Source organism: Chelmon rostratus, chromosome 4 (genome assembly GCF_017976325.1).
Source record: "Chelmon rostratus isolate fCheRos1 chromosome 4, fCheRos1.pri, whole genome shotgun sequence".
NCBI classification, from domain to species: domain Eukaryota; kingdom Metazoa; phylum Chordata; class Actinopteri; order Chaetodontiformes; family Chaetodontidae; genus Chelmon; species Chelmon rostratus.
The window spans coordinates 9,460,176-9,571,961 of NC_055661.1; the positions used below are offsets into that span (position 1 = coordinate 9,460,176).

A 111,786-nucleotide genomic window follows, 5' to 3' on the forward strand; every position below is an offset into this window, starting at 1 on the left:
AATCTCCAATTAAATCCCTTCCATATGCTACAGACAGTCTAAGTGTCTCTTTCAATACTAGAATTACCAACTTAGTCATATACTGTAAGAGACAGCAGGAGACGCACAGTGACCAACATCTTTCTCCCCTTTTTTTGAAAAGGTAAAATGGCATTCATGGAACTGAAATACACAGATTTGGTGTAAAATGAAGAGTATTTTGGGGTGCTTTTTGTAGAGTCAGCCTTATACCAAATCACGGTGCACAAACCAGCAGCACAATTATCAACGTTTCCCACTGCTGAACTGGACAATCAAACAGGTCATTACTGTTAGACCAGGATGTGACCAGAAAAGCTAATGCAACACCAACACTGAATGAGTCCCTCCCTTAATATTTTCCTACTGTCTGAGCCTGTCTGTGGTACCTAGGTGCAAACTCATTTGTTCCTACATAGATCTTTAAAAATGGGTCACAAATATATACAACGCACCATCATTTTTTCGAGGGACTACGTTTGCCCTCACTATGATGTGCAGCAGAGAAAACACACTCCCAAAGAAGGCTAACGGCAAGTGTTAGCCCTTGAAGTTTTCACTGAAAGCAAATGTGAAACTGAGACAACAGTATCAACCAGGAAAGTTAAAGTTAAGTTAAAGCTAATATACTGACAAGACAATATGTAAAATTGATTACACTGTCCCTCTAGCTTGGTAAGTAGGGAACAACTAAATTAAAATATTGCAAATGAAGAGATCCTACAGAAAATACTGGGGAGTAGACTTGATAAAAGCCCTGGTCTGAATAGAAAACTGTCAGGTGAGGTGCTGTAGAACTGAGTCAGGAGTGTTTGCTGCTAGAAACACAATGTTCAACTGAAACCAACTGCTGCTGGTAGAACAAATAATTTCCTATAACAGCTGGTCACTGTGGTTTTTTAGCAAACAGAAGAAAACTGCATTTGGGACTATTTTCAACTGCAGATTTGGTGCACTTGTGAGTATTTATAGCAGCAGGATGGTGTGTGTGGAACTGACTTAAAAAAAAAAACTACAGCGCCCATTTTGGCTGCACAGATCATGCTTGTTAGACGGATCAGAGCATTGTAGGTTTTGGTCTTTTCGTGGGACTGCTTGTTAAGAATAAGAAACATACATAAAATCACCAGACTTATCGTTTAACATGTACTAAACTGGCTGACAGTGGGAAAGCAAATCAAAATGCATTTTAAAATGTCACTTTTTTCCTGTTAAAAAGTAGAAGGAAGCCCACAGCAAAGCAAACCAAAGCAGCCTCTTGTTATATTGTTGACTCAGAACCATGTTGTCTCTCCATCTGTGGTTGTTTCCCAGCTCCCCTGGCAGGAAACACTGTATGTACAGAAAGGCTTCATAAATAACTGATAGGGTCTTCCAGGCAGTATGTACCACTATTCTTCCCCCAACCACAAATGGCATGACCTACTGCCAACAGCTTGAAAACGCACAGCAAAAACAGACTCCTCTTGTGGAGCTACGAAATTGCAGAATGACCACTTACTCTGGCATGGCCTATTTCTTGAAGTGGGGGTCGAGAGTTGAAACGAACTTGGGGCGATTTCTTGAGGCTAAGCAAGACAGACGGGGAGCAAAACATGTTCTGATTTATAAAGAATGTATTGTTCCTTACTACAAATGCCATAAACGCTTATGAACATAAAGAATCACAAATTATTCTACACAATCTGTAGAACTGTAATTCTTTCTTGCCATCTGCAGTTATTTGCAGAACATATGAACTGATTTTAAAGCATCATGTACTCTTCTGGCAGGGCGGATTCTGGTATACACGGGTCTTTGCATTGAAAAATTTGCTTTCCAGCTACTGGGTCAGACATGTACTGGTTGCCAGTTTGACACAGGAGCAGACAGTTCCAGACGTCATTAAAAACACTCCCCTCAAAACAAGGCCAGAAAGCCTCTGAAGAGCAGCTTTGTAGGTGTCCTAAATGTCCCTGTGTGAACCAGAGAGAATAACACGGGGTGGAGAGGCATAAGACAATATTATATGGGCCAGGTATTGAATCAGCACACACAAAATCCCCTGCAGATAATCTCCCGGCTTACTGAGTGAGAGGCGGTTTGTGGGTGGCCTGCTCCATGACCTCCCACAGTAGGAGCAAATGGCCTTACTGACAATAGAAGACAATTGAAAACTTCTGGGGCTTAATGTTAACAATGCCAACCTTTACCTTAATGTTCGTATGGAGTGAGATGAGGTGCCAGCAGTCCTGAATCACAACTTTTTATAAGACTTTAGCCTGCGAGTGAGTCTGTGTGTCTGCCCAATTCACCAGTGTTTACATCTTTGTTGGCACAGGCCTGTGCATGTTAGACAAACGCTTTTCAGTTTCACTGTATAGGTCAGCTGCCTCTGTTCTGCTTTATGCAGGGGGTCAAACTGGGATTTGTGAGGAGCCTTTGTCCTCTGAGGTTGAATGTTGGTGGGATGGTTTCCACAGTTCACGCCTAACTAGCTAGCATGACTAATGTTAGCTAACATAGCTGGCGAAGGCTAACGCTATTTGAGATGCGAGAAATTAAATAAGTTTTATAAGGAGTTGCTTGACACCAAGATACTGATAAAAGGACAGCGAATGTTGGACTTACATTTGTCAAGTTGCCAAAAACACGACTCCATTGATGTAACTGTGTCCCTGTCGGATAGATGTGCAAATAGGCAACTGTTGGCTAACACGTTAGCCATGTCAACTTCATAATACTGGCTGCGTGTTTCCTCCTCGGGTTGTCATGGATATCTTCTGCCCAGGCTGTAAAAAATAGCTAAACATAATTAAATGATTGTAGATTTACAGGTTAACACTGGATGCCTGTATACCTTTTTTACTACTGTGTGACCATTTCACAGCAGGATACACGCAGGTGTGACACTGGTGATGGCTCCACCGTGCCATCATTTATGTTATGTTACACATGTGCTGCTTTTTCTGCGATGATGAATAAATGCCTGCACACAAAAGGATTCAAACTTGAGGCCTAGCTGCACCTGAAGCCACACCGCCGTCACTGATGTCTTTAAAAGAGCCTTTAGCTTCTGACCCCTAATGAAAAAAAACCTGTTGACATCATTCAGGTGCAGCATTCTTCCATGTCTGACCCCCCCACGAGCCGTGCAGCTGCAGTTTACTGTAGTTCCATTTTGCTGCAGTGTGGAAACCGCTGCAAGAAATGGAGCAGGAATTTAAAAAAAAAAAAAGACAGGCAGTTTAAGTGTAAAATGGACTTTATCACATTCACATTGCAATAAATCTCAATTTCATAACTTTATATGATACATGAGGGGGGGTGATGTACACATGATCCTTCAGTACATTAATTAATGCGATTCAGAGTGTTCCTTATAGACACACACACTCACACACATGCTTGTTTACAACAGCTGGTAAATACTGTTTAAAAAAAATCTCCAAAAAAATGCTTTTAACAAGAAACTTAACTTGGAGAAAAAGAAATTTTTCACTCTCTCTCTGACACACACACACACACATACACATACACACACATACACACACACACAGCATAATATACTCGCAAGACTGCATTTGATCTAAAGATTGCTCTGAAATACTACAAGACTGCTTTGATGTTGAACTGAACTGCAGCTATGAACCCTGTTAAGTGTTGACAATGGGACAATTCTGAACTGGGATTTGTGTTTGTGTTTCAAACCCAGGCTGCAGGTAACGACGATCTTCCAGCAGTAAATGGTCTAATAAGCCTTTCTCTAACTGAGGGAATATTTAAGCCACCACACCTGCAGCGAGTTCAAGAACAGTCGTGCTTTGAAGATGTTCTTACGTGAATGGGAACTAAGATAATATCAGTATGTTTTAACCTCTCTGCTCTATCAGAGGTGTCGAATTATTTAGCATTTTTTGCAATTTGAAGTTGAATGAGCTCACATTGGGTGTACAAATCTAAATATTCTAGTGAATTGTCAGACTAAAATAACTGTAAATGAATATGGCTGACAGTCTTGAGCAGCAACAGAAGCATAGCACGGTTTACAGCAGCGTCCTGTAAAGCCTGACTCCACGACAGCGGTGTTGTTTTGGTCAATACTCATTGAAAAGATGTAGTACCGTTTTTGTGTGTGTGTGTGTGTTTTGTTTTTTTTTTGCAAATCTAAATTAGTTCACGGAGAGATAAGCTTTCTTTAACATTTTGAAGACACATGATAAAACTTTAAAAACTAGAAGTCTCTCAAACATAAAAAGTGTGTATTAATTTTTCCAAGTACTGACTTCCATCCAATATGGACCTAAAGAAAAATAAAACTAAAAAAAAAAAACAAAAACATCCAAGGCATCAGAAATATAGTGAGACACCATGAACAGACAATTCAAAATATCAACCCGAACATCTGAGCGTCATTTGAAGCATACATCACATCTTACCAACATAAAAAAATATGGAGTGTACAGGACATTAATAGCTATTTGCGATTCTGTATTTACACTTCATAATGAATCTCAGAAAAACAATAGACATTTCTGCATCCAGACATAATGGATGCCACACTGATGTGATTTGACCAGCTGAACTATCAAACCCACGGAGCACAGATGGGGCCGAGCGACTCTTCATCAGAATAAAAATAAGTGGATTTCTCAATCATAATAATTTCACCTATAATTCTCTAATACTATCTTGAAAAAAATACAATAATGCATTCAATGAAAATGTTCCAGGTGAATAATCATTCTTTCTTCAGACTCTCTCGCATGTGCACACACACACACGCACACGCACACGCACACGCACGCACGCACACACACACAGTTAAACCAGAGACATTTTGTAGAAAAAGACATTTTGAGTGGTTAACCACAGAGGAGCCGTCAGGTGGGTGTAACCTCTGTACAACAACAGCAGCAGCAGCATCTCTCCCCCTTTCACCCCCCGTGATGAGATGGAGACTCCATCCTGGGCGTCACTGCGAATTTAGCTTCAAATCCAGCACACAACCTTAACACAGGTACAGTATCAGCTCGGCCAAAGAGGCAGTAAGTTGTGGTAAGATGGGGGTGTGGCAGCATTGTGTACTGGTTTTTCTACTCAGGCAGATAGAGGGGGCAGCACTCAGCCTCTGTGAATCTCTCAGGACCTTTGTGAGGGGCGCCAATTATCCCCACACACCAAATCCCCAGCAGCAACTAAAGCCAGCAACGGGTTTCTCCTCTCTACTCCTTCCCCAGGAGGCTGCCTCTATGTCCAGAGGTGTGAAGTTGCTCCGCACAGCAAGTCTTACCTTACAAGAACACAAAGACCTCAGCGATTCACAGCGAATTCAGAAAGAAAAATGCGCTGTGTGTCAAAGACCACGTCTCTTCCTAACTGCTCCAACACAGGATGTAATTAAGGCTCATCGCTTTCTTTTTTTTTTTAACTGATATTCACAGAAAAATACCTGGATTTTTTGGAAAGGAGCAGATCTGATTGTGACTCAGATGTGTAGGTCCCTGCTCGTCCAAAAATGTTTCCTGTTTGAAGACACTGTTCACCAGACTATACATTGAAAGACGTCTTATGGAGAGGATATCTGAGAATATGCTTCTGCTGATAGAAAATGAAGAGACAAATGGAGGGAAAATGAGCTCAGTCCCTCAGTGTCAATTTCACATGAGCTGTTGCATTACTGATATTCTTAAAATTCAAAATAAACACCACCAGTCACAGACTTCCAGGGAAACTGAAAATAATGAGCAGTAAATCTGATGCATTGTTACAGGAAGCGGGCCGGTACGCATCACCTGACTACTTTCTTGTTTGTGTTAGCCACAGCTGCTTCCCAAAATCTACCTCTTTTTTAATAAATAGTAGAAAAATAATCCTTTCATCTTTAAAGTGTTTCCTCCTATAGTTAAGTGAATCATTGAAGATTTTTCAGACTTTGAAGTTCACAGACAGTGATGAAAATGTCCAAATATCTTCCCAAACCATGGTGTGTAAGTTTCAGAAGAAGCCAGCAGTGGAGTGTCAATCTGGAGAAGCGTGGAGAGTAAAACTGGCACAGAATCCATGATAGACTCCCACGTTAGATCCTGGCCTGTGTGGAGACAACAGTATGTTTTACTCTTCATCTGAGACTTCTTTCACAAGTGTAAGGAGTGCTCTGCTCCCCTCCTGAACCTCACCACAAGTGGGCTCTCAGTGGGCGAACAACCTGTGTGGAGGCTGGGATGGAGCCCTGGGGCTAAAGGGAACCAATCAGCATCTACATTTTTATGTTAATTGGATTATCCTCCGGTCCTAGAAAGTGTTTGCTCCGGCTATCCACATGGAAATGAAGATGATGGTCCTCCCTCAAGGACTTTTAGGGTACATTTATGTCCTCTTCTCAATGAATGGGCTCAAACAGCTTTTTTGTTTGCTCCCAAAGTCGTTGTTGTGTGCTCTCAGAATCCCTAATGCCAAAAATTCCTTCAGAAAACAGACAAAAAATCCCCTTTGGTTATTTATACTAGTCCAGGTCTGGCACTTTTCAGTGTGTATAACTGTGTTTGAAAACAAGGGTTAAGATGGATATGTTGGCACGATGAGACCATGAGGCTAACACCCATATTAAGCTAAACATCCATTCATGGCGGAGGTCCAGCGGCCCAGTGACAGTGCGGTCTCTCTCCCTCCGTCCCTCCTGACAGTACCTACTGCGTGCTGCCTGATCAAGCACTAACGTTTTTAAAAATAGTCTTCAATAAAAAACAGTTCCATCCCCGGCAGGAAGGCGCATGCCGCGCTGAAGATCAGCACTCCGCGTCCACGCTGTGCACGGTGACCGCGGCCTGCAGGTGGTGCGTGTGCGTGTGCAGCGGGTGGTGGTGCGTATGCGTGTGCCGGTAGGGGTGAAACTTGTGGCTGAGCAACGCGGCCGTTTGAGGAGGCGTGTCCAGGTCGAGGTCGTCATCGTGGTTACCAACGTCGACACCGGCCGAGAGCGGGTCGTTGTTTCCGGGCGGATTCTCGCTGTCCTCCTGCGGACTCATGGTGCTGTAGCCTGGAGACAAAAAGCACGCAGAGGTTGGTATAACCTAACTTAACTGATATTTGCCTGATATCACTGTCACACGGAGCTCCTTGCATGCTCCACACTTGAATTTATAACTTGAAACGATAGAATAACTGTGCTATGGTGGGTGAATTTTAAAGCTTGTCACAACCCCTAAATGTTCATTGTTTTACTCAATTTTCACTCTCCCCATACTTCCTAATGGGCTGCAAACAATGATTATTTTAATTATGAAGTGAACTGTTTTTTACTTTTAGAATTTTTTGACAACCCAAGTAATAATTTAACCCTTTAGTCTATAAAATAACAAAAAAAGGACTTCAATGATTAACAGAGTTAATGTCAAAGTTGTTCTCGACCCTGTTTTCTGTCAGTTGACTTGACAGCTGGGGTCATAAGACTGGGACGCGGGGAAAAAAATGCTTAAGCAACGATGCAGCAGTTTGGTAGAGCTGCAGCACATCGAAAAGAAATGGGGAGACACCATAAAAGACGCTACTGAGCAAATGATGCCCTCCAGTGAGGGACGTTCAACACAGAAAGATTCATGTGAATACATGGCAACACACAATGCTTCTGAAAGCAGTACAGGCTCTTTGATGGCACACTGACAACTTAATATCCCAGGCTGCTGGGCTTTTTCGCTTCATGTTTTCAGCTTTCTCATACAGTTTGGAAAAAAAAAAAAAGAAAAAGGAAGCATACATATTTATGACCACTTTCCTGCACATACGTTTAGCCTGAGGAGACGGGAACATAAGCCAACATGGCAGTTAGGATCCACTGGTAAGTGGAGCAGTGGGAGGGCAGCACTGCTGCCATAGGGATTACTGGGTCAGAAAATAACTTATTAACATGGACATAAGGAAACCAATATTTTATTTTCTACTGATGAAAGACAAATTAAAATTCACACTGGGCCAAATTTACCTCCAGGCCTGTGACGACTGCGATGACTAATCATGCAAGCTTCCAGCAGCTTTTAGGCTCTGGGTTTATTCCCTTTGCTTAATTTTTTCACTTGAACTCAAATTCTGCATAACCCTTCATCTACTGAGTGCGTTTCATCACCTCCAGGCCATGAAATCCATCTGAAACACATGGTCTGACTATAAAAATATATTTGGGACTTAATCTGGAAAAACTCATTTTCCTTAATTCCTTTAGTGCCGTCTCTTTCAGATTCTGAAGCGACACCAGCAACATGCTGCACGATGGGAACATCAATCTGTTATTGCAGTTGAGCAAATAACCCTGGAAGCCTGAGTGCCTCAACGGTTATATTTATAGAAAAATCGCAGCCAGTTTGGATGATGAAACATTAAACCTCCAGAGACACTGAACCAAGTGATTTGTGAGCGTGTGTGTCGGTGGGGGTTTAATATGTCAGCGGATTTGTAGGGAGAAGGTGTTAGGTTGAAATATCTGTATATATTTGTGTGAGTCTGCGGCAAATCTATCTCCAAACATCAAACAGTTAAGCATCTAAACCTTCAAGTAAAGCCATCTGATCCCTCAACACTCTCCTCAGGGCTTTGGGAGTTCACAGTGTCAAGCAGAGACCTTGTTTTCTATTGGCCATCACCAAACACATGCTCAATAAGCCTGAGGAGTCTGCAGCCGTGCCAGCTGCTCCATGCAGCTGTATTTCTGCACAGCTTTGAGATGCGTTTTAACATCTGCATGCTAACAAGCTCACAGGGCTAACGTGCTGTTACAAAGCAGGTATGTTTTGTTTACTGTGCTCCATTCTCTTAGTTTAGCCTGTTCGCATGCCAACATTTGCTAATTAGCACTTGACACAAAGTACAGCTGAGGCTGATGGAAAGGTCTTTAGCTTTCCAGGTATTATAAATACCAAAGTATTGGACAGATTAAAGTTTTGACCTAATGGTTTGCTGGAGGAAAAGCCAAGGAATCGATCAACAATTAAATACAGTGTTTCATGGCAATCCAGCCAATAGTTGTTGGGATATATCAGACTCAATTTCTCTACACAGGCCCTTGATTGGTTCGGATCCTATCTTGCAGATAGAAAGCAGTGTGTGGTGGTCGATGGTGTCAGGTCCCCATGCCTGGATTGCCCAGTGGGGGTCCCCCAAGGATCAGTACTTGGCCCTTTACTGTTTTCCTTGTACATAAATGATTTCTTTGATGTCTGTGAAGGTGTCCATGCCCAGCTTTATGCGGATGACGCGGTTATTTTTGCCGCCGCAAAAAATACAACAGAGGCTGCTCAGAGTCTCACATTAGCAATGTGTAAAGTTCAAAACTGGCTCACTAAATCCTGTCTTTGCCTAAATGTCAAAAAAAGTGTCTGGATGTTTTTTGCAAAACAGCCACCAAAAATTGTTCATTCTGGTGTGTTTCTGGGAGGAGAGGAGCTCTCGTTGGTACACGAGTTCAAATATCTTGGAGTCATCCTGGACTCGACACTCTCATTCAGGAAACACATTAAAAAGGTATCTAATTCGGTTAAACACAACCTGGCAAACTTCAGGCAAATAAGTAACTCATTAAATAATACTGCTGCTCTGATGTTTTTACATTGCATGATCCTCTCACACATTGACTATTGTTTCACTAGCTGGGCACTGGCATGTTCATCAGCACTCCAACCAATAGAATCCCTTTATAAAAAAACTTTAAAGACACTGGACAAAAAAACATACTCTTATCACATCTGTAATATCCTTAAAAAGTATAATTTTCTAAGTTTTCATAGTTTCAAGGTCTATAAATTTGCGTGCGCTATATACAAAAGTCTTGCCCCCCCACCTCTGAATGAATTTATAAAAAACAGGACTGTCAGGGGTATGAACACCAGGGCCTGCGGCAGAGGAGACGTAGAGATCCCTTCCAGACGTACCACCTTTGGTAGAAATGTGTTGTCTGTCTTGGGGGGGGGGGGGGGCATCTGGAACAGTCTTCCCTCCACAGAAAGGGAATGTCTTACATATTCCTCTTTTAAAGCAAAGCTTAAAGACTGGTTAAAGGATGCCCAGAAGTGTGTCCATTAAGTAGACTGAGACCACTGGATCTGGTTAAGTTGGACTGTATTAAATTGTGTGCTTGTGAATGTAATTTTGAAATGTGTATTTTGTAATTGTATTTTTATGTAATGTGTACTTCCATGTTTTTAATGTGTACTTCCATGTTGTTTTATTAGGCAACTAACATTCTGCCCAAGGACTACAGTTGCAAACTGGCACATTTACAGCAATGTTCATCAATGTGCACTGTCCTAAATAAATAAATTAAAAAAAAAAAAAAAAATGTCCCGTAAAGCGTCATGATGTGATCCTGTATAGCCAGTATAGCCGTGTTTCTACTGCATGGTACGGCTAGACTCGACTCTACTCGCTGTTGGTATCAGCTACTATTCTCTTCTTCATTTTCCAGTGCAAATAATACCCTTGTGTAGGCTGGAGGACGCAGTGAGAAACGGCCTGACATGGTAGCTATTTAAAAATACTGGCTTTGTGCAGGATATCTTGTGTTGCATGAGTGTTGATGTAGTGTTTTCATGTTACTTTTTAACCTTTTTTAACCTTTCGGCTCAGCTCGCTTGGAACCTCCATTGAGCTGATACCAAAAAAAGCACCTTGTGCCAGGTATTATTCGCAGTGGAAAAAACAAAAAAGCGCGAGCAGAGTCGAGTTGAGCCGAGCTGCACCTTGCAGTGCAAATGCGACTATATGACTGAAGTGTCCAAAAATCCTGAACCACAGTCAAACGGAGAAGTTTGCTGAGACGTTTCCCTCCCTGATTCTCAGAAGATTAGCCGGCTCTGATACCAAACGAAATAAAGCTGACAAAGAAGAGGACAGACAGAAGAATAAGCAGAGGGAGAGACAAGGAGACAAAAAGAGGGGGTGGCAGAGAGGGGAGAGGAAGGGAGGGATTAAAGGAACGGGAGGGATGGAGACTTCAAAGAACTTCCAGACATGGAAGGTGCCAACTTCAGCACAGTTTATCCGTCTTTTCCCCAAAGCAAGAGCCAGATTTTCAGGCAGGTCTACAGTTAACTGTGTCCTGCTGACAGTTTGCAGCTGCACCAGGTGAGGAGAGCAAATCCCTCTTAATGTCAAGAGACGTGGAGAGACGGGGTAAACGACCGTGTTACTGCACCTTGGAGACACGCTCCAAGTTTCTTATTACGATCGGTCCTTTGAGATTTCTGAACACTCGGAGACTCTTTAAGCAGCCTAAGACGAGACAAGTGTAAATCCTGGCAAGAAATCCAGCTTACAGACAACTAAATGACAAACTGGACGATATTGATGAGTGCTCCTGTATTTGAGGGAACAGTTTGACGATTTAAAAACACTTGTTCGCCTTTAATATCACTCTCTTGTCTGTGCGTTGAGTGGGAAAGTGCCAGGAGCCAGTTAGCTTAGCTTTGCATAAAAACTAGAAACAGAGGAGAAGCATTGCTGTGTCCAAAGGTTAAAGCTCATTATTAAACACCATATATCTGGTTTGTTTAACACGCATAATGGAGGTCATGTGCCAGACTACTGCATTACTGCCAGGAGCAGACATTAGAGTGGTAAGAGTCTTCATATGTGGCTGTAATTTTTATCTTTAGGGTCGCTAACAGAGTGCCACAATCCAGTCAATATCATTTCTCCTTGCATTTTTTGAGAATTTGCTGTCGAAATTAACTTTACTGACAGGTCTGAAAGCATCCAACCCCTAAACCTGAATTTCTTTGAAAGCATGAAAGATAAAATATGAAAACAATTATAATCTTTATGTTTGCTGCACAAAAAACATTCAACTATGACGCTATCATCCTGTCTTTATGTATAAATATATATACATCAATTATACTGTACCAAGCAGTTGCAGGTATAAACACAAGCTGTATAATGTTAGGGTGAGTGCTGATTATATGTGTCCAGTATGTACAGTATTCATTATTAAATGGGTAGTTCAAGCTATTGCCTGTAAGCTAATATTGCAGCTGAAACCAGCCCTCTGTATGTGTGCGTCACTCACTGAACTGATAACTGTGTGTGTGTGTGTGTGTGTGTGTGTTTCATCATACCCTTCAGCACTATGAGTGAGTGGATTGTGGTGGGAGGGCACCTTTGACCAAGCAGAGAGGAGCAGCAACTTTGAAGCGTCAACTTGGTGATGAATTTGTTTCAATCCCTGACGTGCGCACACCCCCTCTTTCCATTATTTCAAGCTCATCTTCCTCTCTGTCCCTGTCCTCTTGCCCTTGCATTTCACTCTCATTTCCCCTCTTTCATCAGGTTTGCATCTCTCCACCTCTCCACTCGTCCTCCACTTTCTGTCCTCCTTCCCTCTCTCGTCCCCAGTTACACAACACGTGAAACGTGGGGTTATGTTCTCGCTTTAATGATGTTACATCTTAATAAGACGTCCTTCTGGATGAAAAACTTCTCCTTCAAAACAAATGTAGTTGAATAAAATAATTTCTTCATTATGTGGGATTATTTTAATCAGCATGTGAAAACATGTTTGAGTTCAAAAATTAAAGATGAACTCTAATTAAAGCTAGTTTTCCTGCAGCTCCACCTCGCATCTCTTCATCCTCTCTGGTTTAACAGCTTTACTGTACGAAACACGCAGCTGACAGGCTCTCACTTATGCCTTTGTTTCACTTTAGCCCACTCTCCTCTCTTCATCCTTGTTTCCTCTGTCATCATCAGTTATGCAACAAGTACTGGAGACACTCACTGCCAGGAAGTGGAGTGATGCCGCATGTAGGTGGTAAGAGCCGGTGGGTGAAACTGTCCGTCCACGCTCATCGAGTGTCAGACTCACAAGTTCCACAAACGGTTCTAGTGAACAAGTGAGCAACTCTTCCAGAGCCGGAGACGAGAGAAAACAGCATTCTGAGCTGTGATATAATGAAAAGAACGAGCCGGGAGCTGAACCCCTGCCAAAGATCTGAGCGCGAGTGGTGGATTTGACACTGTAACATTCGTTTAAGAAATGATTCATAGGCCTCGAATCTGATTTTTGATAGTGGAGCTAAATCTTCTTATCTTAATGAGGATTCATGTTCTGTAATGTATGCTACTAAAAGAGAAAATAAGCTGTGCTTCATGTTCTGTTGCCTCTCTGGGCCTGGATCGCTGTGAAGCTTCATGGGGGGCACCCAGGTGTTCCCAGCCCAGGTGGGATACACAGACCCTCCTGTATATTCTGGGTCTACCCCGGGGTCTCCTCCTCAGCTAGTCATGTTCAGACCAGCTTCCTAATTTCACACCTATAATCCATGACCCCTGTGAGCTCCTCGCCCTGCCGGTAACAACGCGCCCAGGTGACCTGCACCTCTGTCCCCAGGCAACTCAGGAAACGGCGAGTGGAGAGGTGAGCCCACACGGTTGTGTTCACATTATCATTTCAAATCCACAGCTCTGCTTATGCTGCCGCAGGCCGAAACTCAGCAGAAGCCGTGTGGTGGATACTGCTGTTTTATGGAGTGCAGCATGGGCCAGTTTTGTAACCGGTGAATGATTCATTTTCCAGAAACCAGATTATTTTTTGTCTGAACGACCTGTTGTGTAAGAATAACACGACACAGAGGCAAATATCAGTCAGTTGTTCTCAACCTACAGAGAAGCATGCAACCACTGCTCAGGAGTGGGAATTACATAAATAGTTTTGCTTTGGCACAGCATCACTGGCATTTCAGACACTATTCCTCCCTCCATCAGTGCCGATGTACTGCAGGACACAACGCAGCGCGCACAGCTACGTCTTACCGTGGTCGCTCTCTGTCCCGGATCGTCCCCAGTACCTCCGTCTCCGCTCAGGAGTGTGAGTGTGCCGCTCAATCACAGCAGCAATGAATCGAGTATTACTGACTGCAAGTGGAGAGAAAACACAGGTCAACACAAAGCCTGGCTTAGTTATCAAATTGAAAGTGAAAAACACTGTAACCAGGTTTAACTGATGTGTGAAAAGACAACACTCACTGATTCCTCTGTCCTCGTGGCTGTCTTCATCCCTCTCGTCTCTTTCGTTGTCCAGGTTGGACATTCTCACTGACATTTCTGGAGCAGCACGGAGGTGAAGGGAATCAGAAAAATGCCAGGATGAGATAGCTGCTACTCTTCTTTTGTGTGAAGCATAGTGAGCATGAGTGATACGTGAACAGGCTTCCTTTATGTAAAGCCAGATAAGACTTCATGAGCCTATTCCTCACCTAACGCCGCATGATAACACGGCCACACTCTCCACCATCTATTCCCAAGTTGTTTACCAAACTTTCAGAATGAAAGCGACTTGGACTCGAGGGTTTTAATGAGGTTGTAATCTTGCTTGATGGTTTTGTCAATAATGCTGAGTAATTACACAAATCATGCAGCAGCAGCTGCCGCCGCATGATGCTAATGTCAGCTGTGCAGCTCCCGCAGCACTTAACACACTGCTTGGTAATCAAGCTGCTTTAAAACTTTGTTTCTTCCTTTGGTATTTAAAGAAATGCCAGTATGTGAAATCGTGATGGTTAATAAAGGCAGCTGCTGTTCCAGACATGTTTTCATTGTTGAAGTTTACTACAGGCCAACCAGCGGCTAGTACAATACAAACGAATCTACTACACGGGCAGAAAATGATGCTCTGGCTTTATTTTGTTCATGGTGCCAAAATGTATTAATGTCAAAATGACTGTTAATTCACTGATTTCTAAGTTGTCCCAGTGTGTGTGTTTGTGAGACACCCGCCTACCCTGTGCTGCCAGCGGTGACATGTGCTGGTGCGACCGCCTGTGGATCTGGTGTCTGTATGCGTACACAGCCAGCACCAACACCATGATGCATCCCATAATGCCCCCGGCGACTGGACCCACAGGGGCGCTCTTGATCATGTTCAAGGAAGCCACCTCCTCATCTGTGGAGGACAGTGAGAGGAAGAAAAGGGGAGGAGAGGATGGGCAGAGGGGCGTTTAAAGTACAGAGGATTTCAGACGCCTCAGGAAGCGACAACAAGGCAACATGAAACAGCTCGGGCTCAGATCCCGACTCTAATGCTGCGATGTTGAGACATCTTCTACTTCACTTCTATTCTCTCATCAGTGTGAAAAGAAAAATTATTCAACTGCAGGCAGACGGCCAGCTCTCCTTTAAAAAACTGATAACAGAAGCAAAGACGGATAACCAAGCTACAGACAAGTTTCAGTCAATCTGAAATGCAGGTTATCCATAATCAACAAAACAACATGACTGCTGCACCAAAGACCCTGGAAATAATTACACTTTTGTCTCCTTCTGGCTTTACTGACAAGGTTCATTACAGTACACTTACACTTACAGAAACTGTCTCATAACTGAGGAACCTGACTGCAAAGACTGAAGGACTAGCACCATAACTGAAAATGTATAGCTCAAAAGTTTACAAAAGAAATTATCCAGTCAATCTATTTCTTTAGGGTGAGCACCTCTGTAGAGTTGGATTTGTATCCACATTAACTCACCGAGGAGTCCCAGGCCGTCCGCGTAGGGACTCTTGGCGCCGACGATGCCCCCGAAACACTCCTTCTGCAGGGCGCAGTATGGCTTGTCGAGATGAGTCTTACCATCACTGTCCACCATGCACCACTCACAGTCCAGCACGCCGAAACAGTCGCTGAAACAGAACACGGAGATCAGTACGAGACTGCTGAAGAGCAAAGACTTTAAAGAACTTTTTAGAGATGAGACAGAGGGTAAATAATCTTTAAGAGTGCATTAGAGTAGATTCTCTGTCATTTTTCTGGCATAAGCATGAACTAACAATTATGTATATATATATGGTGGAATGTTTTGAAAAGTTAATTCTATTAACTTCTTTTAACTATTATATTGTAATTATGTAGGATTTGAACACATTAGGAAGGGACACTTCCCATTTGCTACCACTGGGTGGCACTGTGCTGGTCATGTGCACCAATAACATCCTCATGCTTGGCCATATAACTTCATTGTAGATCCATCCTCCACCTCATCATGATAGATTCATGTGTGTGTGTTGTCTTTGTCTGGTGGTATATGTTTCTGTAAGAGTGTGCTGGTATATACTTCATACATGCATTTGTTTATTCATTATACGTGCGTACTGGACATGTATGTAGTTCTGTGTGTTTACCTGCTGGTGTATCTCTGGCTACAGCGAGTGTTGATACACTGAGGCAGGGTGTCATGCAGAGTGGGATCAATCACATTCAGACTGACGGGCTCCTGATGCACCTCACAGCTAGGATTCCTGCACAACACACACACACACACACACACACAATCATAACACACACAGGGTGAAATTACAGAAAGGTGCAGGCACAGTGCATATTGTTTGTCAAAAACAAACATTCAGCTGACAACATTCATCCAAATCCTAGAATGAAACACGTTTACACTTAAAAATACAGAAAATTTTACATTAAAAACAAATCAAAGCTGCCCTCGAAGGAATGTCTTCAGCATGTCAATTTATGCAAAGCAGCTGCAGACAGACAAGCATCAATGCTGCTTGACACAAAACACTGAGGAAAATCTGACAGTGAAGAATGATAATTGCATGTCTTCCTGAAAGAAAGAAGGAACTGGCATTTGAAGCACTGAGGTGCTGTCAAAGGCTGCTGACAGCTGATGAAAGGAGACGGATGAAACAAGAGAGAGACGCGAGAGACACAAGATTAGGCCTAAAAGACCAAGAGAGAGTGAGAAAGAAAAAGAAGTGAGGAGACACCCACAAACCCCTGTAATGTTTGCAGAGGCACATCCACACTTCAGATGATCACAGCGGCAATAAAGCGACCTGGATAGCTGCACATTTCAAGACACTACTATCATGTACATGAACTCAACACATTCATTTGGCAAGAGTTTAATCTGACACTAAATGACTGGTGCAAAAGACTGACAAGTAAAAACAAGTTGTTTTTTATCTGAGAGACATCAGGACTAAACTCATGTTGAGGCTGCAAATAGTTTTGTCTACACTGCCAGTAAGAAATAATAAAAAAAAGAAGGTATATTTGTAACGCGTGTGTATATTTGTGCTGTTCAATCGTCCCTTTAGCATGCTAACACTTAGCATCATAATGAAAATCCTTGTATTAAAAGGCAGATAGCAAAAATTGAAGGTGGTCTTCACCATTATCATACTGTATGATTACTTCTACAGTTCACCCTTCTTAAGAAAAGCAATCAGGCATCATATGAAAAGCAACCTCCTTTCTGAGCTACCGGCCAGAAATAGATTAGAACTACATTTTTCCATAATATTGCATCATTCAGGATAAAATGTAGAACATGTGAATAGAAATGTGATGTAGTGTTGTGGCTCAGACACTCAGATAGGTATTGCACTGACCTGTTTTCAGCGTTGGTGAGGTTGCCAGTACACTCATTGACCTCCAGGGGGCACTCACACGGACACTCACACTCGTTCTGTTCCATTCTGAAAAACCCCGGCACATGAGAGTGAGTTACAGTTTACTGTAATGGCATATCGTGAGCACCATGGAACTTGTTTTTTGATGAAGAAGAAACTTTTTTATACGTCTACATATGTAATGTTTCATTATCTGAGCTTCTTTTTTTGATGCGATTAGGAATACAGGCCACACTCTATAATGCCTCTGCAGCAGCATTACGCTGTCATATCTGGTCTTGACTGAACTTCAGAGGTTTGTCTTGTGATCTTGTTGGAGCAACATGCAAAACACCAAATCTATTCTTCAATCATGTACAACAGGAGGATCACGCTATGAGAGCAATAATCCAGAGTGCCTGAGAGGTAAAACAGTGAATCCCTCCTGAGTGTATGGGTGAGAGACCTGTGGCAGTTGAGACAGAGCCGGTCCACAGTGCTGCAGGCGCAGAACGCCAGAGAGTCACACGTCTCGTTGACGATACCAGCGAAGGCATTGGTGCCAGGGATTCGGGTCAGACGGTACTTGGAACAATGGCTACCATGGACCAGGTTTGTTAGATCCCCCTAAGAGAGAGAGAGATATCATCAACATCATCCACACTGGATATCTAGATGAAACTTTTTTTCTTCTTCTTAACTCTTTAGAACTCTTCATTATTACTCAAAATATTCTCTCTAACAACACAAAACCACTCTGCAGTTGTAATAGCATTATGGCATATGGGAATAATTCAAGGTTGCAACACCAAGGATCACCACAAGGTGGCAGTGTTGTACTATCACATATTAACACATCGCTTAGAAAAGCCTTCAAGAGTTTATCTGTCGGCCTGCTTCCCAGTACAACTGTCTGGATCTGTGCTCCTGCGCCGTCATCCACACATTCAGTTACCTCACGTCTCCCTGACTCACCATTATGCTCGTGTTGAACTTGTAGAAGCGCTGCACGGTGCGATCACTGAAGCTGTTGCACAGGTTTTTCTTGACAAAGTTGGGGTGGTTCAGGATGTCATTAGCCACCAGCGGCTCCTGCCATCAACACGACGGGGTGATGGAACGAGAAATGAAAGAAAAATTAACATGAGAAGGAGGAGGAAAGGAAGCTCACTGCGATCATTAAAGGACACATTAAGATGTGGATTTTACATTGGTGTATTAGTTTGTGGTCCTTTACCTTGTGTGTGATGTGCTGTTGCTCTGCCGGAGCGTGACCTTTGGGGTCAATGAGAGTGGGGTGAGCGACCAGGTACCCTCTGTCCTCCATTATGAAGCACCTGGAATGTACACAAATAATATATGTAAAGACTGCAGACACAGTGAGTTTCGATGACAGAATGTGTGTAAATTCACATTAGTCACAGCAGTATTCTTTCATTGGCCGCTGTTTTTTAAGATCCCTTTTCTCCCCTTGTGCTTAATCCAACGTCAACCTGCATAATATGGCTCCATTCTACTTCCCTCGATTCCTTAAACGTTCTGCCAAATACTGCTCCTCTCTGCCCCACACCCCTTTGGGCTAATCCTGTTTTATATGGCTCCTGAACACCAACAGAGAGCACATGAAGGAAGTGGAGGGAGAGAGAGAGAGAGGGGGGGGGGGTGAAAGAGGAGGGGGGTGGAAGAAAAAGGATGAAGAAAAAAAACAAAAAGGGAGACATAAAAGCTGGAGAAAGTATGTAGGGCTGAGACAGCAGCAACGTCCCATCTCCAGCAGGAATGCCGTGATAATCAGCTTATCTCTTCTTCCCTCTTTCTTTTTTATTCTCCATCTCTCTGCAAGTTTAGCTCTTGCTCAGGCTAAAACAGTTCAGCCACCCTCTGAATACATACAGGGGGAAAGGCAGAAGAATGAAAAAAGAAGGGGTGAAAAGAGCGGAAGACAAAAAAGTCAGTCCGGTCCATCTCCTTCCTACCTGATCTTGTTGCCCTTGTCCTGGTTGCAGATGGGCAGCAGGTCCAGCAGGACCTTATAGAAGTAGCGAAGGGTGAAGTCTATGCCCATCACTGCAATGGCATAACCAGGAGCCATCTGAGAGCTGAAGAGAGAAGAAGAGACAGAGCAGAAGAAGAGAGAGAGAGAGAGAAAAGGAAGAGAAAAACACCATGAAGGATTTTTTTTAATGGAGAAAAAGTTCAACTTTTCTGTTGAATTGTTTGCTGGGGTTGTGTGTTAAGCCGTGTGCTGACAGAAGTCATTGCCTTTAAGAAAACATAAATATTTAGCAACACCAACCAAAAAGAAAAAAATCCCACACAAAACACACACACACACACTCCTTAAACCTGTGTTTATGCCGACTACAGACTGCGCAATGTTATGCTCACTGAGCCAGCCATCAACACACTAATCCCGACCCATCAAACACACCGATGCTGAATGTTTATACTGTACATCTGCATGGGCCGCGGTAAACACTTCGCATTGTCCTCCTGCGGGCAGTGTTGTGTTGCTACGTTGCGTTTTAATCTCACAGAACTAGAAACATAAACAGTTAAATCACGCGTTGTTACAGGCTTCTTAAAGCCTCCGTCTCAAAGAGTCTGTGTCCAAAACATTCTGCGTCAACTTCTAAAACAATTAGCCGAAACAGGGCGTGACACCCGAGCTGCAGGAGGAGGTTTGCTCGAAGGCGCTCCTGAAGAGCAGATGCTTCAGATAACCGTGCCTGAAGCCACACCATTTGGTTGAGGGATATTCTGTCACTCTTGACACAGGCCTGAAGCAAAAAAACGCTTTCCAGCCTCCTTCGATGATCTCCTGTCTTCAAAGACACTGCACTAATGTTTTGCTTTAAATCCTATTAAACAGAGAAGCATCCAGGACAATTCTTGACTTTTAGGACTTGATTTCTTCTGGTGCAGTAAAATATGACCTAACAGAGGGGTCTCCTGTGGTAAAAATCCATCTTCGTCTTTTACCTGGAGGCGTGGATGGTGTGGCTGATGGTGACGACGTAGCCCGCACCGCCCACGTCCAGGTACGGTCCCGTGAAGGTGATGAGGCCAGGGTTAGCCACGGCGTGCTGGTACCTGCACAACACATGACGGGCACAGGGTTATCTCAGAAAGTGAAGCACTTTAAGTTTTCCTGGCTAACAGAATGAACCAGATTTCTCTTCAGAGGGGAAAAAAAAACACTTCATGGAAAGCTGAACTTGTGGGGAACACAGAGGGTTGCTGGTGCATTTGTTTTGGTCTTGACTGTATACAAAACAACTGTGGCTGACCTGCATAGCTTTAATTTGGAAAAATCTATTGTTTGGATCCACTGAATATGACAGGAATTCTTGCTTACAGTTCTACCCGAACGGAAAAGGCCCGGTGACTTGAGGAAGGGCCAGGGACGACCTGCCAGAGGACCTCAGGTTGTGTTTAGACTTGAAGCAGGTCAGAAGGTCAAACATATGCCCAAGCCTTAAAGGTGATCACTACATTTTGAAAAATCTACTCAAAGTGATTTTAAAGCCGGTGAGATGCGTTCTCTCCTGCTGTGATTGGCTGCAGCACTCGGAATCAGCTCAAGAATATTGAGGTTTTGTTGTGGGAGGCAAGAGAAGAGTGCATCGTGGTAATCTAACCGGGATGAAATGAATGCATAAATTACAGTTTGTGAGCTCTTGGCAGATAAAGATGACCTGATTTTGAGATTTCTCTTAGTTGGGGAAAAAAACATGATTGTAAAAGTAGTAAAAGTGGGACCGTGAATGTAATCTTTAAATGGATCACAAAGAAAAGCCTCATTCATACAGTGATAGAGCTCTACACAATGTGCTGATAGTCATCCGGACAGGAAAAACACAAAACCTTCCAGAAGAGTCTGATTAGAAAATCTTAACTTCACTCAGCTCAGTTATGGCTGCTGACCATTTTAAGCACAAACATGCACCTGCAGTACACACATACACACACACACACGCCTTCACTCCCCCCCCCCCCCCCCCCCCCCCCCCCTTCACACCCTCCAAAGTAAGCCCCACCATTGTCTGCGGGTCGGGTCGAAGGCTTTGTCCATCAGTGATCCTGGATAAATCCGGAGCACCCCGCTGGGCGTTGCTATGTAACGGCGCACAATGTAGCAGTTGAGGCTACTCATTTCCATTAGTGTCATCCACTCATCCGTGACGTGACTGGTCGCCATAACCTCGTTCCTGACGGAGGACTGCAGAGGAGAGGGATGGAGGGAGACGGAGAGAGAGGTGGGGCGGCGAGGGTGGAGACGAAGGTGAAAGGAGGAGGTGAACAAGGAGGGGAGAAAAAAGTTAAAGGAGTAGAAAAGTAAGTCTTCTTCTCGGGTTGCCGTGAAATATAAGTTGGCTAAAACTTTTGGCAAGCATTCCTCCAGTCTGCCCTCTAACAAAACACTGCCTCTGAATAAAGCACGCCTAAAACGGACATTTTTCTACTGTATTGCTGCTAAACATGGTGATACATACTTTTTTAAAGATCAGCATCTTAAAATCAATTATAACCAGTCACCAAGTCACAAGGCTCAGAAAACCAGTATTCAGGAATAAATTCATTAAATAAATATTCAGGAAGACTCGATTAGGCCTAAAGCCCTGAAAAATCCCGACTCACTGCCATTTTCAGAGAAGCTTCAGAGTTTGAAAGGGCTGATGAGGTCACTGGAGGGGGCCTTTAAGACTAGCCTGGGAATCAGAGCTGGGACTGGGGCTTAGAGTTCCTACTCTAACCCCCTACTCCCCTCAGGACAGGAATGCACATGGGCTGCCAAAACCACGTGTGGCTTTGACCCCTTCTTAAAGATGCAGCGCTTCATTTAAAACTTGCGAATTTTAGCTGGAAAGCAAAGCAGCCTGAACGGTCGCTGGCCAGACATTGTAGGAAATGGAATTAAAGTTGCATTTATCAAGCACTTCCATCTTGGGAGCCATTAAAATCTGAATATTTGTGTACATGTCTGTAAGCTGACCGCAGGGCTGGCTGTGTACCATGTGTTTGTCAGGTAAACAGCATTAACCCTGTATGTGCCTGCAGGCTGGTCCTAGCTGTGAGCTGCATCTGTGTTCCCATGCTTGTGTACCTTGAGGCCCGGGTTGGCTATGAGCCTGGTGTTATCACTCAGGTAGGCGGTGTAGTGCTCAACCATGCGCTTTGTTTCTGGCTGACTCAGATGCTCATAGGGAGAGGAGAAACTACCAGCTGCCAACATCACTGTGGGGGACTCTGGGAAAGAGACAGAGAGGAGAAAAGGGACAGTCAGAGATGCTAATCAAAGCTTTACAGCTGACTATGGATAAAAATAAAGTTTGGAGACTCATTTATTCCTTAAAGTTATTATATATTAATCCAGAATTGTGGACGTGGGTCTTGTCTTACCAACTGTGGCGAGCTGTTTGAAGTGCAGGCAGGAGCTGGGCTGACCCAGCAGGTCTAAACGATGGTACAGCAGCTTGGAGCTGGGAGCGGTGTTCAGGTTCTTCAGCTGCTTCACCGGGATCTCCGGCTGCACGTACACGATGCACAGGACGAACGACGTGTCCTGAACCTAGATGACGGGACAGGACTGGAGGTTGAGGCTCATGGTATTCAGAGTTGTTGTTAAATACTTTCAGCAGCAGATTAGCACACATTTGGTGCACTAGTGAGTATTTCCTGCTGCAGCATGTGACATTGACTTGAAATAAAGCAGTGCTTCCGTGGTCATTGCAGCAAAGTCAGCAACAGTGCGGTTCAATTATGTGTTTGTTAGAGTTTTTGGTCAACAATGGACAGACAACGCTGCCGAATGCAGTGAGGGCCGCGAAGAAAAGATAAAAAGCCGGCTAATTAATAAAATACTGGGAGCTGATGTAATTTAAACTCTCCACTTGTGCTAGAAGCCAGAGAGACTGTGACTTTATACACACTCCACATCCCTATCAGCTCTCTTGTTCACTGTTTAGTGTCAGCGATCACAGCCAGTGCTTCATGGGCCACGGGCGTCTTCCTGAGAAGACAAATGTGTCCGCGTCAACAGCTGCTTTCACGCCACTGATTCTAAATGAACCACGCAGCGCTAGTGGGCTCCCAAAGTCTGAGATTTCATTGTTAAATCATGCAAAGTGTCACAGAGCTTTCACAAAGACCCAGGAGCTTCGGATGACACCACAATCCCAAAAATGAACAACATGATACACTCGTAAAGGAGCGCCTGGACTTTATTTACATGTACAAAAAGACAGAATGGCGTATGAAACAGTGGCCTCTTCTCAGTTTTTCTTTCTGGGCTAATTCACCCTTTTCTCGCTCTCGTTCATTTTAAACAACAGACAGCTGCCAAGCTCATGGCAAAGGTGACGTGTTTGAAATCGGGTGCCTGCGTGAAAAAATAAAATGTCAAAAGCTTTTAAAAAACACAAAAAGAGAAATGCCTAAATTAAGTGTGATATTTTTGCTCCTGCCAAGAATCTAAATGTCAGAAAGCAAAAGACTCAACGCGGCGTGGTGTTATTGCTGTTCTGCTGCCATTTTTTCCTAAAGCATGACACTTCTGGGCCTGAGAGGAAAAGCAGAGTCGAGGGACAGACAGTCTCTGGGTGTGGGAGCACTTGGTTTTTATTACACAGACTAATTTAAGGTGGCGGAGGTTTGGTGGAGACATAAAGGCTGGAAGCATAAATCTCTATACTGCTTTTAGACAGTGGTGCAGTAATGATAAAGAGCTGAAGACAGAGATGGAAGAGATAAAGTATATGAGATGAGATTCTCCCACCACGACAATGGCTCATTGAGCTGCAGCTGAAGATCGTTTGTCTCTGCTCTGACTGCGCAAGAGCTTGTTCTGCTTCAAATATACAATCCTGTCGCTCTCGTTTACGACTGGCATTCATATGAGGAAAAAAATAGGCAGTTGCCAGTTTAGAATTTCCATCTTCACATGCGTTCAACTACAATTATTCTCTGGCAACAAAATATTCCATCCAGCTGCGTCATTTATTTGACTCCTCTCTGTAGCCCTATATCTTTTTTACTGGCCAACTTTAAACTCATCAGAAATCATTAGATGCTGCCATGTGCTGAGTATAAAAACTTCAGCATGTATGCAAGTCAGTCCTCATCAGACATGAATTTGCCTATTTGTCCACAAGTGTCCCAAAGTGCTGGACAGTGAGGATTATTGTCACCAGTGTACGGGACTCCTACCAGTTTCCAGGCGTAGCTGACGTTGTATGCCTCTTTGCTGTTGTCTCTGAGGCGGTTGGTGTGCCAGGACAGTGAGGAGTTGACCGGCACTGCAATGACCTGACTGCCCAGAGGGACGCTGCAAGAAACACAAACCATTAGACAACACAAAATATGCTGTGTGTGTCTGTGTGTCCATGGCAGGAGGAATTCTGGCTGTAAACGGTTTTTGAAGTAACACAGATGTTAATTCACCTGAGTGCTGCTCATCCTTTCTTACCTGAGGATGTTCTGTCGGACAGCGGGGAATCCTGGGATATTCTCGTAGTGGATGATGTCAGTGTGCAGGGGCGGCTCTGTCATCAGGTAGGGTCGTGTCAGTGATGGATGCATCAGGGTGAAACCTGGGAAACAAGTTGGCAACAGCAACATCAGAATTAGCGCTTATATGCATACTAAATAACAAACAGAGACCCATAAAGGAAAACTGGTTCGAACTCAAAATGACAGCAGGGAATTTGTGGTCACTGTCAAGCAAAAACACAAGGAAGAAAGTGCAGTCGCATGGCACAGCTACTCATGCCAGCTTTACTAAAACATTATTCCATTCACCGGTTAACAAAAAAAACAGTCTTTTAAATCACCATTTTATACAGGAACAGAACATACAGGTCTATTCAGCTTGTCTTGTCAGTTTTTATAAAGGCAAGAGACAAAGCCAAGTTTTGAATTTACAACAGTCATTAAACGCAACAAGGAAGGAAGTGAGGTTTGATTCCAGGGGACATCATAGGCAGGCACTGCTGTAAGCAGCTGTAGGTACATCAAAATCTGCTGATGGGCAGACTGAAAGTAATCAGTAGTCAAAGTTAGGAAAACACAAACCTCAATACTTTGCAGTATAGATTTAATCATTTTGCCAAGCTAGACACATTTGGAAGTTCATACTTTTAGCGTCTCTTAAAAACAGCTGAGGTTGGTTTTAATTTTAGTGCTGCTCTCGATCCAAAATCTTAAATTCTGCAGAGAAAAGACAACAACATCTAAAGAAGCCGGGCATGAAACAGCGCTCTGGTGGTGCTGAGGAGCGTAGTGCTGTGATAAACACAGCAGCGGTAATCATTTTGAGACAAAAAGCCCTCAAGACACAGGATGGAGAGCCCCATCTGTTCTGAAAGAAGTAAACAAACAAAATCATGTGTTGTTTTTTTTTTTTACACAGCTCTAATACACGGTGCATTTTCGAAAAACAGAGTGTGTTGGTTTGAAGAGAAGCAGCAGGTATGGTGTCTCACACTCTTTATGGAGACTCCATCTGCTGCATTAGACATCTCTGTCTTCATACAGCAAACCAGACCCGACCAGAACACCCATATAAATGATACATACATTTAGACATAATGTTTAAGTGCTGGCTTGCTTAATTGTGATCAGCACACAGACTCAAAAAGCCACAAGATGAGTGCCTACACACCTCCCATGCAAAAATATTTCCAATTTACTCATGTGCTGTTCTAAGTTGCAGGTCCAGAAGTCTTGTGTCAGCGGTGGATTTACCGAATCATTTTTACCTTCTCTCTAATTGGCAGCAGACAATTTAAATGCCGGCTAATAACTTTAATGGGACTCATTTGTTAATGTTTACCAAGCTGCTGCAGTAATAAGCATGGAGCAGTAATAAGCTATAATTTGATGGCTTCTTTATTACAATAACAAACATTTTAGAGGGAAAAAAGAGGCTCGCTGAATGGCACCGCAGAGGAGCAAAACTCACACAGCTGCAAAAATTCACTTGCAATAATTAGGTTCAACTTGTGAACACTTATTTGAGCATCCAGGTGAGGAAATGCCAGTGAGCCTTTCTGTTTACTTCGCCTCAGCTCCCTCCTGTTCGCCCTCTCCTCCACACACCGGGCAGCCTTTCATTTCCACCTCGTCTTGTTCCAGCTCGTTTTGATCATCCCTTCTCCTTACCTCATATTAGCATGGCACTGCCTTCCAGGCTCAAAATCACACACGTCATACACATGTCTGGTTATTGTGGTGCTTGTTGCCAGTCACGTTAGGTATACCTGCCCTCTACTTTTCAACATTAAGTCTAGTTTAATTTCCCTTCAGGCTTCAGTTTTAGTTAGGGTTATTTGTGGTGTTTTCACTGTTCTCCATCCATGTTGGGACTTGGGAGTGATGGATGATGTGAGGCTACAGAGGAGAAACAGATCGTAACAACAGCTGGGACATATCACCATTATCACCATTCACCTGCAAATCTAAATGTCACGTTTGTGCTTGCCTGTAAATGCAATAAAAAAAAATCTCAGTTTCCATTTCTAACACATAGTTTTCACCTTTAGCTACAAGCACTTATTAGCTTGGCAGGAGGACAATGTCACTTTGAGCAATGCCACATTATTGGAGCCAGTGTTGCTGAGTTTATGGAAGAGGAACCAATCTGTCGTTATTGTGCCATGTAGCAAAAACCTCTCCATTCATACAGCTGCTCTTCAGGTCTACAGAGCACAGCTTACCTGCTGTGCAGCACCAGTGCTTTAAGTCAGGACCCCCTCGGCTGAGGCCAAAACAAACCAAGACCGGACATGAGCGCTACGCCCTGTGCTGTGGCAGCGTGCTGAGGCATGGCTCGACAGGGACAGAGATGCCAAAGAAGTGCCAGTGCTACCAAGAAGATGTCAATTAAGTCTAATAAGTGAAAATGGCTGTGGAGGAAGTTGAGACAGACAAAATAAAGTGTAACTCCACTTGCATGTGAAACAAGAACACCAGAATACACTTTCTCCCAACCGTCCAGAGACTTTCTTGAAGGCTGTGACAAATAAAGATTGATACCCTGAATACACACAGGAATGTTTTGTAGACCACTGGAGTCTGTTGGACCTGTTGGTTGTAGCACGACCTTCCCTGATTGTTTTGTGTATTGTTACTGGCTTAGAAATGTGAGCAACAGGCAATGAGCGGCTGATTTGTTCTGCTGTGTTTGCTGTCTCGCTCAGTAGACCTGTTATTCCTGCACATGGAGAAAGCTTTATTTGGAGAACAGGCTGACATGAGTTCAAGCCTTATTTGGCTGCGCACCTGCAAACACTGTTCATGTGGCTGACCACAAGCTGGACAGGACACCGTTTCCTGCACTGCGGTAGTCCTGCTAATTCTTATGTGATGACCATGGAAGCGTGCATATGTGGGAAAGTCAGGAGCCCGATTGCTACCACCTCGCCTGTCTCTATGCGACTGACCTTTGTTGTCTATGAGGAATGTGTATGAGGCCAGTGAGTCTTGGTAGTAGGTGACATCCTCCAGGATGTAGGCCAGGTTCACATCCACCCCGACCACACCCAGCAGCAGGTTACCGAAATAACATGGCCGGCTCACGGTCATAATGAACCCTGCAGAAAGAAGAGCAAGAATCCAAAGTGAGTTCATGCAACATCTCAGCTTAATTTAAGCTTGATACACGTAACTGATCTCTGTTGATGTGTGTTTGCCATTTAGTTCTGCAGACCTTGTTTCATTCATTTCTGTGCTGAACACAAATGTTTTGCCATCAGTAAACGTGTTTAGAAAAGGAATAGTTTGACATTTTGGGAAATGCACTTATTCATTTTCTGGCAAAGAGTTAGAAGATCAATACAACTCTCAGATTGTATGAACCTAGAGCCAGAAGGCAATTAGCTTAGCATGAAGACTGGCAGCAGGGGAAACCGCTAAGCCTGGCTCTGTCCAAAGGTAAAACCTCCAAAGCTCATTAATTAACACGTTATATCTTGAGCTTTACTTGATCTCCCCCGGCAAGGGATTGGCCCCGGCGAAAAATAGTCCCAGCATGTAACACCATGTGAAACTACAACTTCTTATTTTTACATTTATTTTTTTGTCCAGATTAAACGAACAAAATGTCACTTAAGACGTGCAGGTAAACTGATTTTTTTACATTCAGACAGAGCCAGGCCAGCTGCTCCCTGCTTCCAGTTTTTATGCTAAGCTAAGCTAAGTGTCTGCTGGCTCTACCTCTGTGGTAAGATCATATAAGAGTGGTGTCAATCTTCTCATCTAATTCAAGAACATAAGCGTATTTCCTGGAAGGCAAGTTTTACTCAATTGATGTACACTTGTTCTGAATGAGAACGTCTGCTGTTCTGGCCACACATGTAAATGTCATCGAATACTAGTCCAGATTCTCTGCCCTGCTGTGTCCAAACCACCCACCATCTCCCATGGGGTCGGCGTAGGGAAGGCTGAAGCGGGCCAGGTCGATCATTCGATTGGGCAGATTGATATAGAAGCGGCCCACCGTTGTCTCCAGGTTACTCAGCTGGTTTAGTACCATCATGCTTCCCTTCACCACCGGCATCATAGAAGCTCCTGCTGCCCCAGACGAGGACGCCACAGAGGAGCGGTCTCGGTCGGACATCCGGTCGACACCATACTTCACCGAATTTTGCTCCGCAAGATCCCTCAAGAAGGCGAGCTCCTTCAGGCCGGTCACTCCCTCTGAAGGAGGAGGGAATGGGATGGTGAATGAGATTAGGATAGGAAGGGAGAGTCAGTGATGGAATTTGTCTGATGTAATCAAACAGGGACAAGTCCATAACTGACGGCATGGCTAAAGGCCTGCTGAACAGTGTAATTGTGCAACTGCAAAGAGGAGGGAGTGGTTGAAAGGAGGTAAAAAGAGTAAACAGCTCTTCAGTAAAGAGCGCATGACGCAAATTCCGATTCAAAAAGGCAACCCACTGTTCTCTTTGCCCTCTAGCTGTTAAAAACAATTCCTTCAAGGAGCAGGAAAAAATAAATCTGCCAACAAACACGGGCTGAATTCATCAGGAATCTTTGAAGTAATGTAGTTGAGCAACAAGAGGGGATCGTTAATGAAAGCACACGCTATACATCTCCACATGGATTTCCCAAACTTCATTGGCATCGGCAGCAGAGATATTTCATACATGCAGGCCCGGACTTGAGATCCTGTGTCATGATCTTCCTAAGCTTTATTCGTACGATCCCATGCGCCTGCCAAACACAACTGTCATCTGTGAAGCTCAGAGATCATAACAGGAATAAATCCTTCATCACTGTAATAGAAAATGTGCAGCTGAGACGCTAATGCACGGTTCAGACTCTATCTTTCCAACTCTCCCAAGGTCATTTAGAGGAGAGTGGATAACCATGGCTGCGCAGCTGTCACCTGGAACATTTGGCATCCCACGACCTATTTGGAGGGATAGAGCACAGAATGTTTGCCACTATCCAATCATTGACTGGATTACAGCAGAATCCCCTTTTAATGCCAAGGCTCTGCTCTGCTGATCATCACGCTGGACGACTGAGGGGAGGCAATGTCGTCATGGGTGGCAATGTCAAACAAACATGAAGGAGAAATTCTGCTGACAGCGCAGGTTTCTGTTCACCGTCTTTCAGGACCGAGTATCCACTCCTAGTCTTCTTTCTACGATAGGTGTGTTGATCCTGGAAAATCTACCTCTTAAAAGGTACTCAGCAAAGTTTCCTTGTGAGCAAACACAGTTTAGATTTCTCACTCCCTTTCAGTCTATAGCCATCGATGTATCTTCATGTGCACTTTTGTATCACAGTGAGGGAAACAGAGGGAAACAGAGGGAAACAGCCAAATTCAAAAAAAACATGGAAACACCTTTGCCTTTTTTTAAATTCTGACTTAGTGAACATTAACTCACATGACTGACAAGCTTTTCTGCTCAGAGGGAAGAGGAAGAAGCTGTTTCCTCTCTTTATTTTTTTCTTATAGATGGTCAAGTTGACTGGTGTCGTTTCTTCTTCTTTGAAGTTTATTGGCGGTTGGCAAACAACTGCGTTGCAGACGTTTTTTTTTTTTTTTTGGTGTGAAATGACCCAGAAGTGTCGAAGTGGAAGCCTTCAGAGCTGTTTGAATTCTCTAAATGCTAGGGAACGGTGCTTCCCTTCCATACCTCCTTTAGCAAAGGATACACTGGACCATACTTTAGGGAAGGAAAGGAGATAACGCCGTCCCACAAATTGTTAACGCAGCAACATTTAAAGCGACGCACCATTCGACCGTTCATGGTAACAATCAACATGTCACATTACACATCCACAGCCTGTATCAGCCAACAGCTTTTAACACTCAAGTCAACACTTCAAGGTGTTTACTGAGCTGTGCTTCTTAAGCTACTGTATGCGTAGACTCAACATCAGAGCTGTCTGACTACCAAGAAAGAGGAATATGAGCTGTTTTTATCCAGATGATGTTTTTAATTCAACATGGTTGAAACTTTAGAGTGATGGTACGCACAGCTGTAGATTTATATTCTGCTTATCCTGCATAATTTAAACAATTGTTTTCATACAATCGAACAAATTTGAGCAAACCTGAACACCAACATACTGCATGTCAAAGCAGCCACAGCGAGATGAAGAGGGAGAGACGGCGCCTGGACGCAGGCTGGAGATGTGACTGCCGAGTTTATAACATGCAGCGTGGTGAGGATACAGAGGTTTCATAGAGGAGACCAGTGACGCTTAAACCCGGATCTATTTGAGTGTTTGTCACTGTCAACAAAGACTTGGTTTCTGGTTCCCAACCTCTTATTCTGCTGTGTTTATTACAGCCATGCATCAAAACTACACTGTTGTGCAGGTTCAAAACCCCTGAAGATTAGCCAGCAGGTCACAGGGAAAATATATAGTTTTCCAAAAAAGCGGATTAATAATTACAGAACTATGTTGTGCTATTAAACTGTGGGCTATTTTTGTGGTAATTATGCTGAGCCTTTCACTTATCTTCAGCTTATCAGTGCAGCATCTTTCCACATCACTCCTTACAGCAGTATGTCATCAGTATGTAAGATAATCAGTCCGTCATCACACAACTGCTCAATCTGTGTGTGCTCTGTTCCTATTGCCTATCACAGCTACCTCGCTACGATGAATAAAAACATCAGAGTATGAGCGTTACTATGATGAAAGCCTTAATGTGTGTGGAATAACATCTTGCAGCTCTATACAGAATATTGCTCGAAAGCACCACTAGTGGTTAATATCAGACAATAATATCTTACAATATGGGTGTCTACACTTTTCGATGAATAGAATAAAAGCAGCTACTGTATATGCAGGCAATGATCAACATGTAGGAGACCACGAACACACACACTGCATTATACAGCCATGAGACTGGTGATCTCCTTGAACAATCAGCACTTCACATTTGGCAGGGGATGCAGGGACTAAGACACACACACACCCACAGTGGGCCTTTCAGCTGTGTGCAACAGCATCAGCCACAAAAACAAATGTTTTTTTGGATATGCAATGCTAATAAACTCAGAGGATGATAGATGTCTGCATCCTTTTCATCGTGGAGCTCTTTAAACAGCCAAGGTCCTCTGTCAGTCACACACAGAGTGAGCAGTGCAGCCTTTGAAGTCTCACTCTCTCCTCTCTTAGATGTACCTCATTTCCATTCTCAGATGCAAAAACCATTTGTATTAATGGTGGACTAATGCATGTGCTGCAGAGTTGAGTGTGTGTGTGTGTGTGTGTGTGTGTGTGTGTGTGTGTGTGTGTGTGTGTGTGTGTGTGTTGCAGAGTGAGGCGGGAATTAGAGCAGGCAGATGGATGGACAAGGACAATAAAAGAGGAAAAGGAAGCGACACACACACAAACACACACGAAAAAAAGCCTTTGAGGTTTCTGAGCGCCTCTCTAACCTTCAGTCTTCTCTTGAGCGCAATGCACCCAAGAACATAGAGAAATAAATGGAACACAGAGAAGCAGCTCCCAGCAAGGGGATGAAGCTCTTTTGTGTGCAAAGCAAGAAGTAAATAAATAAATCAACATTAATGTGGCGAACACGTGACGTTTGTGCTTTATTCCGAAAAGATCTGATTTTTCAGCTGGGCTTCTGTTCTAAGTACCCAAGTGAAGTGAAACCATTTATACAGCTAAGTGTTGCAATATGGGAGATAAGCTAGAAGGCTACAGCTCTTCATTCAGTTTATTTTAGATAAGATAAGATAATACTCTATTTGTCCAGGGGGAAACTACTGTGTAGCAGAGCAAAAGTGGGATCGAGTGCAAATACGAAACGTCAATAAACAGATATCCAAAATCCAAATGATATTCAATGCCAAAAAATATATACAAGGTTAAGATTTACACTGTAAACACTCGTAAACACTGTGAAAATGCAATTAAAGTGTAAGCAAAATGCTGGTTTTGCCTTAGTTCAAGAGCTCCTTGCTTTTGAATACAAATCTTGGACTTTACTAGTTTGCAGTTTTTTAGATTAAAAAAATATTTTGGAAATTTGAATCTAGGTAAAATTCTATTTGCAGCACAATTGTTATAGAGGGAAATGAGCGAGTATTTTGCATTCTGTCTTCATTTTTACTACTTTCAGATCACTTGCAGCAATAGCGTCATGCAGGAGAAAAAACATTGAGGGGAAAACCAATTAAAACCACTGAAAAAACACGAGTGACCTACCGTTCATGAGGGCGTAGGTGAGGATCATGACCGAGTTGTTGAGGTGTCTGTTCTCCTCTCTGACCACACTGAGCGTCGCTCTCTTCTCCTGCTCGGACGACTCTCGAGACGTGATGCCGGACGACAGGTAGATGATCACCATGTCTGTGGCTGATCCGAGACGGAAAACAAACTCAACACTCACATCGATTAATATGAAATAAAATGACGACAGGGCGGATTATGTTGCAAAAGGCAAAATGCGCCCATAAAACCTGCGCACAAGAGCTGGAACCGATCACTCAGACAGCACACATAGACAACTCTGCACATTCCTAACATGCAGCATCACCACAGTTTGACAATACTGTTTTCTTACTAGTGCTCTGTTTGCAGAGGCTGCTGGTGTTTCGGAGCAGCTGGAAGGCCTTCTGGAAGCCCGCTGCATGCTGTGTGGCTCCATCAGAGGCCTTGATGTTGGAGATGAAGGTGCTCATCTTCCTCTTGGTCTCACTGGTGGCTGGAGACAGCAGACTCTTGTAGCACTGGTCCAGAGAGCAGGAGCGAACCGTCTCTGCCACTGACAGAATGGAGATCTGGAGAGCAGCGATAACGAGATGAAGCTTGTTCGTTCAACGCTAATGTCGCTCAGTGTTTGTAGCTTTTTTGATTTTCCAAAACATTTAAGCATACTTGGTGGTCTGTAAAGTTATAAACATAAAATCTAAATCTGCATTCTCCTAAATAAGTAAGTTTAGAGAGATCAGGTCAATTCCCTTCCACTAACCTTGTCATGTTCATCTATAGCGTTGAGGATGACCAGTGCCGAGTCCCTGGCGATCTGAAGCTGGGTGTCTGTTACAGACGCTCCGTGGTCCACCATTACCACGATGTGTTTAGACTGAGGACGCACCGCAGACACATACACAGGCCTGCAGGACCACACACAAACATGCATGTCCAGATCAGACAGTTGACTTCTCAGTAACATACATTCAACAGCATTGTACTGTGATAGTAAATAGAATATGTGTTAAAATAAAGCGCAAAAAAATGATTTATGTGCATCAACTATGGAAACAAATGACGTAGTTTTTACTACGAGCTGCAGAAAATGTTACCCGAAAGCAGCGCCATGACTCTGAAACTGTCTCACGCATCTGCTAACTAAACATTACATCTTCTGTCTTCCACTTTCACCTTCTCCTCATCTGTTGGCTTTCGTCAGAGTTTCATTTTTTTGTCCGGTCTGCTGTCAGCCACAGTTTTCAGAAGAGATCCCCTTCCCTTAACTGTTATTTCTGGTGGCTGTTCAACATTTTCTGCATTTCACGCTGTCATTTCTGAGTTATTTATCTAAGACCATGTGTGCCCAACTCCCTACAACTACAGCATATGGGAAACCTTTGAAAGTTACGAAAGGAATTCGACTTCTCGGTTCATGCTTATGTGTTTTTGAATTCTAACATAAGATCTTAGCAGCTTTTCAGGTCATATAGAGTCAAAGTGACAAAAAAACGTAACACATTGAACTTCTTTTAAAAAAACTAAAAAAAGCATGATGTCATCATGAAGATAACTGATGGATCCACATAAATCAGACTGTGCTCACTGTCACCCTGCTGTTGGCAGAGAAGTCGGTCTAAAATATGCGGTGTATGTGCTAATGTACGTATATTATCAGCTTGGTGTGGTATGGTGGGGGTGCAGAGGGTAGGGGGGTCAGTGCCTGCATGTGTGTGGTCTGCTGGACAAGGAGACACTAACACAGGGTAGAGAAGGGGAGCGATGTACTCACAAAGCTTCATTCACACTTGAAACAAGCCAAGAAATGTCAGTTCACTCGTGGCTGTGTGCCAGCTCACTGACTTGAACAGCGAAGGAAAAAAGACATGATTTAAAAAAAAAAAAGTTTGAGAAAAATGCAAAAAGCAACAGGGAGACAAAGGAATACGGAAAGAAAAGACGAGGGAGAAAGAGACGTCTTTCAGCCGTGGCCACTAAAAAAACCACAACACTGGAGGTGTGAAATTCCAGCAGGCTTTAGTGGTACCGAGCCACATTCCTGCCAAGGGCATGTGTGGTCAGGGTGTGTGAGGGCGGCGTGCCATCAGCGTGCCCTCTGGGCCACCCCACAGCAACTGACAGAGAGGGGAGGGGTGAGGAAGAGGAGTACAGAGAGGGTGAGGAGGAGGAGGACACTTTGAAATTGTGTGTTTGTTTAAATAAAAGAAAAGGGGAGGTGGGTCTGTACCTGCTGCGGTGCTCGTAACTTCCCTTGCATTGGAACTTGTGGGCAGGGAAGACGGTGAAGATGCCCTCCTCTGAGCTGAAGTACTGCCACTTTATCCCCGGGTTGGACTTCAGGTTGTCTGCCAACACTGTCGAGGGGGAGAGACAGAGAGGGAATGTTAAAAAAGAGGGAGGAATAAAGGGGAAACAGGGAGGAGAAAGATTGAGGAGGGAAAAACAAAGTGGGAAAGGGAGAAGGAAAGGCTTGAGTAAACCAAATGAATTTGTTATTCCTACCCACAGTTAACACAGATCCACTATTTTAACCAGATGGTTATAAAAAACACACTTGAGTTAGTTCTGTATTTGATCAAAAAACTGGAGTGATGTGATGTGATGTTTCAGATCAGTCCGGCCAGCTGCAGCATCCAACCATCAACATATTTCCAATTCAGGGGAGTGCCGCTCTAGTAAAGCGCTTGCACAGAGGTTGACCTCATGTATCCTCATCCCTCAACCCTTCCTCCTCAGAGCAGTAATACGAGTGCTGGAACGTCCATCATGATGGTGGAATGCAACAAATTCCAATCATCAAATACAGGAATTGGGATGGGCCCTTGATATGTAATCGCACCACCTCTAAAATTCTCTTTGGGGTCTATCAGAACACACAGTTAGAAATAATATAAGAATTACTGTAAGGGATAGCTGAAAACATCTACTACTTCATTAACCATGTTAACAAGCTACTGCACACAGACTTCTGTAACTCATCTACGTTCCCTCTGATAAACATTGGTGCATTGTTTTCTGTTACTGGCCTTTTAACACCCACTTCAGATTTATTGAAACGTGTCTATTCAGGCCTGACAATGAAGCACATACATCTCTTTCAGCGGCGTGTCCAGGGGACGGCCTGGGGTGCCACTGGCCACACCTGAAATCTGATTGGCCACCCCATTATCCCCCAGTATGACTGGCTCTCTGCCCAGTGAGAAGCAACACCTTCGTTCAAAACGACTGTTTGATGAGTATTGTGCTGTGATTGGCCGGACTATTTATCTTTGGAATATCAGTTTTAAATCCTAAATATAGGAAACTGCAATATATTGTAACGTTAGTGATTGAAGTATATATGAGAAATGGTGAATTAATGCTATTCTGTGTGTTTGTACAAGTACTTCATGCAACCCCTGCAGAAGTCAGTGCTCCACTTGGGCCACCCCAGTACCCCACCCCTCCTAAAGTATGCACATGTAAATGCGTTCCCCCAATTACACCTCTCACTGAATAAATTAAGTCCATGAATTTAAAGCTGTTCAGCAACTGTGAAGTATACAGTACATTCCTTTCATGTGGATACCGGATGTCAATCTGTGTCTCATAACTGTGACTGCAGTGCAAAGCTGAAATAACAATCTTAACTACAACCTCTGCAGAGACACTGAGCCCAAGTATTTGCTCAACACTAACAGACAGATTTTTTTTCTTTTACTGGGTCACAGAGTCAACAGTATCTTCAGAGAGACCCCGTCACAAAGCCGGCAACTTCCTCTCCGCTCAGCGCAACACAAGACGGCCTTTCACAAAGAGATGGGGGGAGGAGGGAGGATGGAGTTAGAGAGACACAAATAGAAACTTTGGGCCCTGTACCAGGCCAAAACAGAGAGAGAGAGAGAGAGAGAGAGCGAAGGAAAAAGAGCGCAGCCTTCAAAGTAGGCTTTACTGAAATACCATGAAACAATAAAGCAACTGTTAAATTGATTTTTTTGTCCTTAAATAAATTCAGATATGCAGACCAACCGTGGCAAATCACCTTAACTCCTCAAACAGTATACCTAATTAATTAGACATATAGACTGACAATATAGCAGGATGCAAATCAATTAGTAGGCAGACACAGTTCAGACACTCTTGCTATGAGGCTATAAAACAATTTACATTTCTGCCATGCAACACTTGTTTTTGGCTTGAAATGAATCTATAATATTCAGTCCACTATAATATATTCTAAGAGGGAGTTTGGCTTGATTTTTTCACGTATTACCATAAATAATTTCTTACTACTAATAAATATTCATGGTGGTTTCTGCAGGTCTTTTGCAGCTCTATGCATTCCCCAACTATTTTGCCATTCAGGGACTTGTTATTCTTCAGATCGAGGTTTCTATAGACTGATGTAGGATTTCAAATATCTTGTTAATTGAGTTCATGCTAACAGCTATTCTTGCATGTCAGCTGGGTCTAAATAGTCTACAAACATGGCTCTTGGCTTGTGGTCACACTGAATTAATCACTTGCTACAGAGAACCTGTTTTGACCTTTTCCAACCCTCCACCAATATGACCTGCCAAAGACAATTTTTTCCATGGGAGGGGTGGAAAATCATATGTAAAACATTTAACTAACATGAAAATCCAAAAACAAAGTGAATTTACTAACAAATAGTTAACTGTGAAATCATCAAACTGCCAAACACTATAAACAGCACCAAAATGCACCTCTGGCAACGTGCACTTGGCAAAGAACTCTTCTGCGACATGGCAGGTTCTTGCACAATCATACATCATCCCTGCCTCGTCGCTCCATCCATCCCGGAGGCTCATATAAACAGGAAACACTCAGTTGTGTTGACAGTGGAAGAAGGGCTCTATATACATCTGTCAGGCTACAGTGCTCCACTCTGCCACTGATGTTTAGATCTGCCCCGAAACAGATGGACAAGCCAAGAAATAGGACCCAAACGGCACCCATTTCCTACAACCATAATACTACTATTTGTAATGACCTGCTTTGATACATCAGCATCCACATCCTTAAATAAACACACAGCTTTAAGTATCCCCTGCTTGGACAACGTGATCCAGATACTGCATAGAAATCTGAAGAATTTACTCTAAGTGCCACCCAAGTGCATCTTGGTTCTGACCTACTTTAAAAGCTCTGTTTTACGGTGCTGCGAAGGATGGCACAATGGTAGATCTCCTGCTCTCTTTCATTTTACAGAAGATAGTGATAGAGCGAGGGCGCTGCAGTGTACCAGTGCACTGTAATCCCCACGGGTACTTGCACACCATCCACGCACGTCCACTAAAACTTTGTCTTTTTGCCACTGGCAGGCTCAGACTGTTGCTCTAAGTGTGTGACAACATTATGGAAAGGATCTTTACGGACACAGACCTTTCTGTTAAAGAGTAAGCTCCTTTCTGTTTAACCAGAAACAGCTGCTATATCGCTCAGTTCAAAGCCACCAGACTCCATTTACAGAAACAGTCATTTAATTATTGAAAACACACTTTGTCCAAATTCGACAGAAACAAATAAAACCTTCTTGGTTCATCTTTCCACTGTTCCACCAACAATCACCAGCTCTGGTTTGGTTGACAAAAACCTTCAATTCACAGAGTTACAACATCAGGAGAGGAGCAAGAAGAAGGGGAAGGCATCAGAGAGGCAGAATATACTTATGTACATAAGTGCATGCACAAACAATATGGTTCCTGAACGATGCAGCTTGTGGGAACCATTCAAGACTCGTGAGGGCTAAAGATGAGCAGACGGCGAGATTACTGGAGACACAATAGCAAATTGGAGGCGACATCACATCTCCACCCCAGAGGAATAGATGAGACTGCACAGGTAGGAAGGCTGTAAATGGAAAAAATGGATGGAAGAAAGAAGATTGATCAAACCAGTCCTCAAATCACACAGCACTCCACCCCAGTCATCTCTCATCTGCCTGTCTTTGCACTTCCACCTGCTAGTATCACTACTGATGCCTTCCACATCCACCATCTCTCTACCAAAAAAAGTAAAATGGAAGATGAGAGGAGAGACGATGGAAGGAACACAATATAGTCTTGATACAATTACTCCATTTCAATCAGCTCTCACCCCTCTTTTCTTACCCTTCATTCATCATCCTCTCCCTCTCAATTATCCCTCGCTCTCTCACCCGCTCCCTCCCTCCTTCCCCTCTGTAGCTGCTTGTTTAGACTGGGCTGAGACAAATGGGGGAGAATGAATACGCTGGGAACTCTGGGGTCAAGGAGGGCTGAGTGTGAGGGACAGGGAGAGGAGAGGGGAGGCGCAGGGGTAACATGAACTCGCCGTGACTGGCTTGTAAGAAAAATAAAACCCAGCCGATGGTGACGTGTTATGAATGGCAGTCATTATGAATGGTTTGCAGAGAGAGGAGCAGGCTGGGAGCTCTGGAAAACATAGGAGGGTGGGGGCAGCAACGGGATGGCAGAAGAAGAACAAATGATGTTGGAGGCTTCCTGTAAAAAAGGGAGGAAGATGAGAGCAATTAAAATACCCAGGGTGTAATTGAGCAGTAAGGGGCTCAGTATGCATCATATAAACCGGTTTTGTGTCTAAAGGTAAAAGTCTGTATCTCTTGTTTTGAATGGTCTAGGGTTGCGACAAAAACTTGGAAGTCAAAGAGAAAGAGGACGCAATTAAACACACAGCTGGAGATAACGCCACACACACTTTCAGTTAGTCTTTCCTAAAAGAAAAGAAAGCATGAGACGTTCAATTCATTCTTACTGTCTCAACTCTCTGCAGAAAGGGCTCACACACTAATTGTTGGACTGTTACAAAGACTCTGATGCAGCTCCATCCGATTCTGACGTCCTAAAAGTGTGTGAGGGGAGGAGGCTTCAGGAGATGTTCCAATCTTTTGCTATTGTTGGATCCACAATAGTTCAATCTGCTGAAGGTCTGAACAATACATCGTTTCAGCATGGACATGTGAGCACGTGCAACAGTCACACTGCAGGATGCGTGATGCCAAGTAAAGCAAATTAACTCAAACACATTGTGCTACAACTTTTTTCCTACGTGATGCTAAAGGAAAATGAGTAAGGTTCTCATTTTCTATGCAAGAGAAGTTTGTCTGATATCACACAATTTGCTAATATTTCAAGTTTATATCAACTCTCATGTCTGTCAGGACATAATAATAATTGTGTAATTCCATATTCTGTGAAACTGAGATGGTTATTGTACCGTGAAAATCTCATACCATTGCAACTCTACTTCCGAGTGAGTGGCATGCGACACTGCATGCACAGCCAGTTAAAACTATGTCTCAGAGCCACCATGTTTTTGGGCAGGTGGAGAGATACGTCCCTCTACGTCGCATTGTAAAGTCAACTCGTGGTGAAACGAAGCCTTGTCTCTGGAATAATCCAGTGGATGTGTATATTGTTGGAGATTGACCAGAAGCTGCCCGTCTTGTGGGGATCCACGGTAAATCCCGTAGGACACTTCTGAGTCGTCTTTCTTTCTTGTGTTGTGAACTGGATTGGAGGTTTGGTTTTGGGGTTGCGGGAAAATGACACTGACTCTCTGGACTGGTGGACCAAAGAGTGGAATGAATTCTGGGACTGTGGAGCAAATCTTTCACGTGCACACACTCACAAATATTGCTTTGCTTGCTTGATTTAGTACACGTAATGAATGTGCAAGTTTGTGTAACTTTTCTCCCCTGAAATCAGTCGATAGGGTCTCCTTTGTGCTTCCTACTCAGCCATAGAGGACAGTCAACAAAATCTGTAAACCAAATTCAGTTTAGGTTTAGGTATTCAATTGGAAACATCCAAGTTTTAGTGACCTAAAGTGGAGAAGCTTGGTTAGAACAATTATTAGCAGGGGGGCAAAGACTGCCTCACAAGACAAGTTAGTGGAGTTTGATTTCTATTTGACTTTTACTGGTCAAAGCAGTTATGAATGAATGGAATTTATTTTAGGTAGAAGTGAAGTGCTTGGTAAAATAAGCGTCATTCTTACAATTTGACCATTTTCTTAGAAAAATTTTTAAAAAATCGTACTCGTAAAACTTGCAGATATTGGTAGAATCTGCTTTCATTCTTGCGATCACAAATTCCCGGAGAGAATTTACAATGGTTGACTGAAACTGGAACGCCAAGAGACACGGGGAAAGTGGTGTTATATTTTGTGAAATACAGCCTGTACGTGTCACAAACGCAGAAAGAACACACCATCAAGGAAGCAATGGCAGCAGAACAGAAAAACCAGCAGGGAAAGTTGGCCTTTGCCCGGTTTTTGGTCAATTTTCTTCCTAATCAAACACAGACCGACATATGTGGCGCAGACACATGTGGGTTTTACATGGTAATATTCTGCAATGTGCTCATGCTGGAGCCCCAATAAATGTATTGTGGGAGCAGTGCAAACTGTTTCTCTAGTGGGACTTATGAGGACGATGTTGAGGTTCCATGTATACCATGGCAACGCGAATACGCCTGATGTTGGTGACAACTGATGCGATTTCCATTCGAGGTGAAGCGAGGACAGAACTGACAGAGCCCTTAACAACAAGATGATAAAAACATAAACGACCTGAATACAATTGCAGACAGAGTTCAAAGTCAAACAGAGCGCATTTGATCTCAGGCTATAAAAATCATTTTAAAATCAAAGGGAGGAAAAAAACAAGAGAGACAGAAACAGAAAGGGAAGAAAGTGTGAGTGAGGAGGTGCAGGAGAGACGGCAAAAACATCTCTTTAGACATGCAGAGCTAATTATTTCCATCTCAGATCAATGCCCTCTCTTTTGAACATTTCAGAGGATAAGAAGAATGAAAAAAAGATCATACAGCTTCTTAATTAAAAACTGGTTGCCATGGCAATTGTTGTTAAATTAGACAACATTTGGCATGTGGTCCACAGTTAAAGAAATGGATTCCAATTTAAGTGGTGTAAGCTTTGTCTGACCATGTGTCATTTGTTAAACCAGGTCAGTCTGTATACGAGCAAATTCTTGTCTCTTCATCTGTGTGTGTGTGTTTGTGATCGTGTGTGCATGGGTGCGTCCGTGTGTGTGCGTGTGTCTAACACACCTGAGTTGAGGTCCCGTCCGGGGTTGAAAGCTCGGCTGTTGACGGTGGGGGAAAGTCTGTCACAGCAGATGGTCTTGGAGACGTTGGTATTGAAGTTTCCATCAAACCTAAATGCACACAAACAGGCAACATTTGAGAAATTTATAGAGTGTGTCCTGCTCATTTGTTGGTGGAGCAGCTCCGACTTTTCTCTCCGCACTAACAGATTTATGACTCCACAGCTTTAGCTCCACTAAAGCCCAACTCGCAGGTTTTCATATACCTCTGAGTAATGATTTAAGGAGAGAGGCTACTGACTGAGATCGACATGACTCACTCAAAAGAAGAAATCTATGTGAAACCATGAAGTTAATCCAATTATGTGAAACATCTGTTGAAGCTAATAGACCCTGCTTGTTTCATTTGAGCTGAATCGTATTGGTGGCTATATCATCTGTTGCCCAGACCTCATATTAAAGCAGGAGTTATGGCAAGTGAACAATATTTTCCATGGAAACTGCTTGAATTCTACTCTTCTCCCAACAAAACCAATACCCAAGCTCCCTGAATGCATCTGAATGTGATTGTAGAAGGGCTGCCCGCTCAATTTGATCATTCACATCTTCTGTCAGGGAGCCCCAGCGTCTATTATCAGTCTCTTTGTCATCTTTGTTCTTTTTCCGCACTCATTCCCTTTGTGTCATTTTCAACTGAACTTTACACCAACAACAAAAAACAACACAAGTTCTCCTCCCCATCCAGCAGCGATGCGATCTTTGGCTTGGACATGGTAGCGTGTGCTTGTGCTTAACGTGGTGCAAGAACTACTCCTAAACTGATCAGCAGAATCGCACAAATTTCATCAGACTTTGTTGCCTTTCTGGAGGAAATGCTGCAAGAAATGTTTCCACGCCGAACTTCGTTTAGCGTGCTTCATTTTTCAGCACATAAGCTTTTCACACTGCACCGGGCAGGCCGACATGCATGACCAAGTGAACAGTATTCACGACAGTTAATCGTTGACATCCTTAGAGTGTGTATTGATTACAATATTAAAGTTGTCACTGGTCTTTCACTGGCCAAATACAGTGCTAATGAGGAGACAATATCAAGGTAAAGACAATACTAAGGTGGTACATAATAATACAATTTATATAATATAATATCTACAAGAATAATAATAATAATAATAGATTGGGAGTATAGCCTGGGGAAAGGTACAGCTGAAGTGGTGAATGTTTTGGGCTAGATTAGTCAGTGCTGAGAAAATCTCAGTCAGATATCTCAAAACTAAGATTTAGAAAACAGATTCACTCTTTCATAATCTCTTCCTATTTACAGGAACGATTGAGCCCTGACTAGATGTGAAAGGATGGATGGAGAGAGAAGAGTTCAAAAGACCACTGCAATGCAGTTCCTCACATGTACTTTTCAATATTCTGAATAATATATAGAAAAACACACTGTGAAGAGGCCCTCCAGCGTCCAATTCAGGTTTATGGCATTTGAAATTTGTACGTTATAGGGCTGATCCAGCATCAGATTGTTTACTTGGGCTTCTTTACTCAAGCTTGTGTGACATTGTATTTTACTGTAAATTCTAATGAGCCACAGAATTTATGTCTTCACCAAACCTCTTCATCGAGCATGCTGAGAACAGCTGATTAACACATTATCTGTCTCCTTGGTGTGATTATTAACTCAATTTGGCCCTAAATGGCAATATTTTGTAACATGTACTAAATAATGTGAGGATACGTCTCTGTTTGTAACTATGCACAGTCAAAGCTTTGACAAAAAGGTGGTCAGCAATGTTCCCTTCATCTGTAATCAGAATGGGCTCACAACGACACAAGTGTATGATGCTTAAAAATGTCATGCTAGTAATAATTCCCAGCAGAGTGGCTTGCTTCAGTGTCGTGTAAATGATGTGGCCCGGTAATACAGTGTTGTCCTTGGACCATACACACACCCAAATGTGTTAAAGAGGTGTCAAAACAATGAGACATGTGGCAATCAGCACATCTTAAACACCTGTTTCTTCCATGAACATCTTTACAGATATAATTTTTCAGTATTTTAAGTTTTAAGTAACAGTATAAGTTATTTTAAAATGCCAACTGTGTGTGCGTGTGTGTGTGTGTGTGTGCATGTGTGTGTGGTTTCCAGGGGCCACATCTCTAGAGTTAAGAGCTGACAAAAGGGGAGGTATGCAGAGGAGCAGCCCGCTCTGCACTGCACCAAACCTTGGTGCTTTGATCCTTCCACCCCACCCCCCACCTCCTCTCCTACCAGCTTTGCAACATGCAGACGCACATGTGCGCACACAAACACACACACACACATCACACACATGCTACACACTCTTTGGCTCCCCACTCTGCTTGCAGACCTGGCACTGGCCGGGTTTGATTGACAGGTGCTGTGATGTACAGGCTGCGTTTGAACTTCACTCATTTAGAGTCCCATAAGGCCAAAGTCATTACCATTCTCCTTCAACCCACTTTGCATAGAAGGGGTAGGCAGGACGCTCAGCAAAATGTGTGCCAGATAAAAAATACATTTGCAGCCGCTTTGAATTCCACATCAAAAAAACATATGAGAAAGGGAGAGAGAGGGAGAGAGAGGGAGAGAGGGAGAGCGGGAGAGCAGGAGCAGGGAGGAGGCTGATCAGACATCTTAATGAGGGCAAAAAATCTGTTCTGCCAAAAGGCTGGACTCACCAGACACATGCAAAAAATAACGCAAGGGCCTGATTTGATTTACACAACATAATAAAACAGCGTAAATCCAAACTGTTACACAAGAATGCTCCAAAGCGAGTGCATGCTGCTTTAAATAATTTTACAATGTGTATGCATTTTAATTAAGTACTGTAGGACTGCTCGCTTGATTACCATACTTCCCCAAAAGGGATTGTTCTCTATGCGGTGATTAGAAACGATCCTGAAGACAATTCAGCAGCACCATTAAAAGGCCTCTGGCTGTCCTTGAGAAAGATTCTAACTACAATTTATTGATGTTTCTTTGAATTCTGACTAAACCTGACATTCTGACTTCGCTTCTAACCCAGGATGAAACTGAAATATACACTGTGCGTCAGTTCCGAAGAAGAAGAAGGGGGTCTTGCAAGAGGGGGGAGAAAAGAGTTTTTCCAATTTTGGAATTACAAATCTTCAGTAAGAGTCTGCAGAAAAGACCTGACACTCGGCGTCTTCTAACACAGAGCGAAGCGGTCGCCTCTAAATAAGGCAGCACCTGCCATGTTCAGTTACGAGCCCTCCACTGTTTAGAAAATCCATTATATTATGCTGTACCCTGCAGCAGGAACCATGTACTGTATGCACAGAGGAGGCAATCATACGCCATTCAAAAAGCCCAGTGGGTACAATTACCTTGAAGAGGCTTGCTGTTATGCGGGCTTCAACATCAAGAGTAATACTCATTCTAATGTGTTTGCAATCCCTCAGTGGAAGGCAGCGGGACAGCAGGCAACATGCGAGCTGAGAACGGGGAGTGCTTAAAGAAAGCTTTATCCAAACAGATCTGATCGCATTATCAATATGCAGAGCGGGTTCTGGAATCACTGGTTTCTGTTGCCAGGTTGTCATATCTGCCATCCCTCTTTCATTCAGACCCTCGCTCTGCAGTGCTGTCCATTAACCAGGGTAGGGGAGGATCAGCTAGGACTGGAGTGAGGTTGTCATTAAGGATTGATTACAGACTGGGCAAATGGGGCCGGAGCTCGGGGTCCTCCGACAGTGGGCCCTGGCTGACATGAGGCTGGTCCTTGTAGTCAGGGGCCTAGCGCCATCACAAATGACTTGACTCTGGTGGCAGTCATTACACCACAATGCAAAGCAAGCCAGGAGGGCGTCTGACGGCTGCTTGTTCTGAAGTCAACCTTTCACAATCAGCCAGCAGCACTTAGTCCCAGCTGAACTTTCTGTTGCTACTAGCAACCGCTACTTGCACAGTCCGACACTGTAAGATCCACCATTTTTTATCCACTGCACAAACGGCCATGTTGGAACATTTTTGAAAGGTACAATTTTATTACAGCTGTTTTGCAATTGTTGATTTATTCATTCAGTTTTTCTGTGATCGGTTTACTGTTAACCAAGCTAGCCATTGTACTAGCTAGCTGTCTGAGGCTAATGTTGCTAATACGACGTTCTAAGTAGCCTGTTCAGCTCCCGTTGGGGTAACTGTTCTGTATTCTACAATGTAACCAATCTGCTGAATCATGCTGCCTTCAAATAAAACTCGTGAGCTCATGGTTACAACACGGGAGGTCATGTACATACGCTTGTGTTGTTCAAGTGTTCAACATGGACGCCATAAGACTCCTCATTGTTCTTGTCACTCTTCACTTCTTTCTGAAAACAAGTACATATGTTTGTACAGTGGCTTCCCTGGATTATGTCGATTTGACTGATATAGGCCACGCCTATTTGTGTCAATACAATTTGTCCACCATTTTGGATGTTTAGTACATGATTTTTGCTTCTTTTGGCACGTTCCATCCAATCTTCACCAAACTGGGTACATACCATTTAATAGATGTGTTGGAATGTACAATATTAAAAACTCCCGTGTGGAGATTTGACAAATGTAAAGTATTATAGTCAATGGATTATGCATTTGGTTGAGATATTAGCTGATAAATCTGAATGGGCATGCAGGAACTGGGAAAAAGCCATACAGTGGACACCCAAGGACCTCCTCACTGCTTAAACTGCTTTTGAATATCAAAGGAGGAGGGAATGAGAAATAAAAAGAGGGAGGGACTGGAAGGCGGAAGGCAGATGAAGAGGAAGGGAGTATATCAAGCAGAGAAAACTGGAAAACAGGCTGGAAGGAGGAATAAATAAATGGAAGAAGGGAGGGAAACATTTAAGGGAGGCAAGGATGGAACAACAAAGAAGAGAAGAGTGACGAGGGAAAGAGGAAGAGGTTGACATTAACCGAGGCAAGTGGAGAGGGAGGAAAAAAGTTCTGATAGTGGCCCAACATTTACACCTGCTCAGGTCACTTGAAGAAACCCCCTCCCAACCTGCCTGGTATTTTCCATCTCTAATGTGCAAAGAGAGATATCACCATCGTGCTGAATGAGCAACCAGGACATCAGCTTGATCTGAAGCTCTGACTCTGAGTAGCTGCTCTCTGGTGCCACATGTACTCTTGATCTGGACTGTAAATCTGCCAATAGCTCAGATAGTGAGAATTCCTCCTCAGAAACGGGAGCTGCGCGTTAGCACTATGGTGGCTTTAATCCTTATGTTTAATTTATGAGTGAAGGTACTGGAAATGCTGCAGCGTCATCCCTCATATGATGTTACCACATACGTATTGTATAGCCATCCTGCGCTCACTGGCGTAGAGTTAGGCATCAGTGTTCTGTGCAGCAACCTCCGCAAAAGAAGTGTGCTACTCAACACGCGTATACATAATGACTCCATAATAAGTTTAGAAACCTGCAATTAATAAATTAAACGTTACAGTTGTTATATGAGTTTGAGCCTTTTTTTTTTTTTTTTTACACATATCTCAAAGATATCCTGTAGTTTCAGAAGCCTTCCAAACTTTCTAAAAAGGAAAAGGAAAAAACACAATATGAGACATAAATTCACACGTCATAAGGAAAGGAACACTTGGCATGGATTAAACAAGAATATGATGCCAGCTAGATTTCTGAGATCTTTGCAAAAGAAGTTGCACAAATCTGATGTTGATGATATTGGAAAGTCAAGTCCTGATTGATGAAGATGGATCAGTATCTGTCTCGGGTCTCAAAAAGTAATTCTCCTGATTGTTCTAGACACAGTAATGAAAATCTTTTCAACGCTTTGGTTTAGTTCTGAATACGAGTGCTAAGGAGGCTAAGTCAGGGAGAAAAACGTCAAACACTGTGACGCTGACGTGCCTGCAGGCAGCTCGAATAGCCCGGCCATCCTCAGGGACATCTTTCCATGTTTTGTTTCCCTCCTCCTCTACCTTTCCCTTTTTCTATTTTGGTGAGACAGTTGTTTGTTTACCTCTTAAAAAGGATCATGTGAATAGTATTTTCCTGGCACAGTCCGTTCACAGCTTATCTCTTCTAGAAGCAGTGATGAAATGAGACCGCTAAATGCCAACCGGGCTTCTCCCGAGCACACTTCTCACTTTTACAGCTGCATAGCAGTACAACTGTTGAAATGAGCATCAGGAGATTGCATGGTAAAAATCTAAACACACGGACACACATGCACACACACCGACTCAACGTGTCACACACATTTGCTATTTTCAGGTACGGCCTTGCCGTTGAGACCGTGCAGTGATTAAAGCATACCAGTGGGCGCTAAGCACTGCCCTCTGTGGCCTCCCTGTGAAATGATAGCCTGCTAGCTTGACGGCTAACAGACATGGACACCCTGTGAACCACCTGATCCCCCGCAAACCGGCTGACCTGACTGAGACCCCCAGAAGCAGCTGATGCCTGAGACTAATGAAGGACAGTCTGCACTGGACTACAGTGAGCTGAAATCCCATCCTGGCCCGGGCACAGATCCATTTCAACCTGTTTCGGTCTAGACTCTTTTCTACCTTCTTTATCTTTATATACTTTTTCTTCTTCTGAGGCTCTTTTTGAGGCTAATACAAATATTCATATTTGGGAGTTACAAAAACCAGATATTTATATAGCCAATATCAGCCAATATTCTTCTTTTTTCCCTCACGATCCCGCATAAACCCAAAAAATGAAAGTGAGAGAGCTCTGTGCTGTTTTCCTCCCCTGAGGAAGATCCTTTGAAGTTCTGGGCTCTGTCAGACTTCATTGGTATGTCCATCCCTCCTCCATCCCTCCTCCATTCCCCCTGACTCCCCCTGCACCATTCCATCCCTCTGACCCGAGTCTGATATCATCTTTTTCTATGCAATTTCTGCCTCAAACTGTCTCTCAAAGCAGTAAATCCGAGGTTGTAGGCCTGTGTTTAGAGTGCACATGTCAGGACATAAATACAGCATGTCTGCGTGTGAACAACTGTTGGGTGTGCGTACTGCGTGTCACGAGCATGTTTGGGCTACAGGTGGTCAGTGGCCCTGAGCCAGGCGGCCTCCTCTCAGCAAGGCTAAAGAAAAGACAGGTGACCTCGCAGCCTGTGAAGTCCACAGCGCGAAAACTTCAGAGAGCAATAACTGGTTACATCAGCTGATAAACGGGAAGGAGATAGACAGAAATGGAGAGAGAGCGGGGGGGGGCGAGGGGTAGAGACAGCTGCTGCTCTGTAGATTAGAACTGAAAGCAGCTCACTCCCTCTCTGAGCTCGGCTTTGAACTGTGTGTTTGGCTGCTGGAGTTGGTGATTGGCTGAAAATCTGGGCCTATATAGGGTCGGGCAACTCTGAAACACTTTTGTTATGTCTGCACCCTTTTTCCCACTTTTATTTTGGTCCACAAACTTTATTTGTAAAAAACACAATGACGATAATATACCGGAATCAAATTTTGTGTCACATCATCATTAATAACATTGGAATTTGCGTTGAAATTGATGCAGACGCTGCCACCAGACCAGGCTTCAAAAAACTTCATTACACAGAAGAGCCCGATATCACACGGCCTTCCTGGGATTCAAGTACCATAAAAATTTTTAATGTCAAGGTACACAGCAGCAAAGCAACAACTGGCACGACTACTGACTGCTTGAACAGCTTCTGAAATAAGGGTAGAGTTGTTAAAAAGCTGCCAAATGTCAGAGCGTGCCAGTACTGCTCAAGGCAGTAAATTACGTGATGTAATCCAGTGGTGATCAAAACATGTTTAAACAAAGGAGAGACAGGGATTTGCGTGCATGTCGTTGAAGCATACAGCAATGTATAGAGTGCTGAGTGCAGGTGCTGACAGTGGGGGGTGGGTTTACAGACAGAGAGTGAACCTCCTGCAGAGCATTATAGCAGAGAGAAGGCGTTACTCACTCCATCATAGATGCAGGTATGGAGCAGCAGTCCTGTATCGCAGTGAGTGGAGAGGTGAGGTGAGCGGTGTACGAGGCCTCCACCACCTGCTTGTTCCTGTTCACCACATCCAGGTAGCGGTTAAACTTTTCCCGGATCTTTTTGGCCAGCTGCGTGAGGGAGACACAAACACAGACAATGATTAGTGGTGACGCCCGAATTCATCTCTCACTGCCGTTTTTATATCTGCAAGACTGATCAGGAAACCAGGCGAGATGGGATGTCATCCAGCCGCCGGTCTGCCTAAAACCTGCCAAAAATGAAGCATAGGGGAGCCAAAAGATTACGAGTATCGCATCTAGACAAGTATGCACACACACGCACACACACACATCAATGCTACTGATACTTTAATAAGCCTGTTACTAATGCTACTACTCATTTGGTATTGAAGCCTCATGAAAGTGGTGATTAGATGCTGGGTTTTGTTGACTGTGGTTGCGAGGTGGTGCACATTAATAGCGCATCTCTCTGGGAACAGTGTGACCCTGGTGACACAAGAATACCAGAGACACACACCGCTGGCCTCCTACCTTCAGTGTGGGTTCTGGGGATAAATATTGCATGAAGAGATCAGTTTAAATAGTCCTTCAGCATGATGACAAAGAAAAACTGCAACATCACCAATCGCTTACATGAAGAGACATTAACTGTCATACACACAAACACGTACTGTTTATCACAGTGTTGAAAGACTTTAACTGTGTGTTTAACTGTGTTTCTGTGGATCAGAATGGTTTACTTTGAAGCATTTCCATTTATTTATCCTTTTTGCCCCCCCTCCCTCCCCTGTTTACTCATTATAGTGGGCTTTCTGCATATGAAAACAGCTGAATAAAGCAATGACCTAGACCTGCTCTTCTCTTATGACATAAAAGCTTTTCCTGCCTTTCGTCTTCACTGTATCTTATTTGCTGCTTATTCAATGAGGTTTTGTTTTTCTCACCCATTGCTATTCCATTTCTTTTAGAAGTCTCACTTTATTTTCTTTGCTACTTAGTGTATCTCCCTTTTCTCTTGTTGCTGCTTTGTTCTCAAACAAGCTTCCTTCCCCCATGACTTCTGCCTTTTCTCTGTCTTATGTTCTGAATATAAACAGTAGGTAGCTTCTAAATTTAGCCTTCTTTTGGCAAAAGAGACAAATTGGATCTCAAGGTGGCACTAGATTTGAACGCTGGTGCAGGTGAAGCACACATTGCCGTCTCTGTCCTCAGAAAGACAGAAATTTAACCCTACAAACCTAAACCCACAACGCCTTCATTTTATCCATTGTTATATTTTCCTCAAAACCCCAAACCCTGGTAACTCTGGTTGGAAGTGTGTCTATAGATTTTTAGTGTTCAGGTAAACTGTGAGCCTGACACACATTCAACACACACAATTCGATCACCACAAATGAAGCGGAACAATATCAGAGATGGCCAGACCTCAGGCTGCACTAAGTGTGAAATCCATCACTGCTAAAAGAAGAGCCGAATGATGGATGTCTGAGGCTGGAGAACAAAAAACACCCTCCATGTCCAAACAGCCCACCCTTCATGCTTTGATGAGAAAATCCACCCTAAAACACAACAAAGGGTGAATGCACAGTGAAAGCTGGGAGTGGAGGCGCTGCAAATATTTGAGGGAAAAAAAAACAACTGCATCAAACTGTGCATTTATGCATATTTCTATTTTGTGAGTGCCTTGCACAATTCACATTTTAAATACAGCACAAATCCAGTTTATGGCATAATTTACCTTTAAAATGCATGAAAACCAGGTAGCAGAAAGGAGAAAATGAGTGTTTCTAAACAAAGGCACAACAGCCAATTCAATTGGTTTTTAATGGGCCCCTAATGTAGGCCCCTGGACATGCATACATTACACTTTGTCTTTCTTCCTCTGAAGGACTGGGCTCTGGTTGAGCACACATCTCACAGCGCTCTTTCAAAATGGGGTTCCAGCTCTTTTGGGGACACTAATGACCAGCTCTGCAGCAGCCTCTTGGGGGACATTAATAACCAGAACACCACAAGCTATTCACAACAGGTTCCTGCTCTTGCGTTCTTTCGTCAAAATGTGTTGAAAGGGTGTTATGGAGAATTGTGGGGAACTCGCATCCACTTAATCTAAAACATCACATGCATGTAATCTGTTCCAGATTATCCTCTCAACTTCAAAGCTTTCACATGATCCACTGGTTTACTCGAGATCTGTTAAAGAACTAATCACCTGCAGTTACTTTTGGATCACCTTGTCATCTAAAATCTGTGAAATATTTAAGAACTGTGATGTAGTGAGCGCATAGTTGTGATGCTTTGATGTGCATTACTTGCTGAACCATAGAAAACAGATTAATTAAAGTTCTGCAAAATGTAGACTAGATTTTTTGGGGGCGCATAATAAATGCAAGACAAAGCCTGACAATGTGCGACACATCCTCCTATGCTTCAGCAGAAGAATCTCTGACTGGACGGCCAGAGCACCTCAATGAAGTATATATAGGGCACATCAGAAATTCCTGACGAGTATGAGTGAGTATGCTAAAACAGTGTGTGAGCTAACTTAATAGTACGTGAGGTGCATACTATTAACAGTGAATATTACAGTATGCAGACACTAGATACTATGCTGGCACAAATATCCCACAATCCAATTCTGCATTGACGACAACAACAATGGTGGACGGTGACCAAGGCTGCTCCATCCCTCGCATGATGTCAATTAGACCCACAACAAGTTCGTCTGTGGCTCGCACTATTTCTTATATATCTTCTTAATGCATGCACATCAAGGATGTATTATATGATTATTATTATAATTAGGATTACCGCTAGATAATGGATTATTGCAAGGTGTGGTTGGATGGCCTGGGTTACCATGGTGGAGGCTCTTGTAAAGCCCCGTGCATGTCACTTCTACGCTGACCAGTGCTTCGAAAATATATATACTACTATTTCTTTACACAAAAGTATATATATATACACATATGTTTGTGTGTGTGCACTCATGGCAAGAGTGACACGTATGTAAAAGGCAGTGGTCTGAATACTCTCCCAAGCCATTGTAAGTTATCTACTCAGTCCTGTTGAATACAGAAAAAAAGGCATATTTCCACAGTAACTGGACTCCCTTTGTTCACATCCCATAATTACCGCTGCCTACAAAGGGGCTGTGATTCAAGCCAGAAACAGGGAAATGTACCACGACCCACTGACCGCTTGTACACCTAATCAGCCTGCCGCTATTCCTATTAGGGGTTTAACAGGGGCCTGAGGCACAGCCCACAATTACTCGTACTCCACCACAAGGCGCACACACACACACATACACATACACACATCCACACATACACACATCCGCACATACACACACACACACACACAGCACGGCAATTAGCTGCAGTGGACTTTGTATTAAAAAGGGGAAAATGGGCCACTGTTCAGCTGGGGAGTGTTTCCATAGCTGGGTGGGGGGGGGCACAGAAGGAGCGAGTAAGACTCGACTTTTAACAGAGTGACTTAAGAGAAACCAGAAACTTCGAGCCCTGCAAGTTAAAGCTTCAGTTACAGTCTGCCACAGTGCAGCCAAAGCAAACCTGCACTCTGCAGATTAACCACACTCTCCAAAACACAGGGCTCCTCTCTCCGCTCTCTGACCCATCCAACCAGCTTTTAGGGTTTGTAGCACCCAGTGGGGCTGGTTCAGCCACAGACCTGGAGTGCGTGGAACGGGTGCACCCTGAAATCTTGTGTTGGGAGATTTGAGGTTTGCCAGCCAGGCTCCAACCACAGTCACTGGCAGGACTGATTCTGGCAGGACCGAGGCTTACTTTAGAGTGCAGGAATGAGGTTAGTGCAGGGATATGAGGGTATAAGAGGGACACTAGTTGAGTTCTGCAGAACTAAACCTGTGAGCACACACGTGACTGGCATGGTAAAAACAGGCACTTGCTTCCCCTCGATGGACTTACTGTCTTACTGAATAAGTGCATTTTCTCTTGCCTCCACGAACTGTCAAAACGGTTTGTTAGACTTCCACACAGACACTGATGACACTATTTAGCATGATTTGATAAAGTGAGAAAATGTCTCTTAATACAAAAAAACCGAAAAGCCTCCTGCTTACAAGGCTGCCATGAAAAGCATCAGTTTCAATACTTCTGGAAAAAAGCATGATCAAAATGCAACATCATAACGATACCAATATGAGAGGAATTTACCAGTTTTCAAAAAAACTGTATTTCCAGACACTATCTTGTTGAATGATCTTAAAAAAAAAGATGAATTATTGCAGCTAAACAACACAAACTGCGTATTTGATATCAAAACTGAGGCTGTGGATGTTTTTTTTACATTTAATGTTATTTGTTATAAAAAAAACTACATGTATTTTAATGGCAAGATTAGAAATAGGAAAAATAGGAAAAATAGGACTGCACTGGCACATTATAAGCATTAGTGGTCTTATGCCTATAAAGTGATGTTCTCTGTACAGGACTAAACGTAGTAAGCCAATAAAATGGCAAGCACAACACATCAGCATGGCCCTGAACACATGGTGGAATAATCAAAATTCCATTTTTCACTTGAATGGATTCATTTGTGGATGTCCTTTTCCCTCTGTTTCTTAAATGTCACCCTCTGAAGGCCGCATCTACCTGGGCTGCACCTGACAGCCTTAACACTCCCGACACACAAAAGCTGGAGAGCTACAAGACTGAACTGACACTTTATACCACTCTGTCAACGCTGAATGTGGGTCGTCTGGAATAAACTTAACTGAACTGGGTGAGCTTTCAGTATTAAGTGTGTCTCTCACATCAGACCACGGCTGTTGAAGTGTGCGTATCCTGTTTCAGTGGCGGACAAGGCTTAGTTGGAAAACTTTATGATAACTTTTGGAATGAATACAATTTAGTTTTTTAATATATTACTTTACTTAACTGGGAAAGGAGGGCTTTGCTGAGAATGAAATAGTCTTTACAGGAATGTACGGTCCAAGAGAGCAGTTTCATTTTACATTATAATTACTTATTTGTCAAGTATATCTTGTGTTAATCTGCCAGTTCAGTCCTGGGGTCCAATCATCGACTCCTTTTTTTTTTTTTTTTTTAAACGGACTGTATCAGCTGTATGAAGCTGGATCCATTTTCATCTCTTCATTGTAAGTTGCAGTGTCTCTGTCAAACACCAGTATTACTTTGTTAAAACAACCCATCGCTAACGCACATCATCGTGTGCGTTTGAATGGTGGTCCAGCGCGGAAACACTGGCAGCCAGCAGTTTCACTCCGACAGCACATGTCAACGAGTTAAACAAGCAGAATAAATGCACAGACTGGCAGAACAGACAGGAGCAGAGACAGAGACGGATAGAGGGAGGGCTAGTGTTGTTGGAGGGAGACAGATGTCTGCGTGTCTCTCTGAATAATGAATTTCCAGAGGAGAAACTCCTCTCTGTAGCCCCTTGCCCTCTCTCTTCCCCTGCAGATGCACTCCTAATTGAGCCTCCACTCTGGCTCGTGGACACAACCCCTCTGCCCAGAGAGAACACGCGAGCCAACTATGCCAGAGCTGTCATCTGAATTAGTTGGCATCTGCTTCTGAAGGGTTGCAGCTACAATGTATGGGTACTGTCTAGCTGGCCGCGGACATAAAAAGGTAACACTATTCCAACGTGGATCTGAAACGAGTTAAAGTCAGTGCTGCACTGGGACTGGTGCTAATTAACATGCACCGAATCCTTGTGATACCAGTCCAAAACCTAAAGCTCAGTACCGTAGCTGAGGTTTCTGTGAGAGGAAATGCTTTTGGACCAGGCCTATTCCAAACACAAACTGAGACGCGCACAACAGGTTCTCATTATCGCTGCTCTCCATAGCCGGGAAACATGAGATCTATGCTGTCATTTGTGCCGATTAGCAAGGAAAAGGCTACATTTCCATTGAGGCTAACAAAGAGTGAAGCATCATGGCCAATTGGGCTGCCTCTGGAATAGTAAATAACTGCAAGGTGAGAGATACTTTATAATTCACATGCATGCAGTGACACCGATGGATACACCGGTGCACACACAGACACACGGAGAAATGCAAACAAACATCAGCTTGTCTGTTCTTGCTGGTGGCTGTTTACCAGTCTGGTGTTTACTGTATCTCTTCCAAGAATCCTGACGCACAAGTGCAAACACACACACAGACATACGTACATATACACACAATCACGTTTGACCTGACGCCGGACGGCAGAAATTCTGAGCATAGTTTACCTAACCTTGACTTAGGGTTTTAAGGTCATATGAAACAAATCTCCCAATTCCTCAAAAATGCCTTTCTCTCCTTCAAGGCTTCTTCCTCTGTGTTCCTGCAGCTCTGCACTCACACTGTGAGCAGAGGGGGAGAGACAACGACGGCCCGCAGACAAGTGGAAAAACAGACAGGGAACTTCAAAGCCAATGAGACAGCAGCCGTAGAATTTTAATAAACCCCCGTTTTCCTCTGATGGCGAGCGTACGTGTGAGTGTGTCTGTGGTCGTGTTGTGTTCAATTCGGCAGCAGTGAACGCACGGCAGCCATGACACATGCATGCACGAACAAGCACGCATGCACATGCACACACGCACACACACACACACACACACACACACACAGAGGAAAGGAGAAGCCTTTGTTACTCACCTGCTGCACTTCTGTCTCTCCGTTTGATGTCTTCTCGGTGTACACGAACGAGTTGAAAATTCTCTGTGGGGAGACAGAGGGAGAAGGAAGCAGAGACGGTGAGGTCAGATCAGGAGGAATGCTGCAGATTCAGATCCAATAACTAAAAACCACCACCTGAGGAAAAGTATTGGCAGAGTTCTTTCAAAGAGATAGATTTTGGTTTCAGGTGTTGTTGAGCAGAGCCCTTTGTTATCAACACTTTGGGATAACATCTACAAAAAGTGTCAAAACTGTGGAATGGTGAAAAAATGACGACTGCAAAAGCACAACCTATTGTATTATTATTACAATGTTACCACATACTTCAAGCATTCACACCTTTTTATGTTCACGACTGCACTTCCACACGTTTGTAAAATCCAGTCAAACCACGATCACTTAGAGGCTGCGTGCCAGTCTTGCCAATGAAGCAGCTATAATGAAGCTGCCACAGGGGCTTTGAAGTTCGAGCGCAGACCAAGATCAGTATTCAAGGCTATCACAAAGCACCAAAAGTTTGATTTAAATGTGGCAGATTCTCATTCTTCACTTATTCCATACTCTTTTATGTCCATTTCATCAAATAACCAATCACGTAAAAGCATTATTTCCAGAGGCAGCACCCCAGCTGAATGTTTAGAATTTGAATGATATCTTGTCCTGTTACAAAGCCGAACATATACATGCAAAAAAAAAAAAAACTGGCAACAGACACCTTTAACCTGTTACGCTGTCATGTACATCAACACTTTGCACATCACACATAGGTAAGGAAGTGATGGTGTCACCCTTGTTTGCACAGTCCACATTCATGTACGCCCTTGTTAGCCACTGGTTATGTGTAGAAATGTGAAAGTGAAACAGTTCATCGTGACGTCCCTGAACGTGCAAAGAAAAAACAGTTCATGTTTAAAACTGAGACGTATCTGTGAGCACTCTCAGCCATCCAGGTCACTGAATATCCAGAAGTTCTACAGACAAAAGGGGGCAGAGGGCAAGAGGGCTTTAGCATGAGAGGGTACATATCTCCAAGAATCTGCAGAAAGTCCAGCTTGCTTCACTAAAACCACCACCATTACTCTGCGGCGTTCGAATAATTCATCTGAACGTGAATGAACTGTGCCAAGTGTAACTAAACACTGAAAACAAAACTTCCTTTCTAACGGGGCCTTAGTGTTGTGTATTCTGGCTCGCTGGCTTACTGGCACATCTACATGCGATGAAAGCGTCATTAATGTTGTTAGCCACACCTGTGCTCCTGCTATGACAAGTCAAAATGCTGCGAGACGATTTTTAAACAGAACCCGGCCATGTATGATTTACAGCACGGTGTCAGACGAGATATAAACTAAACAGCTGATTGCTTAAATGATGTATTTACAGGTGCCCAGTGTTGTGGGTGGTGTTGTATTATGACGGTGCCTAACAAAATATTGTGTGAACACAGCCAATTAACAACACCCAAACTGCCTTCACGGCAACCTTCGCTGGCTTCCAAGTTAGCGTCTTAATTCTAGATGCAGAGCGAGGCAGCAGACATCAACATTCGCTGTGATGGATTTCTCTGCTCAGAAAGGTGCATCTGGAGCAGTTTTATTACTGGTCCAGAGAGAATGATAAACCTGGTGATCTGCCAGAACAACCAAGCCATAGACCCAGACGGTACAGTCCCGTCATTTACATCAGCTTCGAGGTCGGGGAAGAAAACGCGTCACCTGTCTGAATCTGGAGGTCCGCCACGACACAAAATGAAGGTTTTCATGAGCCCGAATCACATGCTGATGTTAAGTTTCCCCCTTCACCTTCCAGACTGAAACATTTTAATAGTCCCTGATTTATATTGTTAAGTGAACAGGAAGCAGAACGGCACATTAAGGCACGGAGAAAACGAGTCCTGGTGTGACCTCAGCCTGAACACACGCTAACCGCTAACAGAGAAACGTTTTAAGAGCTGCCGTGCACACGCACACACACCAACACCAACACACACACCAACACACACACACACACACACACACACACACACACACACACACACACACACACACACACACACACACACACACACACACACACACACACACACCTTTATTCAGATGGTCTCCTGGGTCCCATCAGCTAAACATTCTCTTTCTTACTTCCTGACACACACGCACACTTTCCAAACACAGGCGGCAGCACTCTGAGGCGGCTACAAACAGAGTAAAACTAATGTTTGTGTTGTGGCAGCAGGTAGGCAGGCAGGTGTTTCACTGTAAGCCACCCCACTGCACACAAAGCCTTAAATTACCTGGTTCCACACTGCAACCATTTCCTGCTGCCTGTCCACACCTTTTGTAAGACACATTCCAGAGGACACCAATCACCCAGAATGCACCACATCACAACTAACCTGGAGCGGATTCACTATAGACTATTATTGCCGAGCCTTGGCTACACTTCAACACCTTTCAACAGATCTTTGCAAAGCATAACAAAACAAAGCATCGGTGGTTTCACACAGTTAAAGGGGAGGGTGAGCAGTACCTTAACGACACTGTAGCCTCCTGAACATCAGAAGAACCTGACATTACCAGGATGCCTAAAAAACAGCTATTTTTTGTACTGGCTCTGGCAAAGACATGCAACTTAATGGCACCATTTGAAAGCAGGGCTAGTTATTCCTGATTATTTTAATAATCCATTTATCTGCCGATTACTTTTTGACTAATGGTTTAATCCTTTGGTGTATAAAACTTATACTTACTTAAATAGTGGAAAACATACATCACAATTTCTTGTGTGTGACCAACAGCAGAAAACTCACAGATATTTAGGTTACAAAGGAAGAGTGGCAAACTGTGACGTTGGAGAAGCTGAAACCAGAACATGTTTGCCATTTTTGTGTGAAAACTGATTTAAACGATGGCATGATTATGAAACAAGTTGCCAGTCAATTTTGTGTCGATCAACTGATTGATTAATTGGCTAACAGTTACTAGGAGGTCTAATGGGAAGAAACCTTCATAGAATAAAAGAAAACAGAAACAAACACATGGAGATCCAAAGTCAGGCAGTGACAGATGAAAATAAACAGATGCAGCTATAAAAAAAAGCTTGACTAAATCTCCTTACAATGGGCCTTTCTGGGCCATAATTAGGCCATTCAGCATTCGGCTCTTGAAAGACTATCAAATGTAATTTCTGAAAATTTAATTATGTCTGATTTGGCCTGGAATTGCAGTCTGGCATAAGCACAAATACTGCAGATTGCCAATGTGTCTTCAACAGAACTTTGTCGAAGTGCTCAGTTTTAATCCTGTTTGTCTAAATGGGGTCAGCAGCCCTCCTTTTGACTGTTTTAGAGCATAGTTCTTCCTTTTTACAGTGGCATGAGACTAACACACAAGGCCTGTACAAACAGTTTCATTATGTTTTTATTACACACACACACGCACACACACGCACGCACACACACGCACACACAGTCAGAGCTGCATATTTCACTACTGCGTTATTTACAAAGTGCAAAACCAAGCCAAGACAGTCTACTGTTCCACACCCTTCTTAGTGGCAAAAAAGAGAGAAAGTCCAAGATGTTGAACTGTCAAATAAACAGGAACAAGCACACACAAACAGAGCTGCCACTACTGAGCAGGAAGCATGTGCTCTCAAAACACTACACCAACAAAGCAGAGGGACAATGGGGGGATAAGTAGGCACTGGAATGGAGAAAAAATTTGTTTCCATTAAGCCAGCAAGCCTGAAAAATTGGCAACAAATCATGCAGAGAGAGAAAACTCCTGTTGTTGATTAGCCACAGGTTAGCTGTCTTTCCCCCAGTGCCTCGACTGTTTGTTGTCGGAGCTGCTTTGCGGTTTTCACAGCTATGTAGCAGCCAGCGAGGAATGCTCAGCTCTGAAACCTGAGAGGCCTGAGGCTGCCTAGGCCACCGTGGGCCTGTGGCCTCCCCTGACCCATAATCAAACACTGAAATGTACACAGCCGTATACACACCAGCACAGAAGCACACACAGACAACTACACAGTGTCAGGGGGTGCACTCACACTTCCCCAGACACCTTCCGAGGCTGGGCAGTGTAGAAGAAATAAACACGACAGATACCAGAGGATGAGGAAAATCAACACTTAATTATCCACTGGATGTCCAGCGTACTGCTGGGAAGTATTCTGGTGGAAATCTGACTTTGTGAATGTACTTCAGTCATCTTTTAAAAAAAAAAAAAAAAGCTAATCTGATTTACAAGTAAAAAAGAAATCCCACAATAGTATTAGAAAGATAATATACAATATATAACACACTAACATCTAAATATCTTCCATCTGCTTAATGTGTTTGGGCAGCGGGAAACAACCACATTTTCCTGAAGACACTCCATCTTAAACAGCAACAGCATGAGCATGTCGCCTCGTTTATCAAGCTGTGGAATAAAATCATTTTGCAGTAATAACATGTCGAGTGCACATACAGCAGCAATCCCTTTGGATGACTAATGAAGCAAAGTTCCAAACAGGCCAGCCCTGCTCTTCACAGAACATCCAAAGTGTGTTTTCTGTCCAATGCCAAGGCACAGGGAGCACCTTAAAGGCCCCCTGTGGCGTTTCAGATGCAGGTGCACATTCCACTGAACTGCAGGTGGCGGTAACGTGCCGAGACATGCTGCAATGAGCCAACAAAAGCAGGGAAGAAGAAGACCAACAAGCTTGTAAACAATGGCGAATATGATCGTTGCAGAGTAGCAGCGTCAGGTGTACTGGATCTTCGTCACCATGTGGTAAACGCTGTGAAACAGGTGCAGTTTGGTTAGATTTAGGCACCAAAACAACTTGGCTAGGTTTAGGAAAAGATCATGATTTTAATTAAAATAAGTAAGTTAGTTACGTTCGTACGTGACCTAAACTAAATACATTATGGTACGTAGGTTGAAGTCATTTTCACACAGGACATGAACAGCAGTCTCCTGGGTTAAAGTCCTGTTTGTTTGACCCATCCACACCACTTTCAAGCAAAGACTTTCTTGCTCTTTATACTACATCACCCAACGTCCCCCTCTGCTCCTGTTATAATTACTATGACAACTAGACGTCACCGCCTAACAATTAAGGACAACATGGGACAAACAAGCCGCTTGCGCAGTCAACCTCTATGGTCGTTTTTTTGCCGGTGAGGGCAGGCTGTGTCAACAATACTAAATTTCAAATACTTTTTCGAAAATCAAAGAGGGAAGTGCATTCGACATGTTCGTCAGATCTCAAGTACACAACGCGTTCTGGAGAGTAACTGAATGTAAACGCCACTTTCATTTGTTTACAAGAAAACCGAACAGGAACATTTAACAGACTCTGGATCCAAACAGGCAGCTCTCAACACTAAGCTCACAAGAAATGCATTCAAAGTCCTGTCCATTGATCAGAGCACCAGCCTTTGTCTCATTAGGCCAGTGTTTAAATCCATCCACCTTGGGGGTTAATCCTAACCACTGACGACTGGTTCACATGAGTGACTAAACCTGAGTGGAAGCTCAACCAGTGAGCTACAGAGATAGATACCAGAACCTCTGTTGTTGTGATGATTAAGCATGATCAGATTTACACATAAAACACGAAAATGTTCACAATCATATCAAGTATTAGCATCCATCATGAGTCTCAGGCAAAACCACACTCACCCTTCATCATTTGTCAGTCTGTCTTGGCCCCCCAATCCTCTCCTGTTATAGCAGCTTATTTCAATGGTTAGACCATGGGAACCCTCCATGTATACGGCATCCATTTAATTGGGCCTGCCTCTTCAGCTCCTCTGTCAGGCTCTCTTGGGGAGGCCATAAACTACCCCAAGAGGCTCTTCTCCTTTAAAGTGCCTCTTTTGTTCTTAGTGGGCCAGAGAATAAAATCCAGACAGATGATACCAGGCCAAAGGCAGAGACTCTGAGAGTCAACCGTGCATGTTTTCAGGGGAGAACACACAGAATTAGAAGTGAAGGAAAGCTGGAGCAGTTTGTGCAGAGGTGAAGACAAGAGTGAGGAAGGGAAGGAAAAAGGAAGGAAGGAAAGAGGGAGAGAGGAAGTGGAGGCCAACTGCAGTGGTAGGGCTGAATAGGGAATACCCCCATTAGCAATTCCCCCATCTTCAAAGGCCAGAGTGGAGCCGTAAACCGCACTAATCTGTAACTGGACCAGAGAGGACGCACACAGAAATGTGCATGCACATCCACCCACACACACAAGCAGACACACCCATTAATCCTGTCTTTAGGGCTTGTTGATCAGTGGTCCAAGGTTTATCTATGAACACACTGGAGGGCAAAACGGGAGCATCACTTGGGTGGGGCACATCTTGAATGTGTGAGTGTGAGTGTGTGTGTGTGCGTGCCCATGTGCAGAGTGTGAATGTGGGCTGTGCATAGACAACACACACACAAGCGTACCCATGTGTAGCTCATCGACTGCTGTCACTGCAGGCTTCTGACGGTAGGAAATTTCTATGAATGTGAATGTCTGTTACACACACATCCACACAAACACACACACACACACTAGGCAGCAGTGATGATGTTTTGGAGCTGTAAGGCCTGAGAGATTGGTTTCCATACAACTTACAGATAAAAGCCAAAAGCCCAAGGGAGAGTAACTGCTGCTTCCTCCATGCTGCTGGTATACAGCTCAGCCTCCCTCCTTCCTTCACTGCTTTATCCCCCCCTTGGCTTCTCCCCTCTCCCTCCCCCCGCCAACTCTCCGCTCATTGCACAACAAAGAGCTGGAGCCCGGGATGCAGCATCAGAGCTTCTCCTCTGATGTGCATGTGTGTTGTTTTGGGTTTTATTTTTTAGCTTTTTTTTTTTGACTCTTTGCCATGTTTCCATCCCCAACCTCACCCTCCCCTCTCGAGTTTTTTTCCCAAACACTACAAAGCAGAGTCAGGAAACAGACACCTGGGAGTGAAGAAGCAAGAGAGAGAGAGAGAGAGAGAGAGCGTGGTTTCTGGATTTTTGCAATAGAACACAAGAAGTCTGAAATAATTGCACCTGCAGTTTACAGCTCCATAACACATAGACCAGAACCACAGAAGAACAGAGCATTTGTATCCACTCAATCGTCTACGGGGATAAACCTGGTGTGCTAACCACAGAAATGCTTTGATAGGCTTCACTGTGTTTCCTATCAATTAGAACTATGCCCCAGACAACCTCAGCACAATTAGAAACCAGATAACGGATGCAATTCTGGTTCTGCTGAATTTATTCACAGGGGTCAAACAGAGTGTTTCCATTGACTGTTTCTCTTAGCTTCAGTCAGAAGGAAGCTGCGTAAAAGCATGGCTCTCTTTTAATCAGCCGAACTTATAGATGTGACCAATTGAAGGTTTCTGGATTTGAAAAGGAGACTGATCATGTCATTCAACTAGTATCAGTGAGAGTACGTGTCTGTAAATGACGGGAAAACAACATTTATTCAGGTGACTCAACCAAATGGTGCGTGGTGGCGTCACCTGGCCCCAAGAGATGAGAATTAATTCAGTACCATGCCTTTCAGCAGTAAGGCATCATAAATGTTTTGTTTTGGTTTCTGTTCATTGCGCACATTTATCAGTCATAGGAAAGGGCATGTCCCTTGTTAGAAAAACTTTGACACTTCTTTGTTAACTACAGATTTTAGGAGAAATATCTTGTCTTCCCATGAATTCTAAAAATCTCACCGAAGTTTGGTTAATGCATAGCGCGTGGCAGGCAAATCCTGTGTAGATTTCCAAAGCACGCTTCAGTGAGTGTGGAATGAATGTAACCTCATCAAGGTTGCGGCCATAGAACCATAAAGAAGAAGAAAAAAAGAAGGGGTTTGTGCAGGAAGAGACATGTCAAACGTGGATCTCTAAATGTCACTATAATGGCCACAGAGAGACCAAACCCCTGCTAATTAAGTGCATCTCTATTTCAACGCAGCGGAGTAGGTTCGCTAATTAAATGACTAGCCGTCTGCCAACTGCTTGCTGCTGCATTTAGAGGGTGCTGGGGGTCAATTAAATTTGCTTGAATCTAACTAACGGACAACCTGAGGCGATGTCTCCAAATCCCCGGCCCACACACTGTGTTAATGTGGGGAGCGCATGCATGCGTGCAGCCTGCTAGTCAAAAGGCTTGGAGCTCCATGGACAGCTCTGATTTACTGTGTTCCACTTTCAACCCTCTGTGCGTGTTTGTGAGCTGGTGGACATCCATGTGCACTTGAAAAAGCGGCAAAAACAGGGAGGATTGCTGCCACATGCAGAAATTATTCCTAGGCTTTAAATCTTCAGGAAAACATAACTTGGTTGTCATAGTAATGTGACTTTTAACTGTAATGGATAAAACAGTTCAATGATCTTTTTTAAGGCCCGGTACACTGAATGATGGCACTTTCATACCTCGCTCCCACACTGCTACTGCTGAGATACTGAGACGCTGATTTCAGCCATAGTGACACCGAGAAAGAACGAGCAATCACAGAATCTGATGTAGGAATATAAACACCTGCTGTACCCACAGAGCTTTCCAATGTGATCAACGGGCTTTCAAAGGACAGTAATTCCACATCTGTGAGTTGCCTGAAATTTCTCAAAATGTTACAAAAATATAACCGCGCACATTGTAATTTAGTGGGCCCTGGTCCAAGCGCTGAGGGCGTGGTGGTGGTTTAAGCCTGCTGTCCTGGTATCCAGCTTAAAGCACATAAAGTGAAGTCTGGGAACCTTTTCAACTTCTGACTACTCCGCGACTTGTGTCACACTGACCACAGACGATGGCTTTTCATTGTGGAGCCACTTATAAAAGCAACAGATAACACTTGATAACACAACCGGCACCACAAGGCGACGTCAGTAAATGTGTTTTTTGCTTGTGATCAACAGTCCAAAACCAAAAAATGCACAGTGTACTATAAGACCAAGAAGCAAATTCACATTTGACAACCTGGACTGGTCAAATGTTTCACATTATTGCATGAAAACACCGTAAATTATTTGATTGTCAAAACTGTTTTTCACACCTTTCAACCAACTGATTACTCAACTTATCCTTGCAATGCTATTCTGTACAGTTGGGGTTGCATTTCATTTGATTGTTTCCACATGTTTCAATGCGAGAATCATCTACTTTAAATATTTTATTTTTATTTGTCAGATTTATTTAATTATCGAGCCTGAAAACTCAAAAGTAACTGTGCTCTCAAGAAAGGTTCAAGAAAACAGATCTGGAGAGTCGTAGTGCTGCTGTCATATTGTACTCAACCCCCTAAAAGGGACAAAGAGAGACCTGTAAGTGCTTTAACTCACATCTACAGATGCTATAGATATTATTCACATGTAATGTAGTGGAGAGCAAAGACCTCTAACTGGGCCTTTCTTTATCTTCCTCTCCCTCACTCAGCCAGGGTCTCGTCCTGTCCAACGTGGTGAAGCCTGTCAGCTATCGGGTGCTGTGGTTCTGAAATAACAAGACCCCCTTTTGTCCAAACAGCACTGGGGCCAAGAGAGAGAGAGAGTCACCGCCATGCATATCCCAACAGCCTCACCACCACCCCCTACACCTACCCTAGAGGCTCTCAGCCTCTGCCCGGGATGTTTGCTCTCCCTCTCCACCAGACAGGATATAATGCTTTCCACATGTGAGAGAAAAAAGGGAGGGAATGGAGGATGGAAGAGGGAAAAAGGGAGGAGAGAGGGGACGCCAGAACTGTGGAAAAGTGGGGCGGGGTCAGAGGAGAGCAGAGAAGAGAAGAGAAAGATAGCAGAAGCGAGGTCTGATAACAAGTCCTCCACACCAAAGCCGGGCTTCTTGTTTACTTGAAGCCACGACAGTGAATTCAGATGTAAAATCGGAATATCCCCTGGTACTTCAGCCGTTATTTGATAGCTGGTAATAAAGGGAGGCAGTAAAATCTGAGCGAAGCAGGGGAGGGGATTGAACCAAGGACATTAGAGGTACAAATGATCCGTCACGACAGATATTATGACTACTGGCTTGTATCCCACAAACATTTCAGTGCATTTCAATGCATTTGGTTGACGCAACCAAGCAGCTTTGCACCAGTAAAAAAAGGCTGTTTTGTTTTTTCCATCCATTTGCAACTGTACATTCAAAATGCTGTCCTGCAGCAAACTCAAGACACACAGCAATGGTTTAATTCAGAAAACACAGAGGCAAACAAAGAGTAAAAAAGATGGTAGTAGACCCATGTAGCAGATATTTTACCATCTTGCCTCTGAAATTAAGTGTACTTCCAGCATGTCTGGTGTTGCCCCATGTAGCTCTCCTGCAGGACAAAGGATGGTAATGAACCAACTAATTTGTGGCTTTGCTACAGTCTGAAAATAAGGCATTGTGACTCAAATGAGAGACATAATCTGGCAACTTAGTGAAGGCAAATGAGGTTTTCGCCTTTCTCTCACTCTCTTTGGGTGTTTAGAAACAATGACTGTTGTGGGCGCTCACCATCAGACGGTGTAAATTGAGGGTAGAAAGGAGAGTAAGATGGGATAACACTGCTATCAATACCTAGTTTCTAGTTTACCTTGGTACAACCTACAGGCTGTGTGTGCCTATGAGAGCATGCAGAGTGCATGTGGTAAGGGGCCTTACGGTTTTCCCCCACACAAGGCCCTTTGATGTCAGAGCAGTGGAGTCATTAAAACAAGGCCGCAGGCCACAGTAACCATGCACTAATCACACTTGACTGATTAGAAACACTAAGACTTTGTGAAAAAAACAAGACCTTGATGATAGCATTCCCATTTTTTAGGAAGTTTACACATCCTTTTCAGCACTGTGCACAATTCATCATCTTAGGTACCAAACAACCCACTTTATATATTAGAATATACCAAACACAGCTCTAAAGACATATCAGACGCCACACAGATTTTCTCTATTTTTTTGATTTCAGTCTGAAAGCAGCAACACATACAGTATGTAGCAGCAGTAGCGCCAAGCCAGCAGTGCATTATGGGAATAGCAACTTGCTGCTAAAGTGGAGCCAATGTGAAAACTTTCCAAAGACAGATCAAAGCCGCATACCTGAGCACCTCCATTAAGCTGATAAAATCTAGGAGTGAAGGAGGATGAAAACAAAACCTCACACACTGCTGTCAAATAAGTTCAGCACTGGAATGCAAGATAATGAGAAAATGCAGTGTTTTATAGAGGCTTTGGATATTTCTCTCCATATCAAGAGGCCAATAAATGACGGCGTTTGGTTCACACAACGCGACTGAGACTGAAAGGCAAAGGATGACTAGAGTTAAACCATCATTCAGTGTGCAGCCATGCCCTTTAGGTCATCAATGATGTGTAAATCTTGTAAATAACTGGGGACTCTTGCAATTAGTCAAAAGTACTGTGCTCATATGACTGACTTCACGTCAAGAACGCTAGTAAATTACTGAGGGGATCAGGGTGAGGGAGTACAAACCTAAAAAAAAAACTCTGCTGCAAATCATGGTTAGCTGATATTTACTATTCATTCCTTTAACTATTACTTGCATCCTATAGTGGGCTCACTGGCATGTTTAAAATGGATACTGACACTGACTTTGACCTGGAATGAATTTTCAAACACAATACTTCATGTTTGCTGCGTTTTACTCAAAGAAAGCCAGAAAGCCATGTCAGAATTGGTGTGGGGGAAAGTGCTTCATTTTAGTTTCGCACGAAATAAAAATAAACTCACGATTACCTCTTTCAGAATCGATGGCTTCAAGTGAGACGACAAACGACATGACTGAAGCAAACTGGCGGCACAGCAGTGGAAACCAAGCAACGGTCTCACAAACACTTAACCTCTGGACTGGGCTTCAGCCATCTCAGGACCCAATGCCAGCCTGCCAGCAGCCTCTGGCACCACAAGTCCCAGTCACACCCTAGTGGCACACCCTGCCAAGGCCAAAACTTCATACTGACCCCTTAGAGATGTCAAAAATATCAGAAAGAGCGTGTGAAAGACCTGAGGCTGATAAACTGTGAGTTCGGGTCACAGAGGAGGCAGAGAAAGAGAAACACAGAGCAAAGGGCTCGTCGCCCAGCGCCAATAAATCCTAAACTTTGATATACGCTTCCTGCCAAAAGAGCCCCGCTCCCGGCCAAGTGAAAGGATGTTCAGATGGGGCGCCTGCACTGTCTGCCCGGGATTATCTTCACATTCCTGTGCTGTGGACTCATCTGTAAGGCTTTTACTTCCAGTTTACAAGCATCAGTGCTTATGGACACACGAGTCACACTACAGATGAACTGGTAGAAATGTAAAGAAAATGAGACGCGGAGGTCTTGTTCATCATGTAGAGAGAAATATGGGAGAAATCCTTAAAAATGGGATGTGGTGAAACCAAATAATGAGCCTCAGAGAAGGGAAAGAAAAAAGAGCAAGAGAGAGGAAGAGCAACAAGGGTAAGGATAGTAGAAATGATTAGAACAAATACAAAATGTGTGTGTGTGTGTGCATGTGTGCGTGTCAGACAGGTGAATGTGAAGGAGCAGGAGGAAAAAACGCAGATGGAAAGATGAACAGATCAGAGATATGTGGAAGAGGGGACGAGGTAAAGAAAAGAAAGGACAGAGGGGAAAAAAAAGTTCCCCGGGTGGTCTCCCTCTCAGGTTTCTGAGCATGATGTGAGATCATGTCTGGCCACTGTTATAAGGTCTCTCTATAGACAGGGCGCTTTGTTCTACTGCATGTATTCTTAGTGCAGTTACACGCACTGATTAATAGAGGCCCGGCTCGATCTGCAGACAGGCCGAAAGCTACATACGATACCGGTTTTGCCTTTGCTAAGCCAAACTAGTACAGCCTGGTCCTGCTGACCCCCGTGATAACACCAATAACCTGGAATTAACCACTGACGGCAGTCTGGAAGTAAGGTCAAATGTCATGTGTTTGTGTGTGAAAGTGGTGCTACATATATTTAATGTTTGACCTCATCAGCTTCATTGATTTTTGGGTATGAAAGGAGCATCCTGGAAAGGCTCAGTCCAGGACGGAGCGAGGTTCACCACTTTGTGAACACATGATGACGTAGTTAAAAATAAAGCAGAGATGTCTGGTGCTGTTGTATTGTAGTGCATTATACAGGGAGGTGTTTTTAATATTTAGTCTTCCCTTATTGATATGACTGGGATGGACAAAATATTAACAACACTTCAGTAAAGTGCAGTGTAGCTCAGCAGCAGTGTAACTGTAGCTGCCAGTGAAACGATCAAGTTGAATCAACACATCTCAAACATTTAACAAAACATGAACATCCTAACCTTAATGAAGGCAGGATTTATTGCGGGACTGTTGTATCAAGGTTTACTGCCATCAGCTGGGCTAGTTCCTTGATGAAAATGCTGATTTTGCAAGAACTAAGAGACAACTCAGAGAAGGTATCATGCAGATGGTTTTCAGCCTATTTGCAAAGGTTTTTAAGATATTAGAGACTCCTTTTGCCACCGCCATGAATTGGAGGTGAACTGAATTTTGTTTGTGGTGGCCAAAACACAGAAAAATCTCTCCAGAAACAACGTTTCAGTTGTTCAGGATAATCGAGGGATCTCGCCATGAAACGTTTTCATTGGGACCATTTCTTCAACAGAATAGTTCACACAGAAGTCTCCCCAAATATTCAGTGCCTGTCGACTGAATCGCACATTCCCCTGACATGTGATCAGGACAACAGGCATCAACCATAGCACATTAATGACAACGTGGCAAAAAAAAAATCCACTTGTGACTATACCTAATATAAAATGCCATTACTGAGTACAGTAATGCATACATAGCGTAACACAGCACAGTACGGCACAGCATAGCATCAATCTTTATGACATGAGATGATTAACTGGATACAGGATTTGTGTTGGCTACTCAGCGTGCCGAGGGAGGCAACCTGGGAGCTGCGGTGAGGAAGGAAAACATCAGCCCATGCTTGGCTAAATTACAGACATACAAGCACATTTATGTGCATTCACATTGACTCACATAAAAACGACGAATTTAAACAAATGCATCATGCATCTGATGGCAAATAACAGCTTATACAGCATGACACACCGAAAAACTTTTTCAATGTCATTTCACATCTGACCTGTCTACACTCTGCAACTGCATGCTGGCGCGCGCGCACACACACACACACACACACACGCACACGCACACGCACACACATATATACAAACACTCACACACAAGTAAATTAAAAGGAGGACAGTTTATGAGTTGTGACCCTCACTTGCGGCAGGAAACCGCGATGCCAAAGTACACACGTAAAATACATGCACGTACACAAATCTACTTTTTCTCTGGGCTATCGTGGAGATGCAGTTCAGTAACTCCCACAGATACACAATTTGTATCAGAGAGCTGTCTCAGAAGTCAGCAGAACTGCCTGAGAGACAAATACAGGGTAGACAGGGTGCAGAGGAGCAAAGAAAGTGAGAAAGAAAATAAAGAATGAAGAGAAAGAGGATATTGACGCGGGCAGGAAGACATGATGGACAAAGATCCTGCAAAAGACCAACCAAAGCATAAACTTCTGAGACCGGGGGGGGGGGGGGGGGGGGGGGGGTCTCTAGAGAAATCAAAGGCAGAAAGACAGAGGGGAAAAAAGAAATGCAAACCAAGAGAACAGAAATTTGCACCTGTTGGTTTTGGCTCAGGTGGGGCACAGTTGGTCAGAGCCTTTGCTACAAAAATCAACAACACAAGCACGAATAAAAGGCTTTCGGACAAACTTCTGTTCCTTACCAAGAAAGACTACAGTACAAACATTAATGGTTCGGTTTAAGACTTAATTCAAGCAGAAAAAGATCAAACTGTTGCTACAGTGCTCGCAACTGGGAGTCACACACAACCACAAACGTTTAACATATCTACAGTGGATTTACTCAGGGTGCAAACCTTCATGCAGAGAGTAACGCACAGCCCAGGTGCTTCCACCTGCTGTCTAAGATACACACCAAACAGATGCAACAGAAGGAAAACTTCTCCACTGAAATGTGCATTAGAAACTAATAGATTCGTGCAGCCTGCAGAGGTTTGGCTGTGTTGAACATAATCTACCTTCCACAGCAATGTCTCATCATTACAACAACATAGTCGTGTTATGTCTTTACTCACCACTCTGTTGTTCTGAGTTTGTCTCTTCTTTTTAAGCAGCTCTGTTCACAAATTCACTAACTGAACTTGACTCTGCCGTACTTCACTACAAAATCCAGGAAATACAGTCGTGTGCTCAAAGGCTTTAAATGTAGAACGGGGGACAGGTTTTCATCAACAAAGAGCAGAAACAATGAATTAGCAAAGCAGCTAACTGTACAGAAGAAAGAAAAAACACCCATCTTACTAACCATATTACTAACATATGACAAATTCTAAATGAAACTGTAATATCCTGTTTCAAAGAAAGGTTTGGTTCACTCTTCTGTGAGGTAAATAAATGTCCCAGCTATGTGATGAAAACCAGCTAACGTTTTCAAATCCAGTCTTGGTAGCTAGCAGCTATCTAGTAAGCTAACTGAACAGAGAAAACACTGAAGATAGAATCAGCAAGGCCCAGGTTTTCTTCAGTTAAATGTGTTAAATAAAGGCTCTAGTCACTATTAGAGTATTAATACCACATTTATCCAGTTACATTTATATCTAGCATCGGTAGCTACCTAGCTAGCTAACAAGCTAGCAACGTCTGTGCTAACTTTAAACAGCTGTGCTTGCTGTTCCTAGAATTGCAGGCTAATGTAGCAACAGTTAGCTCTATCTTCATACACTGTTATTTCCAGATGCAGCTAAAAAAAAATTTAGCTCGCGCTTTTCCATCACAAGTGGCACTAGCCTGTGCACGTTTTTTATGTGGGAATATCACCCTTGCTCATGGGTTGGGTTTGGGTTAGGGTTGGTAGGGGAAGCCCATCATTACAGTTATATTACTCTACTTTTTTCCTTTGCTGTACCTCTTGTGGGCTGCCACAGTGCTGTGCACAAGCCTGCCTGGAGGACTGTTTAAAGCAAATAGGCATATAGGCACATTTCAGCTTCTCTTCAGTTCAAAGTTACAGTAGGAAGTGACATATGGCAAAATAAACGCCTGGAGGCCGGGTGGAGACACGTGAGTGAACGCGACTGCCAGCAAGCGCTACTATACTCAGGAGGAAAACAAGTGTTCCTCCCCTGCTAGGAAAAAATACCGTGCCCTGGACCGGCTGAGTGAAGACAAATTACAGCCACTGGCAGATTCCCATGTTTCTTTTTAAAGCTATGGAGTACTACATTTCCCCACTGCACCCCAAAAATATGATTTTCTAAGCACACTTTAATTTAAAGACATGTTAATTAGTTAATTTTTTCAGGTGCATTATGCAGCTTGCACACATCACACTTAGAGAAAGAAATGAACGAGATGTTTTGATGGTTCTGGATTCCCTGAGTAATAAGTGTCATTAGCCCTCTCTCATTTAACACCGCACCATTAAGTGCCACATGAGCACCATTAGCACCGGAGCAGCTTTTGAGTGAAAATATTTAACAAAAATGGCCTAAATGTATGATATATCCCAATTAACTGAAGTGTTTGTACAAGGACTCAAATCCTAGGCATTAAATGCATATGCATAAATCTCATATGCAAAAATATAGAAAAAATATATATTGTTTACCTTAATTAACACTGGAGAAAAATAATACACACTGACAGTGTCTGTGTTTCACAAGTGTGTCGAGCCGAGCTCTTAGACAGCAGGCACGCCTATAGGGGGTGTCAACTGAATATGCATCAGGTTTCTTTCCTATGCTGTCTAAACATCGGAAACCTCTCCTATTCAGATTCATGAGTCGATCATTGCTGTGTGCAGAAGCTCAAGCACGAGTGCTTTCAAAAGAGAGACTCGGAGAGAGGGGGAGAGCGGAGCTCCCCAAGGACATTCACAAGTTTCTGGTATGCAAATGACGAGTGGCTCTGCTGTTGTGAAAATGAGGAGAGGGAGAGCAGTGCTTCTGTTTTTAAGTAAGCAGGAGACATACTTCCTCCTTTCAAACAAGATTCTTCCATTTGGTATTCCTGCTGTAACGGTCAATCAAAACGGCTGCACTGGGACCTCATTAAACACTGCACAATAATCATATATTCACATTCTACGGCTGGGTGAAGAGACAATATGTCACTTTATATATTGATATATGCTGAAAGTTTTAACAAGTCATATTTTCTTTTACAGCACAAAATATGGCAATTTAGAGAGATAATTTTTCATGAAATAGCTCTAGCAAAACCTGAAATATTCTGGGGTACTGACGGAATGGTTGTTTAACTCTGATGTAATGTGTTACTATGAAAAGACGGACAGATTGCCTGTTAAACTAATATTTCCTCTGATTTCTCCAGAATTGAATAGTCGGTGTATTTTTTTGTGATTTATTGATTATGCTACAGACAATAAAGATTTGATCGTGAAAGCCGGTTTCCTGTTTTTGGACTTTTTATAGTGTGGTTTGAAAACATATACACAGCACTCGTGCATGGCAATAAAAACTTCATTCATTCATTCACATGTTGTGATGCAGTCAACAAGTCAAATTTGATGGAAATTCAACTAAGAAACTATTTATTGATACAATCATCTATACAGTGCAAAACTATGAGGATCTTTGATTTCATTTGTGTTGGATAAGTCTGCAGAGAGAGGGATGGCTGCCCTCATGTAACGTCACCACCAGCTGATGAACCGCGACTGTCTCCATATCCAGCATGTCGTCATATCACTCAACCTTATCACACAAGGGCAAGGCAAAGGAATGAAAACCAGTTCATTCTTACCTGTGCACACACAGGAGACACACCAAAAATGAACACACACACACACACACACACACACACACACACACACACACACACACACACACACACACACACACACACACACACACACACACACACACACACACACAGGTCCCTGTTCCCACAGAGCTCAGTAACAGTCTAAGAGCCCTTTCACACATACACCAAGTAACACTGACGTATTAATGTTTCGGGAGGAGATCTGGCTCGTTCACACCACTCGTTCACGAGAGGCACGTAGCAGTCTAGAAAACAGGCCGGGTTAAAGGCTGCAGCATGTTTCACTTGAACGATTATTCAGAATGCAGCACGGCTGAACTCCCATTCTGCCAGTGTTTCAGTTGTAGTAGCTACAGTATGTAACAAGTGGCTAATGCTTGGTTTTTAACTTCTGCACTCCTGCAGGTTCACCCAGGATTTTTGCCTGTGGAGACGTTGCTGCAGAAACCTGATCCAGGACTTGTTGTTATCTACCAGAAGAGTGAGTAAAATCTTCAGTGAGCATGAATGGCATTTCAAATAGTAGATACTAATGTAAACAGGGCAAGGAAGCTTTGACACTCAAACATTGTAGCATTTATTGACAATGAAAAAGCAAGTTCCTTAAAGTGTAGACTGTGTATACAGGGTTCATCTGCTGCCCAGCTGCCAAGAGATACCAGCACAAACCCCGGCCGGCTGACGCTGCCAACACCAAGGCGAGACAGACTGAGAAAAGCTGGCGTGGCACCAAGCAGCCGAAGCTGGCAATGAGCAGGCCTTCTGGAAGGGAGGAAAAAAAGTCTGGGAGATGGAAGTTTGGAAGGAGAGGAGAGGACGGATGAGACTGGATAAAATGAGAATGTAGGTTTCTTGACGAAAGAGGTAACTGGGCCTCTGCAGAAGAGAAACACAAATGAATGCTCAAGTGCACAGGCTTGCTATAGAATTGGCTGAACATTAGACCCCTCAGCTAGCCCAGTACCAAGTTGAGTCTGGATGGGCATGCACACATACACAAACACAGACTGACAAAGGGGTTTGTTTTGGAGAGGAGACAGGGGGGTGAGACTGATGCTGCTGCCAGACACATAAAGACACGTTATTTCCTTGGTGTGAGAGATTTCTGATTTCACACTGCACCAGTAGTTTGGTTGAGGGAAATAAGGGATTAATTGCTGGTCTACATGGGGAGCCCAGTGTGGGAGCCCAGTGTGGGAACCAACACGATTGTTTTGATTGTTTTTTTTTTTTCTAACTTAGTAAAGAAATCAAAGTGGGGGCTTCACAAGAGAACCTGCACGCACAGATTGAGACAGCCAGAGAGAAAAGCCATGAGAAATCTGTCAAGTTTCTGAAACGAGAAGCCAAGATGTGAAATGTGCTGCAAGATGAATTCAAGATGGTCCCTACGCAACAAGAGCAATATGTTTTTATGAGTGTGGGACCCAGAGTAAGACATTATGGTTATCATTTGGGCACTGAGCTGAATACGTTAAAACCTAAGGATTCAGTCATTATGTCAATCCTAAATGAGCTCTCTCCTCTGCCGGGCTGACATCCCAAAGGGGAGGAAATGTCTGCAGTACTGCTGCTGCTGCCGCAGCCTTGAGTGGAAAGCCGCCATGCTCACGCACCCCAAGGTGATGTAGTGCAACGGCAGCAAGTTTGCCGTTTCTCCGTGCTGAAATAATTACGTCAAAACGATATTTGGAGTTCCGAATAAACTAAGATTGAAAGCAGATGATCTGAAAGAGGACACTTTCTTCATTACAGCCTAGAAAAATGAGCTGCGTTCTTTTGTGATCTGGAGTCATGTCGGCACGCCAGTGGGGAAAAATTCAGTGTTAAAACAGCGAAGCCTGTTTGGCTTTCCTAGCGCTCATCTTCCATTACTCGTGAGTCAGTCCAGATCAAATAAGCCACTCGTTTGGCAAACACATAAGTGAGCTCAGAGACACCGATAGCTAAACACAGCTGCAGCCGCTCCGTACATGTAGCTTCGTACGAGTCTGTGTTTACGCGAGGCGCGTGTGCATGTGCGTGGGTCGAGACGGAGATAGTGTAAGATTGTGACTTCAGGTGTTTACATGTGTTTGAACACTGGAAGTGTCTGACGCAGTCTACCCATATTTCATCTCACACTCAAAGCCCTGACACTCCTCCCTGCCTCCTAATTAGCAAGCTGTATCACATTTTCCCCCTTGCCATTTTCTCTGCGAGAATAAAAACGCTGCACCTCTTTTCATCTCCCGACCAGCCTTGTCTTACAGAGACAGGAGCAGAAAGTCCAAAGTTCAACTCATTAGCCAAGGTCACTTCCTGACTTTTCTTCAAAGGCGGCGAACCGGCGGAAGACAAAACGCACAGGACAGCTTCACACATCACCACCCACAGACGCAATTAGACCCGCAGACAGGAATGGGGAGCAGAGAAGATGAGAAGATGGTGGAGAAGATAGACAAAGAAGGAACAAGGAACTGCCGTGCAGACAGCATCTCGTCAGACCGCTGAGAAGACCTAAAGGCACACAGAAACAGCTGATGAGGATGGTTCATTTCTCTACCTTCTTTTAACATGATATCATGACATTATATTAAGAGTGAAAAGATATGAAGCGCAGAACTTGCAAGGCCAGGCTAGCATATTCCCCCTGCTTCAAGTCTCTATGCTGAGCTATGATGATCCCCTCCCGGCGTCAGCTGCATACTTAGTGAACAGCGGACATGAAAGGTGGTATAAATCTTCTCATCTAACTCTCAGCAGGAAACGTCAAACTCTTTCTCTCAGCTCTTCACCCGTCATTATTTTTACCGTCTTTAAAAGGTCTGCAGACAATAACGGCGAAGCCGCAGTCAGTAATGCATGCATTACTAAGGAGTAAAGTATTTTACCCAAGAGCCCGTGAATGTTCTCAATAAACATGGTTGGAGAAGATATTTTCCAAACCTACGCTTTCCAGCCTATATGACTAATATTACACACTACGTCATAGGCTGAACTCTACATCCATATTCAAGCTCCCAGAATTCAAAGCTCATCTGCCTTCAATTTGGCGCACCAATGTTCGCCCTGGTTTGTAGAGAAATTTATCCACAATTCAGAGCGCATGCAAAGCAGAAAGTGCTGCAAAGCATCAGAGGGCGTTTCCCAGCAAATAAACCTGTTGATTAAATCTCAGCAGCGACTGAAGGAACAGTGGCCGCATATGTCGTGTTAATCATTGCTGGCTGCACCTTTAACTGGCAGAAGCCATGTTTATGAATGGCTGTGAGGAGAGAAGTTAGACTAACTGAGCTGACCTCCACAACCCCCGTGACCCTGGAGCAGAAGAGAGAAAGATGCAAACTGCTGTGACAGTGTCTGTGCTTTGTGTGTGTGACTCCGCCATGAGAAACCTGCCATTTCTTGGCTTCCACTGCTGCACACAATCTCTTCCAGTCTTCTTTCATTCCCACATTTTGCACTCTTTACAGCCTTCTGCCCTGAGGAAGAACCCCAAAAGCTACCACCATATATTCCCAGTCAGACAGGCCTGAAAACATGCAACGATCTCAGTCACCGAGTGTCAACAATAAAAGTCACATACAATGATCAGAATACAGGTGAAGTGACTTTTTTGTGCACAGAGGCATAAAAACATGAATGGAAAAACGAGCCAACTTCAGGAACAGCGTGCACTGTGTGCAACACAGAGGCCTGAGAGCGAGAAAGGTACAAACAGAGAGAGAGAAGGGGGGAGAGAGAGGCCTGAGAGCGAGAGAGGTACAAACAGAGAGAGAGAGAGGCCTGAGAGAGAGAGGGAGAGGCCTGAGAGCGAGAGGGGTACAAACAGAGTGAGAGAGAGGCCTGAGAGAGAGAGAGGTACAAACAGAGAGAGAGAGAGGGGCCTGAGAGAGAGAGGTACAAACAGAGAGAGAGAGGGGGAGAAAGGAGGCATGAAAAACAGCCTGATCTGCTTCTCCACAGTAGGAGCTCCAACTCTCTCCTCATCGAGAATGCAAAGCCTCTTCTGCGTGTGTGCATTGGGAGGGGGATGGGACCCTTACAAATGCATGGTGTCTGGGGGGGGGGGGGGGGGGGGCTGGTACCTCAACTCTCCTTGCCCTCCCAATCGGGTATTTTGCTCACTGCCCGCTCGCCTTCAACACAAGCCCCCCACCCCTTCCCTTTCCGTCTTTCTCTCTTTCAGGGAGAGTTCATTTTGAGTCTTGCCCATTGTGGCGAGTGAAGGGACTGACTTGCTAAGGGGTGGCCTGGGGTCCCTTGGCTCACACTGCCAGGTCAGCCCTGCTGGAGCTAACTAAGTAACACTGGCAGGAATCTGGGGAAAAAAACACAAAGCCTGGAACACCAATAAAGACCCTTTTCTCTCTCTCATTGAGCGCATTTGTTATTGCTTTGTGTGTGTGTGTGTGTGTGTGTGTGTGCGTGCGTGTGTGGCTGTGTGAGGAAAGCCGAGGCAGAGGGGGTGATAGTGAATGAGAGAGAGGGAGTGAGAGGTAATAGAGGGAGGGAGAATCATTAAAAACAGTGAGAATGAGCTGATTAAACACAGCTAGTTAATTAGCTCTGCTGTTTAATAAGCAGAGGAAAGAGTTCGCTACTTTCACTGAAAACCTGGAGGGCCTGGATGTACCGCTGATGCTCAGGGTTCAGCTCAATGCACACAAAATGAACACTGATCAGCAGAAAGAAGATAAATCGACTGTTTCGATGGCCGATTAATCGCAGAACTCATTTATGGAACTGAAACGGCAAATATTAAAATAGATTTGCTACCTTTACCTGTTTTTTATCTTTGGGTTTTATGGCAACATTTGACAGCATGGCTCACTATATTTTGACATTTAAAAAGAGTGAAGATAGTAAACTTTAATTTATCAATAGTGACAATCATTAGCTACACGTGCCCGGAATAAAATGGTGAAGGAAAAAGCAGACAAGAATTTTATTCGACATGTTTTGTGGGAATCAAAACTTGCCTTTGTGAACTGAGAGCAAACTGGTCGGTTTATACGGCTGCAGCAAACTATTCTGATCTCAATCAGTGACGAAATGTTGAAAAAAATAGAGAAAAAAATGCCCTCAGAGCCCAAAGTGACACCTTCAAATGGCTTATTTTGTCTCACCTGCTTTCCATAACCCAAAGACATTCAGTATCATTTTAAACATATCGATGCAGGAAACATGAAAAATTGAAAATTTAAAAATTACTGACAGGATTAATAATTAAAATAATTTGTATTCAATTCAACTAATTAATAATTTCAGCTCTATACGTTATTTTGGTACAATGCACAGACATGTGTTTGCATGCTTGCACACCTGTGGCTGGCATCCTGATGTTTCTCAAACAGGTCAAACTGATAACGACAGGATGTTTGTGACGGGAAAAAAATGTTATTTTCTCTAATCTGACCATGTTTAACTATATTGCAGGCAGATAGCAGCCGAAGAAATGCTCAGTCTAGATTCTTAACAGGAGCTAAGCATTATAGGGCAGGTCAAAACGGGATACAAGTGAGGAGAGATTTAGAGCAAAAGCAGACAAAGAAGGTGAAGGCTGAGGAGGCTGCAAATCACTGCAAAACCAATTTCAGTCAAGGCCGAGCAGAGAGAGGCCTTCTTCAACTGGGAGATGTGGGAAACAGATCAAAAAGCGGTCAGATAAATGATCTGGCCACGACAGTACAGACAGATTTAAACCACAACAGCTGGTGCAGAAGGGGAAGAACATCAGTTTTATGCTCCGTCCCGACCGCAGTCCAGCAGGAGCCAAGAGACAGTGCACTAGGCTGTACTTACACAGGCAAAAAAAATCAAAAAAATTAAAGGGATTTGATTGAAATGAATGGGAGTCGTGTTGTCCAAAAGCGCCAGAGGGGGAAAGAAAAAACAGAGCTCTGACAATGTTTTTCTCCTCATATCTTTCTTCCAGCAGGCTCACAAGCGCAAAGCAAGATATGGAAGTGGGCTGCAGGTAGATTCAAAGACAGATGAAGCCTGACTCCAAACGATGCACGATGCCTGTTCAGGTCTCCGTGGAGGTAATTTGGCAATTGTTCAAAATGGACATGGCCAGGTCAAAAGAAAGTCTGAACAGGAAATTTCACAAAATCAACTGTGACTTGTGCCAAGAAAACCAGACATTTGACAATGGCTGCAGATGAAAAGACACACAAATCTCACTGTTGGTCACTGCTGTTAACAAAACTAAGTTTGGATGGCCTAGATCTAACTTTTGCTGCTGTCACTTAGGATTAAATCTTTAAAAAATAAGATAAGTGGGACTAGTTGATGTGGCCAAAGAGCAAAAATGATTTGTCCGAGCTTGGGGCCAGTTCATGATTTCAGTAGATTTCTTCTTTGAGCATATTAAATGCAGAAACGTCATATTTTTTTGGGACTCTGTGTTATCCCACACAGCTATGTCCTGTCAGTACCAGAGGCTGCAACGAAGCAGTGCCTCGAAATGCTGTTTGTGTTCAGCTTGATATCTGCAGAGAGTTGCTAGCCGTTGCATCCCATGAGTGTAGAGGTTTCAGTGCAAAAACTGTTGTACAGATCAGAATATGACACACAGGAGATAGTGGAGCAGTTCTCTCAGTTACACCTCAACAAACCGAATCCCGCCGAACCACCCGATGACCCTTTGTATGAATTCAAACATTCAAGAGTGACCAGTAAGCCTGACTGTTTTTCTTAAACCCAAAAGCGACACAGTTTCCATGTGACAGCAGCACTTAAATCCCAGCTTTGTCCAACAAGTCTGAGGACCTCGCCGTGTCTGATGTGTGTTCGGTTTAGAGTTCGGTTTAGAGGCGGGAGACACCAGTGCAGAGGAGCTGGATCCAAGGGGCCCCTGAGCCTCTCTGTGCTTGGACTCAGGCCAAAACATACAAGCAGCTCCACACTAAATGAAAACGTGGCCCTTTGCTCTGTTCCCCTCTGCATTGTGATGATAAAGGTAATAGTCGACAGAACTAGGTTGTTTCCCCGGGTTTCAGACGGGCCAAGAATCTCGATACCGAAGTCATTCCAAGTTTTAAAACATTGCAGATGTCGCTGTGGGACTTTGCAGCTGTTGGCTGAGAGCCCTGCTTTTCCATGAAAAATGGACTCAAGACATACAATTCTTAATTTCAATGAAACAATTTAACTTTAGAATTACAGACGAGTTTGAATTGAAATTAAGGTCATGTACCCAACAGCTCATCACACCAGTCTCCGTGTTCATTTCCAGTGCGGCTAGGATCAAAATGAACAACAATAAAAGCACATAACACTACGGCAGCACACAAACACAACAGTGTAACTTGGGAGTTATGAAGTATTCCTGTATCAGCATCGACTTGGGACCAAGAACCCCATAACTGTGTGAAAGCAAGAAAGCGTTAAAAAAAAACGTCCCTGCAGTAACAGTTTGAAAAAAGCGACAGTTAAGATGGAAAAAGAACAGAGGAGCAGACAGTTCAGCACGGCCTCAAATGCTCATAAACCGCCGAGGCGCATCACGATTTATGGCCGGACTAAAAACGAGGAATTGTGCCACCGCAGTGCAATGCAAGTCTGACTAATGCAAAGCACCTGTTGCTCAACCTGAACATCCCACACAAGAGAAAGGAGGCCAGAGGAACGGGGACAGAGGGAGGAGAAGTCCCTACAACTCCCAAAACCTGGCCAGACAACACGAGAGGCGGACGCCAGCGTCTGCCATGGCGTCGAGTGGGTTAAAGCACATTAACCGGTCTGACCATGCTGGGCTTTGGTATGAAAATGGTTTTATGGCCTCGCTCTTTTGGGTTATTCTCTCTGCTCTTGTAATCATTGTTTTCAGCTGTTTTTCGGCGAAAGAGCTCTAAAAACCCACTAACCCTAACCTGCCCAGCACGCGGCGGGCAGACAAGTGCTTCTTAATGGAGGTTTTACATTTGAAATGAGACCAAAGGAAAAAAACATGCTGCAGTTTATCAGCTGCGTCATAAAACCAACATAGCAGCCATCTGAGCTAACACTGAAACAAAACATCCCTGGATGGTTTAGCTCTAACAGTGTGGAGCCACAGCTGCACACCAGGAACACACACACTCTATGTGTGTGTGACGATGGCGAACGCACATCAAAAAACGGCTGTCGACGAATATTCTGAATTCAAATTTGTATTTCAATTGTGAGAAAAAAAAATTCCACACATTTGATTGTGATTGTGAAACTTAATATTCAAATGTGGAAAACAAAGCAGCACAGCCACAGCACAAGCACATTACTGTCTTTTGTTTTTTAATCGGGAAAATCTGTTGAAGTCTGACACATTGAAGTCTGTCCATGTTTAAATGTAGATGTGAAAATATTCATATACATGGGACTAACTGACAGGGAACAGATAGATAATGTTATGTAACCTCTGTGCCCTGAGGGCTGGGCAACAAAAAGAGCCCCATTATATCCCCAACAAGACAGGTGCAGGAATGTGCTTAGAGACATATTTGACACCCGAGTGTTCGTTTGCCCTTTGGAAGAGTGTTATTGTGAAGAAAAATGTTCGACATGCGCTGTCCTTTCATAGAGGGCTATACACACTTTCGCCTTCTATTTAGCTGAACATGCAGTCGACATCTCCGAGCCCAGCTGCAGCATGTCAGACTGGCTGAACAGCGCTCCATACTTCATATCATCATTTGAAAAGAGGATGCTTGGACACGCGCAACGTTGGGAAGCACAAGAGAGAAAAATCTGACACAAAGTCAAAAGAGAGAATGAATGAGAAACGGTAATAGTCCCACACGTAGCAGAGGGCCTGCGAGGCTCGCAGTAACCTTGACTGTTTGAGCACACAGCCATGCAGGCAATGCAGTAAGAGGCAAGAAGGCTTTGAAGCCGTACTGCAGAGAACCTAGCAGGAATTCTGATGTCCTGCCGTACATCCTCTAACCCTCCTCATCCTCCTCCCTGCCTGCCTCTGCAGCTGATTCAGTATGAAGTGAGAAAAAGACAAGAAATAAGATAAAAATAAAGGTGAGACAGAAGAGAAAACATATTCATACATGTTCAAAGAAAAAAAACAAAGCAGGAATTGGAGTTCTGTGATGGCCCCTAAACCCAGAAAATCACAGCTTAATGACAGTGGCCGAGCTAATCCAGTTTCCTCTTCCCTGCACAAACCTCCACTGCCCTCAAATTACTATCAATATTCAGTTAGGGGGGCCGGGGATACTGGACGAGCCAGCCTCAATAACAAACCACACTTCTCTGTGGATTAAGGCCCTTAAAACTAACACAGTGAATTTCCCTTGTAAACAGTGGGCCAACTGGGCGCAAATACCCTCCCAGTAAGAGCAGGAGTGCTGGACTTTTCGCCCAGCGATGAGTGATCTCTTTTTGGCTTACTCTGTTAATGACACCCCACACATGCCGGTCAAGCGTGTGTTTCTGTAAGTGTGGCAGGAAACATGTACCGGGGTCCTGGCTCTAGCCTGGCACCCACATGACAAGAGCAGCACAAGACCCGTGTTTTAATAACATGGAAAGGAGGTTAAATTTCATATTTACATTCAAAGCTTAGCCCAAATTGCCATGTGAAACCTCCTCCTTTAAGCCTGAGAACATCTGACATGTGCTCATGAGTTAAATGAATAAGAGAAAACTGTTTTCCCAAAAAACAGTGAGAGTCACATGGCAGACATCAGTGTCAATCAGGAAGATACAGATACAAATATCTTCTTAATGTAAAAGCCTTTTGACAAGAGCTGCACAGTAGCTGTTTTCGTTCAAAGAACATGTGATATGTGAATGACGGAAAAATGATGGAAATCAACCTAAATATAAAGCGTGACTGAAGATTTGTTGGCAACTATTTTGAAGTTGATTGTTTTCAGTCATTTTCCAAACAAAATGCCACAAATTCTCTGGTTCTAGCTTCTCAAATTTGAGGATTTGGTGCTTTTCTTCATAATTTCTGATTGTAAAATTTACTTATTTGTTGGTTTAAAAAGAAAAAAAAAACTTGCCAGGTAATTGCTTTCACAACGTAAATCTGCCAAACCTCCTCCGTAAGCTTGACCTACTAACTAAAAGACAGTATCGACTGTACACCCTCATGTCCCCTGATAATTGAGTAACTCAATGACGGACTGAACAAAGTCGACCCAGTGACTCAGACGTACAGACAAGGCGAGCCTCAAATTACACATCTGCTAGAGAGCGAGGGGTAGAGTGGAAGGAGGTAGAATTGCGTTTTAAATGGAGATGCCGGGGTGCTCGCTTGATAGCAAACCCTTCAGATCTTCTCCGAAATAATACAGCCTGAGCTTCGCATGCTGATGCCTCCGTGCTGAAAAAAAAAGAACATACACACACAAAAAAATATGCCTGGAAGACATAATGAATGTCAGCTGTGGCTCCAGAAATCAGAACTTAGAGTAAACGGTGCTGTTTGGATAAAGACTAATTTTAGGGAGGGAAAAAAAAAATCAGTGTGGAAAATCACTGCCTCCCTAACTGCACAGGGAAGAAGGAACACCTGCCAAAGAGGCAGAAAGATAAAGTGAAATCTAGTTCACAGGCACACCTGCAGACTGAGAGTCAGGCCACATCTGAGCATCAGAGCAGGTGTCCACGCAGGCAGCGCGGCCGACGGACTCCCGCGGTTGTTTTCACGGCAGATGCAGACTGTTTTTACTGGATGCACGTCGCTAACGTTTGTGGAATGCCGCTCTGACAAATCCATGAAACGTACCGCTTCAATCAAACTCACACTAGCTTAGTGCCAAGTCACACTTTCACAGCTCGTGCAGCAACACGAGAGCCTCCAAAGCGTTTTCCCACGATGCAGGGGGACGACTCCGAATGCACATTTCCATAAATGAACCCAAAGGGCTGCATGAATCAGGAAAATGGTTATTTACATTAATTACATCTGTGTAGCTGACAGAACAATTGTTCTGTGATATGGAGGAAAAACAGAAAGAAAGACAGAGTGAAAACCGTTGATTAATTTTCACTGTGCGCACCAGCAAGAGCCAAAAACAAGACTGATACACAGCAAAAAACAAAAAAAAGCCTGACTGCGCAAACAGCAGAGAGTGATGGAGAGGACGGCGATGAGGCAGAAAGCGAGCACAAACTGCAGCTCAGGGAGGAACGAGTGGTGACAAAGGCGGATCCAGAGGGATCAGAGGAAGCCCTCAAAGCCGGCTCCCAGAGCCGGGATGAAGGCGGCTCAGCGTGGAAGCAGAGAAGATGAAACGCCATTTGGGGGCAGGGCCCCCCGCTGCCTCGCCTCTGTGTTCAGGGCCTGCCAGCGCCTCTGCCTCTGAAGTGCTAAACACCCCCCCCCCTCACACCCCGCAGCACTCGCCGCTGCACCCTGCACCTCCTGCCATTTGTCGACTCGACGCAGCTCTGCACGGACGGACATGGCAAAGCAGTGTTTCAGCTGCGTTCATACAGTGTGTTTACAGTCAGGTCGGGCTGCGCGAATAATTATTTTCAATCTCCATTAATATGCCGGATATTTTCTTGAATAACTGTTCGGCCTCCAAACGTCAGAAAATAGAGACAAATGTGATAATTTCCAAAAACCCAAGACAACATATTCAGATGTCTTATTTTGTCTGACTGAAACCCTACAGGGTTTAATTTATGACCACATGAGACTAACTTAAAGAGCAAATCCTCAGAATTAAGAAGGCTGAACTTGAATTTTTGGATATTTTTGCTTGACAAATGACAAATCGAATGACTTCAGTTTTCAAAACAGTTGTCGATTTTCAAGGATTTTCAGCTTGGTGTCGGAGAATACTAGGAAAATCTGCAAATATTCACATTTGATGAGGTTAGAAGCTGTGTAATTTTGACATACTTGTGCATCGAATGATAAACTGATGGACATTTTATCTGACAGATGACTCCACCAGCATCTAAAAACAATGATCAGTGGAGGTTTATGGAATTTAATGTGAGGATACACTCATCAAAAACTGGCTGTTGTGGTTCCGATGAGGAAGGGAAAAAAGGAGGCAAAAGCAGGAGCCACCTCACCTCTGATAAAATGCTGAAATCATGGCAGTCAGAGCCAAAACTATGAATGAATGAGCCGAAGACAGAAAACCGATCGACAGCAGAGTCATCGTACCCATCAGCTCTGGGAACTTGTGATGCACACTATTCACTATTTTCTGACATTTTAACCAAGAAAACACTCGATTACGCAGAAAAAAGGCTCACTGACGAAAACAACCGTGAGCTGCAGCTCTGATCCAGCTGCTGCTGAGTGAGACGATGTGTTTCCATCTACATGATCTGAGTCACTGTTTGTATTTGATCCTGAGCAGCATCAGTCCTGCTTGTGTCCAGGAGCGGGTGGTCAGGTCGGGCCTGTGGGCTGCAGCCAAGCTCGATGCAAAAAAAACGGATTTACTCCTTATATTTGATGATCTGCACAGATTCTCGGACACACTGGAGGCCAGCTGAATTATTATTGGCGTTTTCATCTGCACAATGGCACGTGTCCGCCTGTGCAACCACGTACAAGTCTCATGACCTCACACACATCACAGATAAGTCCATCAAGAGGATGTTAACTATGAGGATAAACAAAGTCAGGCGTTTAGGAGGACGTACATTGAAACGCTGCTTCACGGCTGATTGCTGCAGGTGACAGTTTATTCACCTTTACGTTTGTCTTTCAGCGCGCGCGCGCGCGCACACACACACACTCACGCGCGCACAAACACACACAGTAAATGCGTTGAAATAACCGATCCTCAGTCAAACGCGTCTATTCAGCCAGATTAGGGGATAATGAAGGTGAAACACAAGCCGCCCGGAACACAAACCTCCAGCGTGTTGATGTCCCAGATAAATGCGTCCTAACTTCAAAGCGCCTGTTGTCGCTGCAGCTCAGAGTAAAGCAACACTGGCAACCAAAGAGCTCATTGTTTCCCAACATTTCTCACTGTTTCTGTCTGTGATCTTACAGCATTTTTGCTGTTTTGGGCCCATTTTAACGATCCGGTTTGTGCCGCTTTTGGCTCTTTAAACCGGCTCCACCTCGAAGTGGAACAGAAATATCTCATTTTTTCGTTTGTTTTTTTTCCACACAAATACAAAAGTTATATATTTCTTCTCCGTGTTTACCTGCATGGTAAAGACTCCCAGCTCCTGAGAGGACAGCTTTTTCATCTGATCGGCCAAAACTTGCGCCTCTTCCAGGATGGAAAACTCCGTCTCAGCTCCGCAATATCCACAAGAAAGAGCCGAGCAGATTAAGACGAGGCTCCACGAGAAAGCCAACGAGCCCGCGTGAAGCCGAAGGTGTTTATCCCGGAAAGCAGCGCGCGTGTTCGGCGTCAAAAGCACGGCTTTCTCCCCCGTCCGCCTCGCCATGATGGCCGTGTGTACAGGCTGGAGAAAAACGGAGTCTGAACTGGTGGCGGAAAAAAAAACTTCAAGGGAAACTACTTTTACAACTTTGCAGTGAAGAGAGCGTGTGCCCTTTCTCTCCGGTACGAGTCTGCACAATATCCAGCGGCGCAAACCATCGCAACTCATTGAAATCCCTCCAGAGCGGACAGTAGATCCATGCGTAAAAACAGGAGACTTTCTTGTCGGCGTTGTCGGTGTTCCGTCTCCGGTCAGTCACTCCAACTCCTGGAAGTCTGGCAAAGTGTGTGTGAGCCGGAGATCCACCACAATGGGGGTGAAAGTGGGAGGCGTGGAAACACAGGAGTCCTACCGGCGCCTGGATCTCCGGATCAATGGATCAGGGTTTCGTGATGCCTTCAGGTGCTGCTGGGAAAAGGGTACGGACTACACAGCCAAATACGCAAATGCGACAGGGAAAGTGTTTAATTTTAATCTGATATCTGTTAAGATATTAAATGCTATATGAGGCATGTTTATGCATGAAGCAGTCAGCAGGACAAGGACTTTAATAGTAGCGACAGGTCCAGATCCCGTCAATGCATCCACCCACTACCCCCACCTTCTTCAAACATTTATGACCAGGCTCCAGACAGAGAGTCTCACATAGTCTCTACAATATTTGCAAATATGTTAAAGTACAATAATAATTTTATTATGTTCATGATTTCCAAACACAGAGGTTTAAATGCAGCTTTAAAGCCCTTAGACTGCCAGGAACAAAATGGTGGTGAGATACTGAATGATTTATTTACTTTTTAAATGCTGGCTTTAAAGTCAAGTCAGTTTTAATCATATAGGCAAAAATCTGAAATTTTCCTCAGACGACTTTACAGCCTCTACAATCAGACCTTCAGCTCCAGTTAGAAAAATCTCCACAAAAAAAGCCTTTAAGGGGGAAAAGTGACAAATTTTAACAGAGGAGGGATCCCTCTTCCAGGACAGCCAGGTATGAAAGTCACGTTTCAATAAAGTGAGTGTAAAAATGGCTGGAATCAGCCAATGAAGTGCCCACCATGTTAACAGATCAGGCTGCCAAAATCCCTAAATTGCCACAAATAAATAGAAAGGACACGACCTCTGTATCGTCTGTGCCACATCAGTCATATCACCCAAAGCCTTTTGTCACAGGTATTTCATTCTTTAACACTTTGTTCAGTCTGATGTGCAATAAAGGAGCCTTTTAAATGTTCACTCCACATGAACTTCTAATTGTCTTGCATTTAAAAAAGCTACTGGATGAATTAAAACCCACCAAGTGCAAGCTTCACTCACATTTAGCAGCCAAACTGCCTTCAAAGTGTTCTATTAATTCTAGTGACTTTATGTTTTGTTTTGTTTTTTCTTGTAGTGCATTTCCATATATAGAGCATTTATTTTTTATGAGGTTTGATGATCATTTTAGATCTTTGTAATGCATGTAAGGCAGGCAGTGTGTGTGAGGCTGTGTCTTTAAATGCAGCTATAGATAAAAAACAGTTTAAGTGAAACAAAGAGAGAAAGTGGTGGTAAAAGTCCACACAGACCCACAGAGAGATCCTCTGCTTCTAGGAGTTAAACTGGTGATGTATATGAGGATGAGATCCATCACGTCTCTGTGCAGATCATTGATTTCTCCTGCAGGTTTAACTGTGGGAAAACGAACCACAGTGTCAGGATGAGCATGAATGAAAGCAGCTCACAGAGACTCCGCTCCTCTACAGAATCCAGTTCTTGTTTTTGATGCACCTTTAATTTCACTTCAGCTGCTTTGACAAAGATCAGAGACTTGTGTATTTGGGCAATTCAAGTTTTGATTGCTGTCTGCAACATTAAAAGACTGACAGATAGCTCATTTGTTGAAGAATCGTGTAGTCAGGGCCAATGATGTGAGGCTTTGAAGTGAGACAGCACTCCACATCATCCCACAGCTGACCTCTAATCAGCGCTCTCTTTCCATCTCCCTCTCTGTATTTCACTGGATTGCAGAGTGTCTGATTTGCAGCTGCACAGCTGGCCTCCTCCATGCCGTCTCACTGCTCCTTCTAGCTCTGTGGAGATTTTCTGGTTAACCAGTGTTGCATTCACGCACAAAATGAATGTTTCACGGTTGTTTGATTGGGGGAAAAAAAGTTGCTCACATGGGTTTTTCCTATTTTACAAATACCCGGGCTCACCGAGTGGACTTATTTCAAAGGTTGGTTTTTAAATCATGTTTTCTAGATTTGAATTTTAATACATGTGAAGATGTTTTCAAGCCCTGAAAACTTTCTGCCCATATAAAGTGTTAACTTCGTGAGGAGAGGGCTCACTGTCAGCTGTGTAGCCTCCCATAAAGACAGCTTTGGGTTGGCAGCTTGTCACTGACCGGGCCTTACATGCACATTCACACACACACACACACACACACACACACTGCAAAATGAATGTGGACCTGCTGCAGCCACATCATGTTCATGCTAGACTGCCATTTAAAAAGCTTGCTAAACTGGTCAGTGTCTGACAGATTAAATGAAGTTAGAAAACTGCAGGTTGCAGCAGCATAGAGTACAATGACATGTCTGTATGTCCATACAATTAAACAGACAGGTGACAGAGACCTGTGAAGGCGTGCTCTACCTGATTTTAGATTTTCACCAGAAAAGTAATTCTTTATCAAATCGATCCATAACTTCTATAGATAATGTGTGGAGACGGACTGAAAAGGATGAAACCATACCTTCTGCTGAGCTCTGTCGGTCATGTGCCGAGCCCCCAGGTGGCATTTTATTGTTTGCTTCATGTGTAGTTCAGTAGAGTCTTTAACCACACATCAGATGGTCAGCTGTAGCACCCGTAAGATGTGAGTCACTTTATCATCAACTGTGTGATGACTACTTTTCATTTTCATTTCTTCACAATGTGTCACTTGCTGGAGAGTCGACACTCTGTATATAAATATCTAGTTTTTCTGTTTTAGTCATGCAGTCAACCATGTTTAGTTATGGTCTTGATCATTGTGAGTACAGAGCTGTCTGCCCACCATCATCGTTTCACATTGGAGCCAAAATAACTTCAAGGTCTTTTGACTGAAATAACGTCTGTCAAAAGGAGAAGTATTTTTGGTGTTTGGCGAGCTAAGTCTCCCATTGTTTCACGGGTAGCAACAAAGGTCAGTGCTGCAGTGGAACAAGTCAAATGTTGATATTGTAGCTACCGATGGAGCTTTTTCAACATGTACTTCTCATAATATGGACCTTTTTCCAGACTTTTCATTTGCTTTCTAATTGTCCTCTCCAGGTTTAATTCACGTGGATGGTTCTGAGTGAAATACAGGTGTGATTGATGCAGTGCAGCAACACTTTGCAAAGCAGGGATCTGCAGCAGGAAGAATTCCCGTCTCCAGACTTTGCTGCGCTCCTGAATGGGTCGTCTGTCTGTGTCTCTGGCTGCAGACGCCATCAGATGTTTGCATGGCCGTCAGATTCTTTCAGACACTTGCAAACACAAGGATGTTTGTAGAGTGGTTAGATGGAGTGCGTGCACCACATACATTATCAGAAAGGCCCTGTTTTCTAGGGGTTGTGTTGTTTTACATTCAACTTTCAGCTCAACAGGCAAAAGTGTATCTTATTTGGAAGGTATTATTTATTTATAAGGGCACAAATTTTCCTTGCTTTTTGAAGGGAGATCATTTCCTCAATTGGTTGCAATATTTGCAGATGAAAAAGTACATAAAGATCCTTGTGCAAACATTAGAAAGAATGTATAAATTCACATATAATTTGACTAAAATAACTCAAAGTGAAATTAAGACACCACAACTCTATGAAATTCAGGGCCAATTTCTCCTCTCCTCTCAGCCACAGAGGCAGAGCTGACCTCATCAAAGCTCACCGGTCAATGACAGACAGACAAAGTGTTTGTCAACTCTCTCTGCTTCGCACCTGTTGTGAGTGTCTGCATGTGTTCATGCACGACCACAGGTGTAGTCAGTGCACAGCAAGGATACAGAGATGTTCAGGGAAAGGACTCTGGGACAGAAAAGGACTCGACATGTGGCCCTTTGGGCATCCTATTTCTATTCTATTTCTATTTCTAAGTATTTGGTTGGTGACGTAAGCAAATGCAGATCTTTCATTTTCCAAAAGCAACAGCAACAAAAGTGTATTAAAGGTGTGGCCACATTATGTTATATTCAGGGAAATCTACCTGCACTCATCCACGAAAAAGGACTCAATATCATGTTTCTGATGCAGGTAAAAAATAACAATCACAGACAGTAAACAGTGTGTGAGAGTGACGCTACTATTTGTAGTTTGGTCGTGTAATAATGTCCAAAATATAGCAATGAAGCAAGCTGGGATAATAGCTTCCACATTTCTATTGACCAATGAAACACATCTGCTCAGACAAAGTTGAAAAAAGGGGAACTCTGACTACGCTGAATACGCTGGAGATCACAGTCAAACAGGAAACGCAGGCGACAGGCTTCAATTGAAGTGAATGGGAAAAGAAGAGCAAGACTGAGACCATAAGAATACACTGTATGTGCAAAATAATCCTCACTCTGTCCCTCTGTCACCTGCTCTTTGCACCCAGAGCAACCAGTAAGATTTGGTAGTGTAGCAACAGGTGAGGGATCCCTCACCAGCTTCCCACCAGGAAACATATGGCCTTCCTTGAAAAGCACGACCAAGCCGGACCATGAGGAATCCCGGGCAAGTGGTTTGCCTCTGCACCACCTATGGTCCATGGGCACCCAACTGTCCTGGCAGGTTACTCGAATAAACGATCAGTTTATTTCAACACAATGACAAACTATGCCCTCCAGAATTATAATAATGCTCAATCAAACACTCCCAGGCATAGTCTCAACAAAACCTGAATACAATAAGCTTCATAAACGTACAATGTAGGAAGAAGACAGAGAGGGGGGAGCTGCATCAAAAATCTGTGATGCTGTTTTAACCTGTATTTTTCCTGGAAGCCACAGTAATGGCGATGGTTGCAGTTCACTAAAGAGCTCATGTTTGATTTCTATAAAAGCAACAACAGGCATGATGACGACCACACCGCCAAATCGGTCCTGCACAACACAGATTGTTGTCTTGTAAAGCAGTGAAATATGGAGATATTTATGGGCTGACGCCGCTGTCGGTTCATGCCATAAAAAGCAACCGCAACACCAGCTTGACTTGCTCTCATTGTTTTTTCACTTTATCTCTTGGATCATTTTCAGAGTGCAGCTCAGCCAGTGCAGCACGTCTGTCTGTGAAATTACTAATCCTGACTGGCTGTCTGACTGGCATATCTCTGCGGAGAGAGCGCTGCTGGTTTATTCGGAGCAAAACATTTCATCATACAAGAAAGCGGGTAGGGGTATTTATTAACAGAGACAGAAGGATTTGTTTTACCCGATTACCTCATTTGCATTATTTTAATTACAACATGGGCACACAAAGCCACCTGGTTTGGGAAGATAAAGGGGAGAGGAAGAGCAAAAAGAGAGGCTGATTAGTCCAAGATTCAGGATTTGTGAATATATTAATAAGATTTGGGGAGAGGTGCAGGGTGGTCCCATTCAAAGGAAGGCAGGAAGACTCACATCCGGCTACAGAGGCAGCGCTGACCGAGCAAAGGTTTTTTTTTACACGTGAACAGGAAAATTTTGGCTCAGGATCTAATATTACCTGTTCCACGTGGAAGTCGAGACTGGAGTTCAAGCCAGATTCATCGAGGTCACACAGCTTCTAATAAAAGAATACTGTGGTGTTAAGAAAGGTGTGTCTGCGTGCGGGAAGTAGACGATGTTAAATATATGTTCTTAGTATATTTTTATTGTCTTAATATATTTTATTGCATTTATGCATATTTTTACTGCATGTTAGTTAATTTTATTCTATTATTTTTATTTTATATTGTTATCTTTCTTATTATCTTTCTTTTTAACACGGGGGTTGCAATGCAAATTTCGTTGACATGTCCATGCTAAATGACAATAAAGGCAATCTTGAAGTTTGAATGTTACCTCTGGATTTTCTTATGCTGTGTAAATAAAGCCAAATGCAACGGACTGAGCCTGACAATTCCCCACTGCAATAACCAGTGAACACAGAGGCTGATAGCGACACATGAAGGCTTGTTAGACTTTTACAGCAACACTCCCCCTGGCAGAACAAGGCCCTTATGTAACATTAGGAGGTATGGTACGCAAGTGTGGCAGGCAGAAATGATGCACAAGAACATCCAGTGGAGAAGTCACAGCTTTAGAGAAAGGATGCACAGAGAAACACAGAACCTACTCTCTGTACAGCTACATGTTTTTTTTGTGTACATGATGCTCGAATGTGCATTTTATTGTCTGTTACATTGGAGGAAGGAAGATGCTCACATAGAGAGCAGCATAATTTAAACTAGTCCATACTTTGCTTATTGAACAGGCACGCAAATCAAAATGGCTTGTTCAATCACATCTTTTCACACATGCAGCCCATGAAAAGAGGACAGGGTTGTTTCATTTAACAGTTTGTGGGTTGGTAGGCACAGCAGGCAGCCATATTTCTGTGCAAAGGCAATGAATAGGTGATTTTTTTTTTCATTTTAACATCTGGCTGGGTCAAAATTGGATTACAAAGAGTCTTTTGACATTCAGGGAAATGTGCTTATTTAAAGATCGACACCACTCTCGTGTCTGTCAGTTAAAGCTATGACACTAAAGAAGCGGTCAGTTAGATAGGTGAACAAAAGCATCACTTTTGTTTGATCCTTTTTTAGTTATGTGCTGGACTTTTTCTTAGCTGAGCCAGTGATTTTCTTCAGTCTACAGGTGCATGTCCACAGACGGTAGAAATATAAAAAGACTGTGTCTTAAACCTGCATCCTTTCTAATGGCCAGTAGGCGACTCAATTGGCTGCTAAAAGAAGACCATGCCTCCCACTTGATTTAATACTTCAGTAAACAGTTTCCTAATGAGTTTATGGTCCCCTTCAGTAGTTCCAAGTCTTCTTCAATATAGCATGATGTTCATTTGGTAAATGCTGGTCACATTAACAGTAAAATAGACGATAAAGCAGGGTACGCTTTAGCACAGTGTGTCTTTGGGTTGTCTGTCAGAGCCAATCAGAGTAGAGGCGTCGTGTAGCCTCTCTAGCTCCACCCTCTCCTCCAATGGTCACTTCTGGCTCCAATAAACCAAGATGGTATGGAATGAACCAAACTGGAGGCTTCCAAAATGGCAGTCCACAAACCAATGCATGACGTCACAGTGGTTTACACCTGGTTTCCATTCACCTGTTTTCATGCGCATTTTCCAATTTGTGCAATACAACAACTGAAGGATTTATCTGGATTTTCTTTTGCATATGTGTTGTAAATTTGGTTCAAATTTGTGATTTATTTGAGGGGAAACCTCACAAATCAAGCAAGTACAATCCTGATTCCAAAAAAGTTGGGACGTTGTGGAAAACATAAATAAATGAAGAATGCAATCACTTGCAAACAGTGTATGTGTTTTGAAGTGTTCCTGAGCCCATGTAGTAACATCCTTTATACAGTCATGTGTTCACAAAGTGGTGAGCCTCGCTCCATCCTCGCTTGTGAACCATTGAGCCTTTCCAGGATGCTCCTTTCATACCCATCATGATACTATCACCTGTTACCAGTCAACCTGTGAAATGTTCAGGTGTTTTTGGAGCATATGTTAATTTGTGAGATTTAGAGGTGGTGGTGATCAGATATTTTGACTTTGAACAGAGCCAGATTAACTGTCCACTATTTCCAGTCTCTAAGGTAAGACAACCACCTGGCGGTAGCTTCATTTTTGTTATTCATATCATATAACTCTTTGCTGTAGTCCACATGCAGCACTATGTGTACTGTATGTGGACTGCAGCTCCACAAAAATCACCTTGACCTTCACACCTTGTGGCAGTAAAAAATAACAAAAAGCACCATCTGTTCAGAGCATAAAAGATAGTCGTTAACGTGGAAATCAACCTCCTTCAGTTTCATTATTAGTAAGGTGACTGACTGGAGGTTTGAGGTTGCATGGCATTGGTTATGATACATGGCATGAGTGTGCTCACCGCAGCCCTTTGCCATCTCTTTCTTCCCAGCTGGTCCTGGATCAGCCTCAAACCACTCAGAGGAAATGTTTTGGGTACAGCTGCTCCCAATACTCCTCTCTGGTTTAGACAACAACATCGTGTCAGTGAAAATCATTGTTCATCCTCTGTCAGCGTCTTCAGAAAGAGCACAACAACCAGCACAAGCAACCAGTCAGTTAGAGAGTTCGTTAATGGACCGCTGTGAACGTTACACACTGCTCAACTCTGCTCCGTGTGGCTGATAGCTGTTGATATAATAAACTGTCAATAATCAGCACAACAGAAGCATTGTAAAAATATGCAACATGATATGAAGCAAATGGACGTTAAGTATGCTGAACATCTATTATAAAAGGAAGGAGGAGAGATCCTCACTGACTAGCCTGATTTTCTCTCTTGATGACCACGGCGGCTTGGTGATCACCCTCTGGTAAAAAAAAGCAGAAATCATTTTAGACATAAACAACCTCCCAGTTCCCAGCTGACTTGAACTCACTGGCAGCATCAGAGCTTCAGTTTCAGAGTCACTGGGCATCCATCCATCTGCAGACAGGAAACGCTCCCGGGACAAACCAGCTAGACCCAGTTCTTCCTAATGCATGACAGACCCCTGTGCTGCACAAGGCCATGAAAGAAGGACAGAGGCAGGGGAAAAAAATAGACGGTTGCATTGTTCAGGGGTTACAAACAAGTATGGAGACACAGCTGTATGTCTGTTGACCTGGGTGACCCTGGGTGAAACTTTTAAAGCATTACTACCCATGGCCTTTAGAACAATAATAATAATCATAATAGTAATGGCTTTTATCATTAAACTAGGGTGTAGCATGACATTTAGGCCCTGTACATATACACAGTCTCACTGGGCCCCTTAACCTGCCTAATGCATTTAATGTCAATCGTGTACAAACAGCAATCAACAACTAAACACATGCATCTGCAGTGGTTCATTTTAAAATAGCTTGTATTCATGATTCTTCACTTTTGCGATTTTTCTTTTCTCTCACTATGCTTATTGGGACCGTTAAACACCAAATACTGAGGCCAATTCCTTGAATGTGAAAACCTATGTGGAAATAATTCGACTTATGATTCTCAAATCTCAGCACATGTTAACCCTTGTTTCTTAAAATAATTACTGTTTGTTTTAGGTTTGCATGAAGGAAAATTATTAGAGGATTATTACAAGATTTTTGTTTTGTATTAGATTTATATTCTGGAAATGACACAAAGCTGGAAAAAACATATTCTGCTTTTGCGGCCTCAAAAGACCGCTGTTACTGCAGTGGCAGAGTACAACTGAACACACTGAAAGCAGCAGAAATGCCACGGTTGGCAGTAGCCCGTACTATTGATGAAGGTCTGTGAATGTGGAAGTTATTCAGCCTCAAAAGACCAACCATGATATTTGGTTATTATGCATTCTTTTTACATTAAAGTGTGGCTCCCAAGCCAATTGCAAAGCAGAATTTTGGCCAGGAAAAGCACCATCTGTGGGCTGATCTCTCCTCTTTTGCTGTTCCCGCTTTGTCCTTTTTTAGAATTCGATCGAAACATGAGGATTTCATGGAGGCAAATCTCTGACTCTAAAAAAGTTGGGACGCTGTGTAAAACCTAAATAAAGCAGAATGTGATCATTGTTTCTGACATTTACTCAACTGAAAACAGTACAAAGACAATATATTTAATGTCTGACCTCAGCTTCATCGACTTTTGTAAATATATGCTCAAATTACTTGTCAACAATGATAATTTCAATGCTAATAATGTAAAAGTTTTAAATTAAACATAAAAATAAACATTGAACTCCACACTTTCCTGAGGGCCACTCACATATTCAAGCTCTGGTTAGTGAGTTCTACCATTGCTCCCACTTGCCTCTCCTGCCTTTGATTATAACATTAAAGAAAGCACTTTATAATGTCCAGATTCAAAATTGAAGACAAAAACAGATAAGAGAAAAAAGTGAAAACAATGAACTAAACTGGTCAAAAAGTAGTAGAGGTGCTGTACAGCTGTAAAAGGTGAGCCATTTTTATCATATCAAAAATGTTGGTACCACATTTCATGGTAATTCATCAAATAGTTGTTCAGATATTTCATTGTGGACTAAAGTGGTGGATCGACCCACTCACAGACAGACAAATCGACAGCACCATGAAGCCAAACATGTGAGAAGGATCGTATCAAAGCCACCCAGGTGAACTAAAAGGAAATGTGACCTGTCCATGCAACAACTTCCTTCTCTTAATACTTCATCTGTGAAAGGGCAAAGGTTTAGCTAGTGCTTAAAAATCCATTGAACGGTCAATAAAAAGAGCAGCAGCACCCAGGCAGAATGTAGAATGTGGAAAAAGACAGGCCGGAGATGGATCTGATTACCGCTGGAATGATATCCACCGGCTATGAAGTGATAGCATGTGATAACTAGAAAATTCCCTCTGGGAAATTTTGAAAGGGACACGGGGTGTGTTCGAGCCGACAAAATTATCTACGTTTTAAAGTTTGAATGAAGTCTCTAGGACAAAGTATGGCCGAGCAGCGGACAATTGAAAAAGGCTGAAATTTGAGGAAATTTCCCCATTCATTTCTTATGGGAAATTTATCGCAGTTGTTTGCGTCTTACGTCGGCCTTCGATGGTCATAGCTCGAAAACCGTAAGAGATATCAAAATGTGCCGAGGGTCATTTTGAGCCGACAAAATTATCTACGTTTTAAAGTTTGAATGAAGTCTCTAGGAGAAACTATGGCGAAGCAGCGGACAATTGAAAAAGGCTGCAAATTGAGAAAACGGCAGATATCAGAGGTAGTCAGTCCCTGATTAATGAATTGCTCTCAGCTGTGTTTCTGTGGCTTTCTCCTTGTCTGTCTCTGTTGATCACCTCAGCTGTCTGTGTCTGCTTCTCTCCTCTGCTTCATGTCTCTGTTAACATGAATTAATGAACTGAATCAATAAACATGAATGGAGCTAATGCTAACGGAGCTAACAGAGCTAACACTAACTGAGCTAACAGCTAAAGGTGCGAATATAGCTAACGGCGCTAGCGCTAACAGAGCTAACTGTGCTAACAGAGCTAACAGAGCTAACGGCGTTAACAAGGGGGCGGGGGGATGGGGTTTTCATTATGCATTTGTCTGTGTGTGTGTGTTTATGTATCTGTCGTTGTGTGTGACTGCGTATGTGTGTGTCTTCGTCTGTTTGTGTGTGTGTGTCTGCTTGAACTACACAAGCAGCCCAACCAGCTCCTACATGGAGATGTGTCTGGTATATGTGTGTCTGAATGTGTGTGTGTGTGTGTGTTTGTTTGTGTGCGTGTGTAACTTCTGCCCCACCTGCTGATAATTACCTCTCTACCTCTCCCACTTTTTACCTGTTCCTGTTCAGTTTTGACGTGCTTGTTTTTAATCACTTTTTAGCTGTTGGTTAGCCCTGCTTGTGTGTGTGTTTGTGTGACTACTGTCTCAACCTTTTTGGCAAAGCGCTTGGTGAAGCTGAGTTTAACTGTTTGTTGGATGGAGATTGTTTTCAAACAATGCCCTTGTTTTGACTGAGCTCGTTAAGATAATCATTCTCAGGCTTGTTGTCCTGCAGATGTGTGTGCGTGGGTTATTGACCGGTGTGTGTGTAAATGACAGTTGCACCTGTTAACTGAAAAGCGGCTTTTTCGCTGTCGGTTTCTTCTACAACTTGCGATTGTGTCAAAACCGTAGCTGCTATCAAAAAAACGATTACACTGTGAGATGCGGACAAGTCTGGGCCAGATGTACGTGTGTTTTATGTCCAGATATTCTTTAGAAAAATGACAAAATGGTCGACTTAAAAAGACTCTGCGACTCAGAGAACAGGAGTTTGTATTGTATGCAGTGAGATTTGGGTTCGGCGAACCTCCTGAACTAAATCCTCTGGTGAGAGAACCGTACCTCGTATCAGAGTGTACTATAGATCATCGGACTCCCGAGAACTTCCTGAGTCCGTCCATCTCCTCGTTTTATTCCTGACACAACAACTTTTCGTTTTATGGCGATCTAAAGACAGGAGGCATTTCTGCTTTGCTCACAAAACAGCTCTGAATTTTAACATGGGACTTAATGGGAGAACAGGAGGGCGCTGGCTGCACAAAACGTCTCACTATTTAAATTCAGTAAGTCTCTCGGCTTTTTCGAGGACATCACACGAAAGAGGACAAGTTTGTCTACAAACTGATCCCAAAATTATGCGTGTAGAGTGTAATTTGTGGCCGTAGCGACGAGAAAACGAGAAGATTTTCAGATCGTTTTTAGACTCTGTGCCACTCTAGCACGCACTCTAGCACGAACATTCCGCGCAATACACACCCATTATAATCTCAAAATTTCCCGCCAAACGATCACTGTCATTGAACAGTGACTGATCAAAAACTATAGGACCAATCAAAATGTGGATGAACACACCAATAGACCAGACTTGGGTCTACATTTTAAAGTTGAAATGAAGTCTCTCGGTGAATGTATGCCTGAGCTACAGATGTTTGAAAAACTCCAATTTCAATCTTGTTTTTTTCGGCCGTCCCATTCATTTCTTATGGGAAATTTATCGCAGTTTTTCGCGTCTTACGACGCGAAAAACTGCGATAAATTTGAGAAAAGTAATAGCACACCGATCCCGAACAATACGCACGTTTTGATATATAATTTGCGAGGGTTTTCTCAAAGCTGCGGGGCGAGTTTGAGGACGAAAACTTGGAGGAAGATGAAAAATAATAACTAGAAAATTCCCTCTGGGAAATTTTGAAAGGGACACGGGGTGTGTTCGAGCCGACAAAATTATCTACGTTTTAAAGTTTGAATGAAGTCTCTAGGACAAAGTATGGCCGAGCAGCGGACAATTGAAAAAGGCTGAAATTTGAGGAAATTTCCCCATTCATTTCTTATGGGAAATTTATCGCAGTTGTTTGCGTCTTACGTCGGCCTTCGATGGTCATAGCTCGAAAACCGTAAGAGATATCAAAATGTGCCGAGGGTCATTTTGAGCCGACAAAATTATCTACGTTTTAAAGTTTGAATGAAGTCTCTAGGAGAAACTATGGCGAAGCAGCGGACAATTGAAAAAGGCTGCAAATTGAGAAAACGGCAGATATCAGAGGTAGTCAGTCCCTGATTAATGAATTGCTCTCAGCTGTGTTTCTGTGGCTTTCTCCTTGTCTGTCTCTGTTGATCACCTCAGCTGTCTGTGTCTGCTCCTCTCCTCTGCTTCATGTCTCTGTTAACATGAATTAATGAACTGAATCAATAAACATGAATGGAGCTAATGCTAACAGAGCTAACAGAGCTAACACTAACTGAGCTAACAGCTAAAGGTGCGAATATAGCTAACGGCGCTAGCGCTAACAGAGCTAACTGTGCTAACAGAGCTAACAGAGCTAACGGCGTTAACAAGGGATTCAAGATTCAAGATTCAAGATTCAAGAGTCTTTATTGTCATTGCACATGTCAATGAAATTTTCATTGCAACCCCCATGTTAGATGGTAAGAAAGATAAGGCTAGAAAGAGTGAATAAAATTAAGATAACTACAATAAAATAAAATAAACCAACATGCAATAAAAAAAAAAATATTCGTGAAGCAATTAAAAATATAACAGAATGAAAATATACTTAGGCAATAAAATATACTAAACAATAAACAATAAAATATGGAAGTGAAATGTGCAAACAGAATAAAATATACAAGCAGAATAAAATATAAAATATACACAGTGAAATGTTCCGACAGAATAAAATATGCCAATGAAACTGAAATGTGCTGATATACTAAAATGTATATAATTATAGTATATGTGTGTACATAAAAGTCAAGTACACAGAAGGTGCAGGTGGAGGTAGAGGTGTAGGTGTAGGTGTAAAGTGCGGTGTGCAGTGTTCACAGTTCACACAGTCTCTCACTGCAGTGAGGGGCTGCTGGGGGTGACAGCTCTAACAGCTCTGGGGAAGAAGCTGTCCCTCAGTCTGTTAGTGGTGGTGCGGATGTTCCTGTACCGCTTTCCTGATGGAAGCGGTACAAACAGTCTGTGGCCCGGGTGGCTGGGGTCCGTGGCGATGGATCTCGCCCTCTTTCTGACCCGACCTTCATATATAGAGTCTAGGTCAGGGAGGGGGCAGCCCACGATGCCCTGTGCAGTTTTAACCACCCGTGCCAGTTGTTTCCTCTCCTGTGCCGTGCAGCTGCCATACCACACTGTCACACTGAGGCAGAGGATGCTTTCAATTGTGGCCCTGTAGAAGTTAACGAGCAACCGAGAGGAGAGTCCAGCCCGTTTCAGCTTCCTGAGGAAGAAGAGCCTTTGTTGTGCCTTCTTCACCAGGCGGGAGGTGTTCATGGACCAGGAGAGGTCAGATGCGATGTGGAGGCCCAGGAACCTGATGTTGTCCACACGCTCCACCACTTCTCCGTCCATGAGGAGGGGGGCGTGATCCGTCTTCCTGGACCTCCTGAAGTCCACAATGACCTCCTTGGTTTTTCCTGTGTTCAGCACCAGGTTGTTGGCTGAACACCACTGGGTGAGCTGGTGTATCTCCTCTCTGTAGTGGGTCTCGTTGTTATCTGAGATGAGACCCACTACTGTAGTGTCGTCCGCAAACTTCACGACTGTGTTGGTGGGGTGGATGGCAGCACAGTCGTGAGTAAACAGGGTGAAGAGGGCTGGGCTGAGCACACAACCCTGTGGCGTGCCCGTGCTGAGGACCAGAGGGGATGATGTGATGTTCCCTATTCTCACCACCTGAGGCCTGTTGGTGAGAAAGTCTCTGATCCAGTGGCACAGAGACGCAGGCAGACCCACCGTGTGTAGCTTCAGCGCCAGCTTGTCTGGGATGACGGTGTTAAAAGCTGAGCTAAAGTCTACAAATAGCATCCTGACGTAGGTGTTGGGCTGCTGCAGGTGGGTCAGGGCTGTGTGAGGGCGGGGGGATGGGGGTTTTCATTATGCATTTGTCTGTGTGTGTGTGTTTATGTATCTGTCGTTGTGTGTGACTGCGTATGTGTGTGTCTTCGTCTGTTTGTGTGTGTGTCTGCTTGAACTACACAAGCAGCCCAACCAGCTCCTACATGGAGATGTGTCTGGTATATGTGTGTCTGAATGTGTGTGTGTGTGTGTGTTTGTTTGTGTGCGTGTGTAACTTCTGCCCCACCTGCTGATAATTACCTCTCTACCTCTCCCACTTTTTACCTGTTCCTGTTCAGTTTTGACGTGCTTGTTTTTAATCACTTTTTAGCTGTTGGTTAGCCCTGCTTGTGTGTGTGTTTGTGTGACTACTTTCTCAACCTTTTTGGCAAAGCGCTTGGTGAAGCTGAGTTTAACTGTTTGTTGGATGGAGATTGTTTTCAAACAATGCCCTTGTTTTGACTGAGCTCGTTAAGATAATCATTCTCAGGCTTGTTGTCCTGCAGATGTGTGTGCGTGGGTTATTGACCGGTGTGTGTGTAAATGACAGTTGCACCTGTTAAACTCCTCCCTTGAAAAGCGGCTTTTTCGCTGTCGGTTTCTTCCGAACAACTTGCGATTGTGTCAAAACCGTAGCTGCTATCAAAAAACCGATTACACTGTGAGATGCGGACAAGTCTGGGCCAGATGTACGTGTGTTTTATGTCCAGATATTCTTTAGAAAAATGACAAAATGGTCGACTTAAAAAGACTCTGCGACTCAGAGAACAGGAGTTTGTATTGTATGCAGTGAGATTTGGGTTCGGCGAACCTCCCGAACTAAATCCTCTGGTGAGAGAACCGTACCTCGTATCAGAGTGTACTATAGATCATCGGACTCCCGAGAACTTCCTGAGTCCGTCCATCTCCTCGTTTTATTCCTGACACAACAACTTTTCGTTTTATGGCGATCTAAAGACAGGAGGCATTTCTGCTTTGCTCACAAAACAGCTCTGAATTTTAACATGGGACTTAATGGGAGAACAGGAGGGCGCTGGCTGCACAAAACGTCTCACTATTTAAATTCAGTAAGTCTCTCGGCTTTTTCGAGGACATCACACGAAAGAGGACAAGTTTGTCTACAAAATGAGCCCAAAATTATGCGTGTAGAGTGTAATTTGTGGCCGTAGCGACGAGAAAAAGAGAAGATTTTCAGATCGTTTTTAGACTCTGTGCCACTCTAGCACGCACTCTAGCACGAACATTCCGCGCAATACACACCCATTATAATCTCAAAATTTCCCGCCAAACGATCACTGTCATTGAACAGTGACTGATCAAAAACTATAGGACCAATCAAAATGTGGATGAACACACCAATAGACCAGACTTGGGTCTACATTTTAAAGTTGAAATGAAGTCTCTCGGTGAATGTATGCCTGAGCTACAGATGTTTGAAAAACTCCAATTTCAATCTTGTTTTTTTCGCCCGTCCCATTCATTTCTTATGGGAAATTTATCGCAGTTTTTCGCGTCTTACGACGCGAAAAACTGCGATAAATTTGAGAAAAGTAATAGCACACCGATCCCGAACAATACGCACGTTTTGATATATAATTTGCGAGGGTTTTCTCAAAGCTGTGGGACGAGTTTGAGGACGAAAACTTGGAGGAAGATGAAAAATAATAACTAGAAAATTCCCCCTGGGAAATTTTGAAAGGGACACGGGGTGTGTTCGAGCCGACAAAATTATCTACGTTTTAAAGTTTGAATGAAGTCTCTAGGACAAAGTATGGCCGAGCAGCGGACAATTGAAAAAGGCTGAAATTTGAGGAAATTTCCCCATTCATTTCTTATGGGAAATTTATCGCAGTTGTTCGCGTCTTACGTCGGCCTTCGATGGTCATAGCTCGAAAACCGTAAGAGATATCAAAATGTGCCGAGGGTCATTTGGAGCCGACAAAATTATCTACGTTTTAAAGTTTGAATGAAGTCTCTAGGAGAAACTATGGCGAAGCAGCGGACAATTGAAAAAGGCTGCAATGTGAGAAAACGGCAGATATCAGAGGCAGTCAGTCCCTGATTAATGAATTGCTCTCAGCTGTGTTTCTGTGGCTTTCTCCTTGTCTGTCTCTGTTGATCACCTCAGCTGTCTGTGTCTGCTTCTCTCCTCTGCTTCATGTCTCTGTTAACATGAATTAATGAACTGAATCAATAAACATGAATGGAGCTAATGCTAACGGAGCTAACAGAGCTAACACTAATGGAGCGAACAGCTAGCGGTGCGAATAGAGCTAACGGCGCTAACGCAACCAGAGCTAACTGTGCTAACAGAGCTAATAGAGCTAGCGGCGTTAACAAGGGGGCGGGGGGATGGGGTTTTCATTATGCATTTGTCTGTGTGTGTGTGTTTATGCATCTGTCGTTGTGTGTGACTGCGTATGTGTGTGTCTTCGTCTGTTTCTGTGGCTTTCTCCTTGTCTGTCTCTGTTGATCACCTCAGCTGTCTGTGTCTGCTTCTCTCCTCTGCTTCATGTCTCTGTTAACATGAATTAATGAACTGAATCAATAAGCATGAATGGAGTTAATGCTAACACTAACGGAGCTAACACTAACGGAGCTAACAGCTAACGGTGCGAATAGAGCTAACGGCGCTAACGCTAACAGAGCTAACTGTGCTAACAGAGCTAACAGAGCTAACGGCGTTAACAAGGGGGCGGGGGGATGGGGTTTTCATTATGCATTTGTCTGTGTGTGTGTGTTTATGTATCTGTCATTGTGTGTGACTGCGTATGTGTGTGTCTTCGTCTGTTTGTGTGTGTGTGTCTGCTTGAACTACACAAGCAGCCCAACCAGCTCCAACATGGAGATGTGTATAGTATATATGTGTCTGAATGTGTGTGTGTGCGTGTGTGCCTGTGTAACTTCTGCCCCACCTGCTGATAATTACCTCTGCACCTCTCCCACTGTTTACCTGTTCCTGTTCAGTTTTGACGTGCTGTTTTTAATCACTTTTTAGCTGTTGGTTAGCCCTTTTTGTGTGTGCATTTGTGTGACTACTGTCTCAACCTCTTTGGCAAAGAGCTTTCTGAAGCTGAGTTTAACTGCTTGTTGGACAGAGATTGTTTTCAAACAATGCCCTTGTTTTGACTGAGCTCGTTAAGATAATCATTCTCAGGCTGGTTGTCCTGCAGATGTGTGTGCGTGGGTTATTGACCGGTGTGTGTGTAAATGACAGTTGCACCTGTTAAACTCCTCCCTTGAAAAGCGGCTTTTTCGCTGTCGGTTTCTTCCGAACAACTTGCGATTGTGTCAAAACCGTAGCTGCTATCAAAAAACCGACTACACTGTGAGATGCGGACAAGTCTGGGCCAGATGTACGTGTGTTTTATGTCCAGATATTCTTTAGAAAAATGACAAAATGGTCGACTTAAAAAGACTCTGCGACTCAGAGAACAGGAGTTTGTATTGTATGCAGTGAGATTTGGGTTCGGCGAACCTCCTGAACTAAATCCTCTGGTGAGAGAACCGTACCTCGTATCAGAGTGTACTATAGATCATCGGACTCCCGAGAACTTCCTGAGTCCGGCCATCTCCTCGTTTTATTCCTGACACAACAACTTTTCGTTTTATGGCGATCTAAAGACAGGAGGCATTTCTGCTTTGCTCACAAAACAGCTCTGAATTTTAACATGGGACTTAATGGGAGAACAGGAGGGCGCTGGCTGCACAAAACGTCTCACTATTTAAATTCAGTAAGTCTCTCGGCTTTTTCGAGGACATCACACGAAAGAGGACAAGTTTGTCTACAAAATGAGCCCAAAATTATGCGTGTAGAGTGTAATTTGTGGCCGTAGCGACGAGAAAAAGAGAAGATTTTCAGATCGTTTTTAGACTCTGTGCCACTCTAGCACGCACTCTAGCACGAACATTCCGCGCAATACACACCCATTATAATCTCAAAATTTCCCGCCAAACGATCACTGTCATTGAACAGTGACTGATCAAAAACTATAGGACCAATCAAAATGTGGATGAACACACCAATAGACCAGACTTGGGTCTACATTTTAAAGTTGAAATGAAGTCTCTCGGTGAATGTATGCCTGAGCTACAGATGTTTGAAAAACTCCAATTTCAATCTTGTTTTTTTCGCCCGTCCCATTCATTTCTTATGGGAAATTTATCGCAGTTTTTCGCGTCTTACGACGCGAAAAACTGCGATAAATTTGAGAAAAGTAATAGCACACCGATCCCGAACAATACGCACATTTTGATATATAATTTGCGAGGGTTTTCTCAAAGCTGCGGGGCGAGTTAAGGGACGAAAACTTGGAGGAAGATGAAAAATAATAACTAGAAAATTCCCCCTGGGAAATTTTGAAAGGGACACGGGGTGCGTTCGAGCCGACAAAATTATCTACGTTTTAAAGTTTGAATGAAGTCTCTAGGACAAAGTATGGCCGAGCAGCGGACAATTGAAAAAGGCTGAAATTTGAGGAAATTTCCCCATTCATTTCTTATGGGAAATTTATCGCAGTTGTTTGCGTCTTACGTCGGCCTTCGATGGTCATAGCTCGAAAACCGTAAGAGATATCAAAATGTGCCGAGGGTCATTTTGAGCCGACAAAATTATCTACGTTTTAAAGTTTGAATGAAGTCTCTAGGAGAAACTATGGCGAAGCAGCGGACAATTGAAAAAGGCTGCAATGTGAGAAAACTGCAGATATCAGAGGTAGTCAGTCCCTGATTAATGAATTGCTCTCAGCTGTGTTTCTGTGGCTTTCTCCTTGTCTGTCTCTGTTGATCACCTCAGCTGTCTGTGTCTGCTTCTCTCCTCTGCTTCATGTCTCTGTTAACATGAATTAATGAACTGAATCAATAAACATGAATGGAGCTAATGCTGACGGAGCTAACAGAGCTAACACTAACGGAGCTAACAGCTAGCGGTGCGAATAGAGCTAACGGCGCTAGCGCTAACAGAGCTAACTGAGCTAACAGAGCTAATAACGGCGTTAACAAGGGGGCGGGGGGATGGGGTTTTCATTATGCATTTGTCTGTGTGTGTGTGTTTATGTATCTGTCATTGTGTGTGACTGCGTATGTGTGTGTCTTCGTCTGTTTGTGTGTGTGTGTCTGCTTGAACTACACAAGCAGCCCAACCAGCTCCTACATGGAGATGTGTCTGGTATATGTGTGTCTGAATGTGTGTGTGTGTGTGTGTTTGTTTGTGTGCGTGTGTAACTTCTGCCCCACCTGCTGATAATTACCTCTCTACCTCTCCCACTTTTTACCTGTTCCTGTTCAGTTTTGACGTGCTTGTTTTTAATCACTTTTTAGCTGTTGGTTAGCCCTGCTTGTGTGTGTGTTTGTGTGACTACTTTCTCAACCTTTTTGGCAAAGCGCTTGGTGAAGCTGAGTTTAACTGTTTGTTGGATGGAGATTGTTTTCAAACAATGCCCTTGTTTTGACTGAGCTCGTTAAGATAATCATTCTCAGGCTTGTTGTCCTGCAGATGTGTGTGCGTGGGTTATTGACCGGTGTGTGTGTAAATGACAGTTGCACCTGTTAAACTCCTCCCTTGAAAAGCGGCTTTTTCGCTGTCGGTTTCTTCCGAACAACTTGCGATTGTGTCAAAACCGTAGCTGCTATCAAAAAACCGACTACACTGTGAGATGCGGACAAGTCTGGGCCAGATGTACGTGTGTTTTATGTCCAGATATTCTTTAGAAAAATGACAAAATGGTCGACTTAAAAAGACTCTGCGACTCAGAGAACAGGAGTTTGTATTGTATGCAGTGAGATTTGGGTTCGGCGAACCTCCTGAACTAAATCCTCTGGTGAGAGAACCGTACCTCGTATCAGAGTGTACTATAGATCATCGGACTCCCGAGAACTTCCTGAGTCCGACCATCTCCTCGTTTTATTCCTGACACAACAACTTTTCGTTTTATGGCGATCTAAAGACAGGAGGCATTTCTGCTTTGCTCACAAAACAGCTCTGAATTTTAACATGGGACTTAATGGGAGAACAGGAGGGCGCTGGCTGCACAAAACGTCTCACTATTTAAATTCAGTAAGTCTCTCGGCTTTTTCGAGGACATCACACGAAAGAGGACAAGTTTGTCTACAAACTGATCCCAAAATTATGCGTGTAGAGTGTAATTTGTGGCAGTAGCGACGAGAAAAAGAGAAGATTTTCAGATCGTTTTTAGACTCTGTGCCACTCTAGCACGCACTCTAGCACGAACATTCCGCGCAATACACACCCATTATAATCTCAAAATTTCCCGCCAAACGATCACTGTCATTGAACAGTGACTGATCAAAAACTATAGGACCAATCAAAATGTGGATGAACACACCAATAGACCAGACTTGGGTCTACATTTTAAAGTTGAAATGAAGTCTCTCGGTGAATGTATGCCTGAGCTACAGATGTTTGAAAAACTCCAATTTCAATCTTGTTTTTTTCGCCCGTCCCATTCATTTCTTATGGGAAATTTATCGCAGTTTTTCGCGTCGTAAGACGCGAAAAACTGCGATAAATTTGAGAAAAGTAATAGCACACCGATCCCGAACAATACGCACGTTTTGATATATAATTTGCGAGGGTTTTCTCAAAGCTGTGGGACGAGTTTGAGGACAAAAACTTGGAGGAAGATGAAAAATAATAACTAGAAAATTCCCCCTGGGAAATTTTGAAAGGGACACGGGGTGCGTTCGAGCCGACAAAATTATCTACGTTTTAAAGTTTGAATGAAGTCTCTAGGACAAAGTATGGCCGAGCAGTGGACAATTGAAAAAGGCTGAAATTTGAGGAAATTTCCCCACTCATTTCTTATGGGAAATTTATCGCAGTTGTTTGCGTCTTCCGTCGGCCTTCGATGGTCATAGCTCGAAAACCGTAAGAGATATCAAAATGTGCCGAGGGTCATTTTGAGCCGACAAAATTATCTACGTTTTAAAGTTTGAATGAAGTCTCTAGGAGAAACTATGGCGAAGCAGCGGACAATTGAAAAAGGCTGCAATGTGAGAAAACGGCAGATATCAGAGGCAGTCAGTCCCTGATTAATGAATTGCTCTCAGCTGTGTTTCTGTGGCTTTCTCCTTGTCTGTCTCTGTTGATCACCTCAGCTGTCTGTGTCTGCTTCTCTCCTCTGCTTCATGTCTCTGTTAACATGAATTAATGAACTGAATCAATAAACATGAATGGAGCTAATGCTAACGGAGCTAACAGAGCTAACACTAACGGAGCTAACAGCTAACGGTGCGAATAGAGCTAACGGCGCTAACGCTAACAGAGCTAACTGTGCTAACAGAGCTAATAGAGCTAACGGCGTTAACAAGGGGGCGGGGGGATGGGGTTTTCATTATGCATTTGTCTGTGTGTGTGTGTTTATGTATCTGTCATTGTGTGTGACTGCGTATGTGTGTGTCTTCGTCTGTTTGTGTGTGTGTGTCTGCTTGAACTACACAAGCAGCCCAATCTGCTCCTACATGGAGATGTGTATGGTATATGTGTGTCTGAATGTGTGTGTGTGTGTGTGTGTGTGCGTGCCTGTGTGCCTGTGTAACTTCTGCCCCACCTGCTGATAATTACCTCTGCACCTCTCCCACTGTTTACCTGTTCCTGTTCAGTTTTGACGTGCTGTTTTTAATCACTTTTTAGCTGTTGGTTAGCCCTTTTTGTGTGTGTGTTTGTGTGACTACTGTCTCAACCTTTTTGCGAAACTGCTTTCTGAAGCTGAGTTTAACTGTTTGTTGGACGGAGATTGTTTTCAAACAATGCCCTTGTTTTGACTGAGCTCGTTAAGATAATCACTCTCAGGCTGGTTGTCCTGCAGATGTGTGTGCGTGGGTTATTGACCGGTGTGTGTGTAAATGACAGTTGCACCTGTTAAACTCTTCCCTTGAAAAGCGGCTTTTTCGCTGTCGGTTTCTTCCGAACAACTTGCGATTGTGTCAAAACCGTAGCTGCTATCAAAAAACCGATTACACTGTGAGATGCGGACAAGTCTGGGCCAGATGTACGTGTGTTTTATGTCCAGATATTCTTTAGAAAAATGACAAAATGGTCGACTTAAAAAGACTCTGCCACTCAGAGAACAGGAGTTTGTATTGTATGCAGTGAGATTTGGGTTCGGCGAACCTCCTGAACTAAATCCTCTGGTGAGAGAACCGTACCTCGTATCAGAGTGTACTATAGATCATCGGACTCCCGAGAACTTCCTGAGTCCGACCATCATCTCGTTTTATTCCTGACACAACAACTTTTCGTTTTATGGCGATCTAAAGACAGGAGGCATTTCTGCTTTGCTCACAAAACAGCTCTGAATTTTAACATGGGACTTAATGGGAGAACAGGAGGGCGCTGGCTGCACAAAACGTCTCACTATTTAAATTCAGTAAGTCTCTCGGCTTTTTCGAGGACATCACACGAAAGAGGACAAGTTTGTCTACAAACTGATCCCAAAATTATGCGTGTAGAGTGTAATTTGTGGCCGTAGCGACGAGAAAAAGAGAAGATTTTCAGATCGTTTTTAGACTCTGTGCCACTCTAGCACGCACTCTAGCACGAACATTCCGCGCAATACACACCCATTATAATCTCAAAATTTCCCGCCAAACGATCACTGTCATTGAACAGTGACTGATCAAAAACTATAGGACCAATCAAAATGTGGATGAACACACCAATAGACCAGACTTGGGTCTACATTTTAAAGTTGAAATGAAGTCTCTCGGTGAATGTATGCCTGAGCTACAGATGT

The 111,786-nt window shown here is 43.5% G+C and overlaps 1 protein-coding gene across 1 annotated transcript; it reads right to left on the reverse strand.

Moving 5' to 3' along the window:
* Positions 1 to 4,081: 4,081 nt before the first annotated feature.
* On the reverse strand, positions 4,082 to 88,292 carry cachd1 (cache domain containing 1). The gene is made up of 27 exons (XM_041935994.1): positions 87,763 to 88,292; positions 56,793 to 56,855; positions 50,094 to 50,242; positions 42,154 to 42,260; positions 35,307 to 35,433; positions 33,840 to 33,984; positions 33,432 to 33,648; positions 33,074 to 33,223; positions 28,796 to 29,080; positions 27,826 to 27,975; positions 24,852 to 24,975; positions 24,593 to 24,710; positions 22,787 to 22,955; positions 22,491 to 22,633; positions 21,424 to 21,605; positions 20,366 to 20,476; positions 19,360 to 19,482; positions 18,621 to 18,720; positions 18,359 to 18,475; positions 17,850 to 18,010; positions 17,384 to 17,470; positions 16,157 to 16,273; positions 15,507 to 15,658; positions 14,762 to 14,923; positions 14,008 to 14,085; positions 13,795 to 13,896; positions 4,082 to 7,036 (listed from the first exon to the last, which is right to left on the reverse strand). The coding sequence occupies exons 1-27, from the start codon at positions 88,174 to 88,176 to the stop codon at positions 6,786 to 6,788; spliced, it is 4,104 nt and encodes a 1,367-aa protein (XP_041791928.1). The 5' UTR covers positions 88,177 to 88,292; the 3' UTR covers positions 4,082 to 6,785.
* Positions 88,293 to 111,786: the final 23,494 nt, after the last annotated feature.

Excerpts from the sequence above, each read along its gene's own strand:
- cachd1 (XM_041935994.1), bottom strand. The coding sequence starts at position 88,176 with ATGAGTTGCGATGGTTTGCGCCGCTGGATATTGTGCAGACTCGTACCG. Across the intron at positions 22,956-24,592 it reads TCAGCTACGCCTGGAAACTG|GTTCAGGACACGTCGTTCGT; the intron begins GTAGGAGTCCCG and ends CCCGTCATCTAG. Across the intron at positions 14,086-14,761 it reads GTCACCGCTGGCAGCACAGG|AAATGTCAGTGAGAATGTCC; the intron begins GTAGGCGGGTGT and ends GTGCTGCTCCAG.